The sequence below is a fragment of the Schistocerca americana genome, chromosome 1, assembly GCF_021461395.2.
Source record: "Schistocerca americana isolate TAMUIC-IGC-003095 chromosome 1, iqSchAmer2.1, whole genome shotgun sequence".
NCBI classification, from domain to species: Eukaryota; Metazoa; Arthropoda; class Insecta; order Orthoptera; family Acrididae; genus Schistocerca; species Schistocerca americana.
Window position 1 is genome coordinate 792,292,747 of NC_060119.1, and position 144,179 is coordinate 792,436,925.

Here is a 144,179-nt window from a genome sequence, read left to right on the forward strand (position 1 = left end):
AATAGTGTATAAATAAAAGGTCTAAGCATCCATGTGCGCGAATTCGTGTTCGGGTGCTGCATAGAATCTCGAGTCTGGAAACAGTACCAATACATCATTCAATGATATTTTCTGTAGTGTTGACCTAGTGTGAAAGTGAGCATTTTCCAGGTCCAATTGAAGACCTTGTAGTGCTCGGTACAAGCTACCAACCCACTGTATCGTACTATATAGTGTTCAGAAATTCCCGTTACAAACTTCTAGGACCTGTAGACGGGACTGATCAGACAATGTTTTGAATTGGAACCCATGTCCTGAAACGTACCGTTTCCGTGCTGCAGCCGTTTGAGTAAATGTTTGCTAGCTAGGTATGCAACAAGGTAGTCATGGTGGTGGTGCTCACGTCGGATCGGCTGATGTCATTTGACGTGTATGCTACCTCTCTGACCTGGTTCGAGACTCATTCACATGTCTGTTAGCGTTAGAGCAAGCTAGTTGAGTACATGCTTGCAGAATACAGCGACTTGATCCCTTAATATGGATCTTACGTGCTTTCACACAAGCTGACGGGTCTCATTTACTTGACCTTCCTACAAAAAGTATTTGGCGTGTTGTTGGATACTGTGCCACTAAACGTCCGTCAAGACACGTGGTTTCAGGAAGATGACGCATGCGCTCACTTTTCACGTCATGTGCGGAAACATCTGGACCAACGATTCGGACACAGATGGATAGGCCGAGATGGTCCAACCGCATGGCCTCCACGATCACCGGTTTGATCCCATTGCAGTTTTTCCTCAGTGGTTAAATAGAGGGTTTGGTTTATGAGACTCATGTAGAGACAGAAGAAGATCTGGTGGCACGAGTTGTGGTCGCTGTAGGACAGACCGCATAGACATCAGGTGTGATAGAGTGCATACACCACAATATCATTAATATGCACAATGTGTGCATCGGAGTTGGTGGTCGCCACATCAAATCTTACTTGTAGTGGATCGTAATAATAATCCTCCTTTGAAATAGACCGGCCCCTCCCGCCGGAGGTTCGAATCCTCCCTCTGGAATGGGTGTGTGTGTTGTTCTTATAATAAATTAGTTTAAGTAGTGTGTAAGTCTAGGGACCGATGACCTCAGCAGTTTGGTCCCTTAAAAATTCACACACACATTTTTGAAATAGACACAACGATTTAAGTTTAACTGTAAAAAACAGTGTTTGTGAAAACTGATTAAGTTTCCTTTTTATTTCTGTCGTTATTAATTACTGGTATTGGAAAACAAGTGATGTATTGGTCACGCCTAATAAATTACTCAGAAAAGTAGTCACGGTACCAACGTGTTTTCGAATGGCTGTAGTACGGAGACGGCCGGAGTGGTCGAGCGGTTCTAGGCGCTACAGTCTGGAACCGCGCGTCCGCTACGGTCCCAGGTTCGAATCTTGCCTCGGGCATGGATGTGTGTGCTGTCCTTCGGTTAGTTAGGTTTAAGTAGTTCTAAGTTCTAGGGGACTGATGACCTCAGAAGTTAAGTCCCATACTGCTCAGAGCCATTTTTGTAGCACGGAAACGGTACCTTACCAGACATCGGTTTCAGTTCAAAATATTATCTGCTCAGTCCCATCTATAAGTTCTAGAGGTTTGAAAGAGGAATTTCAGAGCACCCTGTATAAGGTCACCACCGACTCCCTGTCCCATTCTTGTCAAAACATACCTGTCAATATTTAAATGCCTGTATGTATGAATTTCTTGTTTCCAATTTTAATACCATGAGATGTCTAACAGCCTTGTAAAAATTATCCATGGATGAAAAAGTTACTACTATTACTGCTGCTACTGCCACTACTACTACTACTACTACTACTACTATTACTATTGCTACGCATACCAACACAACAAGAATAAAATATCACTGATTTTGACGACTTCTTTAGCTGAAAGAACGAAAGGGAGTAAAACTATTATTCCAATCTACATGAAGATCATTAGAGACAGAGCGGTAGGTCATATTGGACGTTCTATACACGGAATGTAAGTTGGTATTCTGCGCAAGAGTGCTCGCACGTTGACCGCTGTTGGGGGAAAGCAACAATCACCTGTTTTTCTACGATAGTGGAGGTGGTACGCAGAGATAACGTTTGCTTAACTGACTTGATGTAGCTGAAACTAAAAGCTTTTTACGATATACTACAAAATACTACTACACAATGGTACTGACCTGAGAACAGGGTTGTTTGCTAACTGATATTGGCACTCTACATCTACATCTATATTCTGCACACCACCGTGAAATGCATGGCAGAGGGTATATCCCATTGTACCAGGTACCAGGGTTTCATCACGTTCTATTCACGGATGGAGAGCGGGAAGTTCAAATGGTTCTGAGCACTATGGGACTTAACTTCTGAGGTCATCAGTCAGCTAGAACTTAGAACTACTTAAACCTAACTAACCTAAGGACATCACACACATCCATGCCCGAGGCAGGATTCGAACCTGCGACCGTAGCGGTCGCGCGGTTCCAACCTGTAGCGTCTAGAGCGGGAAGAATGACTGACTGAATGCCTCTCTGCATGTAGTAATTATATGAATCTTATCCTCACAATCCCTATGTGAGAGATTTGCATGGGGTTGTAGTATACTCCTACAGTCATCATTTAATGCCGGTTCTTGAAACTTTGTTAATATTCTCAAAATAGTTTACGTCTATTTTCAAGAGTCTTCCAGTTCAGTTCATTCACTCTCCCAAGGATCAAACAAGCCTGTGACCTTTCATGCTTGCCTGCTCTGTATACGTTCAATATCCCCCGTTAGTCCTATTTGGTACGGGTCCACACACTTGAGAAATATTCTAGAACCGGTCGCACGAGAGATTTGTAAGCAATCTCCTTTGTAGACTGATTGCATTCCACCAGTATTCTACCGATAAAACGAAGTCAGGTATTCGTATGAGTTGGCCGATTCCAACAGTGGATTACTAATGTTATAGTCATAGGACACAACTTTTTTTCGTTTTGTCAGCTGCAAAATTTTACATATATGAACATTTAAAACAAGCTGCCAATCTCTGCACCACTTTGAAATCTTATCAAAATCTGACTGAATGTTTATGCCGCTTCTTTCAGACAATATCTCATTATACACTCCTGGAAATGGAAAAAAGAACACATTGACACCGGTGTGTCAGACCCACCATACTTGCTCCGGACACTGCGAGAGGGCTGTACAAGCAATGATCACACGCACGGCACAGCGGACACACCAGGAACCGCGGTGTTGGCCGTCGAATGGCGCTAGCTGCGCAGCATTTGTGCACCGCCGCCGTCAGTGTCAGCCAGTTTGCCGTGGCATACGGAGCTCCATCGCAGTCTTTAACACTGGTAGCATGCCGCGACAGCGTGGACGTGAACCGTATGTGCAGTTGACGGACTTTGAGCGAGGGCGTATAGTGGGCATGCGGGAGGCCGGGTGGACGTACCGCCGAATTGCTCAACACGTGGGGCGTGAGGTCTCCACAGTACATCGATGTTGTCGCCAGTGGTCGGCGGAAGGTGCACGTGCCCGTCGACCTGGGACCGGACCGCAGCGACGCACGGATGCACGCCAAGACCGTAGGATCCTACGCAGTGCCGTAGGGGACCGCACCGCCACTTCCCAGCAAATTAGGGACACTGTTGCTCCTGGGGTATCGGCGAGGACCATTCGCAACCGTCTCCATGAAGCTGGGCTACGGTCCCGCACACCGTTAGGCCGTCTTCCGCTCACGCCCCAACATCGTGCAGCCCGCCTCCAGTGGTGTCGCGACAGGCGTGAATGGAGGGACGAATGGAGACGTGTCGTCTTCAGCGATGAGAGTCGCTTCTGCCTTGGTGCCAATGATGGTCGTATGCGTGTTTGGCGCCGTGCAGGTGAGCGCCACAATCAGGACTGCATACGACCGAGGCACACAGGGCCAACGCCCGGCATCATGGTGTGGGGAGCGATCTCCTACACTGGCCGTACACCACTGGTGATCGTCGAGGGGACACTGAATAGTGCACGGTACATCCAAACCGTCATCGAACCCATCGTTCTACCATTCCTAGACCGGCAAGGGAACTTGCTGTTCCAACAGGACAATGCACGTCCGCATGTATCCCGTGCCACCCAACGTGCTCTAGAAGGTGTAAGTCAACTACCCTGGCCAGCAGGATCTCCGGATCTGTCCCCCATCGAGCATGCTTGGGACTGGATGAAGCGTCGTCTCACGCGGTCTGCACGTCCAGCACGAACGCTGGTCCAACTGAGGCGCCAGGTGGAAATGGCATGGCAAGCCGTTCCACAGGACTACATCCAGCATCTCTACGATCGTCTCCATGGGAGAATAGCAGCCTGCATTGCTGCGAAAGGTGGATATACACTGTACTAGTGCCGACATTGTGCATGCTCTGTTGCCTGTGTCTATGTGCCTGTGGTTCTGTCAGTGTGATCATGTGATGTATCTGACCCCAGGAATGTGTCAATAAAGTTTCCACTTCCTGGGACAATGAATTCACGGTGTTCTTATTTCAATTTCCAGGAGTGTAGATAACTACATCACCTAAAGAAACTCTGAGGTTACTAGTAATATTGTCTGCAAGGTCATTAACATACAATATGTACAGCAAGGGTTCAAACACACTTCCCTGAGTCTCACCTGAACTTATTTCTACATCTAACCATGAGTCTCCATTCAAGATTACATACTGCGTCCTTCCAACCAAAAAGTGCTTAATCCTGTCACAACTTTCACTTGATACCCCATCAATCGCACTTTTGACAATAAGAGTAGGTGTGGTAGTGAGTCAAATGGTTTTCGGAAATCAAGGAATACTGCATCTACCTGAATGCTTGATCCAAAGTTACCAGTATTTCATGTGAGAAAAGTGCCGATTAGGTTTCACATGATCGAGGTTTACGGAATTCATGCTGTTGGCATTGAGTAGGTCATTCTGTTCAAGATACCTCAATATGTTTGGGCGCAGAATATGTTCTAAGGTTATACAACTAATAAACTACAAGAATATTGGACGGAAATTTTGTGGATTACTTCTACTACCCTTCTTGTAGACTGGTGTGACCTGTGCTTTTTTCCAAGAACTCGGCAAGGTTTTTTTTCGAAGTATCTACGATGGATTATAGTTAAAAGAGGGACTAACTCATCCGAAAATACAGAATAGAATCTGAGAAGGATTCCATCGGGCCCTGGAGCTTTGTTCAATTTTAACAATTTCAGCTATTTCTCACCACCACTGATACTAATACTTATTCCATTCGTGTTTTCAGTGGTACGAAGATTAAATTGGGGAGAGGGTGGAGGGGAGATCTTTTGGGTTTCCCTTTGTAAAGAAACATTTGAAAACAGAGTTAAGCGCTTCGGCTTCTGCTCTGCTAACTACAATTTCATTTCCTGTGTCATTCGCTATGGACTGGACACAAACTTTTGTGCCACTAACAGCCTTTACATACGACCAGAATTTCTTTGGGTTTTATGGAATATCATTTGGCAACATTCTGCTGCGGTAGTCACTGAAGGCACCACGCATTGCTCTCTCGACACCCAAAGACGTTTCATTCAGCATCTCTCTGTCTACAGCCCTACTCTTTGTTTTACAACTGGTATGACGTACTCTCTGTTTCCATAGAAGTTTATTTACGGTGACTGTATACCATGGAGGTCCCTTCCCATTATGAACTGTTCATCAGGAACAGCAGAGGGCCTATGATACTACCTTGCAGAACGCCCGGTATCACTTCTGTTCTACTCGATGATTTACTGTCTGTCACTACAAACTGTGACCTCTCTGAGAGGAAATCACGAATCCAGTCACACAACTGAGACGATACTCCATATGCACGCAATTTGATTAATAGTCGCTTGTATGGGAACGGTATCAAAAGCCTTCTGGAAATCTAAGAATATGGAATCGATCTGAGATCCCATGTCCACAGCACTCATTACTTCCTGGGAATAAAGAGCTAGCTGTGTTGCACAAGAACGATATTTTCTGAATCCGTGTTGGTTATGCATCAATAAGTCATTTTCTTCAGGGTGATTCATACTGTTCGAGGACAGTATATGCTCCAAAATTCTACAGCAAATTGAGGTCAGTGATATGGGTCTGTAATTCAATGGATTACTCCTATTTCCTTCCTTGAATATTGGTGTGACCTGTGCTACTTTCCAGTCTTTAGGAACAGACCTTTCATCAAGTGAGCGGTTGTATATGATCGCTAAGAAAGGCGAATTGTGTCTGCATACTCTGAAAGGAACCTGATTGGTATACCATCTGGACCGGAAGACTTGCCTTTTCTAAGTGATTTGAGTTGTTTTGCAACACATAAGGTATCTACTTTTATGTCACTCATGCTAACAGCTGTTCTGGTTTCGAATTCTGAAATATTTACTTCGTCTTCTTTAGTGAAGGAATTAAGTAACTCTGCTTTAGTGGCACAATCATCGGTAACATTTCCATCCCTATCGTGCAGTGACGGCAGTGACTGGTTTTTCCACTGGTGTACGTTACATACGACCAGAATCTCTTTCAGTTTTCTACCATATTTTGAGACAATGTTTCATTGTGGAAACTATTAAAAGCATCTCGTATTGACGTCCGCACTAAATTTCGAGCTTCCGTGAAACTTAGCCAGTCTTGGGAATTTTGCGATCTTCTGAATTTGGCATGCTTTTTCCGTTGCTGCTACAACAGTGCTCTGACGTGTTTTGTGTACCATGGTGGATCAAGCCCGTCTTTATGCGGTATGAATCTATCTATTGCTGTCGATACTGTATCTTTGAATTTGAGCCATATCTGGTCTACACTTACGTAATTAGCTTGGAAGGAATGAAGACTCTCTCTTAGGAAGGCATCAAGCGAATTTTTATCTGTTGTTTTAAATACATATATTTTGCGTTTATTTTTAGTGGTTTTGGTTGATATGGTTATGAGCCTCGCTACAATGACCTTGTGTTCACTAATCCCTGTATCCGTCATGACGCTCTCTATTAGATCAGGATTATTTGTGGCTAAGAGGTCAAGTGTGTTTTCGCAACCATTTACAATTCGCGTGGGCTCATGAAATAATTGTTCAAAGTAATTCTCAGAGAAAGCATTTAGTACAATTTCGGAAGATGCTTTCTGTCTACCAACGGCTTTGAACATGTATTTTCGCCAACAAATCGAGGGTAGATTGAAGTCTCCAGCAATTATAACTGTATGAGTGGGGTACTTATTTGTAATGAGATTCAGGTTTTCGTTGAACCGTTCAGCTATTACATCATCTGAATCGGGGTAGAAGGAGTCAATTATTATTTTGGTATAGCTGTTGAGTATAACCTCTACCCATAGTAATTCACAGGAACTATTTCAACTTCACTACGAGATAAACTACTACCAACAGACACAAACACACCACCACCTACTTTATTTAATCTATCCTTTCTGAACACGGTTTGCACCTCTGTAAAAATTTCCGCAGAATTTATCTCCGGCTTTATTCAGCTTTCTGTTCCTATAACGATTTCAGCTTCAGTGCTTTCTACCAGCGCGTGAAACTCTGGTAATTTTCCAACACAGCTACGACAATTTACAACTACAGTACCGACTGTTGCTTGGTCGATTCTCGTCGTTTCTTTGCCGTGCACCGTCCGCAGCTCGTGGTCGTGCGGTAGCGTTCTCGCTTCCCACGCCCGGGTTCCCGGGTTCGATTCCCGGCGGGGTCAGGGATTTTCTCTGCCTCGTGGTGACTGGGTGTTGTGTGCTGTCCTTAGGTTAGTTAGGTTTAAGTAGTTCTAAGTTCTAGGGGACTAGTGACCATAGATGTTAAGTCCCATAGTGCTCAGAGCCGTTTTTTACCCTGTACCCTTTGAGATTGGAGCCGTTTTTGATCTTTCCCGAGACTATCTAACCTAAAAAAAACGCCCAGACCACGCCACACAGCCCCTGCTACCCGTGTAGCCGCCTCCTGTGTGTAGTGGACTCCTGACCTATTTAGCGGAACCCGAAACCCCACCACCCTATGGCGCAAGTCGTGGAATCTGCAGCCTCGTTACGTCAGTACACTGGGCACATGACTATGCTGATTAAATGAGAGTTGAAATTGTTTCTAGTTTGTGCAACAATGTTTCTGTTCTGTAAACAGTGATTTTGAGTTGTACTGTGATTTTGTTGCTATCAAGCCAGTAGTTCACTTAAGTGTACTGAAAACTGTCATTTAAGTGACTCATTTATTGTATTTGTACAGCATTACTAATCATTTAGGTGTAAGTGTGAGTAGTTGTATAATATTGTTAATAGTTGTTGTTTTGGTGATTGGGTGTGCTTAGTAGTTATAGGGTCAGGAGTAGTTAGTAGCTGTATTGCTTAATGTCTATCTTAGAAAAGTTGAGTATTTTCTAGTATAAGAGCTTGCAAGTGTCCCAACTACTGAGGACTGAGGGGCATATAATGTTACTTGTGACGTTGTATTTGGTTGCCTATTGTAGGGCCAGATTGTTTTTTTTTATACTGGGTAGTGTTATTTTGATGAGGATATTCGACACCAACTAAGGTTTTTTGCGCTACAAAGAATTTTACTGTTTTGCCAGATTACTTTCTACTTTTTGTATTTATACCTTACACGCTAAACAAATTATTTTTAAAATTGAGCCCACATCTGTACAACCCCGAGCCCATACCCAACTTCACCTAAACTGCACACATCATTCTGGAAGCAGAGTGTTGTTGCACATTGTGTAGGTGGAGGTGTAGTCTGATAGCAATGTTCAGTGTTCAATGTGTGTGAATTACTAAAGGATCAATGATAGCCTTAAGTTCTAAATTAGAGACTGTGCCATGCTTTCCTTTGTGCTATGTCAGTCATGGCAGATAGGGATGTGCCAGGTTTCAGCTGGCTGAGAAAGAAAGAGCTCAGTGTGTGAGCAGGTTCCGGCAGACACCATGGCAGAGCTGGCCCAGCAACTGCACCATGTCTTGGGTGAGCCAGTACAGTTGACTGACGTACAGCGCAAGGAGACGAGTAGCGCTACCAATATTGTTAGTTTGGCGCTCTCGGAATCTGAGTTGCTGGTGTAGTTCTTGCAGCGTGAATCACCCAGAAGCGTAGATTACAAGCTAGGGCTGCACATCGTAAGACCAGTATCAGTGATTTGTTAAGCAGTGTGGTGGGGCAAGAATAGTTCAGCGTTAAATGAGTTAGAGGAGAGTTTGGCCCAGATAGAAGTTATAAATATGAATTAAGTGTCAGTGTGTGGCACCTGTACATGCTATGGGGAAGTAAATTAAGTCACTTTACTAGCACAAACAGCAGTAAATAAACAGTTTGGTGACTATGTTAACAGAGTCTTGGTGGTTACCGATATTATACACTCCTGGAAATGGAAAAAAGAACACATTGACACCGGTGTGTCAGACCCACCATACTTGCTCCGGACACTGCGAGAGGGCTGTACAAGCAATGATCACACGCACGGCACAGCGGACACACCAGGAAACGCGGTGTTGGCCGTCGAATGGCGCTAGCTGCGCAGCATTTGTGCACCGCCGCCGTCAGTGTCAGCCAGTTTGCCGTGGCATACGGAGCTCCATCGCAGTCTTTAACACTGGTAGCATGCCGCGACAGCGTGGACGTGAACCGTATGTGCAGTTGACGGACTTTGAGCGAGGGCGTATAGTGGGCATGCGGGAGGCCGGGTGGACGTACCGCCGAATTGCTCAACACGTGGGGCGTGAGGTCTCCACAGTACATCGATGTTGTCGCCAGTGGTCGGCGGAAGGTGCACGTGCCCGTCGACCTGGGACCGGACCGCAGCGACGCACGGATGCACGCCAAGACCGTAGGATCCTACGCAGTGCCGTAGGGGACCGCACCGCCACTTCCCAGCAAATTAGGGACACTGTTGCTCCTGGGGTATCGGCGAGGACCATTCGCAACCGTCTCCATGAAGCTGGGCTACGGTCCCGCACACCGTTAGGCCGTCTTCCGCTCACGCCCCAACATCGTGCAGCCCGCCTCCAGTGGTGTCGCGACAGGCGTGAATGGAGGGACGAATGGAGACGTGTCGTCTTCAGCGATGAGAGTCGCTTCTGCCTTGGTGCCAATGATGGTCGTATGCGTGTTTGGCGCCGTGCAGGTGAGCGCCACAATCAGGACTGCATACGACCGAGGCACACAGGGCCAACACCCGGCATCATGGTGTGGGGAGCGATCTCCTACACTGGCCGTACAGGCAAAAGGTGATCGTCGAGGGGACACTGAATAGTGCACGGTACATCCAAACCGTCATCGAACCCATCGTTCTACCATTCCTAGACCGGCAAGGGAACTTGCTGTTCCAACAGGACAATGCACGTCCGCATGTATCCCGCGCCACCCAAAGTGCTCTAGAAGGTGTAAGTCAACTACCCTGGCCAGCAAGATCTCCGGATCTGTCCCCCATTGAGCATGTTTGGGACTGGATGAAGCGTCGTCTCACGCGGTCTGCACGTCCAGCACGAACGCTGGTCCAACTGAGGCGCCAGGTGGAAATGGCATGGCAAGCCGTTCCACAGGACTACATCCAGCATCTCTACGATCGTCTCCATGGGAGAATAGCAGCCTGCATTGCTGCGAAAGGTGGATATACACTGTACTAGTGCCGACATTGTGCATGCTCTGTTGCCTGTGTCTATGTGCCTGTGGTTCTGTCAGTGTGATCATGTGATGTATCTGACCCCAGGAATGTGTCAATAAAGTTTCCCCTTCCTGGGACAATGAATTCACGGTGTTCTTATTTCAATTTCCAGGAGTGTAGAAAGAATTAAACCTATTAATAGGCTGGGGTGGTGTTCCCATGACCATCAAGCACCTTTAGCGTTTTAGAAGAGTTAGCACATCAAATTGATGAATTTCTGTATGTACGAGCGTGAGTTAAAAACTAACAGGAACCTTTTGTTTCGAAGCATATATTTCACTCATAGACACAAACAGGAGGTCGTTTTTCATTATAAATACCCTCCTTCTCATACAATTGCATTAATTTTTCTATTCCAATCGAATAAAAGGTTTTCGGATGTGCCTGCAACAAAGAGTGCACCGTTTCTTTAACATCGTCGTCACTTTCAAATCTTCGTCCTCTGAGAGCTTCCTTAAGGGTTCCAAACACATGATAATCCAAAGGAGCGAGATCATGGCTGTATAGGGGGATGCAGTATGACCTGAAATTTAAAGCTCCGAATGACGGCAAGAATTGCAGTGGTAGTGTGGGGGCGCGCGTGTCGTGAAGAAGTACCCCTCTAGAGAGAAGTCCTCTGTGACAGCACCATATGTTGGCTTTAGCTCATTCTCCAACATGGCGCTGTACCAGGCACTGTTCACTGTTTTACCCCTTTTATGATAGTGCCCCAAAATCTCGCCCACTCATATCCCAGAAGAGGGTTAAAAGGACCTTTCCAGAAGAGGACTGAGACTTGAATATTTTCTTGGGTGGGGAAGATGCGTGTCAGCATTCTGAAGACTGTCTTTTGCTTTCTGGTTCATTTGATGCACTCAGGTTTCGTCTCCTGTGACGATGCGTCCCAGAAAGTCGTGTTCTTCAGCGTTATATAGCTTCAGAAATTATGTAGCAGCCCGAACACGCATCATCTTGTAGACATTAATGAGATTCCTAAGCACCTATCTTGCACACAAAAAACGGTACTTGAGAGCCTCACTAATAATGGTATTAGCAAATCCGATACTGACACTCAGTGCCTTGGCTACAACTCCTACAGAAACGGTTCTCATGAATCATGGCATCAGAGCGTCCCACGTTCTCGTCAATAACCATCGTGCTGGGACGACTAGAGCGTTGCTCATCTATGACTGACATATATCCACTTTTAAAGGAATCTACCCACTCTGAAACTCTTCTCTTACTAATGCAGCTGTCTCCATACCATTCCAAAACCCTTCTATGAGTCGGTAGAGGTTTTACATCCCCCAACCAGTAAAATCGTATTACTGCTCACTGTACTTCAGCTAGGGACACGACTGTTTTTGTTTCAACTGTCCTTCGTATCCATATTGTAATGTCTTCTATCAGCATATGCCGGAACGTCCTCAAACCATGCACCTTCACTTTCTGGGCGTTTCAAATGCCTGATGTGTTAACTGCATTTAATGTTGATAGTTTGCTGTTCCTTTTTGAATTGCCCTCGTACGTCAGGTTAGAGGAGGGGAACCTCTAATGAATATGGTAGATGACCGAGGTGCCCAAATATGTATAAGGTATGGGACTGGGTATATTTTTGGAACATCAGTACGCTGAGTATGGCAGAGACCAGGGTGATGGGTGAGCTCCTACCATGTTTGTTGGGCCCTTACAAAATTATGCTTTTTGTTATCCCTGTGGCCACGTTAATTAATGTGTTATCTGCTGCTAAGGAATGCAGGGCACACATCTCTCACCTCATACCAGCTTATGAACAATAATTAATTGTTAGTGTACATGTGCAGCTTGCTTGCCAATGCTTATAAGCTTTTTTATTATGTTTCAGTTTGAAGTTGTCTCGTTTCTGGTGCTAGATGAGGAGGCAGGAGTTTCAGGTGGGGAAGAGATTGTGCCATGTTGAATGGCATCGTTATTTTCCATGGCACCAGCGATACATTCTTGGATGTGTGGCACTGGTGTCACCAGAATGAGGTTGCTGCGGGACATGTGACCACTGAAGCTGCTCCCATCAGACAGCTAGGAGAGTGCACGGATAGAATGGGAAGTCTGTAGTATGATGAGGAACTGACAACATCTTCTGGGAACCAGTACCAGCACCACAGTAGAAGTGTTCACGGCACAGTGCTGGAGCCAGGCATTGGCACAACACCAGAAGTTATCTGATCAGTGGGCTGGACCTGGAGGCGTTGGAGTCAGGAAAAGTCCACTCTACCTAGAGGAAGTGGCAACTGTAATTTGTGCCAGCACTGACATCTGCTGCGAGTAGGGGCTTGCAAGTTGTGGGAGGGCGCTGCAGTGTTATGTGGCATGTGGACCACACTTATTTGGTCAGTCAAAGGAGTCATCATGGAAGTGGTCTGATACTGGAGAGATACAAACAATGCCAGTCTAGGAGGAGCCAAGTCCATGAAGCATCACGGAAAAACGCTGTCACATCACCTGATTCTTCTATCGTTTTATGATTAGAAAAATATTGTCTAGTCATGCATGTTCCCTTGTGGGGCTATTATTGGTACAATGTAAATTGCACTATTAAGTTATTCAATACAGTGACAGTATGCCTATGTGTTGTTACATCAAAATTTGCATTCAGATTTCCACCTGTTATAATGTTACAATATATCCCAGTGGTTCTCAAACGTTTTTCCTTGGGGCCCTCCTTCACAAGGAACTATAGCATCAGGCACCCCCAGCCACCCTGTTATTAATAAAAACAGTACCAATCTCAATTGAAAAGGATTTTACGTAGCAGAAACCAAAAATAATACGACTTATTATAACGAAAATATGGAACAAATGTTTTATCTTTGTCACGTTTTCATTTATTCAAATCTATGGAATAAACATTAATTACAATTCAGCAGACAAGAATTACAAGAGTAATAAAAATTTTAATTAAAAAGTTCAGTGTGATTAATGAACTTGCTTTTGGGAACAAAGTTTCTCAATATGTGAAGGAATAGCAGAAAGAGCCACTCGAAATTCTTTGTTTACATTTAGCTTTGAACAGTAGTTCGACTTCATAACTGACAAAGCTGAAAATCCAGTCTCACACAAGTATGTTATAGCAAAAGGAATCAGAATCTTCATTGCATTTTGGCGTAGTTTTGGGAAGTCCTTGAAAATATGTATCAAAAAAAAACACCACTTCATTAAATTTACTCTTCAGTGAAGCATCACGAGTGAGTTCAATAAGTTGTTTTTGCTCTTCTGTATTTAGAAATGACGGTCTGGGAGCATTTATGAATGGATTTTTAATCCGATTAAATTTATCAAAATCGTGGCTGAAATGCTTCTCGAAGTGAGCTTTTTATGTTGCAAGATGAGGAGGAAAGCAAGCTTTTATCGTCATTGGAAGTACCAGATTATCTGTATCCTGTAACAGTGACACTATAGTAGGGAACATATCTAGTATGTCACTCCACATTCAGTTTTGCCACAGCTCTAATTTCTGTATGAACACCTTCACCTTTTCATTCCAAGATAGTACACTTGCCTGATTACCTTGAAGTGAAGTGTTAAGAATATTTAGTTTCTCAAAAATATCGGTGAGGTAAGCCATTCCAAATAAAAAAATCTGGGTTATTGAAGCAGTCTGCCAAAGAGTGGTTTTTCTCCTTTAAAATATAGAATACCTCATTCCTCAGTTCAAACATCCTTTTGAGTACTTTACAACCAGAAAGGCATCGAGCATTACTAAAAAAGAGCAACTGAGGGTGTTCAGCACCCATCTCCCCACACAGCACCTCAAAAAGCCTCGAATTTATAGATTTTGCCTTCACAATATTAAATGTTTGTATAACCATTTGCAGAGCTTCATGAAGGAGCGGATTAAGCTCTTTAGCTGCCAGAGCCTCCTGATGTATCATGCAGTGAGTCTATACAGCAACAGGAGCTACAGCTTTAACTTTCGCTTGCAATCCACCATGAATTCCAGACGTTCAGCGTGCATACTCTAATGCACATATTCCATGCTATAGCGTTTAGATTAAAAAAGTTATTGAGCATGTCAAAAAGGCTTTCAGCTGTAGCTGTTTTCAGTATCAGCTCACAGAAAATAAATTCCTCTCAAATGTTAAATTCATCAAAGAAACGAACATCAGCAATCAAATAAACAGCTTTATGAATGTCAATTGCTTACTTGAATTGCAAAATAGTTGTTGCGCAATTTATCGATTAACTGCTCGAGTAAATCGTCAGAAATGTATAAAATTCTTCTACACACTGTGTCATTAGAGACAGGAACACTTTTCAACTGTTGAGTAAATGAGTCGCCAACATCAATCGCTGCTGGTAAAACCAGAGTTTCTGCAACCTGTGTGGTTTCTTGCATTTAACAGTTCTATGAGAAATCTGGTAAGAGGCTAAAAGAGCCTTAAACGTCACATTCGTGGTTCTAGCAAAGTCCTTCTCGGTAGATAATAAAACATTTAGTTTCCTGACAAAAAAACTTTTGATTTTCCTGTTTCAAGATGTCTCTTTAACCTGTTAGCTTTCCTGTTATCAGCGTTTAAAATCGTTAAACAAATGACATACTGCAGATGTTCTTCATCATTGATTGTAGTTTTAGCAAAGCCCAGCAACAAATAGTTCTCATCATACCTCCTCGTTTTTGCCTTTGGAGTATCTCCCTCCCCTCCACTAGCTGATGGACCACTACTGTCTTGATGTTTATCACCAATCAGTAAACCGCTTCATACTGCAGTCAAGTCTTCCTCACAAAGTCTATAATTATAAGACTATAATTATAGTCATCCCTTTAAGGATGCATTGAGATACATGAACTGAACCTAGCACTGCGTGGGAGAGTTACAGAAACAGTAATGGCGCAGGTGACAAAGGGTATTCTGCTGACTATCGAAGGAAGCAACGCCACCTAGGAACAAAGCCTACTCAGCTCGTGTGTGTAGGTTTTGTTCCTAGGTGACATTGAAGGAAGTCGCGCATCTCGACTGATCATTTCAAACAATGCTGAAAATGTGACAGTGGTTTCATTGTAGTCAACCACATCTGGCGTTAACACCAACGTCGGGCGAAATTCAAACCAGATAAGAGGCTTGTCGTTTGTTCACAAAACATAAACCTAATTGTTTGTTACTAAGAATATATTTTTTTCGTGAGATAACGCGCCCCCCTTGCACGCCTTTCGCCCCCCCCCCCCTCGAGGTCGCACCCCACAGTTTGAGAACCACTGATATGCCCATTTAATCTCTATAATTCACTCAAGAGCATGTCCTACTTTTTCTAGACATACATTGGTGATATCCCATGTTCATCTGTACAAGGACATTACAACGAATTTCAAACTGTCAGCAATTATAATGGAGCAGCAAAGTCGTGTTCTTCACACAAAAAACTCTAGAGTCAATCCATTGAGTGAACAACTGCGTGACTGGTTATCGCAGATTGCCACACCACCTCTTATGTGCAATTTTCTGCAGTAGATATTTGCTGAATTATAGTCATCAACTTTAACAACTGTAAGTCTCATTGGCCCAATTTTCACCCAAACTGTCTCTTATATAAAATATTTACAACTACTTTTAACTGGCCACTTGTTGCTGTGGCTCATTTTGGTTAAATGGAAAAGAAAAAAAGAGAAGGTACCCATTTCTGTTATGTTTAATTTCACAGTGCTTGTCAGTATACAATAGTTTTTGTTGTTCCATTTTCTGTGCACATATAGAGATTGTTTGGTTTGCCGACTCTAGAACATTCAACATATAATTGTCCATGTGAGAAGCATTCCGTGTCTAGATTTCTTTTTATGCAGTTTGAATGCGCGGCGCATTCAAACTGCATAAAAAGAAATCGATCATACCGCAAAGAAGCGGGAAGGTAATAGTGAAATAAAATCATCTCTTTCAGCTTCCGGACTTGCAGAGCAGAGCAGCAGATTTTATGATGTGTTTTGCAGGTTGACGTGGGCTGCAGCGGCTCGTTCGTTCGTAGCGCAGCTCTGCACCACGGATAATATTTAAATAACTGAAAATATCTCAAAAGGATGGGATAATATTCCAAGCAAGCTACTACAAATAATAATGCAAGGCTTCATTAAATAACTCTATTCCAAAACATTCAAATATGTTAACTAATACACACCTTTTACAATGAGTACATAATGGCGTACATCTATCGACCTTGACAAAAGAAGACTACGTTAGCATATACTACAGCGTCACAGGCTATCTTACTCGTACAACTCCAAAAAGAAGACAGAGAAATTAATGTTCGTTCTGTATTATTTATACTAGTGGTATATTCTTATCTTTGTATGATATTTATCGTCTGTGCGGTTTCAGTACTCGCCGACACAGATATTATCTAAAATAAATAATAATAAAAAAATACATAATTCCATGCAATAACAGAATATGAAGCACAATATTCTCTCTTTACTACAAAATATGTCCTTTGCTAATAGACGTTACAACTTGCATACTGAAATACAGTATTATGAAAAAGTTTCAAAGCAATCAGTGAAGGACTTTCAGAGATTTAAGATTCTGAACAAATAAACATTTACATTTTTATTTATATACGTAAATTTCTTGTCACTTAATCGTTAATGTTCAGGTAGAAAACTGTAAGATAAAAATTCTTATCTGGTATTGACTGAACATTTTGGTGATGGTCTATTAAATCCTTCACATTTATGGGGATATTTAAATCTTTTAAATTATTCATCTTCTGTAAATCGCAAATTTTGTCTTCACAGCAGGACAGTGCTGATGCCACTATTTCACCAGGGAAAATGTGTAACTGTACATGAACAGCCTGACAATCAAACAGTTCGTAACTATGTAGTGATTGCTTATGCTACAATATTATTCCTATCACATTCAGCAATGCTACATGTAAATTAAGTACAATCACAGATAAATGTATCCTAAAATATGCAAAAGTTGTGTAATGAATAAGGTTTGAGAATTCTAAAAAGTCTGTACCTCATATTCCAGGAGGTGTGAGTGACCCCTATTGCAGACAACTATAGACCCTGTAGATATAGTGTAAAAGTGAATTGTTACTGCAGAAACAGATAATCCTGAGTTAATAACGAGCATCAAAACCGATTCAGGGATTAGTGAACACAGGGCTGTAGTAGCAAGATTGAATATTGTAATCCCCAAATCCTTGAAAAATAAGCGAAAAATATACCTATTCAAAAAATAGATAAAAATTCACTTGACGCCTTCCTGAGAGACAATCTCCACTCATTCTAAATTAATAAATAATATAAGTGTAGACCAGATGTGGCTTAAATTCAAAGAAATAGTATCGGCAGCTATTGAGAGATTTATACCAAATAAATTAACAAACGACAGAGCTGATCCTCCTTGGTACACAAAACAGGTTAGAACACTGTTGCAGAAACAATGGAACAAACATGTCAAATTTAAACAGACGCAAAATCCCCAATATTGGCGATCTTTTACAGGAGCTCTAAATTTATCGCGGGCTTCAATGCGAGATGCTTATAACAATTTCCACAACGAAACTTTGTCTCAAACCTGGCAGAAAATCCAAAGTGATTCTGGTCGTGTGTGAAGTGTGTTAGCAGCAAAATCAATCAATGCCTTCTCTGCGCAATAGCAATGGAGATGCTATCGAAGACAGTGCTTCGAAAGCAGAGTTACTAAACACAGCCTTCAGAAATGGCTTCACAAAAGAAGACGAAGTAAAAATTGCAGAATTCGAATCAAGAACAGCTGCCAACATGAGTAACGTAGAAGTAAATATCCTCGGAGTAGTGAAGCAACTTAAATCACTTAATAAAAGCAAGTCTTCTGGTCCTGACTGTATACCAAGTAGGTTCCTTTCGGCGTATGCTGATGCATTAGCTCCATACTTAACAATCATATACAACCGTTCGCTCGACGAAAGATATGTACCCGAAGACTGGAAAGTTGCACAGGGCACACCAATATTCCAGAAAGGTAGTAGGAGTAGACGCTGTCGTTTATCGACTAATAAAGTCATCAGTACATCAAAACAAAATGCAAAACGATTTAGAAGAAATATCGGAATGGTGCGAAAATTGGCAGTTGACATTAAATAACGAAAAGTGTGAGGTCATCCACATGAGTGCTAAAAGGAACGCGTTAAACTTCGGTTACACGATAAATCAGTCTAATCTAAAAGCCATAAATTGAGCTAAATACCTAGGCATTATAATTACGAACAATTTAGATTGGAAGGAACACATAAAAATGTTGTGGGGAAAGCTAACCAAAGACTGCGTTTCATTGGCAGGACACTTAGAAAATGTAACAGACCTACCAAGGAGACTGCCTACACTATGCTTCTCCGTCCTCTTTTAGAATACTGTTGCACAATGTGGGATCCTTACCAGGTAGAACTGACTGAGTACATCGAAAAAGTTCAAAGAAAGGCAGCACGTTTTGTATTATCACGGAGAGAGAGTATCACAGAAATGATACAGGATTTGGGATGGACATCATTAAAAGAAAGGCGTTTTTCGTTGCGACGGAATCTTCTCACGAAATACCAATCACTTTCTCCTCCGAATGAGAAAATATTTTGTTGACTCCGACTTACATAGGGAGGAACGATCATAAAGATAAAATAAAGGAAATCAGAGCTCATACAGAAAGATATAGGTGTTCAATCTTCCTGCGAACTATACGAGATTGGAATAATAGAGAATTGTGAAGATAGTTCGATGAACCCTCTGCCAGGCACTTAAATGTGATTTGTAGAGTATCTATGTGGATGTAGATGTAGATGTAGAATATTTCTCTTGTAATTGCAACTGTCTGCAGGTACTCTCTAGGAAACTTTCAGCTATTTATGAGAAATCTAGACACATTATTGAGCTACCTGTCATACAAGGAGAAGCAGTTAGTAGTTTTGGAGAATTCAATGGAGGTTTCTTAAAATATTCTCACCAGAAAAATGAACTGGATTCATTATTTTTCTATTTCAATCTGATTTCAGTAGTGAATTACCCAACTTATATAAAGCAGGATGGCAGGACCCTGAATGATTACATTTTTAAAGATAGTGCTTAGATTGAAACAATTAATATGTAACCCATTGTTAATGACTTGTATTATAATGAAGAACAATTAATGAAAGTAACCAATGTTCACCTTATACCTCTGAGCCCTGTTCATGCAAAGCAGTAAGGTTTATTAATGAGAAAAGGATGAAGTGTTTCAACAATAACTTGAGGGAGGTGATGCGGGATGAGGGTTATACTGAAAGACATGCTAATGTTAATCCCATGTATTCTTTAGGAAATTTGTATCAGTAGGGCGATTTCATCTCAAATCATACAGGTCAAGAGTGAATGTGTCACATCAATATTTCAAAGCTTCCTCAAAACAATATATGTTGAAGTTCCACATTGTACCTCTCCAAAACTACAATATTTTGATTGTCTGATAATTTCTAACAATGCTACAGACCTCTCTAAATGGGAGTATTTGTGAAAATGTTATAATAAAGGGAAAATTGAAAATTGTAATAAAAAAATCGAAAGTGATAGAGATCTGAATTTTCAATAAATACTTTTTCTCCCAATACTATGAGACATGATTAATAGGTACACCCTTCTGAGCTTTGTTCGTTTTTCTCTTCTTCTGAAAAATAAACTTTGTAAATTTGTAACTTTTTGTGAATTTCAAAATTATCTCTTGAAAATATGAGTAGTCACAGAATGTTAACTGTCTTAGAAATGATAAAATGGAATGACTGCTAACTTTCAGCTATGGCATTAATGCATGAAACTCTTAAACTGTCAAAAGATTTATAAATAAAGATGAAAGAATCTGAAATTTTTTGGTTATTTAGAAATTATCTTCTCTAAAGCCGTCATCCTAAATGTTCTAGAAATTTCATGGTACTTTAGTTAGTCATTGTACTTAGGGAATGTACATTGTGGGCAGTACTTACCTTTACAAAATGTGAGAATTTTTTTACATAGACCTACCTCTACTCTCAAGGTCAAAAAATCATGGACACTTAAATATTTAAATTAATCACTGATTTTTAGTAAATATTATCCTAAATTGGTATTTCTGAATCAAAGTAATTACTTTACAACATTATAAGTGAGGGGCGAAACAATTCACTATTTTATTCAAAAGCATACAATAATGAGATATACAATATTTATACCCATTTTTTTTCTTTTTATGATATTATTAACAAACTGTTATTGTCTTCTGTTATGATTTTATTTCTTCATGACTTTTCATGAATTAAAATTGCCTACAATGTAACAATCAACACTGCAGTGTTGAAAAGAGTTCATTTGTTTTTTTGTTTTTTTTCATCTACTTCTTGTTGAACTTGTGTAGCTGAGCCGATTTTGCAGACAGGCAAGCATGATCCAACAAGAGCAGTATTTGGGAAATTGGAACTGCACATTGATCTTTTGATGTTGGCCAGTTGAAAGCATTAGCAGGACTCAGAGGTGTCATAGAGGAGATGGGCTTTATCTTGCAGCTCATGAGAGACACGTATTATGTGTTCCACCCACCATACACATAAGAAATGAAGTGGCTCACTACAAAGCCTTCTATTGTATATTGTGGTCTCTGCATTTCACACACAGTAGCAGGCTGCATTTCGTGGAGAACCGTTTTTGCAGCGTTTATGCCACTCCAGGATGCAACCCAGTAGTGACTTGATTGAATTCCTACCACAGGCTTCATAGTAGACCACTCTTCTCTATTTTTTAAATAGAATTCTCTTAATGTACTTTCATTTAGAGTTAAGACTTTCATGTTTGTTACTAATGTTGGTATGGTGTTTACAAATCCAGTAGCATCTCTTATAGCATCAACAGCTTCATGCTGGAGGTTAAATCTTGTTGCAAGATATTTACAGAGGCCTCCTACCCTATCAAACCCACTTTTTCCATGTTTTACTTTAATTCCTATACTACAGTCTTGACCAGGCTCATAAAGATCAAAGCAGTTTTTAAAATCAGATGCTGCACCATCAGTCACATACACATGTTTAGGAAATGCATGGCCTGTAGATGCTATGTCATCAATTATCATGCTGACAGCATAGCATGTATGTGTCCTGTCATGAATGAGATCATCACTGACAATAACAAAATGGTGTGATGTTCCAAGGAAGTGAGCAACACATACGAATATTGGTAGTGATGATGTGTGACAGTGGTAACTCTGAAATTTAGTTCCACAGAGCAACAGACTAGTTCTCAGCAAATTCGAAATGAAGAACTACTGTGTCAGTATTCTGGGATGTGGCTGTTTTACTTCTGCTATGACCTGTCTCTGAATCCTCCAGATATGATGGCGAGCTATTACTTTCATGACCCACACCTAGCCTCAGTCACAAACTCCTCTGGCTCAACTGTCTTCTTCACCAACTTTCCTCCCTCCCACAATCCATTGTCTGTATGCTGAAGCTGTACGGTAATGCTTCAACAGTCATCACTTCAGCACAAGGACTCATTGCACACTCCTGCAGGCAATACTTACCTCGCAGCTCTAAACATATACACAGGTCCATCTTGGTGTATTTCTTTCCCCTATGCTGTTTTTGGTGAAACAAATAAGTTTCAAATTAGTACAGTAAATACATGTGCATAGTTACTCCACTCACTGGCATTTTACCCATTTTAGTCATAAGGAGTAGAATTTTGTGAGACCAATTTTTAACTTTGTGTCCTCCTTTTTCATTAGTAGATATGCTTCTCTTATTGATTTTGTTACCTTTTTAACTAACACAGATAACATCAGCCTCTTAGGATTTCGCCTGCTGCAATCTTTGTCATCACTTAAGTAATATTCCTGAGCAACAGTAAGTGTATCATATTGCAACGGATAGCCACAGTACGAATGTGGGCATGCCCAAATGCCTTTCTCATTCTTTATTTTACGAGCTTTTGAAATCAGATAATGTGAGGAAGTGGGTATGTATTTCTGTATCTGCTGTGTAGAGTACCAACGTGATATCAGTGTCAATAACTGTACCTTCCCAGTATATGTAGCTTCTGAGATACCAGTATTTAGGCTTTGAAATCACACATCACATTTTGTGCACATGTCACTGTCTTCAGGTTCTGCACCGAGTGCAATTACATTATACACTACACAAAGTATCGAAGATGTTGGTTGCGTAAAACATATTTCAGTTTCTAAATTATTAATGGAACATCTCAAATAAAGATGTGAAACAAATACTAACACAGGGCATACTCTTTGATTTGAAGCTGGCACAGTACTTACAGTAGAATATCTTTGGCTTCCATCTGACAACCATGCCTCCATCCTTGCTTCCCTCCCTGTTCATCTTTCCCTGTTGCCTCATAACCTGGGTTGTGAGTAACTGAATCCACTTTCCCTTCTTCTCTTTCTTTCCCCTCTCTCCTCCCTGATGAAGGAACAAAGTTCCGAAAGCTAGGAACGTAAATTTTCTGTTCTGTTTTGTGTATCTATAGGCTGTACTGAGCTGAGGTAAGTACTGGTCAGCTCCTCTATCTCTTTGTTAATGTTTCAACTTCTTCCACTTTTCTTTTTAAGTACTGTTTGCTTCTTGTGCTTCTTATCTTCTCTGGACCTTTAAGGGGGGATACAGCAGAAAAGCTGACATTCAATGTGTCAACAGCTTCACACATCTGCACTGTCTTCTTCAGTTTCACATTTGAGTGATGATGGTCATTCAGATGGGTTGTCATTAAATTCCTTCTTGTAGTGACTGTAGCAGTTCCTGCAGAATGGATGTGGTGCTAATACCGTTACTTGAGGACCAAGATATTTCTGCAATACCTTGACAGATTTCCAGCAACTGTGAACTGTTTTCATTTTTCTTAAACATAGTCCACACACCTGACTCTTTAACTACAGTATTTTCTCACTGACATTGTATCCAAAAACTTTCAAACCAGACACACAACTCGATGCAGAATGGTTTATGTGCAAATACTCACTCATCTGTATAAAAAGAAAAGCGCTAGAAATAGTGTTGCTAACATGCATATTGTACACTAGAAATTCAGTTTTGTGAAATATGCAGAATGTTATTTAAAAAATACACATTTTTCAAAGGACTTTACCATTTACAAAAATTAAGATAAATGGAAAATACTTAATTTCTTTATACTTATGATACAGACGTCTAATATATATTTTTTGCAGAGAAATTCATGAGCACAAGTTGACACGAGTGATATGTTTTGAGATAAAATCACCCAGTACTTGGAAGGAACTTTCCTAAAAAGTTGACAGAAATTCTTCTATAAAATAAATTAAAAATACAAGTAAGGCACAAGTAACTAAAGGTATCAAAATGTCATGTAAAAGCAAAAGATAAATGTATACAAAGGCCATAATAAATTGAGATTGAATATTACTTGCATTCTACAAAAAATAAACAAGCAAATACTGCAAAATTTTAAGTAAAGTCATTAAATTGTCCAGAAAGATTCACATCTTTTATAAACTAATGATGCGGTAATTATGTTAAAATGATATGGGATATTGTGAAATGGAAGACAGGACAACCAGTCAGTATGTGATGTACCATAAGAAGTAAGCTAAATGACAAAATAGTGACTGCAGTTTAATTCTTCCATTCTAAATGTATGATTAAATGTCCATTTGAAGAATCAAGAGAATAAATTAAAAATCTCGTTCAACAAAACATTAGGCAGTTAAAAGTAACACCAATATCCTTTAATAAAACAGATAGACTTTTAAAACTTTTAAAAAACAAATGCTCACATGCTGTTCATGCAATTTCAAACAGAATTCTTAAATGCTGTTCTAATTTAATGCATAAATAATGTCCTTGTTGATATATGTAATGAATCACTGGCACAGGGAATTTTTCCAGACAGATTAAAATATGCAATTGTTAAACAAGAAAGATGCTAAGAAAGAGTTAAATAATTATCATCCATTTTCATTACTAACATCTTTCTTTCCAAAATATTCGAAAAAGTAATGAACACACATCAAAAAAGTCTTGCATCACCTCGGTTCTGACAGTTCCAGAACCTGTACAGAAAATTGCAATAGATATCAACATAAACGTCATTATCGCCCTTTTTATTGCTCATGAAAACCACACATTGCTTGTTGTACCACCATACAACGAGACCTTCAGAGGTAGTGGTCCAAATTGCTGTAAACACCGGTACCTCTAATACCCAGTAGCATGACCTCTTGCATTGATGCATGCCTGTAATCATCGTGGCAAACTATCCACAAGGTCATCAAGGCACTGTTGGTCCAGATTGTCCCACTCCTCAATGGCGATTCAGCGTAGTTCCCTCAGAGTGGTTGGTGGGTCACATCGCCCTTTTCAGTCTGTCCTAGACATGTTCGGTAGGGTTCATGTCTGAATAACATGCTGGCCTCTCTAGTCGAGCGATGTTGTTTTCCTGAAGGAAGTTATTAACAAGATATGCACGATGGCGGTGCGAAGTTTAGTCCATGAAGACGAATGCCTCGCCAATATACTGCTGATATGTTTACACTATTGGTCAGAGGATGGTATTCACGTATCATACAGCTGTTACTGCACCTTCCATGACCACCAGTGGCATATGTTGGCCCCACATAATGCCACCCCAGAATAGCAGGGAACCTCCACCTTTCTGTACTCGCTGGACAGTGTATCTGCGGTGTTCACCCTGACCGGGTTGCCTCCAAACATGTCTCCAACAATTGTCTGGTTGAAGGCACATGCGACACTCATCGGTGAAGAGAATGTGATGCCAATCCTGAGCGGTCCATTCGACATGTTGTTAGTCCCATCTGTACTGCACTAGATAGTGTCTTGGATGGAAAGATACATATATATAAGTACAATCTAACTTCTGCACCATTTCAGTGCAGTAATGGGTTCATTCTAAATAAGTATTGTAGTAATTCTATTACTTGTTTATAATCCTATTGTTCAATATAGTGGCATTGCTGTCACGGTTCTTTGAGCCATAATCCTTAGGTAGTGGTCATCTACTGCAGTAGTAGCCCTTCGGTGGCCTGAGCAAGGCATGTCATCGACAGTTCCTATCTCTCTCTATCTCCTCCATGACCAAACAACATCACTTTGGTTCACTCTCAGACGCCTGGACACTTTCCTTGTTGAGAGCCCTTTCTGGCACAAAGTAACAATGCGGACGCGATTGAACGGTGGTATTGACCGCCTAGGCATGGTTGAACTACAGACAACACGAGCCGTGTACCTTCTTTCTGCTGGAATGACTGGAACTGATAGGCTGTCGGACCCCCTCCACCTAATAGGTGCTGCTCGTGGATGGTTGTTTACATCTTTAGGTGGGTTTAGTGACATATCTGAATAGCCAAAGGGACTGTGTCTTTGATACAATATCCACAGTCAACGTCTATCTTCAGGAGTTCTGGTAACTGGGGAGATGGAAAACTTTTTTGATGTGTGTAGTGAAGAGCAGCCTCATATTTAAATAGAAAAAATGATGGAGCTCATCACAGTTTGGATTCCAGAAGAATTACTCAATTACAGAAGCCATATATACATTAACTCTCCAAATTTTACAAGTGTTAAGTAATAAATCTTCACCATTTGGTGTTTTCTGCGATCTTTCCGATGCATTTCATTGTATAGATCATGTTAATACCTGTTAGAAATTTTCCTTTTTTTTATTGATGGTTTTACACACACCTTGTTTGATCATACCTAACAAATAGAGTACAAAACTTTGTACTTAATAGTTCAACCAATGTTGGAAGCAGACAAAATTTTAGGAACTTGGGGTAAATCGTGAAGGGAGTCCCATAAAGTTCAGTTTTGGGTCAACTACTATTCCTTACACATGTGAATGGCATTCCACTTAACATGCATAAAGTAGAATTTGTATTTTTTGTAGGTTATACTGTTGTTATAATAAATACCATTAGAGCAAAGGCCACAGAAGAGATAGTTAACTATGTTTTTTTTTAAATAATTATTATGTTGTTCTCTGAAAATGGACTCTCCCTAAATTTTAAGAAAACACACTCTACTCAGATCTGTTCAATAACCAGAATCAAACCAACAATTGACATAGCATGTGAACAGTAGTCAATAAACAGGGTAGAATGCTCCAAATTTTTTGTCTACATATTGATGAAAACTTCAACTTGAAATAGAATATTACTGACCCATTCAAACAATTACGTTTGTGGTGGATCTGAGCAGCAAAACTAATGGCAGAATAACTAAGGCAGTTAGTGAAGATAATATGCACTTTATTACTGGCACCATGGTACAAAAAAAAGCCTGTGCACATAAAACTTTTGTTCACAGCAGACTGAACTCACTAAAGATATTCCCATCACAGGTGCTCTCACCACTGAGCAAGAAGTATCCTTCTCTCTTCTATCATTATCAAATCTGCAGCCACAACAAGTTCAGCTAGTTTTGCTCTTCATATAATTGTTAATCTTGGAATCAAAAAAATCAGCCTCCTGTCATATTTCCACTCAATAATGTCTAATGCAATAATTTTCAGGTGAGAATCATCACTTAGAAGGAAAGTATTTATTGCACAAAAGTTACCAGTAAGAATAATACATGGTGTTCACCCACAACTCATGTCGGTACCTCTTCAAGGAACTAGGCATTTTAACTATGTCATACAATATGTGTATTCGCTAATGAAATTCATCATAAATAATTCATCACAATTTGAAAAGAACAGTGTTGCACATGCCTACTACACTAGAGGAAAAAATATCCTGTATTATGCATTATTGAAGCTGATCATTTGTCCAATAACATAACATATCTGACAGGTAGCAAAGTAAATTTTAAATCTAATCTAAAATCATGTCTCCTGGGCAACTCCTATTCCATTGACAAATTTTTATTTAAAAACTGAAAGCCTGTAAAAAAACCTAGCTTTTAACTGTAGTTGCATGAATAGGGCTCAATAAATAATGTACTCATTAGTGTTAACACTAATCATATATGCATATACTGTAAACTAACCCGTTCCACATCATTTCGATAGAAGAACTGTTGAAATAATCTATGTGCCATGAAACTAATTAACTAATGGTCACCACCTGACAGAGTTAAAATACTGAAATGTGCCATACAAAATTCATAAAAACATTTGCAGCTAATTATGGGTGTTAATTCTCCAAAAACTGGTGGCTGTTGTTCCTTACAAAGAACAAATGACAAGATTACACCCTGTGCCCCACTGCATCCCAAGTGAAAGCATTCTAGGGGCACAACAACCCCAAACAGTGTCAAACCTATTCAGATTGTTAACACACAGAAACTATCAGCACTTTGCTGTATGACAGGGCAGTATATATTCATTTATGTTCTACTAGTGTCAATATTTCTTGCTCCTTTTGTAAACATCTACACACTTTATTTGGGGTGTCATTGGAGAAATACAAAATATTTTGATAGATAATGCTGTAGCAATGCTAATTTAGTACAAAAGCGGTAATATCAGTGCAGTGTGTGGTATAGTGTTTAATCACTGTAGGAACATAAATATTTTCATTCTCTCTTTACCTCTGATTCGTTTGCAGATGGCATGTGCTTTACAATACAAGTAATTTTGTAGTGCTTTGTTAATATTTTGAACACTATGCAGTCAAACTGCAACTTTTTTATTTTTTTATTTGGTATGCGTATTCCATAGATCCATACATGCGAGTGATTCGCCTGGATGTGGAACGTGTCAATACAATTGTACAAATGCAATTAATCCTACAGAATAGTAATATAATACAATGATATAGATATTAATAAGTATCACTTTTTCTCATTTAGAAGCCGTCATTTAACTAGTATAGCAATTCTCAATATAACATTATAACTATAACATAAACACTATAACATTAACATAATATTGTATAGTCCATCTAATAACTAAGAGACTAAATACATCTATTACTAAGGGAGGGCATTACTTCTGGAAAAGAATTCATCTAACGAGTACAGTGCATGGTCAAGCAGGTATTTTTTTAACATACCTTTGAACAGTGTTTCATTTTCTCTTGTACATTTAATATGATTAGGCAATGCATTAAAAGTCTTTATAGCAGCATACTTTACTCCCTTCTGTACAAGTGTTAAATTTTTTAGTTCAACATGTAGATCATCTTTACCTCTAGTATTGTAGTTATGGTATGAACAATTTGTTTCATACTGAGCATAGCCTTTACTAACTACCTTCATCAGAGAGTATATGTACTGACATGTTGTGGTCAGAATACCTAACTGTGTAAAAAGTTTTCTACATGAGGTTCGTGGAGGAACCCTACACATGATTCTGACTGCTCTCTTCTGAGCAGTTAAGATTTTTTTTGAGGCTGATGAATTACCCCAGAATATTATGCCGTAACTCATTAATGAGTGAATGTACCCAAAGTAAGCTGATTTTAAAATGTTGATGTCCCCAAAATGAGTAATGATTCTTAGAGCAAAAGTTGCTGATGAAAGCCTTTTTAGAGTAGGGGACACATGGTGTTCCCAGTTGAGCCTACTGTCAATGTGAACCCCCAGGAATTTAGTGGATTGCACCTGTTCTAGTTCCTGGTTGTCATGAGCAATTACTATATTTTCTAGAGTTTTATTTTTTGTGTGGAACTGTATAAAATTAGTTTTTTTAATATTAACTGAAAGAGAATTAATTGAAAACTAAGCTGTAACGTCTCTGAGTATATAATTAACATCAGTCTCCAGATCAGCAGTAGACTAACCATCTATGACAATGCTTGCATCATCAGCAAACATTGTGAATTCACAATTTTTACTAATGGACCGGGGTAAATCATTAACATATATTAAAAACAGCAAGGGTCCAAGGACAGATCCCTGGGGAACTCCATGCTGAATTTTGCCCCATTCAGAATCCACTAGATTAGAAGATCCTTTGTTGCAGCCATTTAGAACCACCTTTTGTTTCCTGTCTTAAAGATATGATTTTAGCCAGTTACCTATAGGCCCTTTGAATCCGTAATGAGAAGCCTTCTCCAAGAGTATCTTGTGGTTTACACAATCAAAGGCCTTGGAAATATCACAGAAGACACCAACTGTTGACTTCTTTCTATTAATAGACTCAAAGACATCATTTGTGAGTGAATATATGGCACACTCTGTGGAAACCCCTTTCTGAAAACCAAACTGTCTGTGGTTAATAATATTAAGTTTATCAAGATGTGCCACAATCCTGTTATACACTGCCTTTTCAAGAACCTTTGAAAATGTTGTTAAGAGAGAGACAGGACGATAATTTTTGACGTCTGTAGCATCGCCAGACTTGAAAAGAGGTCACACAATGGCATATTTCATTCTCTCTGGAACAACTCCCTCATAAAGAGACGCATTGCAAATGTGAGCAAGTACTACACTTATATCATTACTGCAGGCTTTCAACAGTTTACGAGAGATGTTATCTATACCTGAAGATCCTTTACTTCTCAATGAGTGAATTATTTCTTTTTATTTCATTAACAGTTATGGGTGTTACATTTATATCATTAAAACATTGTGGGAGGTTAAGTTTCAGAATATCTGCAGCTTCCCTTACGTCACCACTGCAACCTATTTGGGAGGTGACACTTAGAAAGTGGTTGTTAAATGTGTCTGCTATCTGTTTACTATCAGTTATTTCCAAATCGTTAATTTTTAGGACAGTAGTTTTTTCATTGTCAGATGGTGCAGTACCTGTTTCCCACTTTATTACATTCCAAATCGTTCTGATTTTATTGTTTGAACAGTTAATTTCAGATTGTATGCACATACTTTTAGATTTTTTAATGACTTTAGTTAAGATTTTGCCGTATGTCCTATAATATTTCATCTGGAGGGGATTATTGGATTGTCTGGATGTTATATACAGTTCTCTTTTTCTCTGGCATGATATTTTTATGCCCTTGGTGAGCCATGGTTTCTTGCTTGATTGCCTGTTCTGTAGTCTACAGACCTTTTTTCGAAAGACATTTTTAAATATACCTGATAATTCATCAGTAAATAAATTATATTTTGTATTAACATCATTTGCAAGATAAACATAACTCCAGTCAGTCTCCCAAATGCATAATTTGAATTTTTGGATATTTTCCTCATTCATGTTTCTAATGGTTTTCCACTGTGCACTAGCTTTATTCTGATTTGTATTAAAGTTGTCAATTGTGAGTATTTGCCCATCATGATCAGAGAGACCATTCATGACTTTTTCAACTTTGATGTGATTAGTTTTACTCATATCTACAAAGATATTATCTATTAGAGTGCTGGAAGTGGCAGTAGTTCTTGTGGGAAAACTGACAGTGGAGACAAGGTTGTACATATGCATTAAATTTGCAAACTCTGTCTTAGAAGATGAGCTTTCTAGGAAATCTATATTAAAATCTCCAGTCACTATAATGTCCCTATTTTTTCTTGTGAGATACAATAGCACAGAATCTAATTGTTTCATGAATACTTTAAAATTACCAGATGGAGCCCTGTATACTGCTACGATTACCAGTTTCTTGTTAGCTTCTACTATTTCTGTGACACATGCCACAAAGTCTTTCTCTACCAATATTTCTCTACATCTATTGTATTAAAGGACAGGCTGTTTTTCACATAAATAACTGCCCCACCTTTGCACATATGCTTTCTACAAAATGAGGTAGCTAAAACATAGTTTGGTATATTGAGCATTTCGATGCCAAAAGTCACATCGTGTTCTGTCAGACAGAGAATATGAGCACAATTTGCGCCTGTTGGTTCATCAATATTCACAATAAGTTGGTCTAACTTACAGAGCAGGCTTTGAATATTTTGGTGAAAAATTTTGAGCTTATTTTTAATTACATGATTAGTTGTCGTGCTGCCACTGTTGGGACTGAGTTTTATTTCTTTTGACGTACCAGTATTACAGGAACAGTTTTCTGCAGGGAAGAGGGAGCTATTGTGCTGGTAACACCCACATTTGTTGTTATTAACTACATTACTTACATTCTGATTGGAACCTTCCCCCTTCTGCCCCAGTACCATAAAAAATCCCCATTTGCAGCTGAGGACTTTCTTGATCTCAGTCACATCCTATGTGGAGCAGCTGCAGTCAGTACTGTGCTCCTTTTTTCCATAGAGGGTGGATGTCTTGTTGGTGAGGTTTCTACACTGTCAGCTTGTACACTTGATTCTGTGGGGGTTGGTGTTGCTGTTTCTGCTATTGATGACTGTTCTTCCTCCTTAAATGCAGCTGCTTCACAAGTTGGCAGTGGACTAACGTTTCCCACTTGAGTTGTAACTGCTGGTGCTGTCTTGCTTTTGTATAAAAGACCTATTTGTGTTGATTCACATACAGGTGCTCCTGCATATGAAGTCTTCCCTTGAGCTGTTCCATTAGGTTTGAAGGAGTATTTTGACGACACTGTCTGTATTTCTTCCAATGGTACAGTTTCAATGGGCACAGGTGCTTTTAGAATGATTGGAGGAGTGATGTTTTCAAATAGTTTGAATGTTTCTCCTAATAGTGCTTTAGCGAGTACACGTTTTCCTAGCCGGTTCCTTTGCATTCCATGTCGAGTAAAATGGTTTCTCTCTTCGGAATTACTGTCCAAAAACTTCACGTCCTTGAATGCTTTGCATACTTTTTGAAACATTCTGTTTGTGAATTTGATTTCATTATTTACACATGAACTGTTTATTAGGTCATGTCTATGTGGGATCCTAACGACGATTGTTTTTCTTGACGAGATTCTATCCAGTGCATTTCGCAATGCTGTGATTGCATCTTTCGACTCATTTTTATAAACATCGTTAGCTCCAGCAATAATTACACAAACATCGTTTGCTTGAGGGCTTAAATCTTTAATTATTTGCTGGAAAGGAGCCCCGGGTTTTGCTGTAGCAGTAACGGAAAATTTAGATTGCATATCCGTAAGAATAGTGGCTAAATCTCGTCCATGGCTGTCGGCAAAGATACAAACTTTTGGTTTTGTCTCGTCTTCTCTCAATAATTTCATTTGTCGGTGTTTCTCTTGTGCAATGGGCGCAAACGAGTTTTTCGTAACTATAGCAGATATTGGAGCAGTTTGAATTTCAGTAACGGTTTCTTTGAGAGTGTTGTAGTTTTCACTTTGTACATTTTTCACACAAGGATTAAAATCGACATTCAAAGAATTAATTAACGATTCGATGTCATTCATATATTTTTTAGCTATAGCGAGTTCTTTTTTCAGCACATCAGAGATGAGTTCTTCAGTACCAGCATCATACATCTTGACTGGACTTTTTCGACCACTGCACTGAACAAAGCCACATACACAATTCGGATTTATCACTTTTCTGTTCTTCATACACGATAGATGGATCCATATATGTGAGAAAGAGCACAAACGGATGCCGCTATGAACACTGTTTTGGCAGACCATTCACTTTAAACTAAACGTAATACGATTTTCTACGGTGCGATTTACTACTGCTTGCATACTCGACGCCATCTTAGTTACACTGAAAAGCAGTCCATCATAATTATAATCATCTACAGAGTACCAGTAGAAAACATCCCAAAGTTTCTTGCTCAGTTAGAAACTTTAGAAGAGCAACAGTAAGATTATTTTATGTGGAGATTTTAACATTGACCTATAATCAACCAACAGTAACCATAGACGATTACAAACATTGAATCTTGCTTTAACTTCGCCTAAACATCTCATTCCCAACTAGGGTAGATAACTGCAGCAAGACTAAGATTGACACTGTTTCCCTGGGCCCTTCACAATATTATGATGCAAAAATACAGGCTCTAGCAAATGATCTATGTGATCATGATGGTGACTTAATCAGCAACATGTTATACTATTTACATAGCCAGTCTATGGAAACTGGGGTATTTCCTAATAGGTTAAAACATGCTACATTGATGCCAATACGCAATGGTGAGGAGACACATGTAATACCCAAATTTGGTTTATCTCTCTGGTGTCAGTTCTTTCAAAAATATTTGAGAGGGTAGTGTACAAAAAGCTATGTAAATACATAATACGAAGTGGCTCACTGACACCCTCCCAATTCGGCTTTCATGAAGGGCTCTCCACAGAGGGGGCAATATTCAATCTCACTAAAGAGATTCTGGATAAGCCAAACTGTAAAAGGTATCCTGTAGAGATTTTCTGTGATCTCACTACAGCTCACGACTGTGTAAAACATAATGTATTAGTACAAAAACTGTCACACTACAGTATCAAAAACTAACCATTGGTTTGGCTACAATCTTATTTACATAACAGGAAACAAAGAGTTGCCCTAATAGGTGCAGGTGAAACAGTAAAATCAGAGTGGAGAACCATTAAGTATGGTGTTCCCAAGGCTCTTCTTATCTTCCAAGTGTACTTTAATGACCTACCAGCATCAGTAAATAACAGTGCAAATACAATAATGTTTACTGATGATGCTCATATCTTGATCAAGGTTGTGGAATCCTCAGTGTAGATTATAACTGAAACAATAACTCAACAACTATACAAATGGTTTGCAAACAGTCTTTCATTAAACCTCTCAAAAGCAAATTTAATGCAATTTCAGATACCAAGTAACAAGCCTCATGTCCTTGATATAGATATAAATGGCCATACAATAAATGAAAATTCACACATAATATTTCTAAGAATAAAAATTAATAATAAATTAAGATGGAATGAACATATAGTCTACGCACTCAAGAAACTAAGCTCAGAAAGTTTTACACTAAGGGCTATTGTGCCCTTTGTTGACAGGGAAACAATAATTTGAAGAAACAAGTGGTCTTGGTTACAATGTTAAAACATTGTACTATTATTTTGTCAAATTTAGCATATTGCCACTCTCTGATCTCATACAACATAATATTCTGGGGAAATGCTCAAAAGTAAAAAAAGTTTTGAAAATACGAAAACGAGCAATGAGGTTGATCTGTAGCATCTTTCACAAGGATTTAAAGTCACTTACTCTTGTACAAAAAGGTGTGCATTATTCAGGAACACACACTTTCATAAATTTTCATAACTTGCCAGCAGCCATAAAAAGCTTAACAACCAATGAAATTCAGTTTAAGAGAAGCCTAAAGGATTTATTGGCGGCCAACTCCTTCTCCACTGATGAATTTCTCAGTACGACCAACTGATTGTGTGTGTGTGTGTGTGTGTGTGTGTGTGTGTGTGTGTGTGTGTGTGTGTGTGTGTGTGTATGAGAGAGTGTATGTGTGTATTAATAAAATATTTTTTTTATTTTTAAATTCAATGTACTAATGCGATCTTAGTAAAAGAGTGCTGTAAAATGATCCTTTCATATAGTGTTCACTTTAAAAAAAATATATGACGATCATTCCACTTGGGACCTGTGGAATGTACATTAGCTTATTTGTTTTAGTTGTAAATATTTGTCATGTATTATTGTTTTTCTGACATGTTCTACATCCTGGAGGACCTCCGCACTATCGATCAAATGGAATGAAAGTAAATCTAATCTAAACATTTCAAATAGGACATCCAGCAGGCACCTATTCAAGACAGCTGGGATATTGACACTCGCAGGTCAGTACATATACTAGTTGATGGTTTTTGAAAGAACAAAAATATCTTTGCTAAACTAACTGTGATTTCCACAATCATAACACATACCAGAGGCAAAGCCGTCACGAAGACTCAGCTATTTTCAATATGGAGGTATCCAGCCTCAAATATGCGTTCACAATAAGCTCACACTGAATATAAAAATGGACATTGACAACACTCATGTATTCAAGATGAAATGAATAGATTAGATTAGATTAGATTTACTTTCATACCAACTGATCCGTAGTGAGCAGGTCCTCCAGGATGTAGAACATGTCAGGAAAACAACAACACATGACAAATATTTACAACTAAAACAAGTAAGCTAATGTACCATTCCATAAGTCTGAAGTGGAATGATTGTAATTTTTAATGAACGCTATGAAAGAGACATTTTACAAATACTAATGCACAAAATAAAAAAGTTTTTTTTATTTATTTATAAGGTAATAAAAGTGTAATACAACTACTATAATACTTATTTACAATGAACACATTACTGCACTGAAATGGTTCAGAAGTTAGATTATACTTACACACACACACACACACACACGCATATTTACTATGAACACATTACTGCACTGAAATTGTGCAGAAGTTATAATATCACACACACAAATCAGTTAGCTCTACTGAGAAATTCATCAATGGAGGGAAGGAGGTAGCCACCAATAAATCCTTTAGGCTTCTCTTAAAATGAATTTCATTGGTTGTTTAGCTTTTTATGGCTGCTGGCAAGTTATTGAAAATGTGTGTTCCTGAATAATGCACACATCTTTGTACAAGACTAAGTAACTTTAAATCCTTGTGAAGATTATTCTTATTTCTAGTATTGATTCCATGAATTTAGCTGTTGGTTTGAAAAAGTGATATATTTTTAATGACAAATTTCATTAAGGAATAAATACATTGGGAAGCAGTAGTTAGTATCCCTAGTTCCCTAAATAGGCTTCTGCAGGATGTTATCGAGTTCACACAACATACAACTCTTACTGCACGTTTTTGTGGATGGAAAACTTTAACTTGGCTTGATGAATTACCCCAAAAAATAATCCCATATGACATTATAGAATGAAAGTAAGCATAGTATGCCAGCATTTTCATTTTTATATCCCCTATGTCTGACACAATTTGCATTACTAATAGAGATTTGTTAAGATGCTTCAGCAGTTCTGTGGTGTACTCCTCCCAGTTGAGTTTATTATCAAGCTGTAATCCCAAGAATTTAGCACTGTCCTCTTCTTCTATCTGCGTATCATCATATGTTAGGCACATACTCGTGGGACACCCCTTACAAGTTCTGAACTGCATGTAGTGTGTTTTTTTTTTAAAGTTCAATGACAGAGAATTGCCTAGGAACCAGAGATTAATGTCCACAAATATTTTATTAGCTGATATTTCTAAGACTAGACTGGATTTGCTATTTATTGCAATGTTTTTATCATTGGCAAACAAAACGAACTTGTCATCTGGTAATGTTACTGATGAAAGGTCATTGATATACACAAGAAAAATGGAACCTTGTGGGACCCCACATGTAATTAGTTCCCAGTTGGATGATGCCTGATAGCTTGATACATGTCTATTTCCTAATAACACCCTTTGTTTCCTGCCAGAGGTATAAGATTTGAACCATTTTGTAGCATTTCCTGTAACACCGTAATATTCTAATTTACTTAAAAGGATATTGTGAATTACACAGTAAAATGCCTTTGGCAGATCACAAAATATACCAGATGCTGGCAATTTTTTGTCTAATGAATTAAGTACATTTTCACATTAAGTGTAGATAGCCTTCTCAGTATCAGAACCCTTTAGAAATCCAAAGTGTGACTTTTACAGTATGTTATTTGAAATAAGATGGTTATAAAGCCGATTGTTCATTACTTTTTCTAAAATTTTTGAGAATGCTATTTCTTTATCTCCCTTCTTAAACAGTGGCTTATATTCAGCATATTTCAACCATTCAGGAAATATTCCATTGATAAATGACTAGCTACACTGATAGCTTAATATGTTACTTAGCTCAGAATCACATTTTTAATTAACTTTGTTGATATTTCATCATACACACTAGTATTTCTGTTGGGGTAGTGAGGGTCAAATTCATATTATGGAAGTTACTTGAAATGTCTGGTCTGAGGTATTCCATAGCAGCATCTACCGAACCTGACAACCCCATCTTTTCAGTAACAATTATAAAATGTTTGTTAAAAAGTTGTGCAATACTATACACATCTGTCACCAATGTATCATTTACTCTTAATGCTATTTGTTCCTCTTCATGTCTGGTTCTACCGTCTCCTCCTTCACTATATCCTATATTGTCTTTATTTTGTTATCTGATATGACTATCTTTTCCTTGTAATATATTTGCTTTGATGTCTGTATTACAGTCTTTAATATTTTGCAGTCTTTCTTGTAATGTGCTGTAGCATCAACATTGGAACTGTTTCAGATTGACAGATACAGTTTTCTTTTTGTTTTACAAGATACCCCTATTCCTTAAGTAATCCATGACTTCTTTGTAGGCTTTGCTCTAACCTTGGTAAGTTTTGGGGGAAAACAGCGTTCGAATATGGTAAGCACTTTATTAGCAAAAGTGTTATATTTTTCATTCATGCCATGAGCACTGTAAACATCAGTCCAGTGAATGTCTCTGAGGAGTGTCCTAAAATAATCAATTTTTGGCTTATTGATTACGCTCTTGAGCTCAGATTTAACAGATTTAATATCCTGTTCAGTATTAACATTTAACAGAAGGAACTGCATGTCATGGTGTGAGAGGCCATTGACTATTGGTTTTGTAATATAATTTTGTTCATTGAACTTTTCTATAAAGATATTATCAATGGCTGTTTGTGAGCAATTGGCTACCCTAGTGGGGAACTTCCTCATAATCCAGACTGTATATAATTTAAATGAATTTCTAGGGCAATAAGATTTGAATAAGATCTTTTTTGTTATAAATGTTTTAATTTGTATGACAGTGTGTGTAATAATGTATAACTTGTATATGTACTGTCTGCAGTACTGTTGTTTTTCTTGAAACCTTGAATTTAATATTGTTTATCTTGTATTTATATTGTTTACAATACTGTTTTTCTTCTTTTTGCCTGTATACTATTGTATTCATCTGAGTTGTTCTACGTTAAGTACAGATTTGTATAGAATGTGATTTAAGAGGACCAAATAAAAATCACATAAAATAAAATAAAATAAAATACTTTACAGTAATATTTAAAAGATTTTTTTAGATGTTCCAAATATTTTTGCTGTTTCTTAATTGTTTTTTGTTAAGAGATGTTATAGAATAAGTCGTGTAAGCAAGATTTGTTGAGTGTATTAAGCATTCTTTTAGAGCTCCCACTTGTCTTTAGTCTGTCAGTATCGGTAGATGAAGTATTTGGGAATCTTAGTGCGCTCTGAAAGAGACTCCTGTAGCTGCTGGATAAGTGAAAAATAGTATCATGCTCTCGACAGACTTTTAATTCACATTAATACAATAATAACAAGGAGATTACCAATTTTCATAATATTACTTAGCAGTAATTTTAAAGTGGAGAAAGACTAATGGACTAATAAGATCTACAAAACAGTCAACGCTGTATGATCAGCAACTTCCATAAGATTTAGTGATCTGTGACTTAAACGTAGTTCCTAAATTACATTATAAATTATCTTAAAAATAAAAACTAATGTTGATTGGCGGTATTTCTCAAACACACGTTCTCTCACAATAAGTACTGCCCATTCACAATATGTACTGCATCACTGATTCAGGGCATTTTTCCAGACAAATTAAAGTATGTTTTGCTAAAGCTTTTTGGAACATATGAAGAGATGTGAACAATGACCGACGTGTTTCATTGTTGACACTCTTTTCTAAATCCTTTGAGGAAGTAATATCCGATCTGTGTACTAACAAAAATAATATTGAATGCAAATCATATTTTATAATTTCAAAAAGGCGACGAGTAATGTTATTTATATATTCACTAACCAATTTCAAACACTTTACCGGTAGTAAAAGTCGGTAATCTTTATGGTTGTAGGAAACGACAACCAAAGATTACTTGCTGTCAGCAATATCTTTGTATTTTCCCGATTAGCGCTGTCAATTGCAGTGTTTGTTTTTGAGGTGGTGCAGGTGGTTTCACCGAAGTGGATTCAATGTTAAACAGTAGTGACGGTGCCTTCGTGGTTTTAAGAGAAAGTTTGAGGACGTAAATGTTTCCGTGGTACTTTCGTGAGCTAGACATTGAACGGTTGGCTGAATAAGTCTAACAAGAATTGGGCTTTATACAGATTCCTATACTCTGTTAATTCGCAAAAGATTTTCTGCCGCTCGCTGCCTCTACGTATCCTTGACATGCACGACTGCGGCAGTTCAAGAGCGGAGACCGAAAATTTGTTTTTACCAGTAATTCACGAAAAACACGAGTTTCAACAAACGGCGAAGAATAATGAACTTATCCATTCATACAGCACAGTACCAGAGAAGTTACTGAGTATACACCAGGAATTAGCTAATAGGCTATCAGAATTACCATTCTCGGCACCAATCGAATACATTTATAATCCTGTGGACTACGCTTTTGATGTCCATGCTCAATTTGTAAATAAATTCTGCCAATCACAAAAGCAAATTTTATTTCTTGGTATGAATCCTGGACCATGGGGTATGTCGCAAACTGGGGTGAGTCGTTCGACCCACCCCCTTTCCCCATCGCTCCTCTTAATGGGAGAGATGACACTTTTCAAGTACTGAAGACGTTCTATTTATAAAGTGTTACATTGAACATTAAGATTAGTTCATTTCGTTTAACTTTTCAGGTACCATTTGGTGAAGTGACGATAGTGAGAGACTGGTTAGGTATTAGTGGGGAAGTTAGATGCCCGTCTAAACAATGCCCTAAAAGACCTGTGCTGGGTTTCAGCTGTAAGAGAAGAGAACTTAGTGGTTGGAAGTTCTGGAACTTCTTCAAAAGCATATGTTTGAATCCACACAGGTTCTTCAGACATGCTTTTGTTTATAATTACTGTCCATTGGCATTTATGACAGCAACAGGAAAGAATGTAACGCCAGCAGAAATGAAGGTTTGTTCTACCATTTCTATCTTCAACAAAGCAAGTGTTTATGTAAAAATTAAATTATTTCATAGATAATTGAAACTGACAAATGTTTAATGTTTGTCATAGAATGAGACCTCGTAGATTAGTAGAGCTCTTTGAAAAGTACATGTTTTTTCCGTTTACAAGCAGATGCAGACAGCCATTCTGCAAGGTTGTAGATAAGCTAATCTAAAGTAGATTAAATTCCTACCTGTTTTGTATATAAAGCTGTCATCAATCCAAAGAATGGTTTAAGTGCTACAGTGTTTTACTAAGCTTGGTCCTATTACAAATGGCATTCCCCTGCTTTCTTTCATACCGACTGAGGTGGCACACTGCTTACTGCAGCGGACTCACATTTTGGAGGATGACAGTTCAAATCCACCTCTGGCCATTAAGCTTTAGGTTTTCCGTGATTTCCCTAAATCCTCCAGGTAAATTTTGGAATGGTTCTTTCAAAGGGCACAGCTGATTTCCTTCACCATCCTTAACACAATCCGATCTTGTGCTCAGTCTCTAATGGCCCTGATGTTGGTGGAACATTAAAAATCAATCTTCCTTTGCTTTCTTTCAGTCTTTGAATTTCCTGGGAAGTACTGGAGTCCCTGTAACACGGTGTCATAATGGTCCCTTTCTGGTATTTAGTAAGGGCTGTATGAGGAAACATCAGGGGAAATAGCAAATATTTGGGGGGGAGGGGGGGACTGTTTTTCCAGTGGCCTGCAAAGATTTTCTTCTTCCGTTTCTGTCCACACCAAAAACAAACCCATGTTACATAGCAGTTACTAAAGCCAAAGTACTCCTCTCATGTTTAGCAACATTAAGCATGTAACTTGGCTGAATCACAATCGCTTCTATGAATGCAGAATAATTCTATGACGAATAAAATGTCTCTACTCCAGATATCAGCAGAAGGCAAAGGCTCACTCTTAGAGGTGCATGTACTTGAAAATTATCAGAGTTGTCAAAAGATACTTAGCAGATTAGAACAGTGTTCATATTATAATCAAATCACATTAGCATTATGTTAAACATTTAGGAGTACTGCCATTGCTACAAATGAAACTTTGAAGTTCTCTACTTCTACTTTTATTCTGCTATATCCTATAATATCAAATTCCAGGACAGCTTTGTGTGTTTCCAAAATGTATTCTGAACTAAATAATGAGCCATCACAAAGATCTATTGTGTCAATTCATGAAAGTGACATAAGATGAATTTCAGGGGTAGAATTCTAATACTGTCTAAATAACAAATCTACCTGCAGATTTGTAGTTAACAGCATTTCCCTGTTCAAAAGAAGTTGTGGCCTTAACTCATTGAACACAGGGCAGTAATGTAATAAAATGTGCGTGTGGCTAGGGCCTCCAGTTGGGTCGACCAGTCACCTCGTGCAAGTCTTTTAGAACCTGATACCAATAGCTTAAAAAAGGTGCATTTCATTTTTGAGGTTGTAATTGCGACAAGGTTTCTTGATAAATCTTTGTAATTTGTACAAGAGTTTCACACATCAGTTTCGACCATTTGCTATTATATAGTACTCAGTGTTTGAGATTTGATGTACAGTTCGTACTAAAATTCCATGACACTATGTTACGACGACATGTGCATGTGGTTGGCACTGTTTTTGTTCAGTGAAGACTAGGTACTGGTTCACTGTGGTGCCAGTGGTCCCACAGAGCTAATAAGGGGGTCATTCCATGTCAATTCAACTAATCTGAGAAAATGTTCTAGCTGTTGGTCTCATATTTGGCTGAAATGCAGCACACCAATGCTACCAAGTGTGGAACATTCATGTACACAATTCCCCTGCCAATTAGTTCCAGAATTATGGCTTGTGAAAGAAGATGGTGTGATCCGGAAATGGCAACCCTCATCTGGCAATCTATCTTCAGACCCACTTCAGCTCTTAGTAACTTTGGAACTATTCCGCACAGTCCAGTGAAATTTTTACAACCCAGTAACATCCACTTAGAAAACACACTCTATGAATCAGAACACCAACAACATATTTCTGAGGGAAAATAAAAAATTCCAAAAAAATGTAATACGTTAAAAGGTACATATTATAGGTGCCCTCTATGCCAAATATAATTCACTCAAAAAGGATATAATTTTTTTGTGGTACGCTTCATGTGACCTAAACCCACACAGAACTCATCTTGCCCATATCAGTCACAAAAACTGAGTTACATGCACACAAAAATACAAAAATTTGAAAAATTACCTGAAAAACATGGATTTTCTAAGTGTGGTAGTGCAAAAGGGACAAGTGATATCCAAACCAAATTTCAAACACTGCATAAGTGACCATAATATAATATATGGCAAAATTTCAACTTGTTATTGCAAGGCATTTGTGTACAATAAAAGTTGACAGAGATGTATTTGGTTACGTTTCTTTTAACACGATTTAGCAAGTAATAGTGATGATGCAGACAGCACAGAAAGTTAAACAATGGTAGTTTTCAGGGACAGAATGAGTCATTGTTAGGAAGGAACAACAAAGGAAACGAGCAACAATTACAGGTTAGTCATGTTTTTAAGATTCTAGTTCAGACTGGTCAGTACTGTTGTGGAAGTCAGTATGGAGGCAGAAGAGTGTACTATTGGTGCTTTTGTTCAAACAAGTTGCAGTATTGGTAGAGCTCAAGTGTCTGAATGTCATAAAACAACATATGGAACCAAATGTGGCATTCGCTTTGTACTATATGATCTGGATGAATCGGACCAAGATTTGTTGCTATGGAGATCTGGGATACACCCTGCGGGCACAAGAAGTACAGTTCCAGGAAACTTTAGTGTTTGTTATCATCATATGAAAGTGTTTCTGGATAAATATTCTTTCCTACTAAGAAGTTGATTTGATCCATTTTGGAATCATAAGGAGACAGTGAAGTGTAACCTCAGAGAAATTGATGTAAAATCAGTATTGAAAGTGAATCAGTTCATGGGACTTAACATGAAACCAGGACAAAAGTTATGTTCCAAGTGTGTTATACTGCTAAAAAATGAAGAATATTCTGATAATTTACATGATAGTGACGAAGAGTATCAGCCACCTACAACCACAGCAGATGAGCAATTAAATACTTCAGTGACTGCTCATGGTTTGTCTCCCATGAAGACACAAAGTTGGGAAACGAGACAGGCCCAGCTATGGTAGAAGAAAACTACAAGAAGCTCAAATGGAATTAAAACACAAAATAGCTGACACACTAATGGTGGAAGAGGAAGAACTATCTGCTCCAAAGGAACAGAAATCATGCCAGGAATGCTCTGATTTGCACAAAATTGTGCATGATTTGAAAGAAAAATGTGCCATATCCACACGCCAGAAAAAAGTAGCTATTCTTACCCTTGCACTTTCCAGCTGGTCTATTGACTACACTGCAAAGGAATTCAATGTTTCTACATATATGGTAAAGCAAGCTAGAAAAATAAAAGCAACCCAAGGAGTGCTTCCACAACTTCAGCAGGCTCAGGGTAAGCAATTGAGTTCAGAAATAAAGGTGGTAGTGTCAGAGTTTTATGAAAATAATGGCTACAGCCGAATAATGCCTGAAAAAAAAAAGACTATGTAAGCTAAAATGACTGTTGCTATGAAACATGTCAGAACTATATGTAGAATTCAAGAAAAAGTATCCGAATACCAAAGTAGGTTTATCATCTTTTTTTCAATCTTCGGCCAAAATGGGTTGTGCCTGTAAGTGCAAGGGGCACCCACAATGTTTGTGTATGTGAGACCCATCAAAATGCTAAGCTGATGTTTGCTGCTATAAAGGATTCTGGTCAGGATTACAAAGGTGCAATGAAGCTGCTAGTGTGTGACATCAGTTCCTACCAGTGCATGATACACAGGTGTGAAAAGTGTCCTGGTAAGGCAAATCTTGCGAAACACATGAAAAACAAACTGTATGGTGAACTCCTTATGGATGACGATGAACTTGTTTCTTATAAACAATGGACACACATGGGTCACACAAGTCTTGAAACAAATCAAAGTACAGTGGAAGATTTTGTTGAAATGTGTTGTCAAAAAACTGACAAATTGACCACACACAGCTTCACAGCAACAGCACTATCGGCTTATCTCCAGTTTTGTAAGGATAATTTGAAACAAGATAAAATTATAGTAATACTAGACTTTTCTGAAAATTATGCATTTATAGTTCAAGATGACATCCAAGGATATCATTGGGACAACAGTCAAGCAACTCTCCAGCCATTTGCGATTTACTATAGAGGTGAATCAGGTGATGCCTGTCATGAACCTGTGCGTTTTTAGTGACTATTTAATTCATGATGCCATTGCAGTTCATGCTCACATTCACACTGTCATGGCATATGTGAAAAACAAGCTGCCTCACATACATTTTGCGAAATACCTCAGTGATGGGGCAGCTAGTCAGCACAAAAACTGTAAAAATCTCAAAAATTTATGCATGCATTACCATGATTTTCAGATTCACGCAGAATGGAATTTTTTACAAATCATGGAAAAATGTATGTGGTGGTATTGGTGCTACCATGAAGCGCATGACATCACGAGCTAGTCTGCAGCACCCTGCAGATGGTCACATTCTAACACCTCTTCAATTATTTACGTGGGTACAGAAAAATATCTCTGGCATACAATCATTCTATGTTTCAAAAGATGAGGTGAAATCAGTTGAAGAGTTGCTAGAAAGCAGACTAGAACACGTTAAAACTGTTGCAGGCACAAGGAGCCATCATCACTTCTCTCCAGTGGACTCTGACAATGTGCAGATGAGCAGATTGTCCAGTTATAACTATAGGTTCATGCACAACATCTGTCTTCACAGTGTGTCTGATTCAGGATTCAGAAGCAAAAGCAGCAACATACAACCAGGTTGCTATGTTATTGCTATTTTATTTTATGATGACAAATGGTACTTAGGATGCGTTGCAGAGTGCTGTGAAGCAGAAGGTGATGTATTTGTGAACTTCATGGGACCAGCAAGATCATTTCATTGGCCGCGTTTGGCAGACAGGTGTTGGATTCCTTTTGAACATATTCTTATGACAGTTACAGTTCCTACCACAGTGTCAGGAAGACAGTACAATTTGCCACTCAATGTACAGAGTGCAGTAGCTTAAGTGTGGGAGAACTTCTGTTCAAAGGGCAATCGACTGGTTTTTAGCAGTTAAGGTGCAGTAAACATTAATGATAGGTTGTGTTAATCTGTCTATATGTTGTTGCTTAGTGATTAAATAGTTGTGGGAGAGGATAAGAAGAGGCAGAACAATATGTTTTTACAAAATTGTGTTGTGGAACAATGGCCACATCACCAAATACATCTGTCAACTTCGATTGTACACAAATGTCTTGCAATAACATGCTGAACTTTTGAGATATATATCAGTATGGTTACTTATACAGTGTGTGAAATTTGGCTTACATACCACTTGTCCCTTTTGTGCTACCACACTTCAAAAATCCATGTTTTTCAGGTAATTTTTCAATTTTTTGTATTTTTGTGAGCATGTAAGTCAGTTTTTGTGACTGATGTGGGCATGATGAGTTCTGTGTGTGTTTAGGCCACATTAAGCTTACCACAAAAAATTTATACCCTTTTTGAGTGAATTATATTTGGCATAGAGGGCACCTACAATATGTACCTTTTAACATATTACATTTTTTAAACAACAATTTGGATTTTTTCTTTTCTTTTCAGAAATATGTTGGTGTTTTGATTCATGGAGTGTGTTCTCTAACTGGATGTTACTGGGTTGTAGAAATTTCACTGGACTGTGTGGAATAGTTCCAAAGTTATTAAGATCTGAAGTTGGGTCTGAAGATAGATTGCCAGATGCGGGTTGCAATTTCCGCATCACACCACCTTCTTTCACAGGTCATAATTCTGGAACTAATTGGCAGGGGAAACTAATACTTTGTACACGAGTGTGTTCCACACACGGTAGAATTAATGTACTGGATTTCAGTCAAATCTGAGACTATGAGCTGGAGCCCCTGGTTGAACTGACATGGAATGACCAAAGGGACAGTCAACTGAAAACAAGACAGACAAAATAAAGGTGAATAAACTGTTTGTTGTTTCAAAATTAATTGCCGTAACTGGTAATAGATGTATCCTACTGTGACAGTCAATGCCTTTGTGGAAAAATGTTTGCATTTGCCAATGTAATTATGATTGTATCCAGGTGTGCACCTCTTTATCTGAAGCAAATCAACGGTCACAAATATCTCTGTTCTGGGCGCCATAAAATATGGAAACCGCTTGGGAAGAGGCAGGACTGTATGGAGGATGTGCAATGGCTTGCCAGCAAAACTTCTGCACCATTCTCAAAACAGTCTCGACAACATGCAGGCCCACCCCCTGAGGCTGTGTAAGGGCTTGCCAGTGAACCATCTGCAGCATGGACAGGCCCCATGTTGCCAAGGCTGTTCAGAGTACACTGCAGAGGTTTCGCTGAGAAGACCTTACTCATCCTCCTTACAGTCCTGATCTCTCCCCATGAAGTTTCCATATTTTTGGAGACCAGAAGAAAGACATTCATGGCTGTTGAATTGCTTAGGATGAAGACATGCACTCCTGGATATAATTATGGTTGCGTAGGCAACTGCAAACATTTTTCCATGACAGCGTTCACTCTCTTGTCTCAAAATGGAATAAGTGTATTAACAGTTACGGTGATTACTTTTGAAGTATGATTCAGTTTACTTAATTTTTCCCATCTGTCTCATTTTCATTTGACTGCCCCTTATAGAAAAGGAGGGAAATGGTATATGTCGGCAGTACTGCTTACATTATGATTATGTTCATTCCTCAATTTTTATAACATTCAAGAATCTGGGAGAGAGTATAATCATTTCTTCTTGGGCTTCTAAACATGAATACAAGCTTCAAATAGAAACTCTTTCAACCCTTGTATAACAGAATTCGTTACTCAGTCTCCAATGTGACGGAAACAGTGTCAAAAGACTGCAAGCCCTTGCCACACCTCAGTTTACTAGACTCGCTCCGATTTATGGGATTCTGCAAAACTGAACATGTATTTCTCTTAGTTCTTGTGGAACATCATAGGATTTACTTTTAAAAAAGGCTATATAGACAATGTGAACCACTGGTGAAGAGTAATGCAACTGGTTCAGAGAGAGTTTTGCAACACTCACAAATTCAAATGTAATTGAAGTTCAAAATAGGAACCAATAAGTTTTTAGAATTGTATCAGAGATAAGCAAATTTGAATGTGGACAAGTAGTTGGTGCTCATGTGGTGGATGCTTCCGTAACCAAGGTAGCCAACGTGTTTGCTGTTTCAACAGGCACCGTATTGAAGATTTTTACCATGTACAGGGAAAGCAGAAAAATATCCATTAAGTCACAAAGCAGATCAAAATTATGTACTGAATGTTCATGATGATGGTCACTGAAGAGGATTGTGATGAAAAATAAAGAGGACAGCAGCTCCAAAAGTCACTGCAGAAATGACTGTCACACGCACAAAACACACTGCGCAGGGAATGATGGGTAAGCTGGAATTCAAAAATCCGTCATCAGTTATGCAAAGGGCCTTAACAGAAAAACATGGTGCCAAAGTCCTAAAACATAACTGTGCAGATGTTCCTGTGTGTGTATGATTAAGAGTGAATGTGTTATTACTTATTACAATAAAAACTGATCACTTATCTTCGCCTACCCCCTTGTTGTAATTAAAAATAATAAATCATGTGAAACATTGATTCAAAGTTTAGCTGTTCCACTACCTTAGATTTCCTCATGGTACTTTGTAAATACTCCCCCCAGGGGGCTCACGGTTATTTCGTGAGTACGTGGGTGGCGAGCACGGGGTCCCGAGCTATTGCAGCCTTCTGTCTTTCCAGGGCTGCATTTCCGCTCCTTTCCTCTCCTAGCTCCTTCCCCTTTGCCTCACCTCTCCCTCTCTTGGTTTCCTTGTTTATGTTGGCCCCACTATCCTCCTGGTTCTGTTGGTTTTGCAATTTGGTTTTGTTGCGTAATCACATCATTCTTTTGTCATTCCCTGGTCCCCCTCTGGGGTTTGACCTCGATTACTAAATTTCTATTCTGTAGTGTGAGCCATTTAGGGAAGAGCACCTTACCTAGTGTCTCCGACGTGTGCCCTCCTAGTTCATTCCACCGTTTCTTTCACGTCGTTGTCTGATGCTAGGGTGCATAGCCAGCACAGTAGCCAGCCAGAGTGGTGGGGTCACTATGTACTCTTTTGGTTGAGACCCCAGAACACACAGGGATCACACTTCTGATACCTGACCTGTGACCACCTCATGTAAGCCTAGGAGTGGTTGCTTGTCGTCCTGGTGTATCGGAATTCCCAGCAATGGCCGCCATGCCAGACGTTCCTTTCTGTGGCTGGGTGGCACCCATGGGGAGAGCCCCTGATCGGAGTGGGCGGTATCAGGGTGGATGTTATGCAAATGAAATGCATACGGGTCCAGAACTCTGGCCATTCTTCTGCAGCCGTCTCTATGTGTGGAACTGATGCTTTTAGTGCTGCTTCTCCTGCCGCTTCGGCCTGCCCTTCCATGGCTACTCCCTGGGAGGAGGGTCAGGCTCATCGGCTAGGGGCGAAACCTTTCCCCTAATATCTGGTTTGCACCAGGACTGATGGGGATACTTTCACCAGTACCAAACCTTTATTTTTTGTGGAACACATTGAAGAAAAGTTTGGCGAAGTGGACTCTCTGAGCAAGAGGCGGTCGGGTTCATTGTTGATCAAAACTGCTTCAGCTGCCCAGTCTGCAGCCCTTCGTGCCTGTAACCATCTTGGCAAAATTCCTGTGTCCATTACACCCCCCCCCCCCCCCGGCCTATCAGTCTCTAAATATGGTTCAAGGTGTAATTTTTCACAGGGACCTCATCCTTCAAACTGATGAGGAACTTCGGTACAATCTCGGACGGCGGGGTGTTCACTTTGTTCGGCATGTTCAGAAGGGTCCGAAGGACAATCACATTGATACTGGTGCCTTTATCCTGGCCTTTGAAGGGGATACCCTCACTGAGAAAGTAAAGATTATGGTTTATCGATGTGATGTGAAGCCGTACATCCCACCACCTATGCGGTGTTTTAAGTGCTTGGGTTTTGGACACGTCTTCCTGCTGTTCGCAGGCCCCTCTCCGTGGTGACTGTGGACGTCCACTCCATGAGGGGAGTTCCTGTGTTCTCCCTCCTGTGTGTGTTAATTGTCATGGCAATCAATCTCCACATTCACCAGATTGCCCAGTTTATAAGGAAGAAAGGAGGTACAGGAGTATAAGTCCCTTGATCGTTTAACCTACACTGAGGCTCGTAAGAAATATGCACATCTTCACCCTGTGTCCGTGATGTCTAGTTATGCTTTAGTTACATCTTCACCCCTTCCTCCCCCTTCCTGACCCCAGTCCTGAACCCCTCTCCTCCCCCCCCCCCCCCCCCTCCCCTGCAGCTCCCACACCCTCTCCTCCGGGCGCCGCTCCCCCTCCCCAGCTGGAGAAGTGTCCCACTTCTTCAGCGTCTGCCAGTCAACAGTCAAGGGCGCCCCTCCCGGGGTACCCCTTCCAGGCCAAAGGTCTGCTGCCAAACGACGACCGCGTGAACCACAGTCTGTGGGCCCCCAGGTCGCCCGATCTCTTCCTGTTCCTGATCTTGCTGCAGCTGGCTCCTTTATGCCACACAGCTCTCCTTGATCTCAAACAGAAAAGAAGAAGAAACATAAGTCCCGGGACAAGGAACCTCTGGTGTCACCAGAGGTCCCATCCCCGCCTTCGCAACCTGATCCTGACATATTGTTCAGGGATGTTGCCCCCTACGTGTCGGTGACGGGTGGTGACCCGGCGGCATGACTGGCTTTAGCTTGTTCAACCCCCATTTGAATCATCATTCTGTGGTTATCCTATGGAATTGTAATGGATATTACCGTCACCTTCTGGAGTTGAAACCCCTTGTTTCGTCATACTCTGCAGCTTGTGTGTTTCTGCAAGAATCTAATTTTACTGATGATCACTCACCAAACCTCTGTGGGTTCCGTGTTTTCTGTCGAAATCGGGTCACCCCCCTGTGGGCCTCTGGTGGCGTTCGTAGATAGGTCCATACGGACGTTGCTAACATGTGGATTCCTCTTCAAACTACATTGGAAGCGGCTGCTGTTAGGGTCCACCTGGACTCTGAGATCACGATTTGCAAACTTTATCTCCCTTCTCCCCCCCATGAACCATGGACCTTGCGATTGGTGGAGAGGCTTGCGTGCCTCAGCCATACAGATGGCCGTACCGTAGGTGCAACCACAATGGAGGGGTATCTGTTGAGAGGCCAGACAAACATGTGGTTCCTGAAGAGGGGCAGTAGCCTATTCAGTAGTTGCAGGGGCAACAGTCTGGATGATTGACTGATCTGGCCTTGTAACATTAACCAAAACGGCCTTGCTGTGCTGGTACTGCGAACGGCTGAAAGCAAGGGGAAACTACAGCCGTAATTTTTCCCGAGGACATGCAGCTTTACTGTATGGTTAAATGATGATGGCGTCCTCTTGGGTAAAATATTCCGGAGGTATAAAAGTCCCCTATTCCGATCTCCGGGCGGGGACTACTCAAGAGGACGTCGTTATCAGGAGAAAGAAAACTGGCATTCTACTTCTTGGAGCGTGGAATGTCAGATCCCTTAATCGGGCAGGTAGGTTAGAAAATTTAAAAAGGGAAATGGATAGGTTAAAGTTAGATATAGTGGGAATTAGTGAAGTTCGGTGGCAGGAGGAGCAAGACTTTTGGTCAGGTGATTACAGGGTTATAAATACAAAATCAAATAGGGGTAATGCAGGAGTAGGTTTAATAATGAATAAAAAAATAGGAGTGCGGGTTAGCTACTACAAACAGCATAGTGAACGCATTATTGTGGCCAAGATAGACACAAAGCCCATGCCTACTACAGTAGTACAAGTTTATATGCCAACTAGCTCTGCAGATGATGAAGAAATTGATGAAATGTATGACGAGATAAAAGAAATTATTCAGGTAGTGAAGGGAGACGAAAATTTAATAGTCATGGGTGACTGGAATTCGTCAGTAGGAAAAGGGAGAGAAGGAAACATAGTAGGTGAATATGGATTGGGGGGAAGAAATGAAAGAGGAAGCCGCCTTGTAGGATTTTGCACAGAGCATAACTTAATCATAGCTAACACTTGGTTCAAGAATCATGAAAGAAGGTTGTATACCTGGAAGAATCCTGGAGATACTAAAAGGTATCAGATAGATTACATAATGGTAAGACAGAGATTTAGGAACCAGGTTTTAAATTGTAAGACATTTCCAGGGGCAGATGTGGACTCTGACCACAATCTATTGGTTATGAACTGCAGATTGAAACTGAAGAAACTGCAAAAAGGCGGGAATTTAAGGAGATGGGACCTGGATAAACTGAAAGAACCAGAGGTGGTACAGAGTTTCAGGGAGAGCATAAGGGAACAATTGACAGGAATTGGGGAAAGAAATACAGTAGAAGAAGAATGGGTAGCTCTGAGGGATGAAGTAGTGAAGGCAGCAGAGGATCAAGTAGGTAAAAAGACGAGGGCTAATAGAAATCCTTGGGTAACAGAAGAAATATTGAATTTAATTGATGAAAGGAGAAAATATAAAAATGCAGTAAATGAAGCAGGCAAAAAGGAATACAAACGTCTCAAAAATGAGATCGACAGGAAGTGCAAAATGGCTAAGCAGGGATGGCTAGAGGACAAATGTAAGGATGTAGAGGCTTGTCTCACTAGGGGTAAGATAGATACTGCCTACAGGAAAATTAAAGAGGCCTTTGGAGAGAATAGAACCACTCGTATGAATATCAAGAGCTCAGATGGCAACCCAGTTCTAAGCAAAGAAGGGAAGGCAGAAAGGTGGAAGGAGTATATAGAGGGTTTATACAAGGGCGATGTACTTGAGGACAATATTCTGGAAATGGAAGAGGATGTAGATGAAGATGAAATGGGAGATAAGATACTGCGTGAAGAGTTTGACAGAGCACTGAAAGACCTGAGTCGAAACAAGGCCCCGGGAGTAGACAACATTCCATTAGAACTACTGATGGCCTTGGGAGAGTCAGTCATGACAAAACTACCATCTGGTGAGCAAGATGTATGAGACAGGTGAAATACCCACAGACTTCAAGAAGAATATAATAATTCCAATCCCAAAGAAAGCAGGTGTTGACAGATGTGAAAATTACCGAACTATCAGTTTAATAAGTCACAGCTGCAAAATACTAACGCAAATTCTTTACAGACGAATGAAAAAACTGGTGGAAGCGGACCTCGGGGAAGATCAGTTTGGATTCCGTAGAAATGTTGGAACACGTGAGGCAATACTAACCTTACGACTTATCTTAGGAGAAAGATTAAGAAAAGGCAAACCTACGTTTTTAGCATTTGTAGACTTAGAGAAAGCTTTTGACAACGTTAACTGGAATACTCTTTCAAATTCTGAAGGTGGCAGGGGTAAACTACAGGGAGCGAAAGGCTATTTACAATTTGTACAGAAACCAGATGGCAGTTATAAGAGTCGAGGGGCATGAAAGGGAAGCAGTGGTTGGGAAAGGAGTGAGACAGGGTTGTAGCCTCTCCCTGATGTTATTCAATCTGTATATTGAGCAAGCAGTAAAGGAAACAGAAGAAAAATTCGGAGTAGGTATTAAAATCCATGGAGAAGAAATAAAAACTTTGAGGTTCGCCGATGACATTGTAATTCTGTCAGAGACAGCAAAGGACTTGGAAGATCAGTTGAACGGAATGGACAGTGTCTTGAAGGGAGGATATAAGATGAACATCAACAAAAGCAAAACGAGGATAATGGAATGTAGTCGAATTAAGTCAGGTGATGCTGAGGGAATTAGATTAGGAAATGAGACACTTAAAGTAGTAAAGGAGTTTTGCTATTTAGGGAGTAAAATAACTGATGATGGTCGAAGTAGAGAGGATATAAAATGTAGACTGGCAATGGCAAGGAAAGCGTTACTGAAGAAAAGAAATTTGTTAACATCGAGTATAGATTTAAGTGTCAGGAAGTCGTTTCTGAAAGTATTTGTATGGAGTATAGCCATGTATGGAAGTGAAACATGGACGACAAGCAGTTTGGACAAGAAGAGAATAGAAGCTTTCGAAATGTGGTGCTACTGAAGAATGCTGAAGATAAGGTGGGTAGATCACGTAACTAATGAGGAGGTATTGAATAGGATTGGGGAGAAGAGAAGTTTGTGGCACAACTTGACTAGAAGAAGGGATCGGTTGGTAGGACATGTTTTGAGGCATCAAGGGATCACAAATTTAGCATTGGAGGGCAGCGTGGAGGGTAAAAATCGTAGAGGGAGACCAAGAGATCAATACACTAAGCAGATTCAGAAGGATGTAGGTTGCAGTAGGTACTGGGAGATGAAGAAGCTTGCACAGGATAGAGTAGCATGGAGAGCTGCATCAAACCAGTCTCAGGACTGAAGACCACAACAACAACAACAATAACAACATCTCCCTCCTGACCGGACTCTTACACTTGTTGCCTTAACTGCCCTTCTTCAGCAACTTCCTCCTCCCTTCCTCCTCCTCGGGGATTTCAATGCTCATCATCCCTTGTGGGGCAGTGCATTTCCATCTAGACAAGGTCTTCTCGTAGACCAGTTTCTTGCAGACCACGACTTGTGCCTTATTAATGATGGCTCCTCTACTCATTTCAGTGCCGGTCATGGTACCTTTTCTGCCATTGATCTTTCTGTTTCCTCTCCCTCCCTCCTCCCTTCATTACACTGGTCGCCACATGACAACCTTTGTGACAGTGACCATTTCCCATTGATTCTTGTGCTCCCTTCCCACTCCCCGATGGACAGGTTACCATGTTGGTTTTTCCAATGCGTCGATATACACTGCACAGGCCGTGTTTTCTTCCTCTTTGTCGGTTTGTATTGATGACATCCTAAGTGACGTGTCTGACGCAATTGTTCGCATTGCTAGCCTTGCTGTACCGTGCTCATCTGGACCATTTCACCGCCGGCCATTGCCATTGCCATCCGTGATTGCCATAGAGCTTTGCAACACCTTAAGAGGCACCCATCCGTTGCCAACCTTATTACCTTTAAACGCCTTCACACTAAAGCCCGTTGCTTAATCAAACAGAGCAAATGGATGTGTTGGGAAAGTTTTGTTTCTTCCCTTGGTTCTACTGTCCCTATGTCAAGGGTATGGGCTACACTTTGTTCTCTCCAAGGTTGCCATCGGCAGTCTACCCTCCCGGGCCTTCACCTCCTGGATGGCCTTTGCACGGAGCCATTGATTCTCGCGGAACATCTTGCGACCCATTTTGCAACAGCATCAGCCTCCTGTCCAGCTACTTTCCTTCACCAGAAACAGCGGGCTGAAGCTTCCGGGTATTTTACCCCTTGCCAGTCAGAATCTTACAACGTACCATTTACTGAATGAGAATTTCTTTCCACACTTTCTTCTTCTCATGATACAGCCCCTGGCCCAGACTCCATTCATAACCAACTGCTTCAACATCTCAGTGTTCCACAACGGCAACATCTCTGGGTGTTTAACAATATTTGGCTCTAGGGTGACTTCCCTTCTCAGTGGAAGGAGAGCATCGTGGGTCCTGTCCTTAAGCCTGGTAAGAACCCCCTGTTTGTCAAAAGCTATCGGCCAATTAGTCTTACAAATATTGTTTGCAGGTTACTTGAACAGATGGTAGCCCGTCGGCTCAATTGATACCTCGAATCTCGGGATATATTGTCCCCTTACCAGTGTGTCTTCAGAGAGGGACGCTCTCCGATCGATCATTTACTTCGCTTGGCATGCGCAGTTCGGCTGGCTTTTTCCCAGCACCACCATTTGGTTGCAGTATTTTTTGAGCTTCGCAAGGCCTACGATACGGCTTGGCGCCATCACAACTTTCTTACAGTTCATGATTGGGGTCTTCGGGTCTCACTCCAGAATTTTATCCACCAGTTCCTGTTCCACCGGTCATTCAGGGTTCGGGTTGGTGCTGTTTTTAGTTCTCCACGGACCCAGGAGAATGGCATCCCAATAGTTCCTCTTCAATGGCCTCAGCAGAGCGGCAGCTCCAGGGAGCTATACGGCCTGCTTCTGCATGTACCCTCTCACAGGGGTTTCAATTCTCTCCTTTAAAATCGCGGGTGGTCCACTTCTGTCTCTGTACTATGATCCACCCCGATCTGGAGCTCTATCTCGATGGACAATGATTACCTGTGGTCCCACAGTTTCGTTTCCTGGGTCTTCTTTTTGACAACAAGCTCACTTGGCTGTCTCATACCAGACTTCTGAAGGTAGGATGTTTCCGTAATCTCAATGTCCTTCACTTCCTTGCCCAAACCTCTTGGGGTGCGGACTGCTCCATCCTTCTCCGCCTTTATCCGGGTTTAGTGCTGTCTCACTTAGACTATGGTTGTCAAGTTTATGGTTCGGCTGCTCCTTCTACACTGCACCTCCTGGATCTGGTCCCCCATCGTGGTGCCTTCCCTACTAGCCCTGTTGATAGTCTCCTGGTTGAAGCTGGGATCCCCCCCCCCCCCCCCCCTTTCTGTTCGGCAGTCCCAGCTTCTGGTTTCTTACGCAATTGCTGTCCGTTCCTCCCTCACTCATCCTTCCTATTCTATTCTGTTCACAGACCATGGACGTAACCCACCTGATTCCTGCCCTTGGGCGAGTTTACCGGTTGGACTCCGCCTTGCGTCTCTTCGCCGTGATTTTCAGCTTCCTTCTTTGTCCTGTCTCCCACGCTCCCTCCCCAATACCCCACCTTGGTTAGTTCCTCGGCCCCAAATTCGGATGGATCTCCGCCGAGGTCCAAAAGATACCATTTCCCCAATGGTGTTCCGTTGTTCCTTCCGCCGAATGTTATGGGAGTTTCGGGATGCTGTTGTTTTTTACACCGATGACTCTAAATCTGCCAATCATGTGGGATACGCCTTCACGTCCTCTGTTGGCACAGAAAATCATCTCCTGCCACCTACATGTGGGGTGTTTACTGCAGAATTGATGGCAATTTCCCAGGCCCTTACCTTTATTAAACAGTCCCAACACAACCGCATTTTGTTATGTACAGACTCAATGAGTGGCCTTCTGGCTGTTGACTGGTGTTTTTCTCGCCATCCCTTGGTCTTGGCCATCCATGACCATCTCGCTGATCTTCCCCGTGCTGCTTGTTCTGTTGACTTCCTTTGGGTCCCTGGCCATGTGGGTATCCTAGGTAATGAGCTTGCTGATCATTTGGCTGGGGGAGCAGTCACGTACCCCCCTTCTCTGTAACCCCTCCTTCAGCAGATTTACAGCTTCACATCAAATCCCACTTCGCACAATCATGGGCCAACTCTTGGGAGGCTACCTCCCTGTCTAATAAAATTCATGTGGTTAAGGTGACACCAGTCCCCTGGTGTTCTTCCTTCCGCCTCTCCCGAAAGGCCTCAACCACCCTGTGTCGTCTCCGCATCAGCCATACCAGGCTGACCCATGGTTTTCTTTTGCGCCACTCCCACTTTGTGGTTGTGGAGCCTTCCAGTCAGTAGCCCACATTTTGGTGGAATGCCCCCTTCTTTCGGCTCTGCATACTAAGTACAGACTTCCCCGCACTTTACCTTTAACGTTAGCTGACGATTCTCGGATGGTCGAACTGGTTCTCTGTTTCCTCCGTGAAAGTGGTTTTTATTCTCAGTTTTAAGGTTTTTAATCTCACTCTGGTGTTGGGGCAGGGCAGTGAGGTTTGAGGTGTCTCCCACTGTAAGCTGTGTTTGGAGGTTCCCGACTCCCCTCCTTGGCCGAGATCCTCTTTTCTTTCTCTTTTACTCTGTTTTTACCACTTTTTAGAATTCGTTAGTCTCTCTTTCCCATATGCGCATCTACGTTCTAGCAGTTGAACGCATTTACATAGCAAGTGGTCTTGCCTCTACTGCTTCAGAGGTGGGATATGTCCTGACTCTAGCATAGTCTTGAGGTTGCTCTCTTGCTGACTTCTCTCATTCTGTTTTTACCATTGATGACACGACTGCACTTTTACGATTTTTAACCTTTTCCCTTTTATCGTACTGACTTTTCTGAGATGTCAAATTTTCTGATTGGGCCACATTTGAAACAAGAGACTGCTGACCTTGCTGTTTGGTACCTTCAACACCAATCAACCAACCAACCAACCAACTCATAATACTGTCAAGGATTATGTGACCATTTTGGGTGATTGGATACATCCCATGGTACAATGTTGGTTCCCAGTGATGATGCTGTGTTCCAAGATGTCAGGGCCACTGTTCACACAGCTTGCAGTGTCCAGCACTGGTTTTGTGAGCACAGGGATGACTTGTGGCATCTCCGCTGACTACCACAGTCACGAGATCTCTATATTATTGAGCCTTTGTGGTCTACTTTGGAGAGAGGGCTACACAATAGTTATCCACCTGCATCGTCTTCACCTGATCTTACCACTGTTTTGCAGAAAGAATGGTGTACGATTCCCTCGAAAACCATACAGGACCTGTATTTCTCCATTCAGAGGCAACTGGGTGCCGTTTTGAATGCCAGTGGTTTTCCTACCCTGTGTTGGGCATGGTAGTGTGTTCTGTTTGTGTTGTTTCCATACTTTTGTCCACTTGAAGCTTTTCTGTGGTTTTGCTAAATCACTTTAGGCAAATGCTGGAATTGTTCCTTCATCAAAGCCAATGCCAACCACCTGTCCTATGCTCATAAAAGGATACTTATGTTTTCTGTGTGTATGCATATTTTTGTGCTATTTATTTTCATTGTATTGTAATGACAAATCTTAAATCATTATAAAATGGTGCCCGGATGAATAAATAGAAAAATATTTTTGCTTAGAAAGGCATATAATTGGTTATCTGAAACAGTTTTTATATTCAGAATGGTTCAGAGGGCCTTTCTGGGAATTAAAAAATACAAAATGGAACCCTTTTATTTGGATCAACCACATCTCAAAATACTACTACTGTCCTCAGAAAGATGTGTGATGGGAAGAACTGTGCAATACTTTCAAATTTAGGAGAAGTATTTCGATGTGCAGAGATCTTGTGGATGTGAGAACATAAGAAGGATAATTATTGTGGTGCACAGTACCTTAATACAGGTAAACAGAAACCTGGAATAAAATGATATCTTTCATTCTTACCATTGACAGTCGAACTGTGGTATATCAGTTTCATAATATGAGCCTATATCCTGAATTCCATGGGCTGCTACAATTTTCAAAAGTTCAGATGCATAATAATTGTATATGGATACAAAGCAATCTATGAAAAATGTGAATCAGCAGCACAACCTGGGAATATCATGCACCATCTAGAGCAGATTGCTCATGCAACCATCCAGTGTAAAATAACTCACTCCTGTTTGCAGAGGAAAAAATAATCGTGAACCAAAGTATATTTAATGCTGAAACAACAAACACATTTAAAGCAATATGATTCCCAGTGTTTGTTACGCATTTGTCTCTATCTTCAAGTATACTACCACAGGTGCTTCACATGTAAGATAAGAAATGGGAAGATCCACTGCAGTATTGTCAGGAAAAGGGGTTTGTGAAGAACAGTGACTAGGAGGAGGGCCATGGTAATAGCACATGTGTTAAGACATCAGAAAAGTACTCCCATGGTACTACAGCGAGCTCTAGGAAAGGCTGTGGAATTGATTACAATATATCCAACAAATAAGGGTGTTTAATGTAAGTGCACCTCTGAGGTCGATACTGGAAAGAAAGTACTGTAAAAAATGATGCAAAGTCTTCAGTGAGAAATTTTGGAGACCACACCCTATGACACCAAAGGCAATACTAAGTAAGAAAGAATCTGATGCAGAGACTCCAATAAATGGCAGCAGTGAGTCTGCAAGTGTTAACATACCTTCCTCAAACATCTACACTGTAAAGACTGAATCATAAAAACAAACCTCACTGCTAACACAATTCTCATATTTCAATGGAAAATAATCAATTCTGGATGTGTGTATAATTACTCATGCTCCTTGCAATTTAAATACCATTACATTTTATAGATACTGAAACACCTGTGCAAAGGTGGGATGGCTGCATTTGACAATGAGTGAGTTGGTGCAGTGGTAATCCACTGAAGTCATATTCAGTACGATGTTGGAACAATTCCCATCTGACCATCCCAATTTGTTTTTCGTGGTTTTCCATGTGACATTGTAAGAGTAATGTTATTAATGAGGGAAAGTTGTTGATTTCATATGCCTGCGCAATATTGCAAGGGCACTGATGACCATGCTGTAGAGCAACAAATACCATCATATAACAATGGAAACTCCAGGTAGGAATAACAATAATGTAGGAAAAGATAGATTTGTATTTACCATAGAGATAACACACAGGTACAATTAAGACGCTTGCACATAAGCTTTCGGCCTCACCCTTCGTCAGACAAAGAGAAACCCACACTATTCATTCACAAAAGCAAGCACACGACTGCCGACTCTGTGGCATTCTTGCCTGAGCTACCATAGTTGGCGGTCGTGTGTGTGAGGCGTGCTTGCTTTTGTTAGTGAACACTGTGCATTTCTCTTTTTCCAGCAAAGGTTGAAGCCGAAAGCTTTATGGAAGTGTCATTTAATTGTACCTGTCTGCAACTTTATTTTTGTGGTAAGTAGCCATCTATCTTTTCCCACATTGTTGAAATAACATCATCTGTTGGTGTGATGGCTACATGGAGAAGTGTTAGAATGCATATCTGAAGACTGAAGTTTTAAACCTTTCTAGGCTGTTAGACTATTTCCCCCTACCTCCTCCATCACTGGTAATTTTTCATGTATGTGGAATAGTCAGTTTACATTGTGGTTTGGGCTGGACTGCATGGTAAACTTTAAATTCCTGTGAAGTGGGTTGGATTAGATGGTTCACAAATCAGAGGTAGGCAAGAGAGGGCAATCCCCAACAGAACTGTATTTACATATTTATAATAAAACAATCTTTATTGCCTGTTTAAAATGCAAATGGAGATAAAATAAGGGGAATATACTGTCTGTCTGTTTAGTTGATCCTGTACTTACACTAGTTCCAGCAGCAAAACAATTTCAGTACGTTCTGTAGTAAGAAACTAGGACAGTATTCCTGTAAGCGGCATATGTTCTTATGGAAAAGCAAAAGGATAGATTAAAGGCAGAGAAAAATGCAGTTGCTCTATTGAAGCATGTCATTTGCTTGTAACCATCAGTGTAAACTTGCATGTAATCCAAGTATTGGCAAAAGATGTTATAAAAGGATAATTTTAAAATATTCTCTGTAGTACTCTAGTTTTTGACTTCTCAAGAGTCCACTCCTGGTCAAGGAAAGGAATTTGCTTGACAGTTTCACCTTATGTGACTCCCAAATTGGACTGTTAAGAGTTAATGATTTACAAAGCCATTCACATGAGTGTAATGTGCATACATAAATATTCTTTTTTCCATTAAAAAAAAAAAAAAAAAATACAGTCTATTAAAGAGGTGCATATACTTTGATGGTATGTCTTTCTTCCTTCTAATAGGATTTTTAGCTTGGCCTGTTGAGTTATCAATGTATTGAAGTTGGACAGCAGTATAGGATCCATGTATATATTATGAGTTTTCTTTCCTTTGGGGGTGAAAAAGCTAATGATAAATCAGAATACTCCTCTCAGGCATGCTTGATGTAAGGGATATGAAATGCTGCTGTCTGAGTTTCTGTAAATGCAGTCAGAACATAGTTATTTCTTGTGCCAGTACTTTTTAAGGGAAAAAACGGAGTCCGATACTTCCTTGTGAGTCATAGTTTGTTCTATCTTCAGGTTCCTGTTGTTCTGCGTACTTAGAGGATTAGGGTGTCATGAGCTTTGCAGCATGCAATTAGTCTGTGTGTATGTACATTTTGAGCTATTTATTGTCATTGTTTTATAGTGAGAAATCCTGTATCATTATGGGATGATCCCTGGATGAATAAATAAATCAAAATTCATGAAGCACAGATGGAATATAAGAGATCTGTTAAAAAAATTCTGAAACTTTGTCCAAATAATTTTTGTATCCTTACCTTCTACTTATTGTGTGTGGTATCCTTCGAAATACTCTCCTCCACAATTGATACCCTGCTCCCAATGCCATTCCACTTCTGGAAGCAGTCTTGGTATGCCTCTTGCTGGATTACGCAAAGTGCTGCATACGAACTTCCTTTTGTCTTATCTTTTGTTTTAAATCTTCATCCTTTCAGCATCTTTTAAACTTTGGAAATAAAAGATAAAAGTCCACAGGGGGCCAGGCCTGGAGAGTACAGAGAATGTGCAATAGTCACACACCAACAGGGATGAATGTGTTGGTGTGTTATCGTGATGCAAGAGCCATGAATTGTCTCTCCACATTTCAGGGTATTTCCCTCTCACATTTTCTTGCAGGTATTGCAACACACCCCGATAGTACCATCGATTAACAGTTCATCTCTGTGGCTCAAATTCATCATGAACTAATCCTTCAAAGTCAAAGAAAACTATTAACATGGCTTTGATATTTGACCTGACCTGAAAAGCTTTTTTTGTTCTTGGAGAACCTTTCCTTACCAGATGTGAAGATTGAACCTTGGTCTCGACATCATAACTGTAGACCCACATCTTATCGTCAATTACGATTTTCTTAAGGAACATCTCATTCTCAGTTGTGCGATCCAAAAGCTGTAAACAGATTGTGAGGTGCAGGTCTTTCTGGTCCTGACTCATGGGCAGTGGGATGAGCTTGGCGGCAACACAATGCATTCCAAGACACTGTGTCAGGTATTCAGGACATGATCCAGCTGAAATGTTACATTCTTCTGCAAAGCACAATTTTGTTGACTTGCTGACATTAGCATCATTGGTAGACGTTGATAGGTATCTTGAACGAGGGTCATCTTTAACTTCGTTCCAGCCATTTTCAAACCACATGAACCATTCATAACATCAAGTATGGCTTATGCGCTCATCACTTTTAACAGACCCTCTTTCTTCTGTAACTAACTTCAAAATTGTGGAACTGATGACCTCACTGTTTGGTCCCATAACCCCTCTCAGTTAATCAATCAGATGTTTCTGTTACATTGACCTTTCAACCACCCAAAAATCCAAGCTTGAGATGAAGACACAACAGGCCAAAATGATCTGCACTGAAGTCATTGGACCATGCGACCTTGATCCTGTCTGATGAATCTGGTGATGACCATTTCATCGCTGGTATGGCGTCAACGTTTACCTGAGGAACCAACGAGGCCCTCCCCACTCACCCCCCCCCCTCCCTCCCCACTGCTGCAGTCTCCCCAACAAGGTGGCACGACAAGGGGTAAGACAGAGGTAAACTTCACCTTTAAGATGGCTTCCATACTTGTAGGGGCTCAGGACACATGTGGAAGAACTATATCTGCTGGCCCAGGGCAAACCACTGTGAATGTGTCTTCAGGAGTTTAATTTCAAACCATCTGAAGCACCTGAGCTAAGTAACCTTGTCCTCCACAAAAAGGAAGACCTTAGCCGAGAGAGAGCTAAAGGAATAGTGGCTATCTTTGTCAACACTACCTATCAATCCTCGCCTCTCTCCCTCGTGACCAGCCTGCAAGCAATCGCAGTGTTCAAGCTCGTGCATCGTCGGTTGGTTGTATGTACCTCACGTGATATGCTCAAGGAAGTGGCTCTCCATGACCTCTTCACTCAGCTCCCTCACCTCTTCATCCTCTGTGTGATTTTAATGCACACACTGGGCTTTGGGGTTCTGCAACTCCTTGCCCCAGGGGTAGAGCAGTTGAGAGGCTTTCTCTTGTCCTCATGCTCGTATTTGCTAAATACAGGACATAGCACGCACTTGTGCACTTCAACAGGGCTGTTCTCTGTTATTGATCCCTCACTTCGCTCTCCAGTCCTTCCCCACACTGCTCAATGGGAAGTGGTCAATGACTTGTACAGCAGTTATCACTTCCCGATCTGGATTCACCTTCCAGATGGAGCAGTGCCAGACAGAAAACGGTTACAATGGGTGCTCAGGAAAATGGAGTGGATACTTTACAGGTGCATTGGGAAGTTTGAACTCCATAACAGTGCCCAGGAATGTGTGGATCATGTTACCCTAATGATCCACCACTCTACTGGATCATCCATTCCACAGTTTTCTGGACAACTGAAAATGCCACCTGTCCCATGATGGAGTGATGACTGCTGCTCTGTAATAAGGACCAGGCAGGTGGTGTGCGTACGTTCAAGTGCCAGCCAACTGCAGAGAACGCAGAGAACCTCGCAGTTTTTCGGATGGCTAGGGCTGATGTCACCAGATTATTCGAGAGCAAGAAGAGATCATGGCAAAAGTTTATGACTACTGTTAACTGTTCCACAAGGAGTACCATTGTATGAGAGAACACCAAGACGATTTTTGGGAGAGGAGGGAAGTGCCCAGTGGCTGTTGTACTGGGAAATGGCACTCTCCAAACTAGCCCACGAGTCATTGCCCAGACTATGGCAACCTATTTTGACACTGTTTACTGCCACCACCAGTCAAGTTCCAGCTTTCCAGTGCCTCAGAGCAGCTGTGGAGAGTGGCAGTTGGTACTTCCATTTCGCCACTGATAAAAGTACAACCACCCCTTTCCCATGTGGGAGTTGGATTCTACACTGTCTGCAGCTTGTGACACGTTCCCTGGTCATGATAGGCCATTATAGTATGCTAAGGCACCTCACAGGGTAAAGCACAGAAATCCTCCTCACCCTTCGTAACTTCATTAGGGCAACAGGTCACTTTCCAGACTCATAGTGAGAGGCAATTTTAATTCCTCTTTTAAAACCTGGAAAAGACCACACATGCCCTAGTGGTTATTGTAGTGTTGCCCTCACTATCTGCTGCCTCATCTAAATCAGAACCCATGCCACTCCATAGTCACTTTCAGTGTGGGTTCAGAATGTATCACGCCACCTTTGATGACCAGGCCTTCCTGAAGGCAGCTATACAACTGACTTTCCTGTGCCACCATCACCTTCTGGCTATATTTTTTGACATAGAGAAGGCCTACGACACTACGTGGAGGCAGCTTATCCTCAGGCAGCATCACGATTGGGGTCTTCATGGATGGGAGGCATGTTTATAGCGATAAGAAGTGCAGTAGTATCTAAGGAAATTGATGGAGACCCGAAATGTGAAATAATTTGGGTGAAGGTCACGGTTAAAGCAGGCTCAGACATGGTAATTGGATGTCTCTATAGGCCCCCTGGCTTAGCAGCTGTTGTGGCTGAGCACCTGAAGGATAATTTGGAAAATATTTAGAGTAGATTTCTCCACCATGTTATAGTTCTGGGTGGAGATTTTAATTTGCCGGATATAGACTGGGAGACTCAAACGTTCATAACAGGTGGCAGGGACAAAGAATCCAGTGAAATTTTTTTAAGTGCTTTATCTGAAAACTACCTTGAACAGTTAAACAGAGAACCGACTCATGGCGATAACATATTAGACCTTCTGGTGACAAACAGACCCGAACTATTAGAAACAGTTAATGCAGAACAGGGAATCAGTGATCATAAAGCAGTTACTGCATCGATGATTTCAGCCATAAATAGAAATATTAAAAAAGGTAAGAAGATTTTTTTGTTTAGCAAAAGTGACAAAAGTCAGATTTCAGAATACCTGACTGCTCAACACAAAAGTTTTGTCTCAAGTACAGATAGTGTTGAGGATCAGTGGACAAAGTTCAAAACCATAGTACAATACGCGTTAGATGAGTATGTGCCAAGCAAGATCGTAAGAGATGGAAAAGAGCCACCGTGGTACAACAACTGAGTTAGAAAACTGCTGCGGAAGCAAAGGGAACTTCACAGCAAACATAAACATAGCCAAAACCTTGCAGACAAACAAAAATTACGCGAAGCGAAATGTAGTATGAGGAGGAGGGCTATGCGAGAGGCATTCAATGAATTCAAAAGGAAAGCTCTATGTACTGACTTGGCAGAAAATCCTAAGAAATTTTGATCTTATGTCAAAGCAGTAGGGGGATCAAAACAAAATGTCCAGTCACTCTGTGACTAAAATGTTACTGAAACAGAGGATCACAGACTAAAGGCCGAAATACTAAATGTCTTTTTCCAAAGCTGTTTCACAGAGGAAGACTGTACTGTAGTTCCTTCTCTAGATTGTCGCACAGATGACAAAATGGTAGATATCGAAATAGACGACAGAGGGATAGAGAAACAATTAAAATCACTCAAAAGAGGAAAGGCCGCTGGACCTGGTGGGATACCAGTTCGATTTTACACAGAGTACGCGAAGGAACTTGCCCCCCTTCTTGCAGCGGTGTATTGTAGGTCTCTAGAAGAGCATAGCGCTCCAAAGGATTGGAAAAGGGCACAGGTCATCCTCGTTTTCAAGAAGGGACATCGAACAGATGTGCAGAACTATATCTCTAACGTCTATCAGTTGTAGAATTTTGGAACATGTATTATGTTAGAGTATAATGACTTTTCTGGAGACTAGAAATCTACTCTGGGAATCAGCTCGTGCTATTCGTCCACGAGACTCAGAGGGCCATAGACACGGGTTCCCAGGTAGATGCCGTGTTTCTCGACTTCCGCAAGGCGTTCGATACAGTTCCCCACAGTCGTTTAATGAACAAAGAAATAGCATATGGACTATCAGACCAATTGTGTGATTGGATTGAAGAGTTCCTAGATAACATAATACAGCATGTCATTCTCAACGGAGAGAAGTCTTCCGAAGTAAGAGTGATTTCAGGTGTACCGCAGGGGAGTGTCGTAGGACCGTTGCTATTCACAATATACGTAAATGACCTTGTGGATGACATCAGAAGATCACTGAGGCGTTTTGCGGATGATGCTGTGGTATATCGAGAGGTTGTAACAATGGAAAATTGTACTGAAATGCAGGATGATCTGCAGCAAATTGATGCATGGTGCAGGGAATGGCAATTGAATCTCAATGTAGACAAGTGTAATGTGCTGCGAATTCATAGAAAGAAAGATCCCTTATCATTTAGCTACAATATAGCAGGTCAGCAACTGGAAGCAGTTAATTCCATATTATCTGGGAGTACACATTAGGAGTGATTTAAAATGGCATGATCATATAAAGTTGATCGTCGGTAAAGCAGATGCCAGACTGAGAGTCATTGGAAGAATCCTAAGGAAATGCAATCCAAAAGCAAAGGAAGTAGGTTACAGTATGCTTGTTCACCCAGTGCTTGAATACTGCTCAGCAGTGTGGGATCCATACCAGATAGGGTTGATAGAAGAGACAGAAAAGATCCAATGGAGAGCAGCGCGCTTCATTACAGGATCATTTAGTAATCGCGAAAGCGTTACGGAGATGATAGATAAACTCCAGTGGAAGACTCTGCAGGAGAGACACTCAGTAGCTTGGTACGGGCTTTTGTTGAAGTTTTGAGAACATACCTCACCGAGGAGTCAAGCAGTATATTGCTCCCTCCTACTTATTTCTCGCGAAGAGACCATGAGGATAAAATCAGAGAGATTATCTCGCGACGGACCATGAAGATAAAATCAGAGAGATTAGAGCCCACACAGAAGCATACTGACAATCCTTCTTTCCACAAACAATACAAGACCGGAATAGAAGAGAGAACCGATAGAGGTACTCAAGGTACCCTCTACCACACACCGTCAGGTGGCTTGCAGAGTATGGATGTAGATGTAGATGTCTTCACATTTTAATTGAGTCCTTCATCTCGCCTTGCTACTTTCAATACCAAGTTGGTAATGTCTCTGATTGCCTAGAGCAGGAGAACAGTGTCCCTTAAGGTGATGTTTTAAATGTGTTAATGCCACAGCCATTAATAGTATTGTGTTAATAGTGAAATGTCCTGACCAGTATTCCTTGTTTGTGGATGACTTCTGTCTTTTGTCCCTCTTCAAGCCTTACAGTGGCAACAGACCAGTTGCAGGTAACTATTTGACAGTTAGGTGAATAGGCAGAGAAGAGCGGTTTTGTTTCCAACTGAGAAGTGTGTGTGTGTGTGTGTGTGTGTGTGTGTGTGTGTGTGTGTGTGTGTGTGTGTGTGTGTGTGTTTCTTTTTAATCATTCCAGTTCTGTTTCATACTTTCCTTAGTTGAGAATGAGGGTCACTGTGCATAATTTTAAAGCTTTGCATTTGACTTTAAAGTACATGGTTGCCACACCTTAAGGATCTTAATTGATGATCCCTCAAACCACTGAGTATTGTAAAATGTCTTAGCCACAATTCAGGGGGACAGGCCAGACTTGTCTGCTCCAGTTTTACTGAGCCTTCGTGCAAACTCAGCTTGATTATGGATGCATGGTTTATGGGTCTGCAAGACCCTCTTATTTAAAGATGATGGATGTGGGGCACCAGAAAGTGATTCAGCTGGTCACTGAGGCATTCCAAGCGAGCCCCATACTGATCCTCTGGGCCGAGACTGCTGAGCTACTGCTTCACATCAAGTGATGGATGCTCATGGCATGGCAGGAGTATGAAATGCTGTCCACGCCTACATGCCTGCGTACCACACTGTTGCTCGGCCTCCAGTTGAAAGACTTTTTCATAATCGGCTATTAGCCATAAGGCCCTATGGAATTCATATGAAGAACTGTCTTTTAGAGGTGAGTTGTGCTAGTTGTAATGTTTCACATCATGGTTTGAGCAGATTTGCACCTCAGTCCTCCAGACTTATTATAGATTTGAAAAATTTTAAGAAAGATTGCAATCCAGGTTTTACGTTTCAGTCTCCATTTTTTACCATTTTAGATAGGCATTGCGGTTTTGCAGTAGTGTACATTGATGGCTCCAGGTGTGGAGTTGGCACAGCTGATATCTAACCAACGGTACTTCCTCCAACAGCAGGGGAAGCAAGTGTCATTTTGCTGGGTGGCAGGTCATGACGGGATTTGGGGAAATGAACAAGCTTATCAGGGTGCGAACAAAGCCTGCAGCGGACATGGTGTGATACATTGCACTATTCCCCTGCAAGGTGTCATTTGTGTGTTACATCAGAGGTCCATGAAGTTGTAGTAGGAGGAATGGTTGTCAGTGACAAACAATGAGCTTCAGTTGATGGAGTCAAATATCCGGCTGTGACATTCCTCCTTCCAGTCCTCAGGTGGGATGAAATGGTCCTCACAAACCTCCAAATTGGGCACCGTCCCCTTACACATGGCTTCTTACTCTGGAAAGAGGATCTCCCATTCTGTGATGCCTCTGGTGTGCAAATCACTGTATGTCATATTTTAACTGAGTGCATTTTATATCATGATGCGAAGGCAGAAGCGAATTTCAGTGGGGATTTGCCATCTATTTTAGCTGATAACAAGGTGAATGGGGTCAAAGTTTTAAGGTTTTGTGATATGGATGGACTGTGGCCTAAGCTTTTAGTGTGTTGCAGACTAGTAGGCTCATTCTCTTTCTTCCTGTAATTTGCCAGCCACAGAATAGTCATCTGCTATATTGTTTTAAACTCCTCCTACCATTTTCTCCTTTTTTGTCACAGTTTTAGTCTTTACATGATAGCTTCTTCTCATGTTTCATTGTGGGGGGTCCACATGGTCTGTTACAATTGTGTTGCTTTTAATTCCCATTTCTGTTTTATACTCCTGTTTAGTGTATTGTGCTACCATTTGTCTCTTACTATTTTCATCCAGGTGCTAAAGACCTTGCTGTTGTGCATCCCAGTCCATCCACAATAAAATGTATCACACCATGTTGTACTGCCTGACAGGGGCAGCTAAGGATGTCCTCCTACCAGATGAGGCAGAAGACACTTCTGGAAATATATGATCCTAACACCCTCCTGAAACCACTGAAGTATGGTTACATAGTGTTGGGTGCTCTAACATCATAGAAAAGACCTTAGATTGAATGATTGATCACACACTTTCCTGGGATGTTGAACCCAGACAATTTTTTAATTGCTTCCAATGTGGACTTAGATGCTGTTATTGCATCATTGATAACACAGCTCTGCTACCAAATGCAGGCACCACCTAATAAGTACAAGCTTTGATCTCAAGCAAGCCTTTTATATGACATGGAAGAATAATATTCTCAAATAGGTCGATCATTGGGACTCCCAGGGACGTGTCCCCTCTGTTCACTGTCTGTCATAATGCTGCTTTATTTAAAGATTTGCAGAAGTTATGTTCAGACAGGTTCGAGCAGAAGAATTAAGTTCATCAGGACAACATTCTGAGTGTTATCACATTTATTATAGAGATTAACAACATAATGTCTGTGGTTAGTGCAGTACACTTTGGGTCAATTTCGTTCTTTTTCCAACCTTACAGGCAACATGACAACTGCAGATCACCCTAAAGAGAATGAAGGAGATTGTGTGCATCAGTTCCATGTTACCCTCTGCCAGGCACTTGTTAATAGCAGAGTAATCACGTAGATGTAGATGTTTTCACTGGCAGAAATAGTCTTATGTTTTCTCAATTCAGTTATTTTTCACAGCCCATCAACACTAGTCATGATTCAGTGAGATTTCAGGGTCTTGTTATTGCTAAATTGTTCTCTAGGCTGCCTCACATAAGGAATCCAAAACTACAAGCCCCCCCAAGGCGCTTGACATCCGTTAGCCTCCAAGGCACTTAGCATCCTTTAACCACAGGTCTTTGGGATCACTCATGACCCAAACAGTAATGTTTGCTGAGCATGTAAGTACAGTAAAACCCCGCTTTTGCACTTTTCAAGGGACTGGAAAAAATGGTGTAAACTGTAGGAAAATGCAGAATGTGCGAAACGACTGTTTTAAGAATAAGATTTTCACTCTGCAGCGGATTGTGCGCTGATATGAAATTTCCTGGCAGATTAAAACTGTGTGCCGGACCGAGACTCGAACTCGGGACCTTTGCCTTTCGCGGGCAAGTGCTCTACCAACTGAGCGACCCAAGCACGAATCACGCCCCATCCTCACAGCTTTACTTCTGCCAGTACCTTGCCTCCTACCTTCCAAACTTTACAGAAGCTTTCCTGCGAACCTTGCAGAACTAGCACTCCTGAAAGAAAGCCTCGGTCTAGCACACAGTTTTAATCAACGACTTTTTTAAGTTTTTACTGGTTGTGTATGGGGCCCCCTTTCCACTTTCGTAATTTTGTATGATATATATATAAATAATAGGCAACAAAATACTCATCAGGGAATGTTTATTTTTAATAAAGGTTATCTAAATTTAGTGCTATGTTTAGCAAGTGACATGACATTCACCGACACTTTAAAACAACAAATCGCATTAAGAACAGTGCAAACCTCGTGGCCGCCATGTTGATTTACATGTTTGAAAACCTAAAATGATGCAGTTGGCAGTTTTGATATTTATACTTGATGCCCATGAAAAGTGCATGTCAAATGTGTACTGCATTTAAAATCTCTCTAAACTGCATCATTTTTAGTGTAACTTTCCTGTGAAAGTGATGTCAGCATCTGTATACAGTACCAGCCATTTGTCTGCTGTTATGATGTGACTTACCAAACGAAAGTGCTGGCAGGTCGATAGACACACAAACATATACACAAAATTCAAGCTTTCACAACCAACCGTTGCTTCGTCAGGAAAGAGGGAAAGAGAGGGAAAGACGAAAGGATGTGGGTTTTAAGGGAGAGGGTAAGGAGTCATTCCAATCCCGGGAGTGGAAAGACTTACCTTAGGGGGAAAAAAAGGACAGGTATACACTCGCACACACACACATATCCATCCGCACATACACAGACACAAACAGACAAATGTCTGCTTGTGTCTGTGTATGTGCGGATGGATATGTGTGTGTGTGTGTGTGTGTGTGTGTGTGTGCGCGCGCGCGCGAGTTGCGAAAGCTTGAATTTCATGTGTAATTTTGTGTTCGTTTGTGTGTCTATCGACCTGCCAGCACTTTCGTTCGGTAAGTCACATCATCTGTGTTTTTAGATATATTTTTCCCACCTGGAATGTTTCCCTCTATTATATATATATATATATATATATATATATATAAAAACAAAGATGATGTGACTTACCAAACGAAAGCGCTGGCACGTTGATAGACGCACAAACACACACACAAAATTCAAGCTTTCGCAACAAACTGTTGCCTCATCAGGAAAGATGGAAGGACAGGGAAAGACGAAAGGAAGTGGGTTTTAAGAGAGAGGGTAAGGAGTCATTCCAATCCCAGGAGCGGAAAGACTTACCTTATGGGGAAAAAACGACGGGTATACATTCGTGCGCGCGCGCACACACACACACACACACACACACACACACACACACACACACACAGGTGTATCTGTATGTGCGGATGGATGTGTGTGTGTGTGAAACTCGTCTAGCTTGAAGGGGGAAACCAGATGGCGCTATGGTTGGCCCGCTTGCTGCCATAGTTCAAACGGATTTCAACTGCATTTTTTTTAAATAGGAACCCCCATTTTTTATTACATCTTCGTGTGTGCGAGTGTATACCCGGCATTTTTTCCCCATAAGGTAAGTCTTTGCACTCCCGGGATTGAAATGCCTCCTTACCCTCTCCCTTAAAACCCACATCCTTTCGTCTTTCCCTCTCCTTCCCTCTTTCCTGACGAAGCAACCGTTGGTTGCGAAAGCTAGAATTTTGTGTGTATGTTTGTGTTTGTTTGTGTGTCTATCGACCTGCCAGCGCTTTTGTTTGGTAAGTCTCATCATCTTTGTTTTTAGATATAGAGGGAACATTCCACGTGGGAAAAATATATCTAAAAACAAAGATGATGATGATGACACACACACACACACACACACACACAGGGTGGTCCATTGACAGTGACAGGGCCAAATATCTCACAGAATAAGCATCAAGCGACAAATCTACAAAGAACGAAACTCGTCTAGCTTGAAGGGGGAAACCAGATGGCGCTATGGTTGGCCCGCTTGCTGCCATAGTTCAAACGGATTTCAACTGCATTTTTTTTTAAATAGGAACCCCCATTTTTTATTACATCTTCGTGTAATACGTAAAGAAATATGAATGTTTTAGTTGGATCACTTTTTTCGCTTTGTGATAGATGGTGCTGTAATACTCACAGACATATGGCTCACAATTTTAGATAGGTGGATCACATCACACTTGTGATCCATCATGCTGCTGACCTGTCCATACCACAGTCTTCTGGTCCTCTTAAGCGGCGCCTTGTGCCTTGGTGGACAGAAGAGTGCCGTTCAGCCATCCGGGACAGGCGTGCGGCTCTTCGCCAATTTAAATGCCGCCCAACAGCGGTCAATCTTACCGCCTTTCGACTCGCGAGAGCCAGGGCACCCCGTGTCATTAAAGAGAGCAAGAAAAGGTCATGGCAGGATTTCCTGGACTCCATCAACTGTTCCACTTGTTCCACAACAGTATGGGAAGCCATCCAGAGGATTTCCGGCAAACGCAGCCGTTTACCAATAGCTGCAGTCCTGAACCAGGGATGCCTCCAAACAACACCCAGAGCCATTGCTCAGACGCTGGCAGAGCATTTTGCACAAAGTACTGCCACTGCAACCCAGGATCCAGCATTTCGTCGCTACCGTGCGACTGTCGAAAGAGCGAACTTGGATTTTCGGTCGAACAGTTCTGAGGCCTACAACTCCCCTTTCTCCATGTGGGAACTTGAATCGGCACTTACTGCGACTTCTGACACTTCACCAAGTTACGACCGCATCCGGTACTCCATGCTTCGACATCTGCCAGCAGCGTCAAAGGAAATCCTCCTCGAATGTTTTAATCTGATATGGCAGACAGGAGTGTTCCCCACCTCGTGGAGGGAGGCAATCCTCATACCTCTCCTCAAACCAGGAAAGGACCGCACATGTCCCAGTAGTTATCGTAGTATCGCCTTGACAAGCTGTGTCGGAAAGACCCTGGAACGGATGGTTAACCGTCGTCTGGTCTGGCTGTTAGAGACTAGACAGCTCCTTAGCCGCTTTCAGTGTGGATTCCGAAAACTTCAGTCCACGGTCGACAACCTGACCCTCCTAGAGGCGGCTATTCAGCAGGCTTTCCTCCGTCAGAATCACTGTATTGGTATCTTCTTTGATATCAGTAAGGCATATGATACTACTTGGAGACACTGTATTCTTGGACAACTGCATCAATGGGGCTTTCATGGCCGCCTCCCCATTTTCATTCGGTCTTTCTTGTCTCAGCGGTTTTTTCAGACCCGCATTGGTAACACACTGTCTGATCGCTTTGAGCAAGAGAACGGTGTCCCCCAGGGCAGTGTTTTAAGCGTTACCCTCTTTGCCATAGCCATCAACAGTATAACGTCTACAGTGAGGAGTCCAGTACAGTGCTCCTTGTTTGTGGACGACTTTGCTGTTTTCTGTTCCTCCTCCAGTGTTGCAACCGTGAGCCGTCAGTTGCAGCTAACAGTGCGGCGGTTAGAGGAGTGGGCTGCAAAGACAGGTTTTCGGTTTTCTGCCGATAAGTGTGTTTGTGTTCATTTTAATCGTTCTCGTCGTCTTTTTACTTTGCCTGCCTTGCATATGGGGGATACTGCCGTACATTTTAGAGACACAGTGCGGTTTCTGGGCCTAATTTTTGACTCCAGGTTGTCATGGCTGCCACACCTACGTGACTTGAAAGCCAGAACCCTGAAGGCACTGAACATCCTCAAGTGCCTCAGCCACAGGTCTTGGGGAGCGGACAGGGTGCGTCTCCTTCAGTTTTATCGAGCTTTTGTGCGTTCACGGCTGGACTGTGGGTGCACAGTATATGGGTCAGCAAGGCCGTCTTGTTTGCAGATCCTTGACGTTGTCCACCATGCTGGGATTCGACTGGCCACGGGTGCTTATCGGACCAGTCCCAAACCCAGCCTCTGTGCTGAGGCTGGCAAACCGCCACTTACCATCCGGCGGCAGCTCCTGCTGGTGCGCCAGGCTTGTAAGTTTCTTGCAGCTCCCAACTCGCCTGCTCACCACCTTGTTGCTCATCCACCTCTGGACCGCCTTTTTTCCCACTGTCCCCGGGCTACGTTGCTGTTTGGGATCCGTGTGCAACGTGTGCTAGAGTCGCTCGGTGTGGAGTCTATACAACCCCAAATCCAGGGTTTTAACCGCCTGCCACCCTGGTTACTGAAGAGGCCCGGAGTGATTTTAGATTTATTGCAGTACAAGAGAGATTGCACTCCTGCCATCGTTTTTAATGCAGCATTTACTGCTATTTTATCTGAGCACCACGACTATGTAGCTGTTTTTACGGATGGGTCGAAACAAGAGGATTCCGTTGGTTGCTCAGTTGTTTTTCCGGATCATGTCCTCAAGGTCCGACTGCCTCAGACTTTTACTGTCTTTGATGCAGAATTGTCTGCGATCTTGCGTGCGCTGGAGCAGATGAGACATTCTTCCTCTCCTAAATTTCTTGTCTGTTCTGATTCACTCAGCGCCCTTCACTCATTGCACCATTTGTATCCGGCAGATAAAATAGTCCAGACCATCCAGGATGCCCTCCTCCGACTACAGCGACTGGGGAAGTTTGTAGCTTTCTGCTGGGTTCCGGGGCATGTCGGCATTGCTGGGAATGAAAGGGCAGATCCTGCAGCCAAGGAGGCGTGTCTCGATCCACACGTATCTCAGTGTGCTATCCCCTTGCACGCACTCACCTCGCTGTTGAGCTCACGAGTCATGTGTCGGTGGGAGGATGAGTGGCTGGAAGTGACTGACAATGAGCTCCGTATAGTCAAGCCCACAACGCGTGTGTGGTGTACTTCCTTTCAGCCCCATCGACGGGACGAGGTTCTCCTCACTCGGCTTCGAATAGGCCACAGCCCTATGACGCATGGCTTCCTGCTCCGGCGAGAAGACCCTCCAATGTGTGGTGCTTGCGGCGTCCAGTTCACTGTGCGCCACATTTTATTGGATTGCGTTTTATTTTCTGACCAGCGGGCCACGGCTGACTTGCCAGTGGACATGCCAACTCTTTTAGGCAACACTCGGATGAATGTGGTTAAAGTTTTAAAGTTCTGTGCCATGTCAAATGTTTTTACAAAGATTTTAGGGAGAGGATTTTAATTTGCGCACTGTGTGACAAGCTTGCCCATATTTTATGTAAGTAGCCAGCCAGTGACAATTTCAGTGGCATTCTTGTTGCTATGTTTTCCCTTTCCTTCGGTTTTACTTTATTATGTAGCATTTTATTTCTTTTCCTGCTTTCTTTGGTCTGTCCACATTCGTTCCTTTTAATGTGTGTCAGGGTGCTGATGACATCGATGTTGAGTGCCCACAAACCCCAACAAACACACACACACACACACACACACACACAATTTTAGATAAACAGTTGGTAACAGGTAGGTTTTTTAAATCAAAATACAGAATGTAGGTACGTTTGAACATTTTATTTCGGTTGTTCCAATGTGATACATGTACCTTTATGAACTTATCAATTCTGAGAACGCATACTGTTACAGCGTGATTACCCCCAAATACCTCATTAATGCAATAAATGCTCAAAATGATGTCCCTCAACCTCAATGCATTTGGCAGTACGTGTAACAACATTCCTCTCAACAGCGAATACTTCGCCTTCCATAATGTTCGCACATACATTGACAATGCGCTGACGCATGTTGTCAGGCGTTGTCGCTGGATCACGATAGCAAATATCCTTCAACGTTCCCCACAGAAAGAAATCCAGGGATGTCAGATCCGGTGAATGTGTGGGCCGTGGTATGGTGCTTCAACGACCAATCCACCTGTCAAGAAATATGCTATTCAATACCACATTCGTTCCTTTTAATGTGTGTCAGGGTGCTGATGACATCGATGTTGAGTGCCCACAAACCCCAACAAACACACACACACACACACACACACACACACACACACACAATTTTAGATAAACAGTTGGTAACAGGTAGGTTTTTTAAATCAAAATACAGAATGTAGGTACGTTTGAACATTTTATTTCGGTTGTTCCAATGTGATACATGTACCTTTATGAACTTATCAATTCTGAGAACGCATACTGTTACAGCGTGATTACCCCCAAATACCTCATTAATGCAATAAATGCTCAAAATGATGTCCCTCAACCTCAATGCATTTGGCAGTACGTGTAACAACATTCCTCTCAACAGCGAATACTTCGCCTTCCATAATGTTCGCACATACATTGACAATGCGCTGACGCATGTTGTCAGGCGTTGTCGCTGGATCACGATAGCAAATATCCTTCAACTTTCCCCACAGAAAGAAATCCAGGGATGTCAGATCCGGTGAATGTGTGGGCCGTGGTATGGTGCTTCAACGACCAATCCACCTGTCAAGAAATATGCTATTCAATACCACTTCAACCGCACATGAGCTATGTGCTGGACATCCCTCATGTTGGAAGTGCATCGCTATTCTGTCATGCAGTGAAACATCTTGTAGTAACATCAGTAGAACATCATATAGGAAATCAGCATACATTGCACCTATAATGCCGCACCATACATTAACCCGCTGATGTTCCACTTGTCGCAGCCATGATGGATTTTCCGTTGCCCAAGAGTGCATATTATGCCTGTTTACGTTACCACTGTTGGTGAATGACACTTCATCGCTAAATAGAACGCGTGCAAAAAATCTGTTATTGTCCCGTAATTTCTCTTGTGCCCAGTAGCAGAACTGTACACGACATTCAAAGTTGTCGCCATGCAATTCCTGGTGCATAGAAATATGGTACGGGTGCAATCGATGTTGATGTAGCATTCTCAACACCCACATTTTTGAGATTCCTGATTCTCGTGCAATTTGTCTGCTACTGATGTGAGGATTAGCTGCGACAGCAGCTAAAACACCTACTTGGGCATCGTCATTTGTTGCAGGTTGTGGTTGACGTTTCACATGTGGCTGAACACTTCCTGTTTCCTTAAATAACGTAACTATCCGGTGAACGGTCCGGACACTTGGATGAATGTCATCCAGAATACCGAGCAGCATACATAGCACATGCCTGTTGGGCATTTTGATCACAATAGCCATCGCAATTGGTAAACGGTCCATTTTAACACGGGCAATGTATCACGAAGCAACTACTGTCCGCACTGGTAGAATGTTACGTGATACCACATACTTATACGTTTGTGACTATTACAGTGCCATCTATCACAAAGCGAAAAAAGTGGTCCAACTAAAACATTCATATTTCTTTACATACTACATGAATATGTAATAAAAAATAGGAGTTCCTATTTAAAAAAAAAAAAGCAGTTGATATCCATTTGACCTATGGCAGCACCATCTAGCAGGCCAACTCTAGAGCCATCTGGTTTCCCCCTTCAAGCTAGATGAGTTTCGTTCTTTGTAGATTTTTCGTTTGATGCTTATTTCGTGAGATATTTGGCCCAGTCATTATCAATGGACCACCCTGTGTGTGTGTGTGTGTGTGTGTGTGTGTGTGTGTGTGTGTGTGTGTGTGTGTGCGTGCGTGCGTGCGTGCGCGTGTGTGCGTGGGGGTGTGCGTGTGCGTGTGGGTGTGGGTGTGGGTGTGGGTGTGGGTGTGGGCGCGCGCGTAAATATCGTTAAGTGCGTTAAATATGACACTACACTGCAGATCAATCTGTCACTGCAGCCTTTATTCCACGCTCACTGGCTTAGTCAGCTCCCAGCCAAACTGACATTTCAAATCATCATAGACATCGGGGTTACGATAGAGATCGGTCTATATCCACAGCCAAAATTACAGTGAAGGAAACCATACTACACTTAAGCATTTTAAGCAGACATTTACAAAATATTAATATGCCATTTACATTTATTATACTGACCTCTAATTTGATTGGTCTATAAACGCGACGTGAACAAAAGGATACAGTAGTTACTACGTTTTTGGCAAAAAAATCCAAAAGTGTGGGTTGTTTTAATTTTGTCTGATAAATTTTTTCGGTGTGGTTTTCGAGTTTGTAAACACAAAGGAAAAATGTCATTAACGTCTGCAGCTGAAATATATTTTTTAATTGTTTCCACTGCTGCATTAACAACTGCAAATGAGAGAACCTCATTGTTTTCATCACTGTCCCTGTCACTTTGTGCATTTTCTTGTGTGTGAAAGTCAGTAACATCATCAACAGAAACACTTTCCACAGTGACATCATCATTGTCAATGTGTAAGAAATCGTTAACCGGATACTGAAGCTGCAGCTTTTCCCATGGTGAATGAAGCAGTTTTTCACCGTTGTCACTAACACCCATGTCTGGTGCATCAGATCCATTTCTGTTGTCGGCTTCAATGAGTTCCGATTTTCGGAAGCAATTGGAGATAGTGGCTGCTGTAACTTCTGTCCATGCCTTCGCAGCATAAAGCAAAGCATCTAAAATTGACACTTTAAAGGAGGCTGGGTCTTCCATCAAAGTTAATGCCTTCTGCACAATCACCTCCCTATAGTTTGTTTTGAAGGCATGGACAATACCCAAATCCAAAGGCTGTAATTTGCTTGTGGAGTTTGGTGGTAAAAACTCTTAATTGCACATTACATAGCCTTATGTTTCTGGGATGCACAGGGCAACAATCCACTAACAGGAGAATTTTTCTGTTGTGAGTACCCTTCTTGCATCAAGACAATGTAAGTGCTTCTCGAATAATGCAGACTTTTTAAAACAGATTTATAAAAGATTTGCCAATCACAAACAGTTTTATTTTTTCAGAACCATGCGCATTCATGCCTAACATTACTGTCAGGCGAACTTTCCTTTGTTTACCTCCATGCCAATTTTTACCTTTACAGGCAAGCGTTTTATTTGGCAATACGCTGTAAAAGAGACCTGTTTCGTTAATATTGAAGATATCCTTTGGTTTATACTGTTTCAAAAGCTCTTGTAACCTGCCACTCTGCCATTCCATAACAGATTTTATGTCCACACTGTTTTCTTCACCACTTACAGTTTTATACACTACATTTTACCATTTCTTGAATCTATCTGTCCACCCGTTTGATGCTGCGAAGTCCTCAATCCCAAGTATATTGGCAACTTTCAGCACCTTTTTGCACAACATCACACCATTTATTGTAATATTCTATGCACATGCTGCCTGAAATGTTCTTTGTAATTTCTACCAGTTGTGAGTATTTCAAATAGTTAGCATATTTCATGTTTTTGGAATTTGGCCCACTGTTGACTACACTTTCCAAAATAGTCTCCATTTTTCACGATAGTGTTCAATGTAGATATGGATATTCCTAAACTCTGCGCTAATGCAACATGTGTTCCACAGTGAGCTTCAACTCTCCAGAATTGTGACTGTTTCTTCCATAGAAAGGATTTTCCTATCTCTTTTGGCAGTATTGGCGTTTTCCATCTTAAAACTGCGACAGAAAATGACAACGTGAACGAAACAACTAACCACAGACTTCGATCACATCACATAAGGCTATGAACGTGCTATGCGGTACACACAAATTCTACGCACTGCAGTTGTCGAGAGTAGCTGTTTCGACTGAAATCAACTAACTTTGGTTGTAGGAACAGGCTTGTCGCGTTGCCAACATTAGACACCCAACAACACTGGACAATGCGTATACAATCCATAAAGGAAACTACTGTATATTAACAAGTTACAAATACTGGAAAATGGGTATCCTCTGCATGTGATCATTATCACTGGGTGAAGTTAACGCTGAAATGATGTGGATACAATAAAATAAGGGTACTACTTATTGTAGCACACAGTACTGACAGATAAAGTTGGTGTCGACTCTAAACAAATTAATGTTCCTCAGAAATTGCTCATTCTTCCGGTTTCTATTGAAACAGTTACTCCCATTATTGACCACACCAAGTTGTAGTTGGCAGCGGCAGGATACAAATCACGGTTTGTTCCGGCTTAAGATTTGCTGAGTGAAACACCCGAGTGTCAAGAAAGTTAAACAGGTAACATATGTAAACATTACGTGAAGGCAAATAAAGTGCCTGTGTCATTTTATGTCAATCACGCCAGTCTTTTTTTTCCTCCTCAAACATTGTTTCATAAAATGTAAATCGCGGGAAAATTACTGTTATGTTAACGTAAAAACGGGTGTGAATTAACATTGTGAGCATGGGAAATTTGAAGGGAACGATAAAAAAATGTTGTAAATGGTGGGAAAACGTTAATTCTGGGAGCGTAAAAGCGGGGTTGTACTGTATATAGATAACAGGCCAAAATAAATCTGCACCTCACTGCTATGAGAATAATGGAACAGGATCACAGCCAACAGTTTAATTCTAGTACATAAACTCATGTTATGCAGCTCCAAACAAATAAAAATAAAGAAAACAAGAATGACTTGTAAGTACAAGAAGGATATGTCAATGGGGGTACATTGATTGATGCTTCTTATATGAAGTTCCTGGGCATGCAGATTGATAATAAACTGAGGTGGCTTCAGCATGTGTATAAGTTAGCCAAAGAGCTCAGTTTTACTTGCTTTGCACTCGGAAATCTCTCTCACTGTCTTGACCTGCTGATGGCATTGCTAACACACTGTGCATACTTCCACTGAGTCTGTCCTGTGTCAGAATCTCTCTGCACATTGTAGCTAAGGCGAAAGAAGTGTTTAGTCTGCAGAAGTGTACAGGGACTGCAGATTCTGATACTTACATATACTCCCTAATGGATTTTTGGTTGGTAACAAGAGTCAATTTATAACCTCAGTAATACACAACCACAACAGAAGGAGTAAAAATAATTTCCAATTGACTATGCGTCTGCCTAGGACTCAGAATGGAGTTTTATATTCTGGTGCGAAAGACTACCCATGTTGCCAGTAGACATAATGCAGAAAATTGAAAATCCCCAAAAACTTTTAAACAAAGTAAAAGAATACCTCATTAATCACTTAGGAATGTAAAATCACCACCACCTTAATATTTCTATTAGATAGGTCCCATCTTTGTCAGTATAGTATATAGACAGCTGATAGTGGTCTATGTAAAGTTACACTTTGTTTAAAGTGATGGGTGAAAAAAGTGCCTATAGTTGAGATGGCAAGAGACGATTCCTGACAGCTCACAGTGCAGTCTTTCAACTGCAAAGTGCTAATGGTTGCAGGCAAAAACAGTAGCTGTCTGTAGAGTTGTGACAACAGTGAGGTGTTGCCATAGAGACATTTGCAAAATTGTGTTATGTTATTGGTTGACATAGATCTGTAAAGTTGTTGTGCCCAGCCCACTGAAACTGTCAAGAATCAACTTATGCTGACTCGGCTATAGTTAGTATAGGCAGAAGTCTGGCGGCTTCTTTCAAACTAGCTGTGTTTCTCTTAATATACATATTTAAAATTATTATATAAGTAATTTCCATAATTATCAGTTTGGGTAAATTAGCACTAGTTGCAATTTATTAGTAATTTACTTTACATAATTAACTGGTAGTGGTTGCTTGTCCCTACTAAGGTACAACTTGACTCGATCCACATCCCTGAAGGCATCTCCTCCATGTTGTGACTTTCAGAACATTTTGGGATTTTCTTCAAAGATGTACAGCCTCAGTGTCAAAACATGTTTGCAAAATTGTTTTTGGTATACTGTTGTGTAGTTGTTTGCATTAAGATTCTTCCTTTCCTTAGTACACATTTCTTTGTATGTCATTGGTGGGGAAACTGCTGCCAGTATTGAAAATTAGGGAAAAACAAGTTTTGAGGTTACTTCCACTGCATGGACAGATGAAAGTAAGGCTATGTAATTATATCTAATTAACATTGTCAAGAAACCAAATAAATTCTGCTGGGCTTACTCTGTAAGCTGCTTGTGTTTGGTATCTATCTGTCAGCTGATGGAGATGTTGGTTTCAATATAAATATGTTAGGTGTTGTCTATACCACCACTGATCTAAGAACAGCAATCTAGTAGAGGAGGAAATGACACTCTGCTGAAATCCAAGCGTATGGGAACATAGGTTGCTTGTACAGTATCTGCAGTGGCAAAATGTTAAGGTCCTCTGCAAGCTGTAACCTCAAATTTGAGGAACTGAATCATATGTATTGCATGTGGTACCATGAAACACAAACATCAGTATACAAAAAAATTTTAAGTGCACCCAGTTTTACAATAAGGGAGCAGCCCATGATTTACAAGGCATTTACTCTCTATTTTCAGTGGTGACTTCAAGACTGCAAAACAGTTATAGGATGTTTATTTCTTTGTAGCTGCTCCTCTAGGGTTTTGAAAGGAGCACCTTATGTGTTGATCAGGATCACTGTACCTCCCAAGTATTGTAATTATTTTAATTCTTCGTTGTATATTTTACAGCAGTTTTTATGCACCTACTGTTTTAATCACCTTGCTGTTTTATTAGTAACATTCACTATAAGCTATTATTGGTTTGTTCTTATATATCTTAATTATCTGGGAATGTAAACATTAATGTGCGGACACTAAGGACCATGCTGAGTGCTGTCATGCGAGAACAGACAGGAATTGTAAGTGCTTCGGAATTGTATACTCGTACTATAGCCACAGTGAAAAATGGATACAGAGTAGTTATTGTTACTCTGCACTCTTTAAGAATATGTTCTAATTTATTTTCAGAGTAGTGATCGCAAGATGATAGCTTCCCTTTGTGAGAGAGCATTCTGCAAAGTACTGGATCTGTTACATGTGGATACAATAATTGCTGTTGGGAAGTATGCTGAGAAGAGTGCTGCTTCTGTGACAAAAGCAAATGGATTGAACCACATAAAGGTGCATTACTAGCTAAGTAATGTATAGATAAATTAGGAAACCAAATCAGTTTAAGAATTCATTTTATCTTGATCTTGTAGCAAATTAAAACACTACAAAAACAGTTAGATGTATAAGAAAATATTAACTTTTCACTGCTGACACTATCTATCAACAATTTAAAGTATAATATGGATTTCACGCATCCCCCACAATCTTTTGAGCTAAATGTTTTGCATTAACACCATTTCATGAATTGGAACTAACCAGGGAAACTCCCCTCTCCCCTGATTTGATAGTCAAATGATCCAGTGGGTCAAAAACTGAACACAGGTCAAGCATGAAAACAGGAAAAAAGTGTACTGAACTCTCAAAAAAGATGCAAAATTGAAACAGTGAACGGTCCAAGCTTGGTTGTGTGGTCAAGGTGTTAGACTGTCAAGTGGGAGATCCATGTTCAACTCTTCCTCGTATCCCATATTTATTATTATTATTGTTGTTGTTGTTGTTGTTGTTGTTGTTGTTGTTCACAAGTTTATGATCCGTCTGTCCGGTCATTAACATGTCTGTTCTCCTTCCGTAGTCTTGGCAATTGTCGTACCACACATTGGTTGTAGAATGTCAGTCATATGGTAAGAATATATTACCATTGCAGGTAAATGTGATTAAGTGAGAACAGGTGAGATGCTTCATAGATCTCTCACAGAAATGAAAGCAACAAACAAACGGGTGTGAACTATGTTACAACAAAGGAATTCAAGAGTCAAAGCTACCGAAACAGAATGCAAGAATCATAACAAGTGGTGCTTGTGTAGAACAAATAGAAGGTCCCTTCGTTAAACTTAGCTGTTGTAAATGGACTGTACGCCGTTGTACAGACACAAATTTGGATACAGTGAATGGACACATTAATGATGTGTGTGTGCGTGTGGGGGGGGGGGGGGGGGGGGGGTGGAAGAAAATGGGGCATGAGGGAGATCTGAACATGGATCTCCCCCTTTGCAGTCAAACATCGTAACCACATAATCACAACACCATGGCAATTGAAAATGGCCTATGTTCCACATCTTGATATTGGACTCTTCACTGTTTCTATTTTTCTTCTTTTTCCGTAGTTCAGTACACCTTCTTCCTGTTTTCACATCTGATCTGTGTTTAGTTTTTGACTGGTTGCCTATTAGGCCATCTTGCCACTAAATCTGAAGGAGGTGCGATGGGGAGTTTCCCTTGTAAGTAATCTGGCAATACATGTTGTAAAAGGAGATTTAAGACTGTTTCCATTCAGTGGTGAATTCACCTGTCACTAATGTTTATCCTGCAGAATTCTTGTGGTGTGCCGAACTCTTGAGTTATTTGTGTAATAAACTTTGTCTCCTTACTATCATCATTTCTAGATGTGGCATTCAGACAGTGGCATACTGGCATTGCTGAAAGGTTATGGTTTAATAACAGTTATTTGCTTGACTGAAGGAGTGGGGATCAACAAGATACAGTATAACCCCACTTTTACGTTCTCAGTATTAACGTTTTCCCACCGTTGACAACATTTTTTATTGCTCTTATCAAGTTTCTTATGTCCACAATGTTAATTCACACCCAATTTTGTGTCACCATATTTATAATTTTACCATGATTTATGCTTTATGAAAAAATGGTCATTGAAAAAATGACATTGGCATGATATTGGCCATGAAGTAGTGTTTACAAACATTACGTGGTTAAGTTGCTTGACACCAAGTTGCTTTACTTACCGGATTTAAACTGATAAATGTGTAAAAGTTGGAACAATTCGTGCTGTATCTCTTTTAGTATTTGTTCGTTAGATTTTCCTTCGGTCTAGGATGTATTTATGCCTCATCCCCATATCTACATTTCTGTTGCTTCTAATTTTTTACTTTTCTTGTTTTTTCCCAAAATCCACCCTTCATAGCGTAGCTAAAAATGCTCTAATTATAGGTCCTGAATAATTTATTTCTTGCCTCTACATGAAAGTGAATGTTTGTTAATAAATTGCTCTTATTTCTCGTTTAAGAATCTAATTGAGGCGGCCCCATGGATTCTTGACTGGGTTTAAATTTGAGGAGTTTGGTTACCAGGGGAGTACAGTAAACACATCCTGGTGCTCTTTGAACCATGCACATACACTGCGAACTGTGTGACATGTTGCAGTGTTCTGCTGGTAGTTGCTATCATGCCAAGGAAAAACAATCTGCATAAAGAGGTGAACACAGCCCCCAAGGATAGCTGCATACATGTTTTGAGCCATTGTGCCTTCCAGAATTAAGAGATCATCCAGGGGATCCTATTAAAATATTTCCCAGACCATAATACTTCCTCCTCCAACCTGGACCCTTCTGATGATTGTTGCAGGTTGTTTGCTTTTAGAAGTTTCATGCTTAACATGCATAATTCATCTGAAAAGGCCATCTATCACCACTCGGTGGATATCCATCTGTGGTATTAGTGTGCAAATTCCAGCCTTTGTCGCCGATGAACAGCAGTCGGCATGGGTGCATGAACCAGGCCCTTACTGCAGAGGCCCATACACAGTATTTTTTGCTGAACAGTCAGTGAGGAGACACTGTTTGACAATGCCTTGGTTCATCTGGGTGGTCAGTTGCTCAGTGGTTGCCCTTCTGGTCACTCATACGTATCTCTGCAGCTGTCTTTCACCTATCTCATATATGGCCCATGGTGTGCCATAGTTGCCTCGGCACCAGTTTTGGATAGTGCCATTTTGCTGTGCCCAGTATATTTTAACCAAAGCAGCACACGAACAATTTACAAACTTAGCCATTCCAGAAATGCTTCCACCTTTGGCCAGGAATCAAATGATCCTGCCCTTTTGGATACCGGAGCAGTCACTCCATTTCTGCATTGCGACAATGACTGCACTGTTTTTTGCATCCCAGGATGTGCTTTATATACCCTCCACTGCTAATGCTGCCACCTGTGAGTGGTTGTTGCACATTGACACTGAAGATAGGCAGTGGTCATAGTAATGTGAGTGGACAGTGTATTTCGTATGTTAATGTTTGTTCATCCTGATTTGTGCAATTTATCCATCATGATTATTCTAGTCTTGTTTGTGTTTATTTTCAGATTTTAGTCGTCCAAGGCACATGACGAAATTTTGAACATGTAGTTAAAGTCCTTTTCAGAATCTGCTAAGACTGGAAATTAAACACAATGTATTTTTTTACTAATAATTGTGATCATTTATGTGCCATTATTCATCATTTGTATTGCTGTTTTTATAAATGAATATGGAGAGAGAAGACAACCTTGTTGGATACCTCATTTTATGCTAGCCTCTCATTCAATGCTGTTGTTATCTGTGCTCTAATTTTTATATAGAATGAGAATCAATCTTTTATCACTCCAGTCTATTCCAGTTTTATTCGTTTTTCCTAACAGTTTCTTCCAGTATACTGTGCGGCACTTGTGTTCCTCTTCGTCTTAATTCTTCTTTCTAAAATCATTTCGATGCCATCCCTGGTTCATTTTCCTTTCCAAATTCGTTGTTTCCTAAATATTGGTTAATCTTCCAGTGTTTCTTAACAATATTGAGAATAATTTTTGAAGCATAGTGTAGAAATGCTAAGGTTCTACAATTTAGGCAGTCATTGGCTTTTTTAAATTAATTCCATTGGTAGTATCCCATCTTTGACAGCACATGCCCACAAATCTGTACAGTTGTTCTGTTGCCTTATCTCCAACGTTATTTAACAACTCGGCAGGTCTGTTATCTGTTTGTCACTTTGTTGCTGTTCAAGTTGTTTAAAGCATTGTTGAATTTTGCCCTGATTGTTGTCCTATGAATTCATTTTCCACTTCTTCCATTGTGCTTACTTAATCTAATCATCTCTGAAATCTTATCCATCATATACGTTGGGACATCAAAAGGTAAGTTACACATGCCTTACCATGATGAGAGCATTAGGCAACAAGAGTGGCATATTGTCAGAAAAGAGTACATATTTCAGGTTTCCTGCAGACAGTTTTCCTGTAGTACAGATAACAGCTGCATTGCAATGTGGGAGTGAAATGGCGTGGCAACTGGAGACACAACCCAAAGCTAAAGTATGTGGGACAGTACAAATCTTGTGAGCAAAATGCCTAAATGAAGCCTAAATTCTACATCTCCATCTACATATGTACTCCACAAGTCACCACATGGTGCATGGCAGAGGGTACCTTGTACCACGACTTGTAATTGCTTTTCCTGTTTCACTCACAAATATAGGGGGAAAAACAGTGGTCTATATGCCTCTATATAATCCATAATTTTTATTATCTTATCTTTGTGGTCCTTATGCAGAATGTGCATTGGCAATGATAGAATTGTTCCGCAGTCAACTTCAAATGCTGGTTCGCTAAATGTTCTCTATAGCGTTTTGTGAAAAGAATGTCATCTTCCCTCCAGGATTCTCATTTTAGTTCCCAAAGCATCTCTGCAATACATGCATTCTAATGTTCTGATGACTTAAAGTGTGAGTGTGGGTGTGGGTTATACTGATTTATTTCCCCAATCACATTCCACTTCTTTACGAGATGACTTACTTGGAATTTTGCAGCCCCTCTTCTTTACAGGAAGTCGGCTGCTGGAAAATCTCTTGACTTCTTCTCCATCGAATAGAGCTAGGTACAGGAACTTTTAAGCCTCTTTCTACTTATAAAATGAGTCATAATTCACACTTTCAACATACATGTGCAACTTTCTGTAAGTACCTCGTACCGGCAAACATTAGAAACAAAATGATTTACCAGATTATTCTATTAACTTTTAAAAACTGTTGCTTTTAATTGTATTATTATATACTGCATAAACTGTGTAGAACTAATATTTACTGCTACACATTGTACTACTTTGCATTGTATATCCTTTATCTTGTATCAAATTGACAAAACTAAGTCCAAAGTGTTGGGAGTTGTGTGACGTTCCAGCTGAATTCTTTCACAGCTAATCTGCAAGTTTCTTGTGGCTGCCTTGTTTTTTAAATACTACGCGTATGTCTGTTTTTTGACTGGTTGTTGTTTCAACTGATTTTTCTTTTAACAGTCAGGAAGAGAATCAAGGCTTTCCACAGCTTCCACTCACTGATCTATTACAGCACATCATCCACATACATGAAATTTTAAGTTTCTTCAAAATCTGACACTTATGGTGAATACACTTTGGAGATTTAATTATGTGTCTTCCTCAACTGCTCCTCTGTCCATTGCACTGTAAAGATGGTGATATGTGGTATCATAAAAGGGTAGTTTGTTAATTATTGCATGTTCTGTATATTGTAATAGCACTTCTCATTATGATGGGAAAAAGTCAGTAATGAATCAGTCTTCATCAGGCTTCCTCATCAGCCTCATTAGTGGTCTCTCTCCAGCATTTTGTAAAGAAGGTGAAACACAGAGATTAGCCTGTAGTTCTTCAGATCATTTGTGTCTTTGCCTGGGTTTGCACAGGTGTGACCTTAATTTTCTTTGGCAGGTTAAGCATTCTTCAGAACTGGCACAGTTGTTCAACTGTAGAAATCAATTCACAGCAACAGGGCTGAAATTCGAATGTACTACATTCTTAGATAATTGAGGTCAGCTGGTTTGCTCGCCTTAAACTTACTCAAAGAAAGCTCCATTTCTACAGTGAAATAGTGACACAAGTAATTCTTTCTTTAGACACTTTAAACACCAAATGCCGACCAGCTTCCTTTGCCATATGGCATCATTTGTGTGCATATGAGGTTACACTGCTGCTCTTCTAGTTATTGTCAGCTTTCTATACATTGGAGCTGCTACTTCTCTTTCAAGCAGCTCTTCAGTTAGCTTTACAAGGCTGATTGAGGGCACCCCATACCGGATTTCCCACTGAGGAAACAGTCCTGGCAGTGCCAGGAATTGAATACGGGTTCTTTACATGGCTGTCAGACGTGACTGCTCAGTACAGAGGCCAGAGGCAGACATCTTGGGTACATTGCCTGAAAAAATGTGCTCTTCTGTCATGATGGCCACAGTTGGCTTTCCACTTGACAGGAATTGGAGCAGCTTGTTTGCCTTTGTGACTTTTTGTTCACATAGTATGTGCATTTGTTGTATTTGCTTAAGGAATAAATTAAACCACAGGAAACTTTGTTGCAGACTAGTAGGCTGAGCTGCATTAGCACAGATAAACAGGTTTTTTTTACACAAGCAGTCTCCAGGAGCTAAGCCATATCACCTGTCACTTGAGGTGTGGTGGGTGAGGAAGAAACCAGGTATCAATTCTACAGTAAAATCAGTTACATATTTGTAATAAGCTTTTCTGGACAAACAGTTATAGTAAATTATGAGGACTGACAGAAAGACATAATTTAAGATTAATAAACGTAAACATGGTCCGTAGTAGGCTGTAATGTGATGTCTATTTAATAGTGTGATTAGCTAATTTTTACTAATCGTCATTGTCAAACACATTTCTACCATGTGTATTCCATGTCATTTTCAAATGACTCTTAATTACACGTAAACATCAGCCATATTCCATCATTTTACAAAAGGATCCACACTAAGTTGCACCTTTTAAGGTCAAATTCTGAACTTTGCTCTTTGTACAACAACATGGAGTTACCTTTCATAAAATGATGGAATATGGCTACTTTTTACTTGTAATTAACAGTGATTTGAAAATGACATGAAATACAGATGTTACAAATGTTCTTGACAATGATGCTTAGTCAAAATTAGATAGTCGCATGATTAAAGAAACATCGCATTACAGCCTATTATGGAGCATGTTTACATTAGTTAAGCATCTGGAAGCTGTTGATTCCCCAAAATTTTAATTCAAAATGGTTACAGTACATTAAAAATGCAGTAGCTTGCTGATTTATACAACAGCTGACTATCGAATTTTTGTTTGGAAGCCAAATACTTCCAGAAGTATATGAGATTGCAGTTGCCTATCTGCAGATTATTAGAGCATATTTTGAGTTAAGTCAGCACTCAGATCGAGTTCAGGACATATTCCCATGCCATACCTCAAGATTTTGCTGCAACTGATTTATTGATAATATGTATAGCAGCACAGGAAACATACAGTGTTCTTTGTGCTTTTCCTTAATTCATTAGTGAGTGATACTCCCTGCACAAGGGCAAGCCATCTGTTTCTGTCATGATTTACAATTAACACATCCATATGCAGGAGTGAAGAGAGAAGGTGATAAGCAGGAAAAAGGCTGTCGAATGCTGGCTCAGAGGTGACATGTGATATCGACATGGAGCACCCTGTCTGTCATACAGGTGCTGTGGTGCCAGAAGCATAACACCTACTACTTCTTAGCATAGGAAATGGAAGAAAGATTATTTTGTGCAACATGGAGTTTTTAGCACTCTTCCAGTGAGGTTGCTGTTTCGGTGATACAAGTGATTTCTGCAGCATATGGGAATGGATAACCAAGAGCGCTAACTTATTGAAGCCTTCATATTCTTAATGAACTGCTGCAACTACTGTTCTTGTTAAACACAGTAGAAAACTTAACCCAGTTTGCCTTCTTAAAATTGTATCAGTTTGAAAGGTCCCATCAGTGGTTTTACTGTCAGTTAGAACATACACACAACAGGTCAATGCCATTGTTCATTACTGGATGAATACTGATTTTGTGCACTGTTTCACTTTACAGTCACTCACAAACAGCAGATGTAGGTTATAAGGATATTGCTATCCTTTAATGGCATTGCAAGCTAGAATTTTACTGGCATGGGTAAGTTCATGAGTTTCGGTTTAAGTTGTTTTTGAAAGCCCTTGACCTCACACAATGAATAACTAAAATAACCAAAAGCAACTGACTCTAATTCCACACAGAGTGTAGATAAGCAAGAAATTGCTTGTCCTGTCACATTCCATTGGTAGTACATCTTTATGGATATTTCTATTTAATTGCAAAATATGCCATCTTTTATCTGTCTGTTCCCTAGTAAGCACACTTTTTCTTATCTTCATTTGGTAGTAGTTTCATTTTTGAGATATAATATATGCCATGGAGAAAAGAACAGCCATTGATCACAAAATCTGTCATTTTATTACAGCAGATGCAGACTTCAACTATTACATAGTCATCTTCAGTGCATATAACAACAGGTGACATTAGTTCAAAGTGTCACATAGTTCATGTTAGACCCCTGTAAACTCTGCACCACCAGTGTTGTTTACTAAGTGACACTTTGAACTAATGCTGCCTGTTATATGCACTGAAGATGATTATGTAATAGTTGAAATCTAGATCTGCTGTTACAAAAACAATGTATTTCACGATCGATTGCTGTTCATTTCTCCATTGTCTATTTTAAGTGATTGCTACATACAACAGGCTCACATGGATTTCAATCTGATGTAATATGTGTTATTAGGTTGTGAATTTCATAGTGACTGTTTTGGTTGTGTTTCATGTTTTTCATAAGGAAAACCTAACTGTTGCTGCCGTCCTAGAAACATAAAGGCCTCTTGTGAGCATTTTGTTGTCTAACAAGCTATTATACCCTTCTGTCTCGCAAAAATGGAAATCCACTGCAGAGGAAACACGAATTGGGCTATTGAATGGAAGGTCAAAGTCATTAGTCACCTATGATTGTGTACCTAAATTTGGCACAGTAGTGAAATTGATTTAAATTGGTAACTTAGATACATCTAAAAGAAAAATTCACTTGTATCAGCTTCTCGTGCAACAAGAGTATACATAAAGAACATTTTGCATCCCCAACACCTTCAATTTCTTAAAGGAAATATCTCCAGCCATAATCTAGTACTACAGAATACTTTCCTTAGTGGAATTATTCTAATGTTCTCTTATTGAGAAAACTAGGACACTGTTGGCCTGAAATAATGTTATCGGCATTAATTAAATGACAACCTGTTAGTTATGAAATCGCAAGTAATGTTTGTGTCTAAATTTTTCTCTCATCTTAGTCCAGTAAAAAAACAAAAACAAAAAAAAAAAACCAAAAAAAAAACTGCTACTTAATTAATATTTGGATCTCAGTTGGACAAAATTTATCATAAGACCATAAATGGAACTTACTAGTTAGCATGCATTCATACACTTTCATTAAATATTGATGTTGCATTTTAACCTCATTATCATCATCTGTCATTTACATACTTATTTTTAATGAGTGTCTCATACAGAATTGAAACTACAGTACATTTGCCTTTGCATTTGTGTTTAACTTTTAGTTTTGGAGGGTGGGGTATGCTATTAGTGTAGTTAAATATGAAACAATTACTGCCAGGTGATGTGTACTAATATACACTATACCAATACTTACTGCAAATTAACACATGCTGTATTTAACCATCCACACAAACTGAATGATGGTTTCCTTCATGATCATCTATTTGTGTTCCAGATTGTTACTATTCTACATCCCAGCCCACGGAATTCCAATTCAAAAAACTGGGAAGAAGAAACTAAAGCACTATTACAGAAAAATGATTTAATGAAATTTTTTTGTGATGCTTGAAATATATTAAACAGAACAGCATTGTTAATGACATTTCAGTTGAGAGCAAATGTTCTATAATGCAAATACTGAATATTCCAAGACTGTGCATCATTGCTCAATTGATATAGGGTGTGCCATGAAAGTGAGCCCCTTATGTCAATGATAATGTTTCAGTAGTGTAGCTGACAGCGATTGCTGTTTGTCACTCATAGATAAACCACTTGAAAAGGCAGTTTACAGACATGGAGCTCAGTGTGGTACAATTGTGAGTATATTTTACAGAGTTAACTATACCACAACACTTGTATTAGAATAATCAGTATTTCAGTTTTTGTGAAGCATAATCTTGTACCATTGTAACATGTAGTAAGAATGTTGGTGACACTGTTTGAAGAACAGAAAATTACTTGGAGCAAAAACTAGCAAGTAAGACATAATGTAGTGCACAGGAAGCAATAAAAGATTCAGACCATTCTATTAAATTATTATGCTCAGCTATGTTGATCAAGACTTTTGGTCAGGTGAATACAGGGTTATAAATACAAAGTCAAATAAGGGTAATGCAGGAGTAGGTTTAATAATGAATAAAAAATAGGAATGCGGGTAAGCTACTACAAACAGCATAGTGAACGCATTATTGTGGCCAAGATAGACACGAAGCTCACACCTACTACAGTAGTACAAGTTTATATGCCAACTAGCTCTGCAGATGATGAAGAAATTGATGAAATGTATGATGAGATAAAAGAAATTTAGGTAGTGAAGGGAGACGAAAATTTAATAGTCATGGGTGACTGGAATTCAAACGTAGGAAAAGGGAGAGAAGGAAACATAGTAGGTGAATATGGATTGGGGCTAAGAAATGAAAGAGGAAGCCGTCTGGTAGAATTTTGCGCAGAGCATAACTTAATCATAGCTAACACTTGGTTTAAAAATCATGAAAGAAGGTTGTATACATGGAAGAACCCTGGAGATACTAAAAGGTATCAGATAGATTATATAATGGTAAGACAGAGATTTAGGAACCAGGTTTTAAATTGTAAGATATTTCCAGGGGAAGATGTGGACTCTGACCACAATCTATTGGTTATGAACTGTAGATAAAAACTGAAGAAACTGCAAAAAGGTGGGACCTGGATAAACAGACTAAACCAGAGGTTGTACAGAGTTTCAGGGAGAGCATAAGGGAACAATAGACAGGAATGAGGGAAAGAAATACAGAAGAAGAAGGATGGGTAGCTTTGAGGGATGAAGCAGTGAAGGCAGCAGAGGAACAAGTAGGTAAAAAGACGAGGGCTAGTAGAAATCCCTGGGTAACAGAAGATATATTGAATTTAATTGATGAAAGGAGAAAAATTTAAAAATGCAGTAAATGAAGCAGGCAAAAAGGAATACAAACGTCTCAAAAATGAGATCGACAGGAAGTGCAAAATGGCTAAGCAGGGATGGCTAGAGGACAAATGTAAGGATGTAGAGGCTTATCTCACTAGGCGTAAGATAGATACTGCGTATAGGAAAATTAAACAGACCTTTGGAGAAAAGAGAACCACTTGTATGAATATCAAGAGCTCAGATGGAAACCCAGTTCTAAGCGAAGAAGGGAAAGCAGAAAGGTGGAAGGAGTATATAGAGGGTCTATACAAGGGCGATGTACTTGAGGACAATATTCTGGAAATGGAAGAGGATGTAGATGAAGATGAAATGGGAGATACATTATTGCGTGAAGAGTTTGACAGAGCACTGAAAGACCTGAGTCGAAACAAGGCCCCCGGAGTAGACAACATTCCATTAGAACTACTGACAGACTCGGGAGAGCCAGTCCTGGCAAAACTCTACCATCTGGTGAGCAAGATGTATGAGACAGGCGAAATACCCTCAGACTTCAAGAAGAATATAATAATTCCTATCCCAAAGAAAGCAGGTGTTGACAGATGTGAAAATTACCGAACTATCAGTTTAATAAGTCACAGCTGCAAAATACTAACGCGAATTCTTTACAGACGAATGGAAAAATTGATAGAAGCCGACCTCGAGGATGTTCAGTTTGGATTCCGTAGAAATGTTGGAACACATGAGGCAATACTGACACTACGACTTATCTTAGAAGAAAGATTAAAGAAAGGCAAACCTACGTTTCTAGCATTTGTAGACTTAGAGAAAGCTTTTGACAATGTTGATTAGAATACTCTCTTTCAAAATTTGAAGGTGGCAGGGGTAAAATACAGGGAGCGAAAGGCTATTTACTATTTGTACAGAAACCAGATGGCAGTTATAAGAGTCGAGGGGTATGAAAGGGAAGCAGTGGTTGGGAAGGGAGTGAGACAGGGCTGGAGTGAGACAGGGTTGTAGCCTATCCCCGATGTTATTCAATCTGTATATTGAGCAAGCAGTAAAGGAAACAAAAGAAAAGTTCGGAGTAAGTATTAAAATCCATGGAGAAGAAATGAAAACTTTGAGGTTCGCCGATGACATTGTAATTCTGTCAGAAACAGCAAAAGACTTTGAAGAGCAGTTGAATGGAATGGACAGTGTCTTGAAAGGAGGGTATAAGATGAACATCAACAAAAAGCAAAACGAGGATAATGGAATGTAGTCAAATTAAGTCGGGTGATGCTGAGGGAATTAGATTAGGAAATGAGACACTTAAAATGGTAAAGGAGTTTTGCTATTTGGGGAGCAAAATAACTGATGATGGTCGAAGTAGAGAGGATATAAAATGTAGACTGGCAATGGCAAGGAAAGCATTTCTGAAGAAGAAAAATTTGTTAACATCGAGTATTGATTTAAGTGTCAGGAAGTCGTTTCTGAAAGTATTTGTATGGAGTGTAGCCATGTATGGAAGTGAAATGTGGACGATAAATAGTTTAGACAAGAAGAGAATAGAAGCTTTCAAAATGTGGTGCTACAGAAGAATGCTGAAGATTAGATGGGTAGATCACATAACTAATGAGGAGGTATTGAATCGAATTGGGGAGAAGAGGAGCTTGTGGCATAACTTGACTAGAAGAAGGGATCGGTTGGTAGGACATGTTGTGAGACATCAAGGGATCACCAATTTAGTATTGGAGGGCAGCGTGGAGGGTAAAAATCGTAGAGGGAGACCAAGAGATGAATACACTAAGCAGATTCAGAAGGATGTAGGCTGCAGTAGGTACTGGGAGATGAAGAAGCTTGCACAGGATAGAGAAGCATGGAGAGCTGCATCAAACCAGTCTCAGGACTGAAGACCACAACAACACAACATGTTGATTACCAGGCATACTACACATTGGATCTTATGGTTTAATTTAAGGTTACTACCATAGTGTGTGCAGCAGTAAATTGGATCGGACAGCGAATTTACATGCAGAATTAATGGCTAAAATGAAAGGCAACATAGCATTTATATATGTACAGTGAATGAATGATGACATTCACTTTCAGCAGTGGTCATTTGCTGCATGACTGTGTCTTTTCCAATGGAAGGAAAATTTCTGTGACCTGAATGAAAGTTCATTGTACAGCCAGTGGCAGTGTAGTTTGCAGCAGTCGCTTTTGGAGATGAGTAATGATGAAGCAATAAATCAAAATACACCCACATAAAACACATTCATCACACTTTAACTCATTCTTACAGGATAGTGATCCATAAAGAATAGGCCAGTTTCACTGGAAGCCATGCATGATACTGCACCATACCAAGATATTGCAGTAGTTTGTGGCTTACAATGCTTTGTGGCCTCCCAGTGTAACAGATTTGGCAACATGTGATTTGTTCCTCTGCAGGTATCTTTAACCAAATGTGCACATAAATTGCCCCCACATTGTTGTTGTACTGGGGACCATCATTTATATTTTAATTATCAAAACACCTGGCAGTGTGCAGGTATTTATTTATAACTATGCATTCATACGGTGTCTGGTTTGTGTTTAATGTTTATGACATATCTCATGAACTATGTTCTATAAAATGATAAATAATTTCCTGGGTACATTTAGCAGCATATGTGGATACTGCCTGCAAAATGTGTTGTGAATGGAGTTTGTGGAAACAAAGTAATAAATTTAAATGTCATGCATCTCACTGTTTATGATGTCCTGTCTCCTGAACTATGAGTCATACAATGATATATTATTGTACATACATCTTGCGGCATATGTGAATACAGGCTGTGAAATGTTTTGCAAATAGAGTTAGTAGAAATGAAGTAACAGAATTAAATGTCATGCATGATGTGGCAGTATTTCACACATCTCATTGTTTATGATGTCATATCTCCTGAGCTGTGTGTTGTACAATTATATAATTTTGCATAAAAACAAAGATGAGGTGACTTACCGAACAAAAGCGCTGGCAGGTCGATAGACACACAAACAAACACAAACATACACACAAAATTCAAGCTTTCGCAACAAACTGTTGCCTCATCAGGAAAGAGGGAAGGAGAGGGGAAGACGAAAGGAAGTGGGTTTTAAAGGAGAGGGTAAGGAGTCATTCCAATCCCGGGAGCGGAAAGACTTACCTTAGGGGGAAAAAAGGACAGGTATACACTTGCACACACGCACATATCCATCCACACATACAGACACAAGCAGACATATTTAAAGACCTTTTTGGTTATGGTTTGGAAGTGGGTTATGTATTATTGAGTATATATATATAGGAGGGATAAAATAGTATAGCAGATTACGGTAAAAAGGAGAAGGTGAATACAAAGTGAAACTACTGGCAAAAACAGAAAGAGGAAAATAAGACGACAGAAAAGATTTCGAAATGCAACAGTGACAATAACAAACGTAATTGTTGGATTCAAATTAATGATATCAATATAATGGAAGGAAACATTCCACGTGGGAAAAATTATATATAAAAACAAAGATGAGGTCACTTACTGAACAAAAGTGCTGGCAGGTCGATAGACACACAAACAAACACAAACATACACACAAAATTCAAGCTTTCGCAACAAACTGTTGCCTCATCAGGAAAGAGGGAAGGAGAGGGGAAGACGAAAGGAAGTGGGTTTTAAAGGAGAGGGTAAGGAGTCATTCCAATCCCGGGAGCGGAAAGACTTACCTTAGGGGGAAAAAAGGACAGGTATACACTTGCACACACGCACATATCCATCCACACATACAGACACAAGCAGACACAATAAAGCCACTTGATGTTCTAGTTCTCAAATACTGGATGAATAAAGCCTGCGAATGGCTCCGTTTCTTTCTCAATCCCACCCCACCCCACCCCAGCCCTTTGATGGGTAAGTGATTCTTACCCCCACAGCGATTGTTGTCAGACAGTAAGCTATTTGAGATTCATTGAAATCGGTCCATTGGCTTAGGAGGAGATATGAAACACACACACACACACACACACACACACACACACACACACACACACACACTCTCTCTCTCTGCTTGATTTGTGTTAAAAAAAATACTTTGACCTTCCAGGGAGTATTTTTGAAATTTAGACTTCTTAACATGTTATTTTAACGCTTTTCTGAGCATTCTAAAAGTTTGAATACAAAATTTGTTGTACATTACTTCAACTGTAGCAAAATCTCTATTTTACCACATCTCTGCGTTCAGATTTTTTTTTCATCAGAGGTACCAGTACAGTGTCCTACCATCACAAATCAAGCACTGAAAAACACACACACACACACACACACACACACACACACATATATTTGTTATGTGTAAGGATGTCTGGATTAGAAAAACAACATTAACAAAACATAAAAAAGCAATGCTATCGGCTGGTTGAGATTTGATAGAGGACCATTTCCACCAAATGTTGAGACATTTTGTGTTGAAGTGGTGGTCATTTGAAGAAAATCATTTTTGAAATTTAAAGAAAGACGTGGTAGATAAATGTTTTTTCAATGGTTATGTGTAGTAAGGTGAAATAAATCTTATTTGCCTTTAAAAATTGATTAATTACATTTGTTACTTTTTAAGGTTCTTCTTCTTCTTCTGTAGTGGTCAATCCAAGGATTGGTTTGCAACAGCTACAATGGCAGCTTGTCTCCATTCTGTGCATCTTTCAGCTTTTCTCTTCATTTCTTTATAGGTGTTACATCCCACATCTTTCACGATTTGATCCATGTACCTCAGTCGTGGTCTTCCTCTTGGTCTTTTTCACTCGACATATCCCTCTATGTTTGTGTTCAGGAGTCCTTTATGTCTTAATAGATGGCCTGTAAATTGCATTCTTCTTTTAACAATGAAACTCCAGAAGCTTCTCTTCTCACCTGCTCTTTCCAGAACCACTTCGTTTGTGACCTTGTTGGTGCATTTTATTTTGAGCACGCGTCTATAGCACCACATTTCAAAATAATTTTGCTTCTGGTCTTCCTCTGTCCCAAGGGTCCATGTTTCACACCCATAGCATGCCACACTCCACACACATGATTTCAAAAATCTTTTCCTGATTTCAAGGCTGATGCTCTTAGATGTTAAGATGTTTTTCTTCTTGTTAAAAGCAGCCATTGCTTGAGCAATTCTACTTCTCACCTCTGCCTTGCTCCCTCCTGGTAATATTACTGCCCTGATAAGTAAATTTATCAACTTGTTCAAGCAGTTAATTGCCTACATGAACTTGGACTTTGACTTGATCTTTTTTGTCGCATGCCATTACTTTTGTTTTTGCTTTATTAATTCTCATATTATATTCTTCCCCCATAACTTTATCCATTCTATTCAGTAGGACTACAAAGTATCTAGGGAAAAAGGTGGTAGTCCACACAGGGCTTATTTCTAACTCGTCTAGCATTTCCTTCTATATAGAGAATGCCCCCAAACTGTAAGAGCAAATTTCTACACACATTACAGAACACAAAAATGACAATTTTGAAAATAAGAACCAGTGATCAGAAATTAATACGAGCGATTCAAGTGAGGCACAGGTTGTAAATGGCTTATGATTTGTTTTGTAGCAGAGAACTTCCTGTCACATCATAGTTGCTGGTGCTATGATGAAATGCAATACAAAATTATCTATGGCATGCCCATCATAAAGTTTACCACTGTTTCCAGTTCATGACTGACTGGCAGAGATGGAGTGTTACTCATTACATGAACATGCAGATAGTCATTTAATGTATACTGCAGTGAGTTACAGGCAAGAAGTATAAACATGGTTGGAACAGATTCTATCCACAGCAATACAACTTAAGAGAAACTTGGCCATTCAAGCCACAGAGAGCTGATCAGGGTTCTCAACAAATGATTGTTTGCACATTAGACTTTGAGGAGATAGTTTTGGGTTGAGTTGAGTAGAGTAAGTAATCATGAAATGTCCGCTTTCAGAAATACAGCGTGGGAAGGTACTATTAGAGCAACAGTCACACATTTATCATAAACAACCCATATGGGCAATGAGGACAGATAATTTGGACCAGAGTTCAGTTGTGTCAGTGGACTATTCAGTGCAGTACTGTAGTGCTGAACTTCCTACATATATGAAGCCTTCTCAACCATAATAGTGCTTCCAATTGTCACAGTAGCCATATCTGGAGCAAAGAAAGTCCATATGCCATTCTAAGTGCATGTAATAATTTTCTGTGCTGAAATTGTAAAAGATCGACTAATAGCACCTTGGGTGTGGCTATCCCTTAAGTGGCGCACATTATGTGGTGCTCATTTGAGATGTGCTGCCACAGCTGTTGGAGGCAGAACCTCCTTTTGCCTACATGATGATGTGCTTCAACATGAGAATACAATATCCCAAACTGATATTAATGCCTATGACCCAAATTGATATTAATGCATGTGAGCATCTAATCACCACATAGGTTCATCATAGCTAGCACAATTACTTAATTTTTTCCCATATATTTTTCCCAAGTCATTGGTGTATGAATCCTCAGTATAAAGAAGAGAGGAAATTGTTGGTATGATCCTAGCTGCCTACCTGATCATGAAATTTAAGCAACAGGGACATTTAAGAGAGTACAGAAAATGTTATTCACCACTGTAACGCGTGCGTTAAAACTGGTGGTAGTCACTTTGAACAGTTGCTATGAGCTTAAACTGTAGCTATAAAATGTGAGTTGTTAGCTTGTGAACATGAGCTATGGTTTATAGCTGGCTGCAGCCATTGTGATCACAGTAGCCAGCAACAGCCCTGTCTCCACATCTTGGACAACGTTCCCCAGTTAAGTTTACCCTGGTATTCCTTCCTGACCTTTCAGCTATTATCCTGAAGAGTTCCTTTGCCCAAATAAAGAACTCCACAGGCCGTCATAACCATCCTTTATATTTGCCATGACCTCTCGGTAAGATTGGCCACAGCTGCAGCAGTATAACACAAGCAAAAATACTAACTGAAGTATTTTGAAACTAATTAAAAACTGCTTCTGTGATGACATCAGACTGCAAGACTGAAATGCAGGTGGTGCGAAGTTACTCTATTAAAGTTATTAATCGCACAGAATGAAATAAAGTCCTGGTGTCTTTTAAATGAAATTATTCCATGAAAGCAAGAGCACAAGATACTAGGCAAGCACTTAGCACCACCATATGCACACAGGCTGACAATAGAGTGAGTTTTCTTCCAAACAGAAGAAAATATTTTCTGATGCAGGGGAATAGTTGTTGAAAATGGAAATGCCGTGTGGATAAGGCCTCCCATTCGCCTGGTACAAGTCTTTCGAGGTGACACCACTTCAGCCACTTACGTGTCAATGGGTATGAAATGATGATAAGGACAACACAACACCCAGTCCCTGACCAGAGAAAATCTCCGACCCAGCTGGGAATTGAACCCGGGCCATTAGGTATGACTTTCCGTTGTACTGACCACTCAACTACCAGGGGCAGATGGAATAGTTGTTGATTAGTTTGAAGTAGATCAGAAATAAATCCTTGTCGTACTGGCTTTACCACATCAGGAGATGTAGCACAGTGATTAACACTACCTGTATTCTGGAACAGTGACCCAAATACTTGTCTGACCATTGTTGTTTAGGTTATATAAGGTTTCCCAAGTCACTTTAAGGAAATATCAATATGTTGTATTTAATAAGATTGGGACTTATTCCTTCTGCCATGCTTGCCTGAATGAGTCACTGCTGCATCCATATCCTCTCTTTACTGTTAGAGCCTAGTTATCGTGAAGATGATTTGATGAGGCAAAATGAAAATTATGTTAGACTTGTAAAGCATTTTCAGTGAATAAAAAATTATTGCTTTGTGCAGAAATTTTGGTTTATTTTGCACTACGAATAAATATAATTGAATTTGTAATAGAAATAAATTGGAGCAGTTCACATGTTGCAATGAACCTGTCATCACGATACATCTGGTTTCCAAGTTGGCTACATTCACTGCTGTAGATGATAGAATTTCATCAGATTTTTTCATCCAGAAACAGTTTAAGTGTATGCACTTTGACATTATCAGCAGCTTTGGGCATTAAACAAATCTACACTTCTGTCCAAAGGATGTGTGAGTAAAATTATTTACTTTTGTTTATGAATTGTCTAAAGGGAAATCAACAACTGTACTTGTTAACAACCCTGTGTATAAGTTCTCAATGCAGGTTAAGACAGTGTACTATGAAGCAGAACTCTAGTTCATCTCCCTTGCTACTGTTCTCAGTTTCATTATTGAACAGTGTGTCCACCTATCTCTTAATAGTTCCACATTTGCAGTGGTGTCATAAAAGTAATAACTGATTATTGAATCAAAGCTTTGAAGATAAGTTGATCTATAAAACATGCAATTAAATTGAATTGATTTATTTGCCTGTAAACAGCTGTTGTGTTTTACAAGGAATCGTCAGTGCATACATAATTATAAAAATGGCCATACAAATGATTATACAAATAGTTAAAACACATAAATATTATTAACTTTGTTACACATGTTACCTAGATGACAAATTAGGTTGTATACCATAGGTTACGATTTTGTTACAATCATATTCATATAAAAGATCATATTTTTTTCTCATTATACATAAATTAATTTGTGTTATAAAATGCTTTTTATTTCAACCATGTCTCTACCACTATTTTAAATTTATTTTCATGTAATGCCCTTGAGTTGTGCAGTATATTGATGACAAATATTCTGCCAGCATGTAAAAAATTATTTTGGACCTTGTGATATTACAGTGCCATTGTTATTAAAAAAGAAAAAAATAGCAATGTTTCTACGGAACATGCATGTCCAAAGAACAGGCACTGTAGCACCTACAACTGATATGGAATACATTAAATGTATTTGCTGTTGTGAATACAAACAACCATCTGCTGCATAAGGAAATGGTTACAATGAAAGTTTGTACCGGACCGGAACTTGAACCCGAATTTCCCACTTTATGCAAGCAGTCGCCTTAACTGCTTTAGCTATCTGTGTACGAGTCATGGCCAGACCCAAACTTCCAAATGTTGTTATTTCTGCATTACAGCCTGTACTCATAAACACATTATGTAATGCCTGTACAGGGGAGGAAATGTAAACTGAAAGTCGCTGCCTGATACCAGCAGATAAATACAATATTGCAGTGCCTGTGTTGCTAAGGAGAATGATGTAATGTTCCTTCCTGTGTGGGAATTACATGATGTGTGTAAGAGTACAGGATGTGACATAGGGACAACAACGTACGGAAATTTGGTCTGGCAGTGGGCTATGCCACGTTAGCCAAAATGGTTAAGGTGATAGCTCATGTAAAGTGGGAAATCCAATTTTGACTCCTGGTGTAGCACAAATTTTCATTGTCATCGTTTCCTTATACAGCTGATGGTTGTTCACATTCACAACTGTGAATACATTTCATGTATTTAGGACTTTACTTAAATGAGTCTGAGGAATGTCCAGTAAGTTCCTGTTTCTGGTTTGATGTGCACATCTGATCTACCTTCATACATGTGGTCATTCTGTTTGACATGCATAAATGCTTGGAGTATGTGCATACTGGAGACTGTAAGTATTTTATGATCAATAAAGAACTGTCTGCAAGAAGTTGCTCAAACCAAACATGCATCTAATGGCTTTCTTCTGCCAGAGGAAAACCTCTTTTGCTCCAGCAGAGTTTTCCAAAAGAAGTAATCCATAATGCAAGTGTGTGTGAAAAAAGCCTGCCTTAAGCATAAGCTCTTTATTCAAACACTCTTTCAGTTTCCTAAGGAGATATAAAACTTACTGCAGAGCTTTTCTGTGTGGACATTCCAGCATAACTTACTATCAAGGTATACACCTAACAATTTTACAGAATGCTAGAGATCATTTTGTCATTTATTAATATCTCTAACAGAAAGGATGGTGTGTTCAGTTTTATTTTCATTTAATGTCAACCTATTTTCAAGGCATACATCAAGGGTACCTTGCAGGTTCGCGGGAGAGCTTCTGTAAAGTTTGGATGGTAGGAGACGAGGTACTGGCAGAAGTAAAGCTGTGAGCACCGGGCGTGAGTCGTGCTTCGGTAGCTCAGTTGGTAGAGCACTTGCCTGCGAAAGGCAAAGGTCCCGAGTTCGAGTCTCGGTCGGGCACACAGTTTTAATCTGCCAGGAAGTTTCAACGATAATGTTATTATTGAAATAGAATGAAATGTTAATAGTGTTCAAGTTGTAGATGAGAATGATGGTGCTGAAGACTTTGACCTGGTCATAACTGATGACTGCATAAATTTGACTCTTTTGATGCTGACAGAGACCATGCTCTCATTTCAAAGTTTTTAAAAACAGGTTGTGGGTGTAAAGAAGAATGTTGCAATTACTATTCAGTTGATGAATATTTGTAAATGCGTTGTGAATGTGCTGAGATTGATCATTATGAGAACAATGACAACACATTAGATCAAGTAATTTTAGGCCAATTGCGGTGTGTAACTTCAGATTCTTCTTTGACAGCTCGTAAACATAAAGTACAAACTGAGAGGAAACAACCACAAAGTAAATACTTAGTAAAAGGTCGGCATGTTTGTAAAAACACTTACATGTTTTCCAACAATATTAAAATTAAAAGACTAAAGTGCCTAACAAAAATGTATAATGATACAGGATTGATTGTCAAAGCTCATGGTAATGCAAGAAAACTTCCTAAGAATGTGACTTCTTTTTCTGATTCAGAGTTTGTTGTAAGGTTTTTACACAATTACGCAGAACAACATGCCATAATTTTACCAGGCAGAAGTAGCTCTCAGTATAATGCAATCAAACTGCTACCTTCAAGTGATAATAAAGCCAAAATTTTTGAAACTTACATGGCTCCTTTACAAATGATATGCCCGTAAAACCAATATCAAGCAGAGTGTTTTGTAATATTTGAAAGGGGATATGCCCAGAAATAGTTGTCATGAAGCCCAAATCAGGTCTTTGTGCATTTTGCCAAAGGAATTTCACTTCAGGAACTGCAGTGGGTTCAGTGCCTGAAGAAACTAAAATGGAAACTATTGAAAAAAATGAGGCCCCATCTACAACTTGTTGCAAAAGAAAGAGTTTTATAAGGGAACTATCAAAAAGACTAAGGAAAATTTTGAAGATGGTGATAGAAGTTGTGTGCACTACAGTTTTGACATGGCCCAGCAGGTTCACATACCCAGTAACCCGTTGCAGCCTGGACCTATTTATTTCTTGGTACTATTCAGAATAGGTATATTTGGGGTTATGTGTGAAAGTGTGAACAAACAAGTAAACTATCCACTCCCAGAAAGCGCAGGAACAACAAAGGGATCCAACGTTCTTGTCAGTCTTTTCCACAACTACTTGGAAAACTACAGTCATGGGGAAGACACAATGTTCATTCATGCTGACAATTGTGTAGGTCAGAACAAGAACAATATCCTGTTAGAATATCTTGCTTGGATAATCAGTAATAACAAAAATAAGAGAATTGTTTTGTCATTCATTCCAGTAGGTCACACGAAATTTGCATGTGACTGGGCATTTGGACTTTTAAAGAAAAGATTTAGGATCACCTATATCTCTTCCATACAAGAATTTGCCGACTGCATTGAGAAATCTACACCTACAACACATGTTAACTCAGCTGTTGCTGTTGGAAATGAAATAGGTGAAGTTGCTGTGAATACATATGACTGGCTAAATTTCTTGAAGGATAGTAATGCTTACAAAGTATGTAACATAACTAAATACAACCACTTTGAGTTCAAGATTAGCTACAAAGGTAGAGTACATTGCAAACTGGACATTGATGGAAATGAATTTGTGTACCGCATCTTCCCCAATGACAATGGCCCCACTGGGTTTCCTGCTGCAGTAATTCCTCCAGGGATGACAAGACAACGAAAAGAGTGCCTTTTTAAAAACATCAGGACCTATTGCAAAGAGAACTACAAAGACATTCTGTGTCCCGAAGTAGGTCAGAATGTGAACCAGAAACTCAAGTCGGCAACAGTGAAGATCCTGAAGAAGAACATGACCAAACAAATATTCCAGAACCAAAGAAGAGGCAAAAATGCTCATGTTAAAGTGCCTTTAACCCCATTCAGACTTTTTTAAACGAACAGAAAATCAAGTTCTTTGGCAACTACAAAATATGGGATCTCGGTAATCTATTTTGGAGGATTTGTGAATTCCAATTTCTTGCAGTTCTAGTCCCATTAATATGCTCCAGAATAAAAATTTGATCCAAAAGATGCCATAACATAGTGTAAAAATATAAATATTATGCCAAAAAAATAAGCACAGGGCTTGCTATATTTTTCTCAACAAAGGGCCAATTTATTTGGTTTCAAATGTATTTACATTCTGATGTGGTATAGGTCTGAGGGAGTAATCCACTTATTGTGAAGTGTTAATTTAAAAAACTCCAAACCACTTGACAAAGGACATTCTAAGTGTAATATATATGTAAAGTTAAGCAATGATAATAAAGTGAAACTTTAAAAGCCCATATCTGAAAACACCTCTTTTATGTCATAAATATTCAACCTGCCATAACTTCCTCAAATTTAGTGTTAGAAATAAATTTTTTTACACGTTGTTAAGAATTTAATGCTTAATGCAAAAACTCAAATTCCTAAATTTTAAACAAGAGGTCCCTTTTGATTTCTGCCTCACATATTTTACCTTGAGGTGGTCAGATCTTTTATTCAAATTAACAACAACCATTTGGTTTATGTTTTCCAAACCTGATTTCAGTAGTGCTAGTTCTGTTTGTTATTCCATATCTTTTCAAGTTTTTTAATTAAACAATGGAAAATACAGGACAGACCAATAAAATTGCTGCTCACCATGTAGTAGAGATGTTGAGTAGCTTATAGGTGCAACAAAAAAACTGTGAAACAAGTAAGCTTTAGGCGAAAAAAGCCTTCATTGTAATTCAACAAATGTGTGTGTATGTTGTCTAATTCTGATGAAGGCCTTTTTCACTAAAAGCTTGCTTGTTTGACAGTCTTTTTATTGTGCCTATTTGTGACACAGCATCTCTACTGTATGGTGAGTAGCAATCTATCCTTTTTGTAATATTGTCAAGTTTTTTAATTAAAATGCTTTATGACACAGTGTCAAATCCCTTAGTCAGATCTACTAGAGTGGGTATACACTGATGAGCTAAAACATTATGACCACCTGCTTAGTAGCATGTTTGTCCATCTTTGGAATGAAATACATCACTAATCCAACAGTTTGTTGGTAGGTTTGTGAAGATATGTGGCATTAAATGTCTACACACAGGTCATTTAATTTGCGTAAATAAAGGGCACTGAATTGTGTACGCAGTAATACCACCTGATAGCGACCCAGATGGGTTCCACAGGATTTACATCAGGCAATCTGGTCACTGAGTCATCAGTGTGAGTTCACTACAATGCTCCTCAAACCACTGTAGCACTGTTCTGGCTTCAACTCATGAACAATTATACTGCTGAAAGATGACATCGCTGTCGGGGAAGACATTAAGCTTGAGGGCATGCAGGTGGTTCAAAGCTGTCAGTGTGTCTTTTGATCACTACCATAGTTTCTTGCAAGTGCAAGAGACTGTCTCCCATTGCATAATACTGCTCCCACCATCCTGCGTCCATGGTGAGCTCCACATTTTGAGCTGCCATTCATTTCGATGATGGCATTTGTGGAGACGACTATTGACCTAGTGTAGCAAAAATGTGATTCATCAAAAGAATCAACAGTTGAATCCCGATCATCCTTTGTCAGTTACAATCATAATTGATGATGTCATTGAATCAAAATATGAACATGTATGGGTGGTCTGCTGCAGAACTCCATGTTCAACGATGTATGATGAAAGTTGTGCAGTGAAAGACTTGTGGGTGCACCAGCATTGTGCTCTTTCAGCAGAGATGCCACAGATCACCATCTATCCTACTTCATAGAGCAGAGAAGCCTCTGCACCCCACATTCCATGAAGAGTCATGGATGTCCAACCATTTAGGGCCTAATGATAGTTTCACTGTCCTCTTACCTCTTTCTGTAGATGCTCACGACAGTAGCATGTGAACATTTGACCAGCTTCGCCGTCTTTGAGATACTCATTCACAGGCTCTGCATAACAATAATAGTAATCTGCCCTTTGTCAAATAGATTTCCTATTTGCAGCCCGTATCTTCACTAGGGAGTTCCTCTGTCCATGTAGGCCCCACTTACATGCTTTCGTTACCGCATCACGAGCCCACACCACCATAGGCAGCATCCAACATCACAGTGGGCAGTGGTCATAATGTGTTGGCTTATCAGTGTAGGTGTGTCTCTATCGTCAAAACCATGTGTTACTGATAATACAGCTTCTTGGCCAGCCTTAATTGTGGATAGCCCACTTCAGAATCCATATTGGAACTTGTACACTAAAAAAAAAATCATTTAATTGGTATTTCATTAAAGTTTCAATAATTTTCAGTAATATTGGTACTACTGCAATATGTTCGTAATTTTGGAATGATTTCTGTCCCCTTTCTTGTATATGGGGAAGACAATTGTCAGTTTCAGGCACTCCAGCAATGTTTCTCCCTAAACATCCGGTTGATGAGGTAAAACAGTGGAATCCATATAGTATCTATTATTTTATTTAGGATAAAATTGGAGAAACCATGTATGCCTTCAGTTCTGGAGTTGCTCAATGATCTGACTGCGTCAAGTATATCCTTTAGATAAATAATTTTCCACCCAATTTTGGCAAGTCTACTGTCACTCTGTTTCCTGTGAATTGGAAAGTTCATCCTCATTGTCATCTAAATTATTTTCATCTGTCATAGCTAGCTTTCCATAGCTCATCTGCACTTTGAGCAAAAGATACATTTTCTGCAGTTAGCCCTGTTTCTGCTTTAACTATTTTCCAAGGTGCTTTACATTTGTTATGGGACTGAGAAATATAGCTATCATTATTTTTCTTTTTTTCTTTCAAGAAATGATTTTATTCTGTAAAACTTTTTTAATTTGGCTTATCAGTGCCTTTACTAATTATTAGTGTGAGACTTATCATGGCTAATTTTTAACAGAATTCTTAACTTATTCAAGTCTGTTGTGTTTAGTGATGAGGGGGTAATATTCATGATAGACAGTGATAATGGTTTGTAAGAAATAATCAAAGGCATAATTTAATTATTCATCCACCATGAGAATGATACACCATTCAGTGCTGAAAAATCTGTGTGTGAGATTTGTTACATTTGGTGGACTTAACTTTCCAACTGCCCTGATTGTATTGGCTGAGCATGATCTTTTTTGAGCTTCATTAACTTTAGGAATATTCTGCCATGGCCAGAAAGCATAATTTTAACAATATTTAAAACTATGTCAGCTTTGCAAACGTCTGAAATAACAATATGTAGGCAGGCATTCAGCCTATTAGGCTTATAGTTAAGGCAAGAGAAATTATAAGACTTCAAGGCATCCAACATCCATCATCACATTAGTATTAATGTCACCAAATATTTAGATTTTATGGCTCACATCTAAGTAAGTACACTCACAGATTACCTATATGTTGGACAAAAATTTTGAGAGCATGGTACATAAATACTACAGCACTCTTGCTCGGTTCTTAAACCACAACCATGAAACTATGTCAGGTCCATATGCACATGGTATGGTATCTTGCAGAATGTGCTTGCCATAGGAAACTGCTTCCAAACATTCCATGTGAATTTTGTCTTAGCTCAATACTTCAATATATGTACTGCACAAGTGTTTGTTATTCTCTGTATGGCCATCCTTTTTTTATTTCATATTCATTTGGAATGAACACTGACATCCCATTATGTTTCTGTGTTGTATTTTACAGTAGCATAAAGTAGTCTTGTCCTATACTGCGTCAATGACAGTCGATTTTTGTGGTGCTGCAATGAATAAGGAATTATTTTCCATTAATTGTCCTGTAAATGACATGCAGTAATACCATTAACACATTCCACAATGTATTGACAACCCCTTTCTCAGTGGATGGCAACAATCAACAACAGTAGATAATTATTACCTTTGTATATCCACAACAGTGTCCACTAACTTCTGTTAGTTAGTAATAATATGATCTCTTCCGTTGACAAACAGGATTGGTGTTTATGCTCAGAGCTCCAAAAAAAGACATTAAGAAAATACACACAAGAAAGAGAGAGTATGAAAAAGCTGTATAATCATCAGATCGAAAGTTTTCATCTGATTCAAATAATGGTAAGACTGGTTGAATAGCTATTGCTTTTCCCCTAAATTTTAGAATGCTACACAAGCTTTGTAGAAAACATACGCTTCTACATCTACACCTATACTCTGCAAACCACCGTGAGATGCATGGCAGAGGGTACTTCCCGTTGTACCAGTTATTAGGAGGTCTTCCTGTTCCATTCACATATGGTGCATGGGAAGCACAATTGTTTGAATGCCTCTGTGCATGCAGTATTTATTCTAATCTTATTCTCGCAACCCCTATGTGAGAGATACATAGGGGGTTGTTGTATATCCCTAGAGTAATAACTTAAAGCCAGTTCTTGAAACTTTGTTAATAGACTTTCTCTGTCTTCAAGAGTCTCAGTTCAGTTCCTTCATTATCACTGTGACACTCTCCCACAGATTAAACAAACCTGTGACCATTTGTGCTGCCCTTCTCTGAATATGTTCAATATCCCCTGTTAGTCCCGTCTGGTACGTGCCCCACATGGGTCGTACGAGTGCAATCTCTTTTGAAGACTAATTGTACCTTGAACACTTCAGCACAGAAAATTTTCAGTGAGACTTGAGGCAATGGAAAAGAAAATCACTATCAACACCCACCTTGTATGAATGTCACCTAATAAATCATAGTGTTCAGAAAAGGAATTGTAATTGTTACTTGTGAAAGTTTCATAAATTTCTTCAGCAATAGGAATAAGCACATCATTGTTAGTACTCTTACTAGCTAAAGGAAATTTGACTGCAGATGTGTGTCACCATCATCTTACTAACAAAATTAAATTTATTACTCATTATGTTTGTCAAATCCTGATGACTGAAGGAAGAATGGAAAAGTTTTCTGTCTTATATTGTAACACTTGTTAGATCAGACTCAAAAATATTTCACAAAAGGAAATAAAAAGAACAGTTTTGCCAGAGAAATCAAAATGTGGAAAGCCATTTGGAATTATCTTTACTGCAGCAGTAGCTGATAGGCAGCATTTATTGTCTATTTCAATAAATGAAGTCTGACCAGTCCACAACATCCTTATACTGCATGATAATTAAAGAAATTTCCAAGGATATACAGAATTAGGAACATTGTCGGTAAAATTCAAGGCATCCTACAGTGAATTTTATTCCTGTCAAAAAATTTTTCATTGATGAAAGCCTGTTATTCAGAAATGGGCAATTATCTCTCAACAGTTGATTTCTATCAAATGCATTAGGTTTTTATGTAGACAACTGGTACCCAATCTCAGGGATGTTTCTGTGGCTTCCCACTCTTTGTAGAAGTAGCTGCAACACGTGAAAACTGCTGGAGAAACTGAATCAAGGAGAAATGCAATAAATGTCAATTAGTAATTGCTTGACAGTCATCCTGCATGATACAAGAAGCATGTTTGTTGACCAGTACAACACTATACAAATTCAAAAGATAAAGCAACTGACAAGAAGATCAGGGGAAAATATCACAAAACTGATCAAAATGCAATCATGAGGCAGTTGACCTTTCTAACAGACCAGTGAGCTCAATTGGAGCAGTGACCAGGACTGTGAAATGGTACAAAAAGTTCATCTTATGCATTATAAACCAATGTGTGTTAATTTGTGACACACTCTGCTGTATCTGGACAAAACATATTGACAAATGTTTTTCATCTATCACTTGTATGAGAACTTGTAAAACTTATGTAACAGATCAGAGAAACACTGATAGGGAAAGAGGCTTTGATAATGAGAATCCTCTACTAGATACACTATGTGATCAAAAGTATCCGAACACCTCCAAAAACATACATGTTTCATATTAGGTGCATTGTGCTGCCTCCTACTGCCAGGTACTCTATATCAGCGACCTCAGTAGTCATTAGACATCGTGAGAGAGCAGAATGGGATGCTCCACAGAACTCACAGACTTCTAACGCGGTCAGGTGATTGGGTGTCACTTGTGTCACATGGCTGTACGCGAGATTTCCACGCTCCTAAACATCCCTAGGTCTTCTGTTTCCGATTTGATAGTGAAGTGGAAACATGAAGGGACAAGTACAGCACAAAAGTGTACAGGCTGACGTCTGTTGACCGACAGAGACCGCCGACAGTTGAAGAGGGTTGTAATGTGTAACAGGCAGACATCTATCCAGAGCATCACACAGGAATTCCAAACTGCATCAGGATCCACTGCAAGTACTATGACAGTTGGGCAGGAGGTGAGAAAACTTGGATTTCATGGCCAAGTGGCTGCTCATAAGTCACACATCTTACCAGTAAATGCTGAACGATGCCTCGCTTGGTGTAAGGAGTGTGGACAGTGGAGAAACAATGTGGCGATCCGATGGTAAGGTGTGGGTATGGCGAATGCTCGGTGCACGTCATCTGCCAGCATGTGTAGTGCCAACAATACAATTCGGAGGCGGTGGTGTTATGATGTGGTCGTGTTTTTCATGGAGGGGCTTGCACCCCTTTTTGTTTTGCATGGCACTATCACAGCACAGGCCTACATTTGTGTTTTAAGCACCATCTTGCTTCCCACTGTTGAACAGCAATTTGAGGATGGTGATTGCGTATTTCAATATGATCGAGCACCTGTTCATAATGCACGGCCTGTGGTGGAGTGGTTACATGACAATAACATCCCTGTAATGGACTGGCCTGCTCAAAGTCCTGACCCGAATCCTATAGAACATCTTTGGGATGCTTTGGAATGCCGATTTCATGCCAGGCCACTGACTGACATCAATACCTCTCCTCAGTGCAGCACTCTGAAGAATGGGCTGCCATTCCCCAAGAAACCTTCCAGCACCTGATTGAATGTATGCCTGCGAAAGTGGAAGCTGTCATCAAGGCTAAGGGTGGGAGAAACACCATACTGAATTCCAGCATTACCAATGGAGGGAGCCACGAACTTGTTAGCCATTTTCAACAGGGTGTCCAGATACTTTTGATCACATAGTGTATCAAGATGAATTTTCAATTTATTTTTTATGTAAGTACTCAGAAATATGTGTAATTGTGAATTGTTGCACTGACAAACTGATGTTGCATGTTTCAGGTCTGTGATGTGTGTTGTACATGAAAGGAAGGAAAACAAAAATAAAAAACACAGTTTGTATCATGTTGGTTAAGCATAATTTGTAAATCAACTTATATTTCTCATACAGAATTATTTATAAATGAATGCTAAGAATCCTGCCAACTTAATATTTTGGGTCTGAATCCTTGAGGCAATTCATTGTGCTTATGCACACAAAACATATCAATATGCTTCCAGTAACTGTTCCATTACAGACATCCAGGCTTTGAAAGCTGTCTATAGACGAATTATTATGCTAGCATGAAACAGGAAAAGTGGATAATTTCAAATTCAACAGTGTTATTTCATAAGCTACATTGAAAGTACAAAATATAAAGCATCACAGTCAATGCTCCGGAAATAATCAGCACAAACTGAGGCAGCCTACTTGGGTAACCCAGCTGCAGAGAACTGCATCCCACAGTATAGTTATAGAAACAATTATAATACTACATTGCGTGGTCTGAGGCACCGGTAGTTCACATCATTTCTGGCAGAACTCGACTGTAAATATGGCAATGTGCTTTCTTTTTGCAAACTATGCTAGTTGGGTAGACTTTTTTTCCCCTACCTGCTATTCATACAAATGAAAAGAAAGCCAATAAGAGAGTTTGAAACTTCCCTGGATATTAGAACTTGGCTTTGTAACAGGCCTACCCAAGCACCTTAATGTCTCAAACACAATATATTTAGCAACTAAAATTAGATTGAATTTAGTTTTAATATTTTTGCGCCTTCTTTGGCACTGGCCATTGAACACATGACTCCTGAAATTCAGTTGCAACTCATTACCTTTCTGTATGATTGTATGGTAAGGAAGAGGTTTCACACTGCAGAAAATTTTGAAACCTTGTACAAGAATTTACTATGTGAACAGTTCCTGCAATTTTTTTAAAATAACTGCTCAAGTCTGTGAAAGCGTTTTCTCAATAATGAAATTCATTAAATCATAGCTTATGTGTAGCCTCAAGTATGTTCATAAAACTAGAACAGTAAGTTGCATGAGCAGTAGTTTCACTCCAGGTGTCAATTCTGAACAAAATACATTTAAAAATATGCTTGAATGAGATAAAGAAAGAGCCTTTTTTGCAAGTTGTACACCTGCTCTGAACTTCACATTTCTGTGTTAATGAAATAGGTTAATAGATCTTACAGATCATAGTTCATAGCTTATTCTTTCCACATGTTGTGTTACTGAACATAAAATTGAAAATGCATAACGGTGTTTCAAAACTTAGTGGATTAAAACTATGGGCCAAAATACGTACATGTTTTCCACTTGTGATGAGCAGAATCTTTTCCCGTAGATGAACGGCACATGCATTATGCTCCACCTCATGACAAATGACCTCAAGGTGCCCACAGATGGGCAGCTCTCACGCTCACACCTGTGACAGACCAATATCACAAATGACCTACACATTTAATTCTTTGTATGACTTAATAGGATGCTCTGCAGCACAAAATCATCATAAAATAAGTCATGATAGGGACTCTCCACGTCTCTCACAGGCAACATGGCAAACAATAATACTTACACTCTACTGAATAGAAGACAATGATGAGAGATCCAAAAACTATTCATGTAACTAAAGATTTATTCAATTCTTGAATTAGTACAGTGAGTAATGCATGCAGAATGGCAAGGAGAGAAGAACAATCAACAACTGAAAGGAATTGGAAGCTACACATCACTTTCATCACAGCATATTAAAATCATGTAGAAAACTGCAGTAACAGGTAATTCTTGGAAGAGAAAAATTACCATTTTAACATCCTGTCATTTTGCCATTACAAGTTTTAAAGTCAGAAATTAATAGTTTGAATAATGCTTACAGTAATTGCATTAAATGTCTCTCAGTTGTTACAAAATTCAAATGACTACTTTAGTCACTGTTGGTAAGGTAAAAGTGTTCATCAACCCAAGGAACGGTTTAAACAATGCATTGCTTTACTAGGTGTGGTCCTGTTGGAGGTGGTATACCATTGCCTTACTCCCACATTAGTGCTCCAGAGATATTCAGCACATGGAGTCAGACCACTTGGATAACTCAGCACCTGATAGCAGCCCAAATACAAAGTACTTTGTTCAATTAGCTGGATTAAGAGATGACTGCAAGTATAAGTTTCACATGTGGCTGTCAGTTATAACAAAATAACCCATGCAATAGGCTGCATGGCATAAATCATCTTAAACATGAAAGGATGAGTGATGGAGGGACAAGTAAAATGTGAAGATCATTGCTTGACAGATGTTGAACTTTCATTCCTCTCTCAAAGCAAGACGCATACATCCCATATGCTCCTGACTCTGCAGTGAAACTTTCTGAGAAGACGTTTACACTGAGGTGGGTGGGCTGATAGGAAGGGACCATGGAGGTGGGACAAGAAAGGATGGAAACACAGAGACAGATGAGAATAAAAGCAAAGGCTATTGCAAGGGAAACAACAAAGATATTGGGGGTGAGGGAGGGATTGTATAAGCATGGGAGTATTAGGGACACCTGCATTCTGTTTTGACATATTGTTGGAGACATTGCACCCATTTTAGCACAAGTTCCACCACCAAGCTTATATTACAACAGGGCCAGTTTAATGCCGAAGTGATGCAAGCAGCCACTTGTGGCAGCAAGCTGAGAGAGGTGCCAGTGATGCCACAACTGCATCCTTTCTAGATGGGACATCCTATCTAGATGGGACATATCACAATTGATATGGCTGTCTGGGGTGCCAAGATGAGAGGTGCACCACGATGTGACCAAGTGCAAGATATGTATACGGCATAATACTGACACTAGTGAAAGTGTGTGAGGGGGAAAGCAACTTTCGTGTAAAAATGTTTTAAAACTGGTCCTGCCTTAAGGACACTGTCCTAACAGTGTGATATGGTAACAACCATCTGTATAGTTTTCCTCAGTTAAGCAGTGCCCTGGCAGCATAGATTTCTCATTTTGTGGAATCATTTGGGGAATGTGTCCACGAAAGAAATGTATGTTTGTTTGTGATGTATCTTCAAAAATAACTAGAACTTTAATATGTTATCTCTGTTGGTAAAATGGATGCCTATACTGATCATTATGCACAAAATATGATACAAAATATTTTTTATGCATGCACCACTTAGATATAATGGATTTTCCTTTTTTTGGAACAGGTGCTGTATTTAGGGTCTGGATTCTTTATTTTTATTCACTATAACAACTTACATTTCTGTTCCAATCTCCACAAGATAGTAAAGTACAAAACTTCACCATATTAACACAGGAATGTAATTGTTTGAGCATAAAAGCAGCCATGAAGCAAAGAATGGATCAAACGGCATTAATGCTTAGTTACGTGGACACCAGTATGTCATAAAACATTACCACAAATGTATCATTTAGCATATTTCATGTAATTAGCTGGTGGTGTTTCAATTTTGAATGAGATCTGATCATTGTTCAACAGTGAAAGCATTTTACAATTGGAATCCACTGCTAATAGATATGACAGCACACAGGTAAAGGCCAGAGTTAATAGCAACAGGAGTAACATCTTGCAAATAAGCTGGAGAAATTAAACATTGGTAAAAACTGAAGAGTTAGTTGCATAATGACTCAAGGTTGGTATTGGAGAAACCAAATAATTTAATTTTTACTTTCACTTCCTGGGGTTTATTCATTCATCTGGTGTCATTAGGGTTTAACATAAAGGGTAGTTCAAAATGTTGTACACAAATTGCAGGCACTGATAGCAGTGAAAATAAAACAACTTTGTAACAGAAACTTATGGTCTTAAAAGCAATCCTGAAATGGTGAAAGCTTTAGAATGTCAGAAACAATCAGTGCATATGTGGTGTAAGTTCAGCAAAGATAATGTAGTGCTTCTGTGTACATACAACTACTTGTCATGCCATTAAAATTATGTACAAGTGGCTGTGTACCGTATATCTGCTTTTCATTCATGCACTCTGAGACAAAAAGGGTTGTGTGCATTGCAGACACAAATGGACTGTTACAAACATATCACATATGTGGCAACCACGACAGGACGATCGGAAGTGCCTGTGTCAGTGAGTAACAACATTTGATTGGGAAGGTGAGAAGGAGTCAAAATTAAAAGGAAATTATTGCACTTGAGGAAAATTTTCTCCAGAATTTGCAGGTGTTGTCCATAGCAACTGGTCAACAACTCTGATTACTCAGAGCTTGTTTTATTGCTAGTATTGCAGCTCAAATGAAGAATTCAGGAGGAGTCAAACAGTTTAACAATAAATAATAATTCCCACAACAATACCTGAGAATCAGAAGAGAATATTAAGTCTACAGTTGGGAAGATCCCAGCTGACATACAGCAGATGGTTACGGTCTGGTCAGCCATTCACTATTACAAGCTTCACCATCAGCAGCAACAGCAATGAAGCAGTTCACCCACCATGTCGCAGCATCTTGTCAGTGGCAACAACCTTCGGCAAGGTGTACTTTTTTTTTTCCTCCCCTAACTGCAGTGTTATTGTTTATGGGTGAGATAATTGGAAATGCAATTGTCCTTGTTATTGTGTGGTATAGGAATATGTTGTAGTCACCCAACATACATCACAACCTGTAGAAGAGGTATTAAGAGGGTGGCTGCAAAATTTGAGAAGGCAATCGAAGGGTTAAATACAAATGATGTATATCTTAGAACGGAATTGTCAACTAAACTTGATACAAACATGGAAGATCATAGGACAGAATTATCTACAATGTATGCGAATTTAGAAAAGCATATAAAGGAATCTAAGGAAGAGAAAAAGGAAATGCATACTTCGATTTCTAACTTAACAAACAACAATAACTTGATAATCAAAATATCCACGGGTGTACTGCCGGTCTACAGTGTCCAACGGGCACAATATTTCGGCGATCATACATGTCGCCATCATCAGGTGAACTGACAGACTGAGCTCCTGTGAACGTGCTGGCACGGAGATCCGTACGCTATGGCTGCTCAGAGGGAATTGGGTTCGGTCGCGGCGGTGGCCGATTTAAATACCCTCTGTCCGCGGCGCGCTCCCTCCGCTGTTCGCACCCCGCGCGGTGGAACAGATTGCGACGGCATCTAAGATGACATCGGTCAGAGTGATGGTTCTGTCAGCCGTGGTCGTCACAACTATACGTTTGCTCGATGTACTCTTGATTAACCCAATCGCTGGCTCCCAAGCCTTGCTAAGATTATAGCCACAGTCACGGTTTATGACATCATCATTGGTGCGAATTTCGATGGCCTCTCTAACAACGCTGTCCCAGTATCTCGACGTCTGTACCAGAATCCTCGTGCGTTCATACTCCATAGCGTGATTTTCCAACAAACAATGTTCAACAACCGTCGACTTGCTCGGATACATCAGTCGAGTGTGCCTCTGGTGTTCACGGCATCGATCCTCGACGGTACGCATCGTCTGACCAATATATGATTTGCCACATTGACACGGAATCTGGTGCACGCCAGCCTTCCTCAAACCGAGGTCATCTTTGGAGCTCCCCACCAGTGCACGAGTTTTATTCGGCGGACAAAACACAGTTCTGATCCGGTGTTCCTTCAAAATGCGGGCGATTTTCCCCGAGAGTGCGCCTGTATATGGAATAAACGCAGTGCCTACCTCCTCCCTCGTGATTTCATCCATCTCCACAGGTTGTGCTGTATTGGTTGGGTGGAGAGCATGTTGAATCTGCCACTCTGAGTACCCATTTTTTCGAAATACAGTTCTCAGATGTTCCAATTCCTGTCTGCATGCAAATACAGATCAGTGTGCATTGTCTTCCGATACACCCCATGACCTAGGGTGCCGTCAGCCCCCTAGGTTATGGGGTGTATCTGTTCCGCCGCGTGGAAGTGGCGCGGGGTGCAGACAGCGGAGGGAACGCGGCGCGGGCGGAGGGTATTTAAATCGGCCGCCGCCGCGACCGAACGCAGTTCCCTCTGAGTAGCCATAGCGTACGGATCTCCGTGCCAGCACGTTCGCAGAAGCTCAGTCCGTCAGTTCACCTGATGATGGCGACGTGTATGATTGCCGAAATATTGTGCCCGTTGGACACTGTAGACCGGCAGTACACCCGTGGATATTTTGACTACCAAATACGCCAGGAGAAACTCAAGAATCACAACAATAATTTGGTTAACTGAGGAGTTGTGACCAGAAGTAAACAAAGAATGTGATCTTTTGAGAAATGATGTTGATGAACAATTTCAAGAGGTTAACAAATTGGAATTTACTTTAATTCATGAACAGATCTCAGACACATGTAAGAAACTGGAAGTGTTTGAACAAATTAAGGGTTTAGGGGTGATGGATATCAGAGAATATATTTTTGCCACCTTGGAGGGGAGTGTGTTTGAGATAATTCATCAAAAAGTACAAGAGAAAGTAGATTCGACTGTCAGTACACACCATTCTCCAGATGATTTGGAATTCAAAGATGAAAAGAATTAAACAGCAAGAATGCTAGTGTCAGTAATGGGTTATCAGCAGAATTGCTTGAAGAATTACAAACAGGAAATGGGACAAATTTATCGAAACAATTCCCAAAGTTTAAATGCACTTATTTCCTAAGAGAATTCTCTAAGTTGATTCCTAAATGGTGGGAGTATTTGAGGGAAAAAAATAGATTTTGCACTCAGTTATTTAGAAGGTAGCAGCACAGCTAGGTGGGGAGCATTTGTTGACAAGAGGTGGCCACAATGCTGGGATCACGGATTTACTTCAAACTTTGTACATCTTCAATAGGCATTTGAAGCAACATAATGTGCACTACTCTGCCAACTCCAAGTAAATCACAAAATGTAGACTGGCAATGGCAAGGAAAGTGTTTCTGAAGAAGAGAAATTTGTTAACTTCGAGTATAGATTTAAGTGTCAGAAAGTCGCTTCTGAAAGTATTTGTATGGAGTGTATGGAAGTGAAATGTGGGCGATAAATAGTTTGGACAGGAAGAGAATAGAAGCTTTCAAAATGTGGTGCTACAGAAGAATGCTGAAGATTAGATGGGTAGATCACGTAACTAATGAGGAGGTATTGAATAGAATTGGGGAGAAGAGGAGTCTGTGGCACAACTTGACCAGAAGAAGGGATCAGTTGGTAGGACATGTTCTGAGGCGTCAAGGGATCACCAATTTAGTACTGGAGGGCAGCGTGGAGGGTAAAAATCGTAGAGGGAGACCAAAAGATGAATACACTAAGCAGATTCAGAAGGATGTAGGCTGCAGTAGGTACTGGGAGATGAAGCAGCTCGCACAGAATAGAGTAGCACGGAGAGCTGCATCAAACCAGTCTCAGGACTGAAGACCACAACAACAACAGTATCTGTGCATAGGTGCGCAGACATTAAAGAGTTCATAGTGGTCAGGTGGTTAGTGTTTGAACTCCATAAGACAAACAAGTATGAGACAAAGGTTCGACTCTTGCTCAAACCTTCTTCTTTGTAGTACAAGTGTAAATTCTGTGATATTCAAAAAATTTGCACTTACACTATTCATTCTTGCTACATTAGCAATGTCTCACCACTATGCAGGTTAACTGCTAACTGAGACCTGCCTCTGTCTCTGCAGTTCAAAGCATTGAGGTGCAAGGTAGTTCTGGGTACCTTACCAGATTGCGTGTATAAGGGATTTCGTGATCATGACAGGCATTCACATTCAGGAAAACTCTATGCATTTCTTCATTTACTTGTTGATAGTTATAAATATGTTTGTTCTAATAATTAAATTTAATTAAAATTATTAAGCAGTGAAATACCATGAAATTCACTAAAACTTCATGCAAATACATGTGATTTTGATTTTTAATTACATTACCTCTCATATGTCACGTACATTAAATAATATGACCAGCGATGAAAAAAAAAATAGATTAAAAATTAAGTGCGAGCAGCAGTGAAACAGTAACTTCACATGTCATCTTACAACACTCGAATGCTAACCACTTGAATTCTAATGTCAGGCACCTATGCACAGATACATTAGTTACATAATGGACATGTAAAACTTCTCCTGCGATATTCTCGGAATTGCCATAGTAGTGCACCTTACTACTTGCACATTATGTTGTTTTAATGGCCGACTAAAGGTGTATAAAGTTTGAAGTAGATATGTGATACTAATGTCGTGGACTTCCCTTGTGATCAATTTACTTCTTCCAAGAAAAATCTAAAAGAAAATACTGGTCTCCAAGTGCTCAGGAAAAGCTAACACCAGAACTTATTGATTCCAAGTATTACAATAGTACATGGATGAGTTTTAAGAAATACATAGAATGGCATCTTACAACATACAAATATTTAGACAGTTCATTAGAGGAAAAGCATCTGATTCAGGTATTAATACAAAGACTTCCTTATCGTGTGAGAAAAGAAACTTGGTGTAGGGGTGGTCCACAGTTTGTGATTTGCTAACATTTATTGAAGTATTAGGCACATTCCACAAGGAATGTGTGGTTTGTACACCTCATGAAAGCTGCCAAGGCGAAAATAATGGGTAGATCACATATCACTAGAGAAAAGATGGTCAAGTCTGCGAAGTGCATAAGCAGAATAGTGCTAGGGGTTTAACCAAACAAATAGTTGCTCCCGGGTAATTAAGTCTAGTGATTTAAATAATGGAAAGATCCAGGTATCTACAGATAGCTCCTTTCCCAGTCTACAGCCAGGAAATAAGTGACAATGCAACTAGACTACATCACTATTTTTTTTTTATTTTAGTTTTTTTCCTTGGACTAACTTATATTTTTTTTATATATATATATATTAAAAAAAGGATGCAATTGCGTCTACTTTCTTTAAATTTTTATGAGAATATGTACAAATGGAGGGCATCAGATAATATCTATTCAGAAATGACTACACATATTGATCACAGTACAGTAATAATGTGACCTGTTGCAACATTAATGAGGAAAGAGAATGAACGTAGAAAACTAGCGAATATTAAGGATCATTTCAATATAACAGAAAGCTTTTTAAAATGCAATCCACCAGTAAAAACATATGCAAAGGAAGTAAAAGACCTATATAATAGGCAGCCCCTATAATAAAATAAAATAATAAATAGTGTATTAAACATTACCTATTCATCTATGCTTACAAGAGCTACATGTTAGCATTGTCACGTTCAATGGGGCGGGGGGGAGGGGGGTGTAGGTGATGAGCTAACATCTAGGAATGTAGGAATGCACATTGGTACAGTGAAGGATAATGCACGAGTATGTCTCCAACGTGAATTAAAGAAAGAGGAAACATGAGCCACACTAGACAAGTAGGCAACGCACTCTGGAGGTAAATTCTAGTTAAAAAAAACAAGGAGTAAGCTACCTCGAGAAGGGAGAACCTATACCATAATGAGAGTGAAATGAGGTAGGGGAACATTACTGCCATAACCACTTAGGAATGTCTTGTAAACATTTTGCTACATTAAGCATTGGGTTTGAGAGTCACGTAGGGGTAGGATGCTGTTGTTATTTGAAGGATTACTCCAAGATAGTACGGCATAAAAATTTACCTGGATAGTACAGCTTCTTAGCTTTGGCTAAATCAATGAACGAGCTTTGTTGTCTACATGAGGTACAAAAATTACGAAGAGTTTCTTTTCACCTGTAACTCTTCAAGAGTTAGTTAGTTAAGTAATGCCATGCATGTAAGACTTAGTTGCCTATGACCTTAGCATAACCATGAATAGTTATTAGACTCTATAGTGTCAAAGAATGGCGCAAATTTACGGATGTACTTCTGCAAGGTGAAACACATGTATCCTGGTTTAGTAGCTACCAGAAGCTAGTTTAAGTTCTAGTAATTGGGTTTTTTATACAGTTTTGATAAATGTGTTAAATTACATGATTGGGTTTGTGGATATTGTTATGGAAGCAGCTTTACTTTAGTGTAAGTACTTCTCTTCACATTTTCTGTGGTCTGATGACATCAAACAGCCTGGATAACAAGATTCGTCTTCTGTATTGAAGTATGAACTATCTCTTCCATAATTAACCAGGAGAATAATTAGTAGTGGAACCTAATGTACTTGATGGACAATCTTTTGTGTTTATAATGCACACCTCCTGACAGGAAACTTAAAAAGAATCCTGCAGTATGAAGAACAATAGTGTGAAAACATAATTTTTATTAACAGATATGAAAGTTAAATCCACTGATTGATGTAAGCACATACACACGAGTTTCAAAACCATGCTAAGATGGTTAAACATTGTTTAAAACTTCAAAGATAATTCACTGTAAAGTAAGGTGTTATAGTAATTAACATTGATTTAGTTTACCTGTAGGATGAGACTGTCATGACATCATCCATTGAAGTGGGCAGCTATGAGGTGAAACAGATCACTTTGGCTTAAAGCAATTTACTATACCTTACCCTTTGAATCCAAAAAATGCTGTCAGAAACTTTTAAAAAGAAATTTTCTTTTTTAGTTTATTAGACTTTGCCACCTGCCTTCTATGTGCGATTTTTGTTTTGTTTGTACATGTACCATCTGCTGGGGTGAAAGCAACTTATCTGTGAAACAGACCAGTGATATCTCGAACAACTGCAGCACTTGCTGCAGTGAATGATTATTCCATGCCCCTTACGTCCTGCCTAGGAGATATCTGCTCCTCAGAACCCCCACGGAGTTGGAGACATGGCTGTTGACATCTATTGGAAGGTAAGTCAGTCATTGGTTGACAGCCAGGATATACAAGAGACATTGTAAAAGGTTAATGTTATCCAACTTGGAGTATAACCAACTGTAAAAGTGCAATGTACACTTTGTAACAAAAAGTGAATACATGTACTGCAAAAAAGGAGAGTCCGAAATCATTCAGTAATAGCTGGTCTCTTAAGTAATTTTCAGGCTGACACAGCAGGCATCACAACAGAGGAAAAGGTGTCTGAAGCCAATGTACCATGGTACGTCTGAAACTGCTTTCAATTGCATGAAAGTAAAAATTGTAATCCATGGCAACTGTAAAATAAACATACAACTGGACCACCACAAACACATGAAAAATTTCAGTGTATCCACTAGACACATTTGTGGCATTGATGACATTGTATCAACTCATCACAGTTCCCACAAGTTACAATATTCACAGACCATAATAACGACAGAATACTCTAGTGGAGAATGAAAGCACTGGGGCAATGTATCATAACAAAATAAGTGCACTCACTTGTTCTTTTCTAAAATCATTAAAATTGATTGCAATATCCAGTAAGTAACATTCTGGGACATAAACACTTAGTTGTTGCATGTTTTATAACTGGACGTGAACTTTTACTCAAACTCAAACTGGTAGAAGCCAACCTCGGGCAAGATCAGTTTGGATTCCGTAGAAATATTGGAACACGTGAGGCAATACTGACCTTACGACTTATCTTAGAAGAGAGATTAAAGAAAGGCAAACCTACATTTCTAGCATTTGTAGACTTAGAGAAATCTTTTGACAATGTTGACTGGAATACTCTCTTTCAAATTCTAAAGGTGGCAGGGGTAAAATACAGGGAGCGAAAGGCTATTTACAATTTGTACAGAAACCAGATGGCAGTTATAAGAGTCGAGGGGCACGAAAGGGAAGCAGTGGTTGGGAAGGGAGTAAGACAGGGTTGTAGCCTCTCCCCGATCTATTCAATCTGTATATTGAGCAAGCAGTAAAGAAAACAAAAGAAAAATTTGGAGTAGGTATTAAAATCCATGGAGAAGAAATAAAAACTTTGAGGTTCGCCGATAACATTGTAATTCTGTCAGAGACAGCAAAGGACTTGTAAGAGCAGTTGAAAGGAATGGACAGTGTCTTGAAAGGAGGATGTAAGATGAACATCAACAAAATCAAAAACGAGGATAATGGAATGTAGTCGAATTAGATTAGGAAATGAAACACTTAAAGTAGTAAAGGAGTTCTGCTATTTGGGGAGCAAAATAACTGATGATGGTCGAAGTAGAGAGGATATAAAATGTAGACTGGCAATGGCAAGGAAAGCGTTTCTGAAGAAGAGAAATTTGTTAACATCGAGTATTGATTTAAGTGTCAGGAAGTCGTTTCTGAAAGTATTTGTATGGAGTGTAGCTATGTATGGAAGTGAAACATAGACGACAAATAGTTTGGACAAGAAGAGAATAGAAGCTTTCGAAATGTGGTGCTACAGAAGAATGCTGAAGATTAGATGGGCAGATCATATAACTAACGATGAGGTATTGAATAGAATTGGGGAGAGGAGGAGTTTGTGGCACAGCTTGACTAGAAGAAGTGATCGGTTGGTAGGACATGTTTTGAGGCATCAAGGGATCACCAATTTAGTACCGGAGGGCAGCGTGGAGGGTAAAAATCGTAGAGGGAGACCAAGAGATGAATACACTAAGCAGATTCAGAAAGATGTAGGTTGCAGTAAGTACTGGGAGATGAAGAACCTTGCACAGGATAGAGTAGCATGGAGAGCTGCATCAAACCAGTCTCAGGGCTGAAGACCACAACAACAACAAGCATTAGCTTGCCAAACATCGACTTCTGTGATTGATATCCAAAACTACCCTTTCAAAGAGATGTTAACATAATGATTGGACCCCACAGTAGGGTTCTTATATTTAAAGATAGCTGTAAAGAGATTTGTTGATTTTTGAAACTACATAATACTTGAAAAATGGGTAGATTAGGTTTTTCTATTTCAAATGGCCTATATGCTAATGCAGTAATGTGTTTTGTGAAACGTGCTGTGGGTTAGGAATTTAGAAAAGTTTACAGAACAATATTATGCATCCACATTGGTGATACCTAACAAGTATGGCTGCCACCTTGAAAATTATTTTACATTACGATAAAGTATGCAAAATCTTAATTAGTGGCTTAATTAATTAGTAGCAAGTCTCATATGATTCAGAAAAAATAGGGCAATAGAAGTACAGTGTCAAAGTTCAGAATCTAACAAGAACAGAGACAAAACAATCAACAGTAAATTATAAATGTATGAACTTTCAACATCAGTTATCTCATACATTACTTACTTTCAGTTAATTCAAAGTATGTTACTGACAAATTGGGATGCTAGCCTTTTTAATGTTGTCTATCATTTCAGCCATATTGCTGGTTAGCTGAACAGATATTGCACATTACAAACTTTTTTATTATTAACTTAAATTGGCTACATTTTCTAATTAACAGAACTTCTAGTAGAATTAATTGTATAATTGAAATTGGCACATTGAAAATAATACCCTGAATAATAAATATAAATGACACTCAGCCTAAATAAAATTTTGAAATATTCATGTGTATGCTATATACTATTTGTGCAACTGTATGAAAATCAGAGCAAGAATGTAATTATGAATGGTTGTAGAAGACATACAGAGTTTCCAACGTCTTGAGTCTCAGGTTCACGAGAAACAGGTTCTTTAATTGCCACAACAGCAACATCTGGACAAAGCACAATCCTTGCATCCCAGTCGGACACCACAACCAATCATGTGACTGGACCACATCTCCCACTACCATGTTTGAATGGAGTGAGTTATGATGTCTTCATCAAACAAGTTCTTTCAGAACTTTAGGACAATGTATTGGTGTCAGACATGGATGCAACTCAGCAGAGCACCTACACACTTTTCTGTGCAAGCACACGATGAACTTAATGGCACTTCCCCCCCCCCCCCCCCCCCCCCACTCCTGGGGTTGTATCAAAAGCCTCATGTATGTGACACCAGTTCCCAATGGTGAAAAATTTTTAGCCAGAATACTTGGAGCATCTCTTAAGGTTCGTGCAATCCCTAGCCACAATTTTCTAAGGAGATATTATGCCTGTATTAATGTGGTGGTCAACATTTTTGACACCTTTTTTAATGCATAACAATGTTCAATAAACAGTAAATTATCTTTGCATTGATTGTGCTTGTTGTTCCTGACATTCCAAAGCTTTCACTTGCTTAGGATTACTGCAAAGACTTCAAGTTCCCATTCTAAAGTAGCTGTATTTCGACTCCTCTAACAGCTTCTTCAATTTTTGCTCAACGTTTTGAGTTACCCTATATGTGAAGAAGTTACTGATAAGTATTGACATATAATCTAATAATATTAAATGGTCAGGTAGTTCAGTTTATGGTGGATATAATCCAAGAAAAAAACATGAAACAAATCGAGGGTAATACAGTGTCAACTTCAATTTTTTCTTCCTAAGCATAGAGATACAGAATGGCAGGGGGAGAAGGGGGCTGAAGTAAAGTGGCCAGGGAGTACAACGTTGTCTACTGTAACATTATCTTGTGGCCGTCGAGAAGATGAAAGGAAGGAGCAAATATTCAATGGCATTATGGGCAAGGCTGATCACATGCCACAATCCAGCACCAGTATTGTTATCTTGCTTGCAATGCCTGAAGACTATGCCGATACATACATACTACACCATGATTCAAAGACCATGTCAGGCTCTATATTGTTGGTTTCAGGATGTTCTCTAGCAGCTTGGTGACTCATCAAGCAAGTCTCCTTAATATAAAAGAACTGCTTGCCTCAGTAATGTGACTACTTGTCCATCACACGTGAATTCCAGAACAGTAGGTTAGAGTTTTATTCATAGGTGAGTCAGCCTCAAGAGTGAGTCTTCACATGTTCATCTGGCAAACTGCTTGAACATGTTGTAAACCAACAAATATTGCGGAAAAAACTGATATGACAGCCCTGTGCTATAATCTCTTGCAGCTCAATGTTAGCGAACACATACACCTCTATGTGGATTTCCTAAGGACATTGTGATGCTGTATTGACGACATACTAAAATTTGCGTTTTGGAGTTCTTATGGACCTGAGTTCCATCAGATGGGTGATAATGCATAACTACACACAAGGTGGATGAGTGCTTGCAATGTAAGGACATCATGCGCTCAGAATGGACACCATATTCCTCAGATATAAATCCTATTTAATATCCAGGGAACACACTACACCAAAGGACTGTAGCCTGAGCACTCTCACCACAGATCATTGTTGACCTCTAGGGTGAGCCTGTCAACCACTGTTTTGTACAGAAAAGGAATTATCATGGATTTAACAAACTTATTTTAATCTGTACCAGTATATTATTTCTGCTTATAGATCTCCTTCTGGCAATTATTAGTATATTATTTTTGTCTATAGATCTCCTTCTGGAAATTATTCTGTATTTTGTAATACCATATTCAAGCTACTTGAAAGATATGCAAAACAGACTCTGATGAATTATGAGAGGATTTTAACTTCAACTTTCTTAATGTACATGACGAAAAAGTTTTTAAATCTGGCATACTCATTTAATCATGATGTAAAAGTAATGTCATCCCTCCATATTAACAGCTGTTTCAACCAAGAAGCAACCAACTTTAATTGATCTGTGAATGTTTAACAATAACGGAAATTCATGGATGGGAAAACACATAAAATAAGGAAAAGACAACCACTTGACTATATTAAATCAATGTGTGATACACAGAAATGTGTAACAGAAATCAGTACTAACTTTTGGGCTCTTGTTCAAGACCAAGAGCTCGAAAGCTAGCGTAAATAAAGTTTTCTATTGCGTGTTTCTTTGCGCCCTGCATCGATCTGATATAGGTGAGTGGTCACCTTTGCCTTATTTCATGTTTTGCTCTGTGAATGTGATCGACATACGCTTATCATACCTCAAAGCCCTTATGATACATTCTCCATTACCTCATGATACACCACTACCAACAATTCTCACTATGAAATCCAAAAACTATGATGATAGCAATACCCTTAATTAAATCTACTTATGCAGAAATAAAAATGGAGTAACATCTTTCAATTTTTAGATGAAATGTCTGACAGTTCCATGCAGAACTTCCACTATTACTTCAACTGTCACTTGGCACGTGTCCAAAAATGAAAGTGCTTGTATTGCAAATGTTTCTATAACATTGTGAAAATAAATGAGATTACAGCACATAACAAATAAGACAAAAGGCAAGCAGTATCAATGAATTCGGATCCTACTAGAGAAAGTCAAACTTATTTAAGAAAATGATGAAACTGGAAGGAAGCACACAATGATCTACCTGAAATTTCAAGCTCTTCATCCAAATGTACAACTATGTGGAATACTGTGAATAACATTACAGGAAGAAAGTGAAATGTCAGGGAAAGAAGTCTCTAAATTCTAAAAGCAATATCATATCTGTTGTGTCTTTTTAGTAACAAAGTTCAAAAATACTTTTCAACAATTGCAAATCATAATCTCATAAACAAAAATTTTAAAAAAGACCCACAGCATCCCTCAACAACAGTCTGACACCATTAGTTTTATTTCCAATAACACTGAATCAAACAGAGAAAATTATACAAACAAATATTAAGGAAAAAATATCTGTTGGTCCCGATGCAAATCCTCGTTTTTGATTTTATAAATGCTCTCACCACATTAGTGAGCCTCATTGGTATATTATCAATATGTGGTTTGGAAAAGGTATATAAGAGGGTTGGAACTTTAATAGTGGTAACTATTTATTTACAGCTTGTACAAAATAGATACATGTTTCAAAGTTTTACTGACATTCAAAGCAGTCACAAGCATTGTGTATAACCCATTGCCAGTGACATGGAAGTCATAGGATACTCTTAGCAGTGCCAGTTGTGTTGACAGTTCGAGCAGCGCAATCTATTGCCAGACGAATTTGTAGCAGTTCTGAAGCAAATGCCATGAAGTGTTTCCTTCAGTTTAGAAATCAAGTCAAACTCACGAGGGCTTAAGTCATGGGAGTGCAGTAGGTGGTATAGCACTTAGCAGCCCCATCAGTCAAACAAATCAGTAACAACCTGCACTGTAGTGCTTGAGCACTGTCCTGCAAAATGATGGTCAGGTCCTGCAGAAAGTGTCATCACTTCTGTCTCTAGGCTGGTTGTAGGTTGTGTTCCAAAAATGACCAGCATAGAGACAGAAGCAATGACACTTTCTGCAGGACGTGACGATCATTTTGCAGGACAATGGTCAAGCACGTACAGTGCAAGCTGTTACTGATTTGTTTGACTGATGGTACTGCTAAGTGCTATACCACCTAATGCACTCCCCTGACTTAAGCGCACGTAAGTTCAACTCGATTTCTGAACTGAAGGAAACACTTCACGGCATTTGCTTCAGAACTGCTACAAATTCGTCGGGCAATAGACTGCACCTCTCGAACTATCAACACAACTGCTACTACTAAGAGTATCCTACGACTTCCACATCACTGGCAATGGGTTATACACAATGCTGGTAACTACCTTGAAGGTTAGTAAAACTTTGAAACACGTATCTATTTTGTACGAGCTGTAAATAAATCATTGCCACTATTAAAGTTCCAACCCTCTTACATCCCATATCATTAGAAACAGCAAAAAATAGTTATCCCTGTATAAAAAAGGTAAAAGAAATGAGATTACTAATTACAACAATGCTCTCTGTGTTTTGTGACAGTGATAATGCTGTAGCTGCTGACCTGAAATGTCTCTTGGACAAAAATACGGTTCTTGCAGCAGCCCAGTTTGGACTTCATAAAAATTAAACAACACAGCATGCTCTAAATTTATAGACACTGCACAAACTTAGTGGATAACAAATGACTAGGTATTGGTCTTTTCCTGATCTGACAAAGATTTTTGACATGGTTAAACAACAAAAACTATTCCAGTATGGGATAAATGCACTGCTCACAGTTGTTTCAGCAGTTACCTAAATAGGAGGAGGTAGTTTGTTGAAGTCAGAAACAAGTCCAGATGTGGTGAAACAGTACACTTCCAATCAAAATTTATAGGAACAATGCGCGATGTTCCTGGAGGTCAGCAGTTGGTCCAGTACTATTAAGTATATAAATATCTTCTGACTGTTTACATAAAGCCATTTCCTTTTTGTATGCTGATGACACGTAACTGGCAGCAATGGCACTGGGCAAGCAACAATAAGTTAAAGTACTTCCCATCTGACATGTTGCTTCAAGACAAATAGGTTACACACATTCACTGATGTTGGCAGGGTAACCACATGGAGAAACTAATAAATAGTAATCTTGTGTCTGGCTCCTGTACTTCTCAAGGCCAACCTGGAGCTCTCATTGGTTACTCCCAGAAGTTGATACTGATTCAGTGAATGTAACTTATGGGGAATGGAAGATCTGTTATTTGATATTGCTGATATTTGATTTATAGGCATAAGGTCAAGGTCCAAGGCATAATTCATTGCCTAATTATGACTGGAACCATAGCCTTATGCCAATAAACCAAATATCAGCAATATCATAAATATCAGCCACGAAAGTTTGCATTGTATGATCTATTATTCCTTGTTTTATTGTGTTTCTTATGTTGTTAGCTTTTCTTATGGTAGAAGCTTACCAACAAGTGATGCAGAATTGTGGGTTGATGTCATTCTGTAGGGTAACAAGACTACCACACATTTAATCTGTTCTTAAAAATCGCTATACATTAATTCCTTTAACTGCTTGTCTGTAACTTGTTTTTAGCTTTCCCCTGTGCCTTTTTAATTCTGGCAACAGATATACGTGTAGTAAGAAAAGGAATCCAAAGTCTCCATAGTCAGTGGACAGAAGATCTGAAGGTAGATTTCTTTCACCTGTTAACAGGGAAATTGTAACAGTCAGGACAGCTTATTCATTTGCTTAATTTGCATCTCTTCAAGCTACAAGTGCTATAAATGTGGTGACTGTGACAGGACCTGCCTAGGTTACTGTTAATGTCAAATCTGTGAGGCAGTCTTGCTTGTGAGTCATTTTCTTTAGCGGAGAAACAACCTACGCACCCCTCTGTCAAGTCGAACCCGACCAAGCTCTTAGTGGTGTTTATCACTAGCCCAAGGCTCTATACGTGGAGATATTACTTTCATCCCACCTCCTCCCAAGAGAGGGAAAATGAGTCTTTTCAAGATGTTACATTCTGTAACTGCCTAGCCTTGAGGTAGGGATTGCCGAGCAAAATGGTCAGTTCAGTTGACAGTAGGCCATCTGCCCCATACTGCATTGGCCCCCACACTACCACTGTATGCAAAGCCTTTGTTTCAGTGAATACAGCTGCTGCTACTGCAACTGGCTACTGACCTGACCCCGGCAGCTGCCGGTTGTCCAAGAAGTCATGGCTGCTGATGGCTACCACCCACCTTCAATCTGGCCATCAAGATCACACCACCCAGGTAGGCAACGCCCACCACTGAAGATGACACCAATATGACACAGTTCATGTCGAGAGATTCAATGAATATCCCTTGATGCCGCCAGCTGCAGTCTGTACTCAACAAAAAGTGAGTATATCTTCACAACAAGCTGTTATCTGTTATCAATAATGTTATACAAGCTATATTTGATTCACTGTTTGTTGCTATACATGTGTATGGTGCTATGTTAGATGCCAATCTTGCTAGGTCAGAAGCGCAAATTGCTAGATGTATCACAAAATTAGGTGCATGAGACTTGAAGTCAGAAGACAAATTAGATGCACAAAACACTAAAATTGAGACTGAAAAATATTGGCAAAAAAGTTTTTTCAGCAATTAATGATTCATTCGCTGAAGTCTTTCAGGCTCACAGCAACATGTTTTCAAACTGTGTAAATGTTCAGGCTCTTAAGTTTGAGGATACTGGGAGAACTGTTGGACAAGTTGCTTCCAGACTGCAAGGAGTTACTAACATTGATTCTAAATTGAGTTTTGTTGATCATAAATTCCCCGGAGTAGATGAGAAAGTGCTTTCAGTTGCTCAACAGATAGATTTTCAAAATCTTATGTTAGAGTCCTGAGTGAATAGGTTGGTGAAGCTGACACATTTATGATGGGACACACTGAGATGTTGTGCACCATAGAAATCATAGTAGATTACACTGAGGGACAGTTAGAGAAATTGAGGCACATTATAGTGAACTTGGGAAAAAGTTATCTGATAAACCGAGTGCAGAAATATTAAGTGTTACTGCAGACTGATGAATTTCAGGACTTGGCATGATTGTGCCCTTGTCTGTAGCACATGATGCAGTTTCTCCATAAGGCAGGCCTTTAGAGTTGGCAGTAATGAGAGGTTAGCTGAAGCCACTAATGTTTCATCAGCCCCACTGTTACCTGGAATGTCTATGGCCTGTGCCCGCAGCTACAGCTGTGGATGTTGTTCCCTCTCTTGCTACAGTCACTGAGCCACAAATCAGAAATCAAGACAGCTCCTACATATCTATGGATGATTCTGGCAGGTTCAAACCATTGACCTTTTTCCTCACAAGGAATTTTCATGCTTCTGAGCAGTGAACAATGTTCAGCCTTGGCACTCCCCTTACATTCCACCACATTCAGGGGAATTAATTCAAAATTCCACTCTGTTGATTTTCTACAGAACTTTAGTGATTGGTATCAGATGGTGAACTTTTGTTCCCAAAGATAACTAAGTATACTTAGTCAGCATCTTACTTCAAATGAGAGTCTTGGTTGGCAGATTACCAGCAAGTACTGCCCAGTGTAGGGGCGTGGACCACAGCCTGTGCCCATAGCTGCAACTACAGTGAAGCAGCTACCAGCAGCTGCAGTCAATAACCTGCTGACAACAGAACCGTCCACTGCCAGGACACTCCTTGCGCTAACCTCCTCCTGCATCATATCACACGCACCCAGAACACTGACCACCAATTTGGAGACTTCCATGTGGTACATCTTCCATGCACTCAGCTCCAGAGAGCTGTATGTAAAATGCCGGAGCCAGTCTTTTATCAGTACAGCTGGATCATGCATGACCCTCAGCCTGTAGCAGTTGACACTGTATTCATGATGCAGCTGCGACAATCACCGCCGTCACTGGGCTGTGAACTGCTGACTGCTGCCTGACCGCCCAAGCCCTGACAGCCTCTAACCTGCCAGGTCTGATGCATATAGTGAGATCCAGCCAGTAATCGTGCCACTCTCCACCCTGCAATTTTATGTTCATGATCCCGGGCAGTTCCGCTAGGCAGGCCTGCCTACCCCAGCTATTGGCTTCTCAGTTGCTGCCCAGCCATCCTAAGTAGCAGTCATCCATTGCAATCCAGAGAGACAGCAGAGCTATATGCTACTGTTCGTCTCCATGGAAAATGCTCGTGTATGCATATCTGTGCCAGTATGCACGGGTGCAAGGTCAACACTCACCACCTGCCATCGGCCTGCTGCAGACACACTGCTCTTCATTTTATTTTCATTTGGAAATAAAGAATAATATGCACTTTCCACCACCTCCAGCAGAGAGCCGCTCACTCACACTTTTCTATCAGCCATCATTACACCAAACTTTGTACTACTAGACTGTCCAATACTGGAGCCAGGCACATCAGAAGATGGTGAAATGTACTTTAATGACCATCCAGGCATAAAGTTCGAGCAGCAGGACGCTCAGAGAGTTCCCTTTGTGCAAGGTCTATGTGGTATGTCTTCGAGACCAGCCAATAGAAGAAATGATTCCAATTATCTATAAAAGGATGTCTAAATGGGCTGGAAATTGGTGTTGACTGTTTCTAGTATTGATATTGAATTATTTTTGGAATTCTCTCTACATTGTACAATTTCCGAGAGGAGCATACTCAATGTAAGTTAATTAAATACATACAAAACTGTCTTATCATTAGGACACTGAATTCTGAGAGTCAGACCAAGAGCAGGACCACACAGGGCGAACAATCAGTCTGGGGCGAAACCAAAGTAGTACTTAGCACCCGCCTAATCAAATTGAAGGAAATGTAATGTTAGTATGGTTCAAAAACATCAGAGGTAGAAAACGGAAGTCAAACCATTGGCAGTGCATGCTGCCACAAAATGTGGTGAAGTTGTGCTACCACTGGTGATGGATTCTATTTATAATGGTTGTTTGGAAAAATTGGGAGCACAGATGATCTACAGCCACTACTGTGTCTAGTGATCTGGAAAGGGAGAGGAGCTTTACTCTGTTAGTAGACATACTGGTTGAAGAGGATCATGTAACTGAATAAATAAGCATTAGAAGAATTATCCACTCAGGGAATAATTTGGTTTCAACAGGCACTCATTATGGGTCAACCATCAGTACCTGTACTTTAGGTGATGACCGGTTGAAACGTGGATGCAATAAGTAATATTTATGCAGGTGGGAGGAAGAGAGTTCTGCAGTCCTGTGAAGCCCTTAAGGTATATGCAGGCAAGAAACGCTATTCCTCAGTATAGCCTTCATGAATACCCCCATCCAATGTGCAGCACCTGGGTTAAGCTTTCAACTCTCAAACATTAGGGTAGTGGTCTGCTCTTCTGCGAACAGACCTGATACACCAGGTCAGCTGAAACAGAAGTTGCAGAGCAGAGTAGGGAAAGGCAGTTGTTTGACTCATGGACAGAATTCACTGTAATTCCATTATCAGATAACAGCCCTCAGTTGCAGCAGCAGTATGGAATTACCATCCATTGGACCAGTGTCTATGACACTGCAGATAACCCTACAGAAAGACGCTTCCGCAAAGCCGGTAAACTCACTCAGGTACACTGTTCTATAAAACACATCAAGTGGATAGACTATGTCCCTCAGTTTGAATAGATTATAAATAGTTTGGTGTATGAAATAATTGGTTATCCACCTGGCAACTTTATGCACAATAGACATGTAATCACACCAACCAGACAAGCAGGAAATAACCCTCTTCTCCAGTTACATCTATTTCTATCTTAGTCTCTAAATCTTGAAGACACATTTGGAGAAAATAAGCCATGAGAAAGAAATGATGAGACTGTACTGTAAAGTAGCCTATAATTACGAAAGCACATCCAGTGTGGAAAATATCCTAGGTGATAATTCCTATGGAGTTACAGACCCTATCACTGGTAGCAGAAAAGGAATGCAAACTCTGGGGAAATTGTTTATTAGTTAAGACTTCCCCCTTTTGTCCCATTATTGTGACAAGTTGATAATTATTAAGTTAATTTTAAGGCCAGATGACTTCTTCGCATTTTAAGCTGTACAAATAAGTCAGTGTATAAGTTTTTGTTTTGTGAACTTTCGGGTATTGTGTTTTTGCTTTAAAATTAAGGAGAAGAGAAAAGAAAACCTCTGTCAATGACCAGCTGCTGAAATAGCTTGGAGTGACATTGGTTCAATAATGAGAGGAAGCCAGATATATAGACACATGCCCTCATGTATGGGACCTATTCCTCTTGCAGCAGTAGACAGTCTTCAGGTGACTGCCAAGCGTGACAAGTCAAAACGAGCACACTCCCCCCACTGAATACTGTCCAAAGACAGATTAGATCAGGGTATTGGTCTTTAATAGTGATACCCCCCCTAAAGAGTAAGGTAGCTTAAATTGACCTATTTAAGCAGCAGACATACAAACACATCCACAAAATCCAACACTCTTGGAGGCCAATAACTTAGGAAAAATATGTTTTTACTTGCGTGTCACCTGCCATATATGTACTAAGGGTACAGGAAGTCAACACAAGTCTCAGTAATTAAAAATATTATGTTCAGGTTAAGGAAATGGGCACTAAAAAGAAAAAGGTTTAAAATAAGACAAAGTAAAGAGATTCTACAGAATCTGGAAAAGAAATACCTACAAAAAAATAGAAGGCACCTTCTGTAGAGAAGTATCTTGACTGTTAGCATATACCTAACTGTAATAGTCCAGTAGCTGAGGCTCAGAAATAGTTTGAAAATGAAATAAAAGTTCAAGGGAGACCAAATAGAGTCTACTGACTCCATAAGCATGATTTGGAGTACATTAGTATCAATATTAGGTATTAAATGAAGAATGGAAGAGAACTATATTTGTATCAGAAACAGCTTTTGTTTTTGTGTCTAAGGGCAAGTGTAAGATGCTCAAAAATCTCTGGGCGACACTGTTTATGGAGAAAGAGGTTCGCAAGATAAATAGTTTTTATGAGAAATATAGTTTTCTATTATTGTTTAATGCAAATCAAACCCAGAGCCTGAGAGAGGTCTGCTCACAGCTGAGTCACCATGGCTGATTTGTTATCATTTTTTCATTTAATTTATTGCATATTTAAAGACCTGCTGCCTGATATAAAAAAAAAAAATTAAAAAAACGTCACTTATCATACAGTTTTACATGTAATAGTACATTGCTCCACATTACTACCAAAATTTGTTTTGAGCAATAAATGAAGGGTAATAACAATGAGTTACACAGAAAATTAAATTAGTTGTAGGAAACAGTGTGTTAAAATAATAAATGTTAGTAATTTAGAAGCAAACTACTAGAAAGCTAGGAAATGGTTGATCTGCAAATTTTCTTTTACTGTTAAAATAAAATACAACATTTAAATTATGGTTTGTGTTGTTGCTATTCCAGGTGGGAGGGCCTTGGAAGAAACACTGAGTCTGTCCCACCTGAAACAGAATACAAAAAATGGTTCAAATGGCTCTGAGCACTATGGGATTTAACATCTGAGGTCATCAGTCCCCTAGAACTTAGAACCACTTAAACCTAACTAACCTAAGGACATCACTCACATCCATGCCCCAGGCAGGATTCGAACCTACAACCGTAGCAGTCACGCGGTTCCAGACTGAAGCGCCTAGAACCGCACGGCCACACCGGCCGGCAGAATACAAAATTTTGTCTGCTTACATTACTACATGCAATACGTCAGGAGTGACTGTGTGTATCTGTTTCTACTGTCTAAGGACTAGTACTACATATTAAACATTTAAAGAGCTTATGTAGGAAATACCCATTGCACTATTTTTGTTACTATAGCTAGACACATATCATCAACAAATCATGCAGGGAGCACAATTTATGTAAAATCGTACTGAAGGAACGTAAACAGCTAATCACTAATTTGCTCAATGTGGTAGCAGCTGGGTGTTGAATGGACACCTCTCATCCCCCTCCCCTCTCCCAGCGAATTAGTAGTGTGTCCACAGAGGTAAAGAGGATTTTACAGCAAACACAGCTGCAGATGTGACTTTGAAGAAGAAAGGAATTGCCTGCTATCCGCCTAAGCTAATCACCACCTCTACTCACAAAGTTGCAAGCCAACCAGCTGGAAGCAGTACACTACTTACCTGGAACAAGTCTCTCTGGCTGAGGTCCTGCCACTGCGTAAAAGCAACTGTCTGCCTTCTGCTCCTTCCTTCTGCCACCTGAGCACGTATAGACAGTGAAAATAGTTAAGTAGAGATCAAGTGCTGTTAACCCCAACCACTTTGTCCTATAGTCATTAATCTCACTATCTTTATGGCCAATGACCTTGCCATAGTTTTAACACCAGTTCCCAGTTCCCATCAGATTACTGAAGTTTAGCACTGTCAAGCTTGGCTAGCATTTCAGTGGGTCACTGTCCAGGTCTGCCAAGTGTTGCTGACTAGCAGAGTGCACTCAGCCCTTGTGAGGCCAATTGAGAAGATACTTGAGTGAGAAATAGCATCTCCTGTCAGGAAAACTGACAATGGCCGGGAGAGCTGTGTGCTGACCACATGCCCCACCATATTAGCATCCAGTGACGCCCATTGGCTGACGATGACACAGCAGCCAGACAGTACCATTGGGCATTCTGAGGTGGTCATCATTTATCATCTTTCTTCTAAGTATTAGGCCTCTTGACCTGTTACTGTCTCATAAAGAAGCTCTTCTGGCATATTTTCATTGGCTGACCTAGTGATCTTACAGCATTTAGGTGGTGGTATAGCATAGATTTTGCCATTCTGTTTGAGCTGATTCATTGTAGTTTTCTCCATTTGTTTTGATAGTTCTGAGTATAATGTGTGATGGGTTCCATTTTAAGTTCCTTTGACACATCTTCATTCTTTTTCTGGTGCCATTTGATGTAACTAGATATTCATTTTGAGAATTTCATTTCACTTGCTGTTTAGTCTTTTCACTTCTTTTGCCTATTATTGTTCAGACTTCAGTGCCATTGTACAGCACAAGTCTTGCTAAGCTTTTCTTCTTCTTCTTCTTCTTCTTTCAGTAAATCTGTCCTCGGACAGATGTCACCACAGCATCCTCCATATCTCTCTGTCTTGAGTATCCTCCTTCATTTGCTTGTAACTTCTTCCTCTCTTCATATCTTTTAGCATTCCAAACCATCTCATGTCCCTCTTTTTCCTTCTACTTTTCCCTCAGTGATTCTCTGTAACAAACAATGCCTACATAATATGTGTTCCGTCCAAGATGTTTTCCTCTTACATATCCTCCATATGAAATTCCTCTTCTCTTGTGCCCTGCTCAAAACTTCCTCATTTCTCATTCTGTCAATCCATTTAAATTTCTCCATTCTTCTCTGTAACCACATTTCAAAACTTTCTAAATATTTTTGTTCTTTCTGTCTGACCGCCCACATATCAAAACCATAAGACACCACACTCCACAAAAAACATATGGCAAACATCTCCCTAAGTGTCATGAGGATGCTTCTGGATTCAGCATACCTTCCACTCACCCGAAAGTTTCCTTTCCCATGAAGTTTCTGCAGCTTGTATTGTACTAGAAGGGGGAAACACAAAAAGAAGAGTGTGATACAGACCATATTATAGTAACTGTCATTAATTCCCGATGTATACAAGAACTTATATAACTTAATGAGCATACATTGCAATTATATTAGTTAACTGAATTAATGAAATTGAGTACCTGGATCTAAATAATAATGAAGTATCATAAAATTATGATTAAATGTATTTTCTATTTGAAAATGTGTCACAAATGTTAAAACTTATATTTACAAAATTTGTACATAGAAATCTGATTGTTATAGTGATTTCTATATGGAAAGCTCCAGACTTCATGCTAGTATCACAATCAAACCAGTATTTAAAAAAAAAAAAAAAAAACTAACAACATTTAAAGGTCAAACATTATCGTGAAAAGATGTTTAATGTATTTCGACAGTGACAACTATTTTTTGGCATGTTTCTTATTCTGAAAAGATTGGTTGGTTGGTTGATTGATTCGAGAGAGGGGACCAAACAGCAAGCAAGGTCGTTGGTCCCATCAGATTAGGGAAGGATGGGGAAGGAAGTTGGCTGTGCCCTTTCAAAAGGAACCATCCTGGCATTTGCCTGCAGAGATGAAGAGAAATCATGAAAAACCTAAATCAGGATGGCTGGGTGCAGTTTTGAACTGTTGTCCTCCCAAATGAGAGATCAGTATACTAAAAAAATTGTAACAAATTGTAAATCTCAGCTTGTAACTTGTTTTGGAAAACCTTTCAACTTTTAATTGTAAACGTCAAAATTTGGGTTTAAGCAATGAATGTACTTATATTTCAATGATTCAACAATGGAAAATCAAAGATGGAATGTAACAATATTATGAAAAGGATAGTTGCTACTCGGCATATAGCAGAGATGCTGAGACGCAGATAGGCAGTGTGTGTGTGTGTGTGTGTGTGTGTGTGTGTGTGTATTTCCAATAAAGGCCTTGTTGGCCAAAAGCTCAGAAAGCTCATTTTCTGACAATTTTTTTGTTGTGCCTATCTGTGACACAGCATCTCCGCCATATGGTGAGTAGCAACTATTCTTTTCATAATATTGATACCTTTCAGTTATTGTAGGATATATAAGGACAAGTGGAAGCAGCACAGGCATGGCTAAGTACTGTCCCAGATTTTAGAGATTCAATGTTACATCATTTTTTGGTGCAAATAAACAAGTTATCATGCACATTTTAGTTTTGGCTGCATCATTTAGTAGATCTGATTAACCAAGACGAGTCTATCCTGATATTATAGACAGCCTAAGAATTTCTTACATGTGGAGATAATTGCATTAAATAGATGCACACCACAAATGATGAACATTAAGAAACAACAAGTTAAGTACCTATTCTTGGTAGCCAGAAAAGGTAGATACATTTTAATTTGGTGGCTTGAGCTGTGATGTGTTAAAAACTGTCAGGATAGTCCTGGTAATCATTTCTAAGTTTCATGTACCAATGTATCACAAAAACAATGTACCACATTAAAAAATTTCAAATTGAAAAATGGGTGGCACTGCCAACAATGTGGACCAAAAGTGAAACAGACGGGTGGACAAAGAATGTGATGAACAGAGTGGATGAAAATTAATTACGTGGGACAACATAGTTGCCAGAAGGTATAAAAAAATAAGTTCTTTAATTTTTTTTCCTTCCATGAAGTACTGACAGACAGTGTGCGACATCGTACAAACTTGTGAGTCAATGTTTTTGTTGTATATCTAAAAACACAGATGATGTGACTTACCAAACGAAAGTGCTGGCAGGTCAATAGACACACGAACAAACACAAACATACACATGAAATTCAAGCTTTCGCAACAAACTGTTGTCTCATCAGGAAAGAGGGAAGGAGAGGGAAAGACAAAAGGATGTGGGTTTTAAGGGAGAGGGTAAGGAGTCATTCCAATCCCGGGAGCAGAAAGAATTACCTTAGGGGGAAAAAGGGGGTATACACTCGCACACACACACATATCCATCCGCACATACACAGACACAAGCAGACATTTGTAAAGGCAAAGAGTTTGGGCAGAGATGTCAGTCGAGGCGGAAGTACAGAGGCAAAGATGTTGTTGAAAGACAGGTGAGGTATGAGCGGCGGCAAATTGAAATTAGCGGAGATTGAGGCCTGGTGGGTAACGAAAAGAGAGGATATACTGAAGGGCAAGTTCCCATCTCCGGAGTTCTGACAGGTTGGTGTTAGTGGGAAGTATCCAGATAAACCGGACGGTGTAACACTGTGCCAAGATGTGCTGGCCGTGCACCAAGGCATGTTTAGCCACAGGGTGATCCTCATTACCAACAAACACTGTCTGCCTGTGTCCGTTCATGCGAATGGACAGTTTGTTGCTGGTCATTCCCACATAGAAAGCTTCACGGTGTAGGCAGGTCAGTTGGTAAATCACGTGGGTGCTTTCACACGTGGCTCTGACTTTGGTCGTGTACACCTTCCGGGTTACAGGACTGGAGTAGGTGGTGGTGGGAGGGTGCATGGGACACGTTTTACACTGGGGGCGGTTACAAGGGTAGGAGCCGGAGAGTAGGGAAGGTGGTTTGGGGATTTCTTAGGGATGAACTAAGAGGTTACGAAGGTTAGGTGGACGGCGGAAAGACACTCTTGGTGGAGTGGGGAGGATTTCATGAAGGATGGATCTCATCTCCGGGCAGGATTTGAGGAAGTCGTATCCCTGCTGGAGAGCCACATTCAGAGTCTGATCCAGTCCCGGAAAGTATCCTGTCACAAGTGGGGCACTTTTGGGGTTCTTCTGTGGGAGGTTCTGGATTTGAAGAGATGAGGAAGTGGCTCTGATTATTTGCTTCTGTACCAGGTCGGGAGGGTAGTTGCGGGATGCGAAAGCTGTTTTCAGGTTGTTGGTGTAATGGTTCAGGGATTCCAGACTGGAGCAGTTCCGTCCTCCGTCACAGCGGGACCCACCTCCTCTTCCTCAAAATCACCCTCTCCAAACTTTCCAGGAATTTCTGACTTCCAGTCTTGTCTCTCAAGCCTTCTTAATAAACCTTAATCCTACTCCCAACATCACCACTGCTGAAGCCCAGGCTATCCGTGATCTGAAGGCTGACCGATCCATCGTCATTCTTCCGGCGGACAAGGGTTTCACAACTGTGGTACTTGATCGTCGGGAGTATGTGGCTGAGGGACTGCGTCAGCTTTCGGACAACACTATATACAAAGTTTGCCAAGGTTATCCCATTCCTGATGTCCAGGCAGAGCTTCAAGGAATCCTCAGAACCTTAGGCCCCCTACAAAACCTTTCACCTGACTCCATGAACCTCCTGACCCCACCAACACCCCGCACCCCTACCTTCTACCTTCTTCCTAAAATTCACAAATCCAATCATCCCAGCTGTCCCATTGTAGCTGGCTACCAAGCCCCCACGGAACGTATCTCTGCCTACGTAGATCAACACCTTCAACCCATTACATGCAGTCTCCCATCCTTCATCAAAGACACCAACCACTTTCTCGAACACCTGGAATCCCTACCCAGTCTGTTACCCCCAGAAACCATCCTTGTAACCATTGATGCCACTTCCTTATACACTAATATTCTGCACGTCCAGGGCCTCGCTGCGATGGAGCACTTCCTTTCACGCCGATCACCTGCCACCCTACCTAAAACCTCTTTCCTCATTACCTTAGCCAGCTTCATCCTGACCCACAACTTCTTCACTTTCGAAGGCCAGACATACCAACAATTAAAGGGAACAGCCATGGGCACCAGGATGGCCCCCTCGTATGCCAACCTATTCATGGGTCGCTTAGAGGAAGCCTTCTTGGTTACCCAGGCCTGCCAACCCAAAGTTTGGTACAGATTTATTGATGACATCTTCATGATCTGGACTCACAGTGAAGAAGAACTCCAGAATTTCCTCTCCAACCTCAACTCCTTTGGTTCCATAAGATTCACCTGGTCCTACTCCAAATCCCATGCCACTTTCCTTGACGTTGACCTCCACCTGTCCAATGGCCAGCTTCACACGTCCGTCCACATCAAACCCACCAACAAGCAACAGTACCTCCATTATGACAGCTGCCACCCATTCCACATCAAACGGTCCCTTCCCTACAGCCTAGGTCTTCGTGGCAAACGAATCTGCTCCAGTCCGGAATCCCTGAACCATTACACCAACAACCTGAAAACAGCTTTCGCATCCCGCAACTACCCTCCCGACCTGGTACAGAAGCAAATAACCAGAGCCACTTCCTCATCTCCTCAAACCCAGAACCTCCCACAGAAGAACCCCAAAAGTGCCCCACTTGTGACAGGATACTTTCCGGGACTGGATCAGACTCTGAATGTGGCTCTCCAGCAGGGATACGACTTCCTCAAATCCTGCCCTGAAATGAGATCCATCCTTCATGAAATCCTCCCCAATCCACCAAGAGTGTCTTTCCGCCGTCCACCTAACCTTCGTAACCTCTTAGTTCATCCCTATGAAATCCCCAAACCACCTTCCCTACCCTCCGGCTCCTACCCTTGTAACCGCCCCCGGTGTAAAACGTGTCCCATGCACCCTCCCACCACCATCTACTCCAGTCCTGTAACCCGGAAGGTGTACACGATCAAAGGCAGAGGCACGTGTGAAAGCACCCACGTGATTTACCAACTGACCTGCCTACACTGTGAAGCTTTCTATGTGGGAATGACCAGCAACAAACTGTCCATTCGCATGAATGGACACAGGCAGACAGTGTTTGTTGGTAATGA

At 40.0% G+C, this 144,179-nt stretch overlaps 1 protein-coding gene across 2 annotated transcripts; it reads left to right on the top strand.

The window, feature by feature from the left end:
* The first annotated feature begins 39,323 nt into the window (after positions 1 to 39,323).
* On the top strand, positions 39,324 to 92,878 carry LOC124545577 (single-strand selective monofunctional uracil DNA glycosylase). 2 transcript variants are annotated; one of them, XR_006967639.1, is made up of 5 exons: positions 39,324 to 39,906; positions 40,044 to 40,307; positions 82,788 to 82,940; positions 90,097 to 90,194; positions 92,298 to 92,425. XR_006967639.1 is itself a non-coding variant. In XM_047124527.1 (4 exons), exons 1-4 carry the CDS (start codon positions 39,580 to 39,582, stop codon positions 92,409 to 92,411), a joined length of 858 nt encoding a protein of 285 aa, XP_046980483.1. In that variant the 5' UTR covers positions 39,324 to 39,579; the 3' UTR covers positions 92,412 to 92,878. The 2 variants fall into 2 exon arrangements, 1 of the variants encoding a protein (XP_046980483.1); XM_047124527.1 differs by lacking the exon at positions 90,097 to 90,194 and having other exon boundaries at positions 92,298 to 92,878.
* The last annotated feature ends 51,301 nt before the right edge of the window (positions 92,879 to 144,179 follow it).

Coding starts and splice junctions, on each gene's coding strand:
- LOC124545577 (XM_047124527.1), top strand. CDS start 39,580: ATGCACGACTGCGGCAGTTCAAGAGCGGAGACCGAAAATTTGTTTTTA. Junction 39,907..40,043: donor GGGGTATGTCGCAAACTGGG/GTGAGTCGTTCG, acceptor TTAACTTTTCAG/GTACCATTTGGTGAAGTGAC. Junction 40,308..82,787: donor TAACGCCAGCAGAAATGAAG/GTTTGTTCTACC, acceptor ATTTATTTTCAG/AGTAGTGATCGCAAGATGAT.